At 42.3% G+C, this 114,180-nt stretch overlaps 8 protein-coding genes and 2 long non-coding RNA genes across 13 annotated transcripts; 5 read left to right on the top strand and 5 right to left on the bottom strand.

The window, feature by feature from the left end:
- Window positions 1–3,141: 3,141 nt before the first annotated feature.
- On the top strand, window positions 3,142–3,862 carry LOC311024153. The gene is made up of 3 exons (XR_014598277.1): window positions 3,142–3,251; window positions 3,391–3,528; window positions 3,695–3,862. It is a non-coding gene; the product is annotated as an uncharacterized lncRNA (long non-coding RNA).
- An 83-nt stretch (window positions 3,863–3,945) lies between these two features.
- LOC311024041 lies at window positions 3,946–5,596 on the top strand. Its single transcript, XR_014598268.1, has 3 exons — window positions 3,946–4,039; window positions 5,284–5,402; window positions 5,494–5,596. It is a non-coding gene; the product is annotated as an uncharacterized lncRNA (long non-coding RNA).
- Window positions 5,597–8,884: 3,288 nt separating this feature from the next.
- Window positions 8,885–14,423, bottom strand: LOC311024854 (serine incorporator 2-like; the record flags this gene model as incomplete). Its single annotated transcript, XM_084027429.1, has 9 exons — window positions 8,885–9,042; window positions 9,736–9,794; window positions 9,886–9,971; window positions 10,361–10,455; window positions 12,030–12,090; window positions 12,205–12,374; window positions 12,541–12,678; window positions 12,836–12,968; window positions 14,418–14,423. The coding sequence occupies 9 exons, from the start codon at window positions 14,421–14,423 to the stop codon at window positions 8,885–8,887; spliced, it is 906 nt and encodes a 301-aa protein (XP_083883555.1).
- Window positions 14,424–22,946: 8,523 nt separating this feature from the next.
- Window positions 22,947–26,342, bottom strand: LOC311024613 (uncharacterized protein). The gene is made up of 6 exons (XM_084027095.1): window positions 26,150–26,342; window positions 25,470–25,584; window positions 24,785–24,978; window positions 24,372–24,519; window positions 24,119–24,241; window positions 22,947–24,031 (listed from the first exon to the last, which is right to left on the bottom strand). The coding sequence occupies exons 2-6, from the start codon at window positions 25,543–25,545 to the stop codon at window positions 23,982–23,984; spliced, it is 591 nt and encodes a 196-aa protein (XP_083883221.1). The 5' UTR covers window positions 25,546–25,584; window positions 26,150–26,342; the 3' UTR covers window positions 22,947–23,981.
- A 9-nt stretch (window positions 26,343–26,351) lies between these two features.
- Window positions 26,352–31,430, top strand: LOC311024612 (B-cell receptor CD22-like). Of its 2 annotated transcripts, XM_084027094.1 has the most exons (8): window positions 26,352–26,486; window positions 27,566–27,702; window positions 28,513–28,857; window positions 28,952–29,185; window positions 29,684–29,968; window positions 30,255–30,336; window positions 30,460–30,493; window positions 30,570–31,430. In XM_084027094.1, the coding sequence occupies exons 2-8, from the start codon at window positions 27,588–27,590 to the stop codon at window positions 30,603–30,605; spliced, it is 1,131 nt and encodes a 376-aa protein (XP_083883220.1). In that variant the 5' UTR covers window positions 26,352–26,486; window positions 27,566–27,587; the 3' UTR covers window positions 30,606–31,430. The 2 variants fall into 2 exon arrangements, with proteins under 2 accessions (XP_083883220.1, XP_083883219.1); XM_084027093.1 differs by lacking the exon at window positions 26,352–26,486 and having other exon boundaries at window positions 26,652–27,702.
- A 154-nt stretch (window positions 31,431–31,584) lies between these two features.
- On the bottom strand, window positions 31,585–37,000 carry LOC311024610 (opioid-binding protein/cell adhesion molecule). The gene is made up of 8 exons (XM_084027091.1): window positions 36,812–37,000; window positions 36,043–36,185; window positions 35,697–35,779; window positions 35,393–35,598; window positions 34,018–34,281; window positions 33,516–33,827; window positions 32,868–32,970; window positions 31,585–32,523 (listed from the first exon to the last, which is right to left on the bottom strand). Exons 1-8 carry the CDS (start codon window positions 36,867–36,869, stop codon window positions 32,460–32,462), a joined length of 1,233 nt encoding a protein of 410 aa, XP_083883217.1. The 5' UTR covers window positions 36,870–37,000; the 3' UTR covers window positions 31,585–32,459.
- A 395-nt stretch (window positions 37,001–37,395) lies between these two features.
- Window positions 37,396–47,871, top strand: hpn (hepsin). Its single transcript, XM_084027378.1, has 13 exons — window positions 37,396–37,758; window positions 38,663–38,827; window positions 43,656–43,763; window positions 43,953–43,994; window positions 44,357–44,486; window positions 44,613–44,732; window positions 44,881–44,921; window positions 45,164–45,329; window positions 45,429–45,619; window positions 46,095–46,190; window positions 46,451–46,593; window positions 46,819–46,983; window positions 47,243–47,871. Exons 2-13 carry the CDS (start codon window positions 38,791–38,793, stop codon window positions 47,285–47,287), a joined length of 1,284 nt encoding a protein of 427 aa, XP_083883504.1. The 5' UTR covers window positions 37,396–37,758; window positions 38,663–38,790; the 3' UTR covers window positions 47,288–47,871.
- Window positions 47,872–48,725: 854 nt separating this feature from the next.
- Window positions 48,726–56,315, bottom strand: LOC311024037 (B-cell receptor CD22-like). 2 transcript variants are annotated; one of them, XM_084026220.1, is made up of 9 exons: window positions 56,178–56,315; window positions 55,656–55,994; window positions 55,337–55,561; window positions 54,838–55,110; window positions 50,970–51,257; window positions 50,774–50,849; window positions 50,188–50,218; window positions 49,782–49,873; window positions 48,726–49,012 (listed from the first exon to the last, which is right to left on the bottom strand). In XM_084026220.1, the coding sequence occupies exons 1-9, from the start codon at window positions 56,224–56,226 to the stop codon at window positions 48,973–48,975; spliced, it is 1,413 nt and encodes a 470-aa protein (XP_083882346.1). In that variant the 5' UTR covers window positions 56,227–56,315; the 3' UTR covers window positions 48,726–48,972. The 2 variants fall into 2 exon arrangements, 1 of the variants encoding a protein (XP_083882346.1); XR_014598267.1 differs by lacking the exon at window positions 48,726–49,012 and having other exon boundaries at window positions 51,001–51,257.
- Window positions 56,316–57,525: 1,210 nt separating this feature from the next.
- Window positions 57,526–66,564, bottom strand: LOC311024229 (B-cell receptor CD22). Of its 2 annotated transcripts, XM_084026546.1 has the most exons (19): window positions 66,434–66,564; window positions 66,258–66,323; window positions 65,429–65,527; window positions 65,110–65,221; window positions 64,870–65,015; window positions 64,667–64,787; window positions 64,441–64,577; window positions 63,577–63,699; window positions 63,174–63,320; window positions 62,532–62,637; window positions 61,981–62,144; window positions 61,648–61,797; window positions 61,341–61,472; window positions 60,199–60,280; window positions 60,063–60,111; window positions 59,723–59,809; window positions 59,461–59,594; window positions 58,921–59,054; window positions 57,526–58,567 (listed from the first exon to the last, which is right to left on the bottom strand). In XM_084026546.1, exons 2-18 carry the CDS (start codon window positions 66,304–66,306, stop codon window positions 58,952–58,954), a joined length of 1,941 nt encoding a protein of 646 aa, XP_083882672.1. In that variant the 5' UTR covers window positions 66,307–66,323; window positions 66,434–66,564; the 3' UTR covers window positions 57,526–58,567; window positions 58,921–58,951. The 2 variants fall into 2 exon arrangements, with proteins under 2 accessions (XP_083882672.1, XP_083882673.1); XM_084026547.1 differs by lacking the exon at window positions 58,921–59,054.
- A 16,052-nt stretch (window positions 66,565–82,616) lies between these two features.
- LOC311024137 (basic helix-loop-helix transcription factor scleraxis-like) lies at window positions 82,617–94,140 on the top strand. The gene is made up of 3 exons (XM_084026417.1): window positions 82,617–83,583; window positions 83,967–84,183; window positions 93,335–94,140. Exons 1-3 carry the CDS (start codon window positions 83,201–83,203, stop codon window positions 93,371–93,373), a joined length of 639 nt encoding a protein of 212 aa, XP_083882543.1. The 5' UTR covers window positions 82,617–83,200; the 3' UTR covers window positions 93,374–94,140.
- Window positions 94,141–114,180: the final 20,040 nt, after the last annotated feature.

The following is a 114,180-nucleotide window of genomic DNA, read 5'->3' as shown; positions in this document are numbered from 1 at the left end:
TCTGAAGTTCCTTATGAAGCCTCTCATTCTCCTGTTTCACGATGTTCTTCTCTGCTTTCAGGGAGTTGTAGATGGCGGTCAAAGCTTTTTCCCCTGGGGTTTGTTGTGGAGCTCAAGAGCCTGGCACTGAAGAGTGTCATTTTCTTGCCTCAGGGCTTCGTTCTCCGAATTCAGGGCGTTGCTTTTGTCCAGGAAAGTCTTTTTGTTGGAGAGCTTTTTCTGCAGCTTTTTGATGCAGGAAAAAACCGGAGCACCCGGAGTAAACCTTGTCAAAATATTAGGTAAAGTGTTAGGAGAGAATGGCCGAATTAATAACGTTTTTTGATGGTGGGAAAAACCGGAGCACCCGGAGTAAACCTCTGATGGTGTGTGTGTGTGGGGGGGGGGGGGGGGGGGGGGGGGGGATTTCCAAAGCTCTCTAGGGTGTGATTTGTTGTCTGACGGCGTCCTGCTCTCTGCAGATGGCATCTGTGTCTGCCCTCATTGCAGTGCACTTCCCCTTCAGAGCTTTTTCTTTGTCTGCTTTTTTGGAGAGCTTCTGAAGTTCCTTATAAAGCCTCTCATTCTCCCGTTTCGCGATGTTCTTCTCCGCTTTCAGGTAGTTGTAGATGGCGGTCAAAGCTCTTTCCCCCTGGAGTTTATTGTGGAGCTCAAGAGCCTGGCACTGAAGAGTCTCATTTTCTTGCCTCAGGGCTTCGTTCTCCGAATTCAAGGCGTTGCTTTTGTCCAGGATAGTCTTTTCGTTGAAGAGCTTTTTCTGCAGCTCCTTTAGCCGTTTTTGCAGAGTCTTATTCCGCACTGTGCGAATTTTTCTCTCCTTCTCCATGAATTCATAATTTTCCTTTAACCCATTGGAAAGAGCAAGGTTTTCGCTCAACCTCTGGATGTCTTCGGTGATTCTGTTGTTCTCCAGCTTCATGGTGTCCGTTTGTTCCTTTAGCTGGTCGCACTTTTGCTTCAGGTGTTTCTGGTTGACAATCTTATGGAAGGCATCAGAATGGGTTTTTCTTAGGACTCTGTTTTGTGCCACCAGGACTTTCTCTTCAGCTTCCAGTTGAGCATGATTGTCCTCAAAATTTTTTAGGATTAAGAGCTGCTCAGTCATGAACTGGGTACGCTCTTTCAAGATGTCGTTGTTTTTCTGCAGCAAGTTCTTATGGCCCAGTGTTTCTTTGTACAAGTCATGACAGACCTTAAAATGCTTAAGCTCTTTGGTGCGACACTGAAATTCCTGCCGCAGGGTTTCATTTTGACGGTGCATGTCTTCATTTGATGCTTGCATTGCGTTGTTTGTTTCCTGCAATACTTTCTCGTTCACGACCTGTTTGCGCAACTCCTGAACGTCGTGTTGCAGAGCGGCATTCTTCTTGCTCATGCCCTCTCGCTCACTTTTTACGAGAGCGCATGATTCAAGCAAAGCTTTGACATGACGCTGCCTCTCCTCCAGCTGCAGGAGTTCTTCTTGCAGGGCACCATTTTCACTGCTTAGAACTTTGTGCAAAGCAGCTTCGTCCTGCAGCTCTTTGACGCACTCCTGAATCTCACATTGCAAAGCCTCGTTCTGCTGACTGATCATCGCCTTTTCAGCTTTTGCAGCTTTGTAAGATTCTTCCAAACCTTTGACACGCTCTTGCCTTTCCTTAAGCTGCAGGAGTTGTTTTGTCAGGTCGTCTTGTTGACAGCTCATGGCTACTTTTGAAGCTTTCATTTCATCAAGTTGTTTGTTCAACTTGTGGATTTCTTGCTGCAGAGCCATATCTGGCGGATTCTGGGCGATATCCAACTGATTCATGGTCTTGTTTTCCAAGAAATTCACAGGAGGAAATTAAAAAGCTCAATCACAGAAATACAGAACCAAGTTCTATTGTCTGTGTTGAAGTTTTTAGTTAATACCCTCTACTGCCACGCCACTTATTTATATAGACTCTGAAGACAAAGGCTGTGACACGTTAGAATGTGTCACGGAATTTTGCCTTTGATACACTGCCTTTGATCCTGATCAAAGACAGTGACATCATCGAGGTGCTCAGTTCATTGTTGCCATGGCAACTGTTCTACTGAGTTGCATATGCAAATAGCATTGTTTTACAACAACATTGACAATATTAAATGGTTAAAGAGACAGTGTGTAGGAACTACTGTCATCTAGTGGTGAAAATGTATTTTGCATTCAGACGAATAGTGCTCTCTAGCGCCTCGCTGTGTGTATGTGTGTGTGTGTGTGTGTATATATATATATATATATATATATATAGGGGGGAGAACAAGTATACACTGCCAATTTTGCAGGTTTTCCCACTTTCAAAGCATGTAGAAGTCTGTCATTTTTATCATCACTTCAATTGTGAGTGATGGAATATAAAACAAAAATCCAGAAAATCACATTGTATGATTTTTAAGTAATTAATTTGCCCGTTTTTCATATGTAGCCCTTGCCAAAATAATGGATGAATGTTGATGACAGAATATATAAACAATCCACAGATTCATGATTCATAGAAGTTCATTGTCTATTAAAATGTTTAAGAATGTATAAATATGGACAAATACAGAACAAGTTAAACATGTAAAATAAGTATTTGTTAAAAATATAAGTTAATGTCTTTTCATTTCATGTCATATAAACAAATAGTAAGTTCATGCTGATATGTTTGGAGGTGTATGATGATTATTTGTTTTGAGAGGTGTCAGTCACTAATTTCTTTTATACGATTGGCATGTGTGAAGTTTGACTCCGGCCGATCACAGGGTAGTTTGAGGTGAGGGGGTGGGAGGTAGCGCCGTGTTGTGGTTCCGAGCAAGCGAGAAGGGTTCACAGGATATTACAGGAGAGCGAACAGCTACTACGACAACGTTAATTCCAGGAGTTTAATGTCAAAATGGGGGCTTGTCTGGCACTGTGCTCGTTAGCCAGCATCTGATTTCCATTGGAATAGTCGGCCTATCTTAAATGCAAAACGGAAGGCTTAAACGTCCGTTCATACTCGTCTTAACGTTAGGCGAGCTAACGCTAAACTAAGGCTAGCAAAATAAGCAACGTATGTTGACGTAACAGTCAACCTTAAACGCGTTTACTCTAAGTTAAGTTGTTATGTCAAATACTACTCTTGGGGTGCTAGAATCGCTCCGTCTCTTGTGCTGATGTTGGGTTTGTACCCGTTTATTTTACAGTTTCTGGTTCTTCAAATTTCTGATCCTGGTTGGGATAACAATGGGAGCTTTTTTCATCCCTGATGGAACATTTCATACTGGTACTAACATACTCTGTTCTGTTATATACAGTAAAATACTGTATATTCAGCAGACAAGTGACTTAGGCAACGGTAAAATATATCTGTTTATCAACTGTTTAGGAAACTGTATCAGCTGTGTTTTCTTTTTACTTTACAGTGTGGTTTTACTTCGGACTAATAGGATCCTTCATCTTCATTCTCATCCAACTTGTTCTTCTCATTGACTTTGCCCACTCCTGGAACAAGGTGTGGGTCGGAAATGCTGAAGATAGTGGTGACAAATGCTGGTTTGCAGGTACAGCATTCACTTGAAAGAGACGTTTATTGCATTTTAATGCCACATATTTGCCAAATTACAAATTACGTAACTTTTTCATAGCTCTCCTGGCCAAGTCAGTAGTGCATTATTACATCTGTGGTGTTGTGCATTTCATGTTAAAGTATGTCCATGTCATTTCCAGGCCTACTTTCGTTCACCTTCCTCCATTATGCACTGGCTATCACCGCTGTGGTGCTTTTCTACATTTACTACACACAGCCAGATGACTGCACAGAACACAAGGTCTTCATCAGCCTCAACCTCATCTTCTGCATCATCATCTCCATAGTCTCCATCCTGCCAAAGATACAGGTAGAGTGTGGACCAGTCTGAAGCCATACTAATGCAGATATATTTGAAAACACATTTGCTGTAGGTTTGCTCTGTTTGTATCTGGAAGCTCGGCCACACTCCGGTTTGCTCCAGGCTTCCCTCATCTCCCTCTACACCATGTATGTCACTTGGTCTGCAATGACCAACAATCCAAGTGAGTCTGCCATTGTCTTAGTCCACAGTTTTGCCTCTTTTCTGAAGCTTTTGGTTCTCATTTAGTTGTGATTATTCTCACTGTTCTGTCAAATTTGCTGATTGTATGCTGCAGCATTATGATCATACTGGTGAGTGGCATGCTATCGGAACAAAGCTGGCATGCTATCGGAACAAAGCTGCTATTTTGCTAATAGTTAGCACGCCTTCCTTGTGTCATGTTGTGTGGTCCGCTTTCCCAAGTGAATGGGCACGCTGGTGGTGACTGTAGGGTTAGTTTTATTGAGTTTTAGGCATTCGAGATCCATTTACACACAATACTGGAAATGCATCGCTACAACCCAAAAATAATTGGATTGGAGAAATTATATTAATCCTCGTCATTCCGGAGAACTATCTCTTTCGTGCTTCACCAATGTTGTAACACTGTACACACTTTTGCTTTTGCTAGATATCATAGGCAACAGCTGCTTCTTTTCATTCGCAAAGCTGTCCAATGAAAAACGGTTAGTGTACAACAGGAAAATAAAATGGCACAAAACTTTCTATTGTTTTGCTGTGTCAAAGATTCAAGGATCATTTATCGTTATTGTGCAACACAGGGATGCAAAACGAAATGCAGTTGTAGCACGTTTGCTACACAATAAAAACACACGACAAACAACACAAAAACAGTAGTGCATTCCTGTAGTGCATTTGTTGGACTGCATCAGAACGAATTTAAACAGCAGCAACAAAAACAATTCTCTGTGCAGATAACATGGCCGGCATCATAACAAAGACAATTCGACATCAGGGAAACATTGTCCATCAACTTTGACTATGTTTGAATACCAAGCATCGTGATATAAACACAGAGTCCAAAATGGAAAAAAACACAATTGAAGACAAAAATGTCACAAAATTCATGAGAGCTACTGACTGCAGCATATACATGCACCGTAACAGCGACATTTAAGGAAACACAACTAGTATGGATGCAATCCTGTTTTGAGAAAAACTGCATTTTCACATTTATTTCAGTGAAATTTCCACATGTATATTCCCTTCCTTCTAATATGTTTGCAGCATCTTCAGTGTCAAAATGAAAGTTAATTGCATTTTTAATTAAAACATTCTCAAATCAATTCAGTATTGATACAAGATAATGTAGAGTGTACACAGGCTTACTGTGTAATTATATATTTTTCATAAGATATTATAGTATAATAAATTGTCTAATGTCTGTGTGCCCTGACATTTTAGATCGGAAGTGTAACCCCAGCCTGTTGAGTCTAGTGTCAAGCAGCAACACCATGCTGCTTGAGGGATGCTCAGGGCGTTGTTGGTTTGATCATCTTCATCTTCTGCACTCTCTATGCCAGGTAGGTTTTAAAGCCATCACAAATTATTATGTATACAATTATATTTATTATTTATCTATTTTGTAATACTGACTCTCTGTCTTTTCCCCAGTATCCGTTCATCCAGTAACACCCAGGTTAACAAGTTGATGCGGACAGATAGGCCGCAAGGTGAACCACGAAAAGTCTTTTAGAAAAGGATTCCCGCTCCGCAGTTGTGCATCTACACAATCCAGTCGATTATCCGTGCATCTATGTTTTATGCAGAACTAGTTTCTTCAGAGCGTAATAATATCTTGGCCGCGGGTGGTGGCACGGTTCGACACGTGATCGTGCTACACCAATAAGATAGCTGCATTTTGTCAATAGAATGGCAAGAGGGCGACCAATATGGCTTCATCGAGCAGTACCGACAACGAGGAAAACACATCAAAAAATCGAAATGATCAAAATCCAAACACTGTTATATGCATATTACTTCTGTGAAGCACGAGGAGGTCGATGATTTCACCACCACCACACGATGGAATACCTACAGAACAGGCCTACAACTGTGGCTCGGGCTGAAGGGAGAGTCTCGGGACGTGGCTGAAAACTACAAACACTGTGTTGATTTGGAGTGAAAATATTCCCGAGGACGCTGGCTTCCATCACACATGCTACCGTGGGTTCACCGACAAAAACACGATCGCATCTGTGCGAGGAAACGGCCCAAGGACGTCTATTCCCACTCTCTCCTTGGGGCACCCTGCTGGTAATTGTTGGAGCTGGGCATGCGACCTGTCTGTGGGGCCCTTCCGGGCAGTTCAGCTGTCGCATCGGCGACAGTAGTCCTCCACAACTCGCCTATGTTGGCCCCAGTAGAACCCCTGTCGGAGGCGGCGGAGTGTCTTAGTGATGCCAAAGTGGCCAGACCCTGGGGCTCCGTGTATTGCCTGGAGCACCGTCTCCCTCAGGGCCTTTGGTACCACCACTTGCCACCGCATCTCTCCTGTAGCCGGTTCCTTCCACCCCCTCTGTAGCACCCCATCGCACAGGCGCAGGTTTTAAATAAAAGTAAAATAAGAGAAAGTTTCCAAACGAGCCGCCATGTTGGTCTGCGTGAACTCCGGAGCACACAGGACAGCAGTGAAAGCGATCGTCCTATCAGGTGCAGCCATAAAGTGTGCGCGTGATTGTATGAAGGAGAGCGCCTGTCAATCATCCTCTAGTGGCAGCCCACCAAGTGTGCAATACTGGGAAGCGGCGCGTCCACTCGCGTTTAAAATCGCCCCTGTGGACACGTACCTTGAGTCGGACACAAATTCTAGCCATCATGCATTGCTTCAACCCACAATACATCACGTTAGGTAGCGCGCTGCAGGCGGCTACATCAAGTCAAGTGGGTGGTGCACCTGGAGCCCTATCAGCCAGCAAGAGTATAAAGCTGAGGAGGAGTCGCATCAGCCTCTCTCTGATTGCTGCTTGGCACCCTGTAACGCTGTTGCTTGCTGCCCTGTTGCCGACGGAAACCCGTTGCATGTGTGTGTAAGTTGAGAAGAGCAGGAGTGAGCTTTTTAACCGGTATTTACCTGAAGCAGGTAGGGGGGAGCTGCGATTTTGTTTATTTCCCATTGTCTCCTGTGCATCTGATGCTAGGGAAGGTTAGACTGTGCACATGTTTTTGTTTGTGAGACAGTTACAGCATACAGACAAATACATCCCTTAGTTGTTTGTCTTCAGAGGTGGGTAGTAACGCGCTACATTTACTCCGTTACATTTACTTAAGTAACTTTTTGGAAAAATTGTACTTCTATGAGTAGTTTCAAAGCAGCATACTTTTTACTTTTACTTAAGTAAATTTGTGAAGAAGGAGCGGTACTTTTACTCCGTTACATTGGGCTGATTCTGCTCGCTACTTTTTTTTTTTATTGATCTGTCTGCTGCATGGTCTGTTTTGTTTATGTGGGGACCAGAGCAATGATTTAAGGTCGGGACTTCCCAGAGGCTCTGTGACTATCACATGACTGCATCTCACCAATCAAATGTAGCCACTAGCGACGGTCTAACTCCGTTTCACCAATCAGGCAGAGCCTAAGCCATCACATGACCGCACACACATTCCCCGTGGCAAACAGGCGGAAAAGAGCGCAGAAACAAAACGATGGAGACGGCATGCAATTCCGAAGAAGCCGAAGAGGAGGAGGCACAACACCCCTGGCCCCACATAAAAGAAATGTTCACACTCCAGGCAAAAAAAAAAAACAGCTACATTATACGTTGCCATTTGTGTCTCCCGAAACAAGTGGAGTTATTTATTTATTATTGTTTATTATAAACTGTTTCAGTTGTCTAAGGGAATTCTCCGTGCATTATTTGAAATTATTTGACCTGATTAAAGGAGGTTACTCGGCAGTTACTCTGTACTTGAGTAGTTTTTTCACCCATTACTTTTTACTCTTACTCAAGTAACACAGGGTGACAATACTTTTTACTTTTACTTGAGTCATATTATTCTAAAGTAACAGTACTCTTACTTGAGTACAATTTTTGGCTACTCTACCCACCTCTGCTAAGGGATGTATTTGTCTGTATGCTGTTACTGAGTTCCATTGTTTATTTACCCTATGCGGTCTCCTTTCTCTCTCTTCAGATGTTTTTTATGACTACATTACTGTAGCATGGTGTTACGTCCCCAAATTAGCCTAGGAGTAAAAGGGAGTAACATACAACCAGATTAAAAACAGCAGGAGTCAAGTGGTCCAGTTCTGTACTTTTAATGCCATCCAGGAAACCTTTGTGTATCCTCTGGGAGAATTCAAGTAAAAAAACAAACAATAACCATCCCTTACTCTAAAGAAAATCCAACTGTCTCACAAACAAAAACATGTGCACAGTCTAACCTTCCCTAGCATCAGATGCACAGGAGACAATGGGAACTAAACAAAATCGCAGCTCCCCCCTACCTGCTTCAGGTAAATACCGGTTAAAAAGCTCACTCCTGCTCTTCTCAACTTACACACACATGCAACGGGTTTCTGTCGGCAACAGGGCAGCAAGCAACAGCGTTACAGGGTGCCAAGCAGCAATCAGAGAGTGGCTGATGCGACTCCTCCTCAGCTTTATACTCTTGCTGGCTGATAGGGCTCCAGGTGCACCACCCACTTGACTTGATGTAGCCGCCTGCAGCGTGCTACCTAACGTGATGTATTGTGGGTTGAAGCAATGCATGATGGCTAGAATTTGTGTCCGACTCAAGGTACGTGTCCACAGGGGCGATTTTAAACGCGAGTGGACGCGCCGCTTCCCAGTATTGCACACTTGGTGGGCTGCCACTAGAGGATGATTGACAGGCGCTCTCCTTCATACAATCACGCGCACACTTTATGGCTGCACCTGATAGGACGATCGCTTTCACTGCTGTCCTGTGTGCTCCGGAGTTCACGCAGACCAATATGGCGGCTCGTTTGGAAACTTTCTCTTATTTTACTTTTATTTAAAACCTGCGCCTGTGCGATGGGGTGCTACAGAGGGGGTGGAAGGAACCGGCTACAGGAGAGATGCGGTGGCAAGTGGTGGTACCAAAGGCCCTGAGGGAGACGGTGCTCCAGGCAATACACGGAGCCCCAGGGTCTGGCCACTTTGGCATCACTAAGACACTCCGCCGCCTCCGACACGGGTTCTACTGGGGCCAACATAGGCGAGATGTGGAGGACTACTGTCGCCGATGCGACAGCTGCGCTGCCCGGAAGGGCCCCACAGACAGGTCGCATGCCCAGCTCCAACAATTTCCAGCAGGGTGCCCCAAGGAGAGAGTGGGAATAGATGTCCTTGGGCCGTTTCCTCGCACAGATGCGATCGTGTTTTTGTCGGTGAACCCACGGTAGCATGTGTGATGGAAGCCAGCGTCCTCGGGAATATTTTCACTCCAAATCAACACAGTGTTTGTAGTTTTCAGCCACGTCCCGAGACTCTCCCTTCAGCCCGAGCCACAGTTGTAGGCTTGTTCTGTAGGTATTCCATCGTGTGGTGGTGGTGAAATCATCGACCTCCTCGTGCTTCACAGAAGTAATATGCATATAACAGTGTTTGGATTTTGATCATTTCGATTTTTTGATGTGTTTTCCTCGTTGTCGGTACTGCTCGATGAAGCCATATTGGTCGCCCTCTTGCCATTCTATTGACAAAATGCAGCTATCTTATTGGTGTAGCACGATCACGTGTCGAACCGTGCCACCACCCGCGGCCAAGATATTATTACGCTCTGAAGAAACTAGTTCTGCATAAAACATAGATGCACGGATAATCGACTGGATTGTGTAGATGCACAACTGCGGAGCGGGAATCCTTTTCTAAAAGACTTTTCGTGGTTCACCTTGCGGCCTATCTGTCCGCATCAACTTGTTAACCTGGGTGTTACTGGATGAACGGATACTGGGGAAAAGACAGAGAGTCAGTATTACAAAATAGATAAATAATACATATAATTGTATACATAATAATTTGTGATGGCTTTAAAACCTACCTGGCATAGAGAGTGCAGAAGATGAAGATGATCAAACCAACAACGCCCTGAGCATCCCTCAAGCAGCATGGTGTTGCTGCTTGACACTAGACTCAACAGGCTGGGGTTACACTTCCGATCTAAAATGTCAGGGCACACAGACATTAGACAATTTATTATACTATAATATCTTATGAAAAATATATAATTACACAGTAAGCCTGTGTACACTCTACATTATCTTGTATCAATACTGAATTGATTTGAGAATGTTTGAATTAAAAATGCAATTAACTTTCATTTTGACACTGAAGATGCTGCAAACATATTAGAAGGAAGGGAATATACATGTGGAAATTTCACTGAAATAAATGTGAAAATGCAGTTTTTCTCGCATCCATACTAGTTGTGTTTCCTTAAATCTACGGCAGTAGAGAGAGTCAGCAGCTTCAAGTTCCTCGGGGTCCACATCTGCGAGGACCTGACCTGGACTCACCACACCGACGCCATCACAAAGACGGCAAGACAGCGGCTCTTCTTCCTCCGCAGGCTGCGGAGGTTCAACATGGACTCCAGGATACTCTGCAACTTCTACAGGTGCACCATAGAGAGTATCCTGACTGGCTGCATCACCGCCTGGTACGGCAGCTGCTCCGCCCTCAACCGTAAGACATTACAGAGGGTGGTGAAAGCTGCCCAGCACATTACCAGGACGGAGCTGCCATCCATGGAGGCCCTCTACACTCAGCGCTGCAGGAAGAAGACTAACCGGATTATTAAAGACCCTCATCACCCCAGCAACAAACTGTTTCAGCTGCTCCCGTCTGGCAGACGCTACCGCAGCATCCGGTCTCACACCAACAGACTCAGGGACAGCTTCATCCCACAGGCAATAAGACTGTTGAACTCCTGAGCTACTAAGCTCACCACTATAACACTATGCCACTTTATAACATGTCACTTTATATATAACATGCCACTTTACCAGTCGACATCTGGATAAAAAACGTCTGTTACATTCTACATTCGACTTTTTACATTCCACATTTACATTTATTTAGTTTTGTATTTAGGTTTTTGTATTTAGACTTTATTATTATTATAATTCTTTTTATTTATTTATTTATATTTATATATATATTCTTTTTATTTTATTACTGCACTGTTGGAGGAGCCCAAGACATAAGAATTTCATTGCCAGCGACTGCTCTGTAATTGTTGCGCATATGACAATAAAACCATCTTGAATCTTGAATCTCTTGAAATGTCGCTGTTACGGTGCATGTATATGCTGCAGTCAGTAGCTCTCATGAATTTTGTGACATTTTTGTCTTCAATTGTGTTTTTTTCCATTTTGGACTCTGTGTTTATATCACGATGCTTGGTATTCAAACATAGTCAAAGTTGATGGACAATGTTTCCCTGATGTTTTGTTGCTGCTGTTTAAATTCGTTCTGATGCAGTCCAACAAATGCACTACAGGAATGCACTACTGTTTTTGTGTTGTTTGTCGTGTGTTTTTATTGTGTAGCAAACGTGCTACAACTGCATTTCGTTGTGCATCCCTGTGTTGCACAATAACGATAAATGATCCTTGAATCCTTGAAACAGCAAAACAATAGAAAGTTTTGTGTCATTTTATTTTCCTGTTGTACACTAACCGTTTTTCATTGGACAGCTTTGCGAATGAAAAGAAGCAGCTGTTGCCTATGATATCTAGCAAAAGCAAAAGTGTGTACAGTGTTACAACATTGGTGAAGCACGAAAGAGATAGTTCTCCGGAATGACGAGGATTAATATAATTTCTCCAATCCAATTATTTTTGGGTTGTAGCGATGCATTTCCAGTATTGTGTGTAAATGGATCTCGAATGCCTAGAACTCAATAAAACTAACCCTACAGTCACCACCAGCGTGCCCATTCACTTGGGAAAGCGGACCACACAACATGACGGAGGAAGGCGTGCTAACTATTAGCAAAATAGCAGCTTTGTTCCGATAGCATGCCAGCTTTGTTCCGATAGCATGCCACTCACCAGTATGATCATAATGCTGCAGCATACAATCAGCAAATTTGACAGAACAGTGAGAATAATCACAACTAAATGAGAACCAAAAGCTTCAGAAAAGAGGCAAAACTGTGGACTAAGACAATGGCAGACTCACTTGGATTGTTGGTCATTGCAGACCAAGTGACATACATGGTGTAGAGGGAGATGAGGGAAACCTGGAGCAAACCGGAGTGTGGCCGAGCTTCCAGATACAAACAGAGCAAACCTACAGCAAATGTGTTTTCAAATATATCTGCATTAGTATGGCTTCAGACTGGTCCACACTCTACCTGTATCTTTGGCAGGATGGAGACTATGGAGATGATGATGCAGAAGATGAGGTTGAGGCTGATGAAGACCTTGTGTTCTGTGCAGTCATCTGGCTGTGTGTAGTAAATGTAGAAAAGCACCACAGCGGTGATAGCCAGTGCATAATGGAGGAAGGTGAACGAAAGTAGGCCTGGAAATGACATGGACATACTTTAACATGAAATGCATAACACCACAGATGTAATAATGCACTACTGACTTGGCCAGGAGAGCTATGAAAAAGTTACGTCATTTGTAATTTGGCAAATATGTAGCATTAAAATGCAATAAACGTCTCTTTCAAGTGAATGCTGTACCTGCAAACCAGCATTTGTCACCACTATCTTCAGCATTTCCGACCCACACCTTGTTCCAGGAGTGGGCAAAGTCAATGAGAAGAACAAGTTGGATGAGAATGAAGATGAAGGATCCTATTAGTCCGAAGTAAAACCACACTGTAAAGTAAAAAGAAAACACAGCTGATACAGTTTCCTAAACAGTTGATAAACAGATATATTTTACCGTTGCCTAAGTCACTTATAAATAACAAAGTCAATGTCTGCTGAATATACAGTATTTTACTGTATATAACAGAACAGAGTATGTTAGTACCAGTATGAAATGTTCCATCAGGGATGAAAAAAGCTCCCACTGTTATCCCAACCAGGATCAGAAATTTGAAGAACCAGAAACTGTAAAATAAACAGGTACAAAACCCAACATCAGCACAAGAGACGGAGCGATTCTAGCACCCCAAGAGTAGTATTTGACATAACAACTTAACTTAGAGTAAACGCGTTTAAGGTTGACTGTTACGTCAACATACGTTGCTTATTTTGCTAGCCTTAGTTTAGCGTTAGCTCGCCTAACGTTAAGACGAGTATGAACGGACGTTTAAGCCTTCCGTTTTGCATTTAAGATAGGCCGACTATTCCAATGGAAATCAGATGCTGGCTAACGAGCACAGTGCCAGACAAGCCCCCATTTTGACATTAAACTCCTGGAATTAACGTTGTCGTAGTAGCTGTTCGCTCTCCTGTAATATCCTGTGAACCCTTCTCGCTTGCTCGGAACCACAACACGGCGCTACCTCCCACCCCCTCACCTCAAACTACCCTGTGATCGGCCGGAGTCAAACTTCACACATGCCAATCGTATAAAAGAAATTAGTGACTGACACCTCTCAAAACAAATAATCATCATACACCTCCAAACATATCAGCATGAACTTACTATTTGTTTATATGACATGAAATGAAAAGACATTAACTTATATTTTTAACAAATACTTATTTTACATGTTTAACTTGTTCTGTATTTGTCCATATTTATACATTCTTAAACATTTTAATACACAATGAACTTCTATGAATCATGAATCTGTGGATTGTTTATATATTCTGTCATCAACATTCATCCATTATTTTGGAAAGGGCTACATATGAAAAACGGGCAAATTAATTACTTAAAAATCATACAATGTGATTTTCTGGATTTTTGTTTTATATTCCATCACTCACAATTGAAGTGATGATAAAAATGACAGACTTCTACATGCTTTGAAAGTGGGAAAACCTGCAAAATTGGCAGTGTATACTTGTTCTCCCCCTTATATATATATATATATATATATATATACACACACACACACACACACACACACACACACACACACAGCGAGGCGCTAGAGAGCACTATTCGTCTGAATGCAAAATACAATTTCACCACTAGATGACAGTAGTTCCTACACACTGTCTCTTTAACCATTTAATATTGTCAATGTTGTTGTAAAACAATGCTATTTGCATATAGTGCAACTCAGTAGAACAGTTGCCATGGCAACAATGAACTGAGCACCTCGATGATGTCACTGTCTTTGATCGGGATCAAAGACAGTGTATCAAAGGCAAAATTCCGTGACACATTCTAACGTGTCACAGCCTTTGTCTTCAGAGTCTATATAAATAAGTGGCGTGGCAGTAGAGGGTATTAACTAAAAACTTAAACACAGACAATAGAACTTGGTTCTGTATTTCTGTGATTGAGCTTTTTAATTTCCTCCTGTCAATTTCTTGGAAAACAAGACCATGAATCAGTTGGATATCGCCCAGAATCCGCCAGATATGGCTTACAAGTACAATGCCGTGAAGGGGGAACTAAAGCAAATGAATAACATGCTAAGGTTCCTTCACACCCGCATGTGCTGGGTCAAGGGAGAATTTAGGACATGGGGAAGTTTGGATGCAACACATTGCACACTGATGGCAGAGCAAAGAGAAACAGAGCTACAATGTGATGCCCTCAAAAACGAAATGCTGGTGCTCAGTGATAAGGTCCAAAATTTCTGCCAAGTTGATGCAGTCCACAAGGAAATGAAAGCACTGAACATGGAAATGCACAATCACCGGGAAGCTCTGCAGCAACAGCATTTTGACCTCAGGAATGAGTTTGAGAGTTTTGGTGACATGACGGCAAAATGCACAGCCATCAAACAAGAGCATGAGGAGCTCAATAAAGACATTCAACTCCTGCAGCAAGCACTTCTGAGTGACAGTGATGTGGCAAAAGCAATGCAAGAGGAGTTGGATGCATTGATGCAGCAGAAGAAAGACCTGCAAGATGAACACAAGCTGCTGAATTGGAGGCACGCGGAAACCAAAGCTGAGGTAGAATCCTACAATGCTAGGAAGCATCAGAGGAGGCAGTGTAACGATGCTCTGCAGCAAGAAATCCACAAGTTGAACAAACAACTCGATGAAATGAAAGCTTCAAAAGAAGCCATGAGCTGTCAACAAGACGACCTGACAAAACAACTCCTGCAGCTTAAGGAAAGGCAAGAGCGTGTCAAAGGTTTGGAAGAATCTTACAAAGCTGCAAAAGCTGAAAAGGCGATGATCAGTCAGCAGAACGAGGCTTTGCAATGTGAGATTATGGAGTGCGTCAAAGAGCTGCAGGACGAAGCTGCTTTGCACAAAGTTCTAAGCAGTGAAAATGGTGCCCTGCAAGAAGAACTCCTGCAGCTGGAGGAGAGGCAGCGTCATGTCAAAGCTTTGCTTGAATCATGCGCTCTCGTAAAAAGTGAGCGAGAGGGCATGAGCAAGAAGAATGACGCTCTGCAACACGACGTTCAGGAGTTGCGCAAACAGGTCGTGAACGAGAAAGTATTGCAGGAAACAAACAACGCAATGCAAGCATCAAATGAAGACATGCACCGTCAAAATGAAACCCTGCGGCAGGAATTTCAGTGTCGCACCAAAGAGCTTAAGCATTTTAAGGTCTGTCATGACTTGTACAAAGAAACACTGGGCCATAAGAACTTGCTGCAGAAAAACAACGACATCTTGAAAGAGCGTACCCAGTTCATGACTGAGCAGCTCTTAATCCTAAAAAATTTTGAGGACAATCATGCTCAACTGGAAGCTGAAGAGAAAGTCCTGGTGGCACAAAACAGAGTCCTAAGAAAAACCCATTCTGATGCCTTCCATAAGATTGTCAACCAGAAACACCTGAAGCAAAAGTGCGACCAGCTAAAGGAACAAACGGACACCATGAAGCTGGAGAACAACAGAATCACCGAAGACATCCAGAGGTTGAGCGAAAACCTTGCTCTTTCCAATGGGTTAAAGGAAAATTATGAATTCATGGAGAAGGAGAGAAAAATTCGCACAGTGCGGAATAAGACTCTGCAAAAACGGCTAAAGGAGCTGCAGAAAAAGCTCTTCAACGAAAAGACTTTCCTGGACAAAAGCAACGCCTTGAATTCGGAGAACGAAGCCCTGAGGCAAGAAAATGAGACTCTTCAGTGCCAGGCTCTTGAGCTCCACAATAAACTCCAGGGGGAAAGAGCTTTGACCGCCATCTACAACTACCTGAAAGCGGAGAAGAACATCGCGAAACGGGAGAATGAGAGGCTTCATAAGGAACTTCAGAAGCTCTCCAAAAAAGCAGACAAAGAAAAAGCTCTGGAGGGGAAGTGCACTGCAATGAGGGCAGACAAAGATGCCATCTGCAGAGAGCAGGACGCCCTCAGACAACAAATCACACCCTAGAGAGCTTTGGATATCCCCCCCCCCCCCCACACACACACACCATCAGAGGTTTACTCCGGGTGCTCCGGTTTTTCCCTCCATCAAAAAACTTTATTAATTCGGCCATTCTCTCCTAACACTTTACCTAATATTTTGACAAGGTTTACTCCGGGTGCTCCGGTTTTTTCCTGCATCAAAAAGCTGCAGAAAAAGCTCTCCAACAAAAAGACTTTCCTGGACAACAGCAACGCCCTGAATTCGGAGAACGAAGCCCTGAGGCAAGAAAATGAGACTCTTCAGTGCCAGGCTCTTGAGCTCCACAATAAACTCCAGGGGGAAAGAGCTTTGACCGCCATCTACAACTACCTGAAAGCGGAGAAGAACATCGCGAAACGGGAGAATGAGAGGCTTCATAAGGAACTTCAGAAGCTCTCCAAAAAAGCAGACAAAGAAAAAGCTCTGGAGGGGAAGTGCACTGCAATGAGGGCAGACAAAGATGCCATCTGCAGAGAGCAGGACGCCCTCAGACAACAAATCACACCCTAGAGAGCTTTGGATATCCCCCCCCACCCCACACACACACCATCAGAGGTTTACTCCGGGTGCTCCGGTTTTTCCCTCCATCAAAAAACTTTATTAATTCGGCCATTCTCTCCTAACACTTTACCTAATATTTTGACAAGGTTTACTCCGGGTGCTCCGGTTTTTTCCTGCATCAAAAAGCTGCAGAAAAAGCTCTCCAACAAAAAGACTTTCCTGGACAACAGCAACGCCCTGAATTCGGAGAACGAAGCCCTGAGGCAAGAAAATGACACTCTTCAGTGCCAGGCTCTTGAGCTCCACAACAAACCCCAGGGGAAAAAGCTTTGACCGCCATCTACAACTCCCTGAAAGCAGAGAAGAACATCGTGAAACAGGAGAATGAGAGGCTTCATAAGGAACTTCAGAAGCTCTCCAAAAAACTAGACAAAGAAAAAGCTCTGGAGGGGAAGTGCACTGCAATGAGGGCAGACAAAGATGCCATCTGCAGAGAGCAGGACGCCCTCAGACAACAAATCACCCCCTAGAGAGCTTTGGAATTTTACAACTTTTTCCACCTTTAATGTGACCTATAACCTGTACAATGCAATTGAAAAACGAACTGAAACCTTTAAAGGGGAAACTTAAAAAAACCTGGTTGCATAAATATGCAAACCCTTAAACTAATATTTTGTTGCAGAACCTTTGGCTTTTATTGCAGCACTCAGTCTTTTTAGGTAGGAGCCTATGAGGGTGGCACATCTTGATGTGGTAATATTTGCCCACTCTTCTTTGCAAAACCGCTCCAAATCTGACAGATTGCGAGGGCATTTCCTGTGCACAGCCCTCTTCAAATCACCCCTCAGATGTTCGATGGGATTCATGTCTGAACTCTGGCTGGGCCATTCCAAAGCCTCAATCTTATTCCGGTGAAGCCATTCTTTTGTGATGTAGATGTGTGCTTTGGGTCAATGTCATGCTGAAAGATGAAGTTCGTCTTCATCTTCAGCTTTCTAACAGAAGGCCGATGAGGCCATGATGCTGCCACCACCATGCTTCACTGTAGGTATGGTGTACTTTTGGTGATGAGCAGTGTTGTTTTTGCGCCAAATATACCTTTTGGAATTAAGTCCAAAAAGTTCAACCTTGGTTTCATCAGACCATAACATCTTTTCCCACATGGGTTTGGGAGATTTCAGATGTCTTTTTGCAAAATTAAGCCGAGCTTGGATGTTTTTCTTTGTAAGATATAGCCCAGACATATGAAGAAGACGAGAGATTGTTGTCACATGTACTGCACAGCCAGTACTTGCCAGAAATTCCTGCAGCTCCTTCAGTGTTGCTGTCGGCCTCTTAGCAGCCTCCCTGACTAGTTTTCTTCTCGTCTTATCATCAATTTTGGACGGACGTCCTGTTCTTGGTAATGTCACTGTTGTGCCACATTTTCTCCACTTGATGATGACGGTCTTCACTGTGTTCCATGGTATATTAATTCCTTGGAAATTCTTTTGTAGCCTTCACCTGACTGATATATTTGAATAATGAGATCCCTCTGATGCTTTGGAAGCTCTCTGCGGACCATGGCTTGTGCTGGAAGATGTGACTACAAAAATGTCAGGAAAAGCCTACTAGAACAGCTGAACTTTCTTTGGGGTTGATCAGAGGCACTTTAATTGGTGACAGGTGTGTGCTGACTCCAGTTTTACACGAATTTGAATGTAATTGGTTAAATCTGAACACAGCCACATCCCCAGTTATAAAAGGGTGTGCACACTTATGCAACCACATTATCTCAGTTGTTTATTTTTACTTCACCTCCCTGAAATATTTCTGTTTGTTTTTCAATTGCGTTGTACAGGTTATAGGTCACAATAAAGGTGGAAAAATGTGTGAAATTATTTATCTTGATTTAATTTATATATATATATAAATCGAAGGCGACATCAAAGCTCAATTGAAACTGCTGGCTAAGGATAAACGTAAATACAGTAAGATTGTTATTCACATCAGCGAATGACACCCGATTACGCCAATCGGAGGTCACTAAAATTAATGTTGGCTTGGTGTGTGAATATGCAAAAACGATATCGGACTCTATAGTTTTCTCTGGTCCCCTGCCAAACTTTACTAGTGATGACATGTATAGCCGCATGTCATATTTCCACCGCTGGCTGTCGAGGTGGTGTCCAGATAAAGATGTGGGCTTTGTTAATAATTGGCAGCCTTTCTGGGGAAAACCTGGGGCAGGGGCGGGGTTAGGGGATGGCTACTTGGGCTCAAGCCCCGGATGTTTTTGCCAAAGCCCCGAATGTTTACAGTAGGGGGGGGGGGGGGGGTGTGTCCTCTCTCTCTTTCCTGTGTTGATTCCGCCCGCGGGTTCAAATCGACATGTCAGATGGACGTAGCTACATGATGGACAGAAGAACGTTTTTCTCGGTGGCGCAACGACCAACAATTAACGACCAACGTCGGAACAGATGTTTTAGGTCTGTGAATGTAAAGATTAATACTCGGTGTGTGAGAAGTTATTGACTGACAAAGTAGTAGCTTTCAAGTGCGCAGGTGGCCGAGTGGTTAGAGCGCATGCCATGAATACCCGTATATGCAACCGACCCCGGTTCAAAACCAGGCTGGTGGTCTTTTGCTGCATGTCACACCCCCTCTCTCTGCTGTGTTTCCTATCTGTCCACTGCTAATAAAAGGCATCTATGCCAGAAAAAAATCTTTAAAAAAAAAGATTTAAAAATAGAGTTTTTGCTAGATGGTTTTCATTACCGTCGGTTGTAATAACAGTTAGCATATGCAGAATATATGCCAGAACTTTGCGCATACATCTTTCGTCCCTTTGGGCTAAGCCTCGGATCTCCCATAATCCTAGATCCGCCCCTGACCTGGGGTGCAGTCGAGTAGTCTTTTTTGCTTGACGTGAAGTGAAGTGAAGAAGTGACCCGGAAGTAAACAAGTGGCCGCCATGATAAGAGCCGTTCGGATTCTCTAAATGCAAAGGAAAGGAGCTCCAATGCTTCCTTTCAGAGCTCCTTTAGCATAGGATGCAACGGACCTTCCTATACGAAAGGAAAGGAGATTACGCCGACCCACAATTCTTTGCGAGAGCAACACTAGGCAAATTCGACTTGATGTAGCCGCCTGCAGCCAGCGCGCTACCTAACGTGATGTATTGTGGGTTGAAAGCGATGCATGATGGCTAGAATTGTGTCCGACTTAGCAGCCGACTGCAAAGACGTCACAGGGTCGCGACCATATCACGTGACCCAAAAATTCGCGGGAACAAGTTTTTAAGAGCCGCTTCTTGCAGCGCTTGGCAGCACGGTCTACCATGGCTGCAACCCACTTGTCCACACCTCCACTACAGCGGAATGGTTCTCATTGGTTAAAAGTTCAATGACGTGTGTTCAGGTCCGCACTCGGCGGCCACCTTGTGGTGAAATGATTTGCCTTTTTATTTTGGTCGCTTTGATCTCATGGCTTGATCTAAAGTTCTGTGCATTGTGTTGTGAGTAGGCCTATTATATGTGAGGTCTGGTTAATACAAACATAGAATGATAATACAAATATATTGGAAAAAAAGAATGCCTTCCACATGTTGCATTGCATGTGTGTGTGTGTGTGTGTGTGTGTGTGTGTGTGTGTGTGTGTCAAGTCAAGTCAAGCCAAGACCATCCTGAACAAGCCTATTTAAAGTGCCGCACACGTCGGCCGTTCATGAAAACAAACTATATGTGCATTTACATATTTAACAATGACTTTCATGCAGACATAGTATTTGGAATTGTGTTGATAAAGGTGTGTGGACAGTGATAATAATTTAATGATACTTTTTTCTTTATTTCAATCATTTTACAAATGTTTGACAGAAACTAAATTAAAACCACAAATGAAACGTAAATACAGCAAACGGTCAAACAGGAAGGAGGAGCTGCTGGAACTGAAGCCGTTCAGTGAACCAGCTGTTTATAAAACCAACATGGGGAGAAGTGGACAACGCGTTTTTTGTAGTCCATTGTTGTAGTTTCTCCAGCGCAGACGCACGTCAATCGCCGGTGCCGATCATCAGCTGTCAATCATCAGCAGCATTATAATGACGTAGCTTAGTGAAAGTCCGGTCGGATTCTCTGATCACCGTGGTCGACTTTTCCTAAATCCTTTTGCGTTCTCCTATCTCCTTTCCTTAACCCCGTGACGTTTTCCCCAGAGGTCAAGGAATAGGAGTTAGGACCTTATTTGTTGACTATTCGACTGCACCCCAGCATTTCTGACGTTTTTTTCCCAGAATGCCTGGTTTTGCGAGGCAAATGCATGCGCATGCCTGATTGGAAACGCGCCTAATGTTGCGCTCGCAAAGAATCGTGGGTCGGCGTAATCTCCTTTCCTTTCGCATAGGAAGGTCCGTTGCATCCTATGCTAAAGGAGCTCTGAAAGGAAGCATTAGAGCTCCTTTCCTTTGCATTTAGAGAATCCGAACGGCTCTTATCATGGCGGCCACTTGTTTACTTGCGGGTCACTTCTTCAGTTAGGAACCTTCCTAAGAAAATAGACTATTCGACTGCACCCTCGCTGTCTGTCCACACGAACGAACCTCGGGCCATATTGGTTGTTTTGAAAGGAACAGGAAGTTGCTTGTGTTATTCGATCCTTCTCCCTACACTGCCGCCCTAAGGTTTGGCATAGTTATAATGGCGCTCGACGGCGTATTTATGCTGGTTGATGTAAATGATAACTTCTTTGAAAACGATGTTGTGTGCACAATGTTATTTTTGAAAACAGAGGGGGGGGGGGGGGGGAATATTTGTTTCTCTAAATACCCTGCTATGTATAAACGTGGCCTAAGAGTCGCACACACACGCATACAAGCAAAAAGACAAGCATTACTCTGGAAAGTAACACATGGACTTGTTTATTGTTCCCATCGTCTTGCCTATTGACCCTGTACCCGAGATGCACTAGCATTTTAGAGATTGTTGTCTGTGGCCCTTTGATGCCAAATTAAAGTTACAGTTAGTTAAGGAGTAAATGTAGCGCGTTACTACCCACCTCTGTCCCTTAGTTGTTTGTCTTCAGAGGTGGGTAGTAACGTGCTACATTTACTCCGTTACATTTACTTGAGTAACTTTTTTGGAAAAATTGTACTTCTATGAGTAGTTTCAAAGCAGCATACTTTTTACTTTTACTTAAGTAAATTTGTGAAGAAGGAGCGGTACTTTTACTCCGTTACATTGGGCTGATTCTGCTCGCTACTTTTTTTTTTTATCGATCCGTCTGCCGTCTGTTTTGTTTATGTGGGGACCAGAGCAATGATTTAAGGTCGGGACTTCCCAGAGGCTCTGTGACTATCACATGACTGCATCTCACCAATCAAATGTAGCCACTAGCGACGGTCTAACTCCGTTTCACCAATCAGGCAGAGCCTAAGCCATCACATGACCGCACACACATTCCCCGTGGCAAACAGGCGGAAAAGAGCGCAGAAACAAAACGATGGAGACGGCATGCAATTCCGAAGAAGCCGAAGAGGAGGAGGCACAACACCCCTGGCCCCACATAAAAGAAATGTTCACACTCCAGGCAAAAAAAAAAAACAGCTACATTATACGTTGCCATTTGTGTCTCCCGAAACAAGTGGAGTTATTTATTTATTATTGTTTATTATAAACTGTTTCAGTTGTCTAAGGGAATTCTCCGTGCATTATTTGACATTATTTGACCTGATTAAAAGAGGTTACTCGGCAGTTACTCTGTACTTGAGTAGTTTTTTCACCCATTACTTTTTACTCTTACTCAAGTAACACAGGGTGACAATACTTTTTACTTTTACTTGAGTCATATTATTCTAAAGTAACAGTACTCTTACTTGAGTACAATTTTTGGCTACTCTACCCACCTCTGTTTGTCTTTAATAACTGTAGAACTACAAACTATTATTATAAAAAATAAAACACAAAAAACACTTATCACATCTATCTTACTTCAGGGACTTAACCCCCCACTAGTGAGTACTTCGTTGGAATTCAGCTGTGAAACTAGAGCAGCTACTCTTGATTCCTCATTTAATCGGTGCCTGTCTGCAGACCATCACTTACTCAGCGCTACAATAAGTGATGCAGTCGGTCACTCGGAACACTTCCTGTGTTGATTTCTTTTTATAACATATGCTCAAAAACAATTGAATGTTTAATCAGTTACAACTTAAAACTCCTACACTTCATACAGTCTGACTACTTTATAATAAACATACTGTAAAGGCAGTGCACACTGATTTATGACCCTGCACCAAGTGGGGAAATAGTTGAAGTCCTCATGCTATATTATACACTGTTAGGCTGTGTATGTTTGCGAGGTCAAATAAATGGGCACAGCAAGCAAAAGAAGATGTCAGCGGCCAGACTGGATCAAGCCTCGACAGACAACAGCACACAGACAAATAATTCCCTGAGTTGTTTGCCTTTAATAACTGTAGAACTACAACCTACTGTTAATAAAATGCAAAAAAAACACTTATCACATCTATTTTACTTCAGGGACTAAATCCCAAATAAAGCAATTTAACTAATGAAGTAGTAATTCTCTCCATAATGTTGCAACAGCTTTTTATCTGTGGAGTAGGTGCTTCCCCCAAGTGGACAATCTGTGAAAGTGTATAACAACGAGTGAGTACCTAAACTTCTATAAGTTGTTAGAATACAGCCGTGAAACAGCAGCACAAAGAGCAGCTACTCTTCTGTTCCTCATTTAATCCATGCAGTCTGTCACTTACTCAGCTCTTTCATAACATTTCTGTCACCACAAACAATAAGTGCTGCGGTCAGTTTCTCAATACACTTCCTGTGTTCATTTTTCTTCACACAAAAAAGTTTAATCAATTACACATTCAAAATCCTACACTACAAACAGTCTGACTACTACTTTATAGTAAAGGCAGTGGACATTGACGAATGACCCTGCAAGAGGGGAAAGAGATCCGGCATATTGGCATTTGATAGGTTGTTTGAAGTCCTCATGCTGTATTATACAGTGTTCGGCTGTGTATAATTTGGGCAAGTCAAATTAATGGGCACAACAAGGAAGTGATGAGGTCAGTGGCCAGACCCAGCTTTCACTTCACTTTTGGTCAAAGATAAAAAAAAAAGAGAAACAGATCATTTCTCTGAAGGTGTGTTACAAAACTAAACCAAGCCTCGGCTGTCAGTATCCTTTTACTCCTTCGTTACTATTGTGGTCATGTCATCTTGCATTTCTTTTCCCCCTGAAAACATAAACACATCACACATTAATTATCCAGTTCCAATTTGTAGTCAATGCATTCAGCGGTGAATTAAAGCGGCGTACTTACTGAAGCACTTCTGCAGGGTCTCAGACTTCTGCAGCATTACATACAATAAACCAAACACCAACAGGATGCCGAAGAAACCTCCAATGACACAGCCGATGAGTGTGGCCTGACTGACTCCGTTATCTAGGAGAAAAGAGTGAGGGATAGATGTCAGTGTAATTACCTCTTAAGAGAGGACATCATTTTACATTTATGCTGTAATAAACATGCTGAGAAAATTCTCGTTGTTTAATTGAAATAGAAGAGCCTTCACCGTAGACATGTAGGACGGCAGCAGGTGCGTCAGGATTCTTTGACTGCTGACATACGACTCTTGTGCCGTTGTCAGAGAAAGAAGTTCCCTTGAGAGTCCACACAGCCAACGACTCTCCATTCGTCACATCACAACTTCCATAGAGAGCCTGAGGAGAGAGGAGAGGGAAGGAAGAATAAGAGCCTGGAAAGAATACAAACAAGCTGTGAGCTGGGAAATGCTCTTCCCTTGGTAGAACATTTTAAAAGGCGTTCATCAGATCTTAATCTTAATTATTTTTCCAGGGTGTGTCAGACTTCATGTGCTAGCTGCTCTGAGAGATGTTGTTAACTTCCATGGATGTGTGTCTGTGTGGCAACAAGGTGGTGTTACTGAGGGGATAGAGGAGGTGAGGATGAAGGCGACCGCCTCACCTGGGGGATGTCTTCTACGTGGCCCGAGGGGCACGTGAGGACGTAGTTGCGGTGACTCCCATAGAATGTGAATGTGAAGTTTGGGAAAGCTTGGGGAACTCCACAGCGAAACACTGCAGGTTCACTCGCAGCCACGGTGACGTCAGCTGGCCGCGTCAGGTAACTGGGAGCTGAAGTGGTGGTGATGTTTTGAGCTGAAATCGTGATTAAGTGTTGATGATGCGTGTGTTTTAGAGTGTGTGGGAGAGAAGGAGGCAAGAGCAAAAAAGTGGAAATAATTGGATCAATTCAATAATAGTGAATATATTTAGAGATAATTAAAGGCATTCTTATTACAAACGTAGGAAACCACTCAAGTGACCAACACACTGTGGACTCATAATTGTTGAGTGGAGATGTTTCATGCAACAACAAATATCCACCCATCCTTGTTGTGTGTTGTTAACTCAATGCTACCTGCATCTAACATGAAAGTCCCTCCACTGCCCTCATGAACATTTGAATAGTGTAATGAAGTGAAGCCTGTTTTCCTCCCGAAGTTTTTCTTGGAAGGGTGGAAGGATTCGTGATTTTTCGGACAGATCGCATAACATTAACTAGAGTCAAAGTGTATGGATGTTTTGAGTTAATGTGGATTTTAATGTGAGTAAGAACTGGAAACTAAATCCTGGACGTGGTTACTTACCTGAGGAGTGTGTGGTGATTTGGAGCAGAGCCAGCAGCAGCAAGCAGATACGAGAAACTTTCCTCCTCTCCTCCATACTTTTCTCCGCTCAGCCTCTCTTATTCCATAAATTAATCTGCAAACGTTTGAACAATGTAACTTCACTTTCAGCAATAAAGGAACACAATAATACAGTACTAGGAGAAGACCTCTTGTGTTAAACGCTGTGTGATTAAATGTGTCAGCGGATGTTGACGATTGGAACTTGAAGGCAGATAAACAATGAAATGGTTATTTGCAGATTAAGATGATCTAAGATATACCTTTTTTCACCTCTAGAAATATTTTAAACCAAATTCTAACCAAATATTTTATTTCACAACATCAAAGGGATTATTTGGTCTGAGCAGCAGGTAAGCCTGATTTGATTTAATATTGATTGAGTCTTTGAAAATCTTCTTCTCATTTAGGAACCTCTACTGATTACTAAGTAATGTTGACTTTTAAAGATAGACGAATCAAAAAATGCTTCACATTTCAAAGCATTTTTTTCCCATGCATAGTTGGTTTTCAAATGCAGTATCAGCATTTAATCTTGACTCCTTTGTCCCCAAATCCAACAACGTTTTTCAAAGTACAACACATAACCAAAACAACTAGATTGAAATGTAAAGAAATACTGTGAAATGATTAACACTAACCTCTAAGATGAACTGGAAAGTCCCAGGATGGTCTGCAGGCAGCTTCCTTATTTGAAGATTATGACACAGCACTTACAAAAATTAATTTCACAGATGACAACTTCTCTGAACAGTAAGTGTGATCTATAACTTGCTTCTAAACTCTGAATTGCCTCTCGATGTTGACGCCTCGCTTCACCTTACTCCGTCCCAACACTCTAAGCAGGTGCACGGACATCGAGAACAACAAGGCACCTGAAGGAATGTGAACATCTTCCTGATTCGCAAGACGGAATTCTGTGAATGAGAAACAAACAGGTTGAACTGGCCTGGCCTGAGCCAATAATAGCTGCTGGAGGTAATCTCAATGCTGATCATGCTTTTCTGCTTCCCCATTCTCTCTCTCTCTATCTCTCTCTCTCTCTCTGACAACGCTCACACACATACACTTCCTCCCCTCCAGTCTACATTCCCATCTGGACTGAGACACTTGGGTAACTCGGATCATTTTACTTTCAAATAAGTTCCTCTTGTCTGAAGGACAAGCAGGTTGACCCGCTGCCATCACAGAAAGGATTTCATCCCCTTTTCTCACCACACACTTGCACTTCATGTTTGAATGCGCTGTACCAATTACTGTAATTATCTTGTTTGTTGTTCGGTGTTGAGACATGCATTCTATCAAGTTGAAAGAGAGAGATTATATCTGCTTCTTGCTTGATAATAAGCCTACAGCCATACTCCGTGGGACTGACCTCATAGGCACGACGGTGCTTTGAGCTAAATGTTTTGCAGGTTCACTATCTTAGTAACCGTGTGTACTTTTGTTAATTTGAACTTAATACACAGTCTAACTAGTGTTGATGGAATGTTACAGTAGATTTGCACATATTTTGCAGGATAGATCAGACAAGTCAGGGGCTTACCAAAGTTATTAGACTACATTGTGAGTGTCTGTACAAACGTTTGTGTCAGTCTATAGCAGATGTCTATTTCACTGAATATCTGAAAACTTCGACCTGTTGGTGGCGCTAGAGGGAAAGTCAGTGGGTTCTCTTTTGGGGGGTAGTAAACATCTCAGTGGCGATGTTGAAGTTTGAGTGTGTTTCTCCCTGTTGAAGCAGGAGGTTGTACCCTTTAAAAGACTTGTGTGTTTAGCTTTTGTTATGATGGAGAAAAAAAAACACAAAACAAATCGAAGTACCCACAGAAGAAAAGGAATACATCTGAGAAGGAAAGCCACATGACAGCATGCAGTACATAAACATGGTGGAGAAAATTAGATTCAACAACTAGTTCCCCATTTACAGATGCAATTTTAAATAGAGATGTCATTTCCTGTATTCTGATGCATTTTAACATGGTCGATACTTGAGTCATACAGTCATACAACGGTCAGATGACAACACTGTCTGCTAAAAACTCTTGCTGCCACAGAAATATACAGCAGACCAATCACATGCTTCAGGGGATCAGCTGTTTGAACACGACTAGACGTTCCTCCTCATCCATGCTGCTGCGTTTAGTGTTGGAGAAGATGCTCGCAATGCTGGTGCTTCTGATCCTGAAGCCAGGTAAGAAGATATTAGTTTTCAAATTTTGTTTTAAAACAAAGAGTGAGACTTGTATTTCCTTCAGTTACTTCCATAACTACAATATTCATTTATGAAATTATTTACTTGAATGTATTCCCTCTATTTGCTTATACATCACGGTTGTGATAGTCTATAATTACAGGAAAGACATTATTTTTTTCATTTTCACTTCCCCAAATTAAAATGTTTGCAACCCAACCAAAAAAAAAAGCTTCAGTTTGATGTGCTCATGTATACTGCTGCCCATAAAGTTGGAATATTTAGTTTTCAGACACAATCCTCTGTTTAATCCTATTTAAATGAATCAGTAATCACTTTTGACCAGGTGCAATGATTATATCATGTGTCACAATTACCCAGGTGAAATGAATTCATGCATAACATTTGTTTGGCGTGATAAAAGACAAGACATTTGCAAATGATTCCACCTTTATGGGCGACCCTGTATATCTGTATATCTCTCAGTCCAGTAATTCAGAAACTCTTGGATAAAAGCTTGAGGAGCAGAGAGTACCAAAGGGTTTATGAAAGAATAGTGTTTTTTTACAGGGTTAGTTGGGGTTAGTGCATTTATGCCAAATCTTCGTAATCCCCCCTTTTCAGTATTTTATAGTTGTTTTTGTTTCATTGTGGCCCCTCCACACCTGACAACTAACTATGGTCTTAACTCTTCGCTGTCTTTAATTATTTTAAGACATATTATTTCAGCGCAGTACATACACTCTGCACAAACAGTACAAAAATAAAACTAATTAAAACACATTACATGACATCACTATCTCTCTGCAGGAGCTGTGAATGCTGGGTGGTCAGTGGATTTCAAAAACCCAAATCCTTGTGCTCTAAAGGGATCATCCGTGAAGCTTGGCTGCTCATACAACTACACAAATGGGGAAACTGTTAAAATGACTGCATGGTTTAAAGGACAACTCCAAAATGGCACCTGGAAACGTGTTGCACTTTCAGACCTTCCTTCAAATCACAATCGTTATGAATATATTGGTGACCAACAGCACGACTGTGGCTTGGCAATTCATGACCTGCGGGGAAATGACACTGGACATTACTACTTCAGGTTTGATACGGAGACATTTGGTTGGCGAAGTAAAGCTTTCGTGTATCTGACTGTCACAGGTAAAATGATTGTACACTGAGTTTGAATCTTCAAGTTGAATATTTTCACCTTTCTTAACTTCATGGTCTCTGCTTCTTTAACGGATCGATGCAGAGCCGGTTGCCAGAGTGAACCCGGACATTGTGAGAGCAGGAGATAACGTGACTCTCACGTGTAGAATATCCATGGAAACATCCTGCCAACTTCTCCGCACAGTTTGGTTCAAAGATGGACGTCCAGTAGCCAAATCAGAGTTCCAGGCTAAAGCAGAGGATGCTGGGAATTATGCATGTGCTGTCGAAGGACAGCAGTCAGTGCTCTCTGACCCTGTGGCTCTGGTTGTTCAGTGTAAGTATGTTTATTGTGTTGGTTGAGAAACGTTAAGTAATAGCTCAACATGTTGGGAAAGTACTCCTTCCTGCTTATTGTCTTCCATTTAAAAAGAAGCTACCTCCAGCAGCCAGTTAGCTTAGCTTAGTGTAAAGATAGTGAATGGGGTTAAACAGTTTGCCGCTGTCCAGAAGTAAAAAAAACCTACCTTATGTTGTATCTTGTTTATTAAATCGGTAATGTACACGAACTTAAGTGTTTTGTTGTTGGCTGCCCCGTTTCCTTGTGTCCCCGTTGTCCTGTGTCTTTCCCTGCGCTAAGCTAGGCTAACCCACTCCCGGTTGTTTGTGTTTCAATGTCAAGCTTTCTTTTTAATTTGTTTTTAATGAAATATTCTTTGACAATGTATGCATTGTCTATAAATGGTCAAGATTATACATGTACATGTAAACTTGTATGAAAAATGGTGTCTAAGTGAATGCATACAATAGCACAGTGATTGTGTTTTTAATTCAGATCCCCCATTGAATGTAACTGTTGAGGTGAGTTATCCCAGCAATCTGACAGAGGGCAGCAGTGTGAATCTGACCTGCAGCAGTGCTGCTAACCCTGCAGCAGACAACTTCACCTGGTACAGGAGTCCCTTCTCCGGATCCAGCTCCCTGGTCCAGGTGGGATCAGGACAGGTGCTGTCTGTCCCCTTTGTGGTGGCGTCCCACACTGGACTCTACCTCTGCCAGGCCAGGAACCCGCTGGGGGGAAACAACTCAACTCAGGTGCTGACAGTGGATGAAACAGACAGTGAGTATGCAAGGAAAATAAGATCATTACACTGAGCAAAGACAAACTGTCCTGGAAGGATTTTTAGGGAGGCAGGGAAACAATAACATTTTATTAATCTCATATGCAACTGTACATCTAGAGTTTGTTAAAATGGGATGCTTTTAGAAAATACAGTAAAGTGGACTTCAAAGTAATATCAACTCAATTTGTACAATCTATTTGCTGAACATTTCGGACCATATTTGAAAATCTGAGATGCTGTTAGTTAACTTCTCATACTTCTCACTCTTTTTTCCAATACCAGTTAACAGTGTCATCCTTTTTGTTGGTCTTGGAGTCAAAGCGTTTATTGTCCTGCTGCTTCCACTGGTTATTATCTGGTCATGGTAAGTTGAAGTTATACACAACACTTTTGTCTTTGCAACTCTTGGACTTTTAATTAATTTTATGAATGCCATGAAATGTTGGAGGAGTTCAATGTACAGACTTTTCTTATTTCATTGTTGAAGGAGGCTGAGACCTAATCCTGCTGTGGATAAAAAGGTAAGACGGACTCTGTTTAAGCAAATGAACGACCGTTTAACACAAAATGGTTTCATGTGGACCTGTTATTTTTCAGGAGAACATCTATCAAGAAAACTTCAGTACTGTCTAGATGGGCCAAAAGATCAGCTCTGCACAGAAGGAAATGTCTGTTGACAAGCCCCGCCTGAGCCTGATGGCATTTAATTTAACGAGATACATGTCTTGACACAAGAATGTCTGTGGTTTGTAGCTGCTTGCAACGGCACCATAAAACAGCTGCTGTTCCGAGTCAAGGAGAGTTTGCAGACATGAAAAATGCAGCGCCAGCCTCTCGTTCACTCCTGACCGGAGACATTATCAAGAAAACGTTATTTTATATCCTCAATGAATTACCCCCCTACCTTTAAAAATGTGAATAAATCAATGCTGTTTCCTCTTGAAGATGTTGTTGTGGAACATTGTTCAGTGGTGTGAGTGGTTACTGGTGTTGTGGTCAAACCAGGATGTGCTGCCCCCTAAAGTTTAAAATACTCATGTACATTTTGTTCTGGTTGCAAATGCTTTGTCTAAATGCAAATTATTATCATTACTATTTAGATCATCAACCTCAACCTAGCTTCTTTTTAATGTTATGGATTGATGTTTATGGTTTCTGGCATTTATTTCGTTTGTCATTGTAACAAACGGCACAGCAACAACATAACGCATATGGGGTCAATGCATTGTTTGTTTCGCTCATTAACATATGCCTCACACAGATGGCAGACATTTGGTTAATGTAGTAATCAATGCTCACAATTAAAACCTATTGTGTACCTTCTACTGAAACCTACTGTCACCTGTAAACACATTTAAGACTGCTCATTCGTATAAAGGTTATGTGTTGGCATATTTTCATGTTTAACAACATTTTTTTTTAAATAATATGTTAATAAAATGTTTTGTTGTTCAGTAAAATGTCTTTTCATTAGATCAATCACACATTCTGTAATTCTCGATATCACTCTTCAATAAACGTAACACATCACATTTACATCAAATTACAGATGGCACACACTGTAGCTTAAACAGCTTGAAAAGTAGAAGCTCAGTATAAATGATGGAGGGACGACAATATGTGCACCACTAATTACCTGTATTTCCCATTAAAAAATCATATAAATGTTAAAAATTGTACATGCAACTGAACAAAACTGAAAGACATATCATACATATCGTTTGTCCTTGTACTTGTACTGTTCCTTGTTTACTTTATTAGCATGTGTGTGCCACTTTCCTCACTTACTTTAATTTGATAAATCGGACAAAAGCAAAATTCTAATTATAGACTAATGAGATGGGAGTTGATATCCAAGTACATTTTGTAAATGGATGTCCGGGTGTCCGAGTCACTGTCCTCCTGGTTTTCATCCTCAGGCTCTGGTCAGTATCTGTTACAGCCTTATCACACTGAAGAGTTTACTCAAAGAACACACAGACGTGACCCACTCCTAACTGCTAACAGCTTTTAATTGGATCATTATGACTGAGTTTTCCGTCATCATCTTCATGCTCATCATCATCACCACCACAAGGCTTTCTGTGGTCCTCATATGTATGAAACATGGAGGATGTATTGTAATTCTTGCAAAAGTTCAACTGATACGGCACACAAAGGCGTTGAGAACAGATGAGAACAGATGATTTTCATTCTTTTTTTTATTGGTGTTCACATCCTTTGTGAGCTAGCACCAGCAGTCTTGGAAGTTCCTTTTCTTCTGATTTAAACCCAAAATGTGCTGCAGAATTTGATGCAATGCTAGCTTGAATTTGTCTGCTTGGGGTTTCCTTGGCAACATGAGTCTTGGAGGTAAACACACAAGAGTGTCTGATGCTATTGAGAAAATATTCTACCTGTCTTAAGTACTTTTACAAAATAAAAAGAACTCTTCTGGTGCTTGTGGGGTGTTTGTACTTTGATTTGTACTTTGTGCTGAATGTGTCCTTAAGGTGCTACAGCAGTTGTCTCGGCGAGGGCGTACGACTGGTGTCTGGATGGCTTCTTTCTCCTGAAACGACAGACAATTCATTATTTAAACATGGACCTTTACATTATCGAGTTAATTACAAATATTTTTTTATTAATTTGTATAAAAACATAAATAATTTATTAACACCGGATCTTTTAAAACACACACTTATACACATAGTATAATGTTATTAATGAAGCTAAACTAGAGTACTGAAGCAGTGGCACTTTCACTCAATTTTATTTTAATTACATTATTTAGTCTAATAATCTAACGGTAAACTATGGTACCTTTTAAGATCGCTGATGCTGAAATGTTGATAGAAATATAACGAGAAATAATATAACAGCACTTATCAGCTGTAAGAGAAGTAAAGAACTGACCTTGCCATGAGATAGGCCGCTATAGCCATAATAATCAGGAGAACGCAGATGGTCACTCCGATAATCACCAGTCTGAATCCTGAAGACGTAGACGGGTCCTTCGCTGTAGTGGACAGAAAAGGGATTGGACCCAGGAAAAATGGTCTCAGGCATTATTCTTCAATATACTGTGCATGTGACTAGACATTGGACCAAGAGTATGTAAAATGGTGAGGTATTCCATAATGCTGGTCTTTTACTGAATTCAATGTGAGAGATTTAGTATACTATTGACTATTTTTCTGTTGCATCTCAAAGACAAAGTGTCAATGTTAACATCACAGAATTTTAAAAAGAGGTAGGAAGTGCTTCCTAGTTATATTTTGGGGGAAAAGAAATCACTTTAAATGTATTGCTTTCCTCTTTATAATAACAAATAAAGCAGTTTGGATCATAAACATTCACCCTCTTGATTTGTTATATCTTACTGGTTAAAAAGATTAATCATTTTACTTTGGTAAGGCTCTGGGGTTTTAAAAAAATGTGAAATGAGTTTCTGTTATTTGCTATTTGTAAATGCATTAAAACACATGTTCAACTCTGAACACTCTGAATGGGTATTTCTGCAGGTTTTCAGAGCAAACATGGTTGCCAATGACGTGGACCTACTTTTGCGACCTATAAGCGTTACGCTGTGAGTCTGTGATCCATGTTTGTTGCATGCTACACAGCAGTGCTGCTGATACTCCTCGGTGGTGATGTTGACGCTGCTGAGTGTCAGGCCTCTTCCCGTGGGTGTAGCAGGGGATTGTCTTGCTTGATGAAAGCTTTTGTCTGCTGTGGAGAGGCATGCTGCACCCTGGAACCAGCTGTATGTTGCAACAGGTGGGTTTGCATCACTGCTGCAGGTCAGAGTCACAGGAAGCCCGTCATGTAGCTCTCCAGCAGGAGAGATGGAGATAGATGTGTTTCGGGGAGAGTCTAAACGGGAAGGAAATGAAAGGTCAGTTATACCCAGTCAAGTCACATAAGATTCTATCAATACACAGACTGCGTTGACCTCATCCAGCGAAGAATTTCTCAAGAAATTTTCTGTTGAAATTCGCATTCAGAAGGATCCTGCTTCAACGTATGTCATGCTGAATGATCAGAATTAAGCTGCTTCACTTACACTCTACATCGATGGGCAGCACTGTTGAGTTCTGTACTTGATTCCCGGTGTGCATCTGACAGTAGTAGCCGCCAGAGTCATCAGATGTAACCTCGCTGATGTTCCACACCTGCCCAGTGTGTCCCGGGCTGCTGCTTGTGCTCTTGTACCATCTGAAACGGGCCTGTGGACCGGCAGCAGGGCTGCAGCAGGCCAGACGTAGGGCCACGCCCTCTGTGATGTCACTGGAGGGACTTGCTGACACTGTGACGGCGCTGGAGGAGTCTGGAGAAAGCAAGGGTTAGGAGTAAGGGAAAGTGATTATGTGATTATATTACTCACCTTAGATATTCAAGGAGACAAGATTCATCATTTGACTGGTTAGTCTGTGTGATTCTTGTGACCAACAATTGTATGTCACTTTCTACCAGGGTGTTGAATCCCCAGGATTTTATAAATAGCCTACTGATGTCAAAGATAGTTTGAAAGATCTTATTATTTCAACTCTCGTATTGTTATGATTTTGTATAATTTATAAATAACATGAGCATCAGCAGAATTCAGACATCCAACTTTTCTCTCATTATTAATTTCTATTCTACTGTAATCCACCATTTTTGTGTGTTTTCCTCGTCCTACAGATTCAGATAAGTACAGATTAAGTACTTTGTGGGATTTAAACAGAAAGAATGACACAACATGCAGAACTGAAGTGTGACTTCACCCAGAAGTTTCTCAAGAATATGTTTGTGGTGGAGCAATGCCACTTCCTGGCTTCGTCATAAACCTGGCCTTTGATACGATAAAACCTATTATTAAATCAAGCTATATAAATTACTATTTGTATAGCAGTGGTCAGTTTCAGTTCTACTTCTCTTGAATAACACAAAATGTCAAACAGAGTTACATAAAGAAAGTGGTTAACTTAAGGCACTTGCTACCAAAGCATTGAAGTAATACAAGTTAGCAAAGTACAAATATTCTTTTGTTTGTTGTTTGAATAATAACTAGCAACAGCTCAATACTGTTATGGGACAGACAGACATGCAAGGAGACAGACAGACAGGCAGTAAGACAGGAAGTAAGACTGCTCCGGTGAGACACAAAGACAGACAAAAACAGTCACAAGATCGAGGAAGGATAAACAAAATGACTTTATGAGTTTGTAAGTGCAAACTGATTTGAAACTGCTAGTTTTTGTCTTCAAGATTTTGTGATGAATGTTAGCTATGAGTGCAAATCAAGACATGATTCCTAAAAAAAAGCTCCCAACTTTGCAATTAGAATACCAAATTGGCAAAAGAGAGGAGAGGATGATGATAGCTTTGATTACGGCGACGATGATCATGTTGACTGCGATCAGTCGAAGTATTATCTGTAAATGAAATATTCCCACCTGCCACCAGGAGCTGTATACCGCTCTGCCCTGGCATCTTCTGTGTGGGGTGGCTGGTGATGAGGTAAAACACGTATGCTCCACCGTCTGACTGTCTCACATCAGAAATTCTCAGAGAGCAGTTTTTTGATCCCGGTTGTCCCAGGTACTCCACCCTGTTCTGGTAGGACGGATCTGGGAAGATACCGTCACTGTGGAAGACATAGCTGAGACGGACAGACAGACAGACAGATTGTTTGTTTAAACCCTTTGCTGTAGGGTTCTTTGCTCAAATGAATTGCTTTCAGTGCGTCTTCAACAGTACCTTGATGTGATACAGCGACTGTCTTTGAGACACCACATCTCAGACACAACTTTGTACTGCTGTCCCTCTTCTCCTCCTCCGTCCTGACAGAGAAATACAAACAAAGAAAATGCTGAATAAAAAAACAAGGAGCTTTTGAACTAAAGTACTGCAAAATAGCAGATGCTTATGTTTATGTTACCCTGACTCCACTCGTAAAACGTAAGGTTAAAATAGTTATATGCAGTTATCCCTAATTAACCTCCTTTCTGAAACAGATTTGAGGCCTTGCAGAGAATGTCTTCTGCTTAAAGACACACTGCAGCATGTACTGCAACTGCCAACAAAGACTTCTTTATTGAATTACCTGAGTAGAGGGCTGCCCCTCTTCCTTGGTTTCATTAGAACTTTGGGGGTAGTCATAGGAACAAGGGAGAACCACAGTAGATCCAATTAGAGCACAGATAGGACTGGAGGGAAGACGAACCGACCAATCACCTGCAAGGATACCTGAGGGGCAGAGGATATGTGTTCAAATAAGTTTCTATATCGTAACCACCAAATGACACTACGAACTCAATAATTACTTGTGGTTTAATTTTACAGGTTAAAGATAAAATAATTTCAAATCACATTATCCAGAGATCAAAGTGACCAATGCATCTGAGTGTACCAACATTATAACTGTTGCCACGATGTGCAGCACTGTATTCATTGCATTTTCTTGTAATAATGGCTTATTTGAAGGGTATTTTTCTCAGATACTAATAGTATGTAGTCTAATAATGAAAAGAGCAAAAAAGCAATGTAGACAACAAGAACAGATTTATAGTTGTTGCCTACTTGTTGCCCCAGAAATTGTCAAGATTTTTGTGGCAACTCCAATATGATATGATACATGACAAATAATCTTACAAGCAGTTGTAACCACACATCAACTTCATGATGATAATGACACAATCTTACAAGCAGTTGTAACCACACATCAACTTCATGATGATAATGACACATTAATGTTACTCAAGCAGGAACCGTCAAGCACAACACTTTAAGTAAATGTTGTTCAATACAACCGACAAATGCTGGGTCAGCTGATCTTCACCATCTGTTACAGGTGATTTCATACATGGTCTTACCTCTCACAGAGAGTGTGAGCAGCAGCCAGTAGCAACACTGTGCCACTCCACCATCCATCTCTTCTGCTGTGGCTGTTGTACTTGTTTTGTTGTGGTCTCCTGACCTTTCCTCCCTCAGTCACCTCTCCTCGCTTGGCTTTTTCTAGCAGGCTCTATCAGTACTGTGCTCACTTCTCTTCCGCTAGAGCAAAGACTTCCTTTTTATATTCTCTGCAAAAAAGGAACTGGAGCTGTTTCTGTGCTTTCATGTTTTGTGTCTGTCTGTCTTTCTGTGTGTGTGTGTGTGTGTGTGTGTGTGTGTGTGTGTGTGTGTGTGTGTGTGTGTGCGAGTGTGTGTGTGAGCGTGTGTCTGAGTCTGTGGGACACTATGCGTTTTCTGGTATCACTGCACCAGTAAAGACATGAAGAGGTAATCTCTATACCAAATTGACATTCTTGAATCAGTCCCCATCGACTCGTGTAACTTCACTTTGTTGGTTCACGTGCAGCTTGTGAGAGCTCTCGTGCTCCTTTCTGTCCACGCAGAAGCGTAGGATGACGTCACTCGCGCCCCTCTCGTCCGGCTGGCTGCCCACAGAAGGACCGACAAAGTTGGGATTAACGTTCACTGACTTTGTCTCAATAAATCCACTCTTCCAAATGTTTCTCTCGTTTCTACTAGAAGCAGGCGTCGGTGGTTTTGGTTGATAGAAACGGTCGCTGAAAGCTCTGCTACCCTTTTTTCTTTTTCTTGTTTCTTTGGGGTCAGTCACCTGTGAAGAGAGCAAAAAGGATTTACTGCAAACTGGGATTTAACGTGTGATCTCTGGCGGCGTTAGGCGTTTGTCTTCGGGGCACACGTTTTTTGGGGGTGCCTTTTTCTATTCTTTAAAGCGGACTAACAATAATATATTATAATATTTGTGAATAAGGAAGGCCAGTGCTCCACCTGCTGCAAGAAAACACAGGTGAGTCGCCTTCCCTGATTTCTTCCAGCCCTGTAGTTGCATGCTAACTCTGAAAAGAAGCTATCAGCTAACTTTGTTGCTTATTTCTGGTGTCATTAAATGCTTATAGTTCACCTTGCTGTAGACTAAAGCTTACTACTTACTAGTAGTGAGTTGCTATTTGAGAGCAAACATGTTTTCAGTAAAATTAAGTAGCCAACTCGTATATTTTGTTCATGTCAATGTTACAGTTTATCATGCTGAACCTTTTTTTAATGTCCCTGTGTGTGATGAACCTAAACCATCTCCAGTTCTGCAGACCTCTGCAGTCTAAAGTGATACACATATCACAGCAACATTTTATTTACAGGCGTTTTAAACATTATTGCCTGTAATTTTTATTATACAGAAGAAAAAAAACCCTTTGTGTCTCAATATACTTCCTTATAATTAGTCTTGTTGCTCCCCGTGGTCTCATATGGCTCATATCGTGTCCTCAGGACAGTGAGTCATTGGTTTCACCCTTGGAAGCCTTCTTTATGTGCTATCATACGAAGCTTGTTCACATGGAATTACCATACAAATATATAAAATAGCAGCTCAGTTACAATAAAACGAATTTCTTATGTGGACTAAATACATTTGTGTTTTTGTGAGTGTGTGAATTAACTTTAACACACAGTGAAAACAACGGCTCCGAAACAAACGGAGTGTATCGATCAAAAATGTAAGTAATATTCTTGGATGAAGTGTAATGAGTATATGGTATTATTAATTAGTATTCTAGTTTCTGAAAAAGTGGTAGTTTGTACTCTCACTTTACAATATAAATACGTTTTTCAAATCTAATCTCGTATTACTCTCTCTATCTGGCTTGCTCTTTGATAAATTATTTTTTAAAAAACCTTCAATATTATGTAACCAGGAGAAAACGACTGGCGAGGCCTTAGACCACCTGTCCTCAGGAGTCAAGGAGAGAAGGAAGGAAGGAAGGAAGGAAGGAAGGATACGGATCGTTGTCTATTGCTGCTCTCTGCTTCCTACTGTACACAGATGTATGCTGAGAAAGTAGTGACAGAGGGGAAGATGGGTGAGTTCACATATTAAAACACAGTCGGACTTGCTGTCATTCTCCATTCCCTCCCTACTCCTTTTCTCTCTCTCTCTCTCTCTCTCTCTCTCTCTCTTACACACACACACACACACACACACACACACACACACACACACACACACACACACACACACACACAGTGCTGTGCTGGTCATGTTTCTGCACATGCTGCCTGTTTTCTGTATTTGGGACCAGACATCAGTCCACTCCACAGTTAACCATTAACTGGTTTGTTCAAAGCTGACTGGCTGTCTCTAATGTTCATGGGTTTATTTTGGAAGTTTGTGTTTCTGCTGGGAACACATAGTTTTGACATCCTTTAGGATTTCTATAGGTCCAAAGAAAATAGAAATGTGATGTGTTGTTAGCTGGGGGCAATAATCAACAGTCCTTGACAAATTTACTTGATGCACATTACATTTGTAGCAATTAAGCTCTCCTACGTTATCCTCACAAGCACACTTCCATCACCACCAGTGAAGCAAACAGCTGAAAGGAAATACCAGAGAATCCACATCTGACCTGTTATGTTGCATTAGCTATCATCAGTGTTGTGGTAGAGTGTTGGTTTAACATGCAGCTTTGTGGCTCCTAATGAGTTTACAGCTAATTAAATGGTGATGTTATGGAAGTAAAGATACGATTACTTGCTATATATTATTGTCTGTAGAAAGAGCTTCTGTCAGAGTGAACTGTTCTCCCCCCCATAGATCTAGAAAACAGGACACCTACCTTACATCTGCAGGTCTTCTTGGTCCTTGTGTCCTTGTTGTGCTGTAGTTTACTTTCTGTGTCTGAACATAGCCAGTTTAACGTTTTGTTTTTAAGTGTCTGTTACCCTCCTGAAAGGAGTCCACCCAGATGAATCAGGCTGTCTGTAATTTACAAGAGAAACACAGTCTAGTCAAGGAGTGGCACATATGGGGTAGCTTATGTTGTTTGTGTTTGTGTCTGTGCTTAGATGTGGTGGGGCATCTATTTAAAGAAGAAAATGTGTTTACCCAAAACATTACATGCTTATGCACGTGTGAACAAGTACAGAAATCTGCACATTCACATGCATTCACAAAGGGCAAGGTATTGGAATCAGACTAATATTTACTGTGCAGTATGATTGTGTTTATTTTTACTTCTTTGTCGTGACAGCCGCTACAAATATGAGTCAGAGCTTCTGGTGTTTTCTTCTGTTTCTGTAATGTTATCTTTGCTTCATACCACTCTAACGACAGCTAGGGTCACTTCAGTCCACGCATATTCTTCAGTATTCATTTTTGAAAACCATTTAAAGCCCTTTTCTTATTGAATATGTAGTTAATGTATGTTGAAATAACCTCAGCCCTGGTTTTTAATGGACCAGAAACATAAAAATCTCCTCTTTCTGGTTTCACTCGATTTGTTTTGAAATCTGTTTCCACAGTTTTCAGTGGACAAAGGATAACGCAGCAGATGCTGACTATGCAGTCAGGTGTGGAGTATCCTATTCAAGAGACATGATAAACATCACTCTCTTGGATTGTCAATAATATTGAGACACTTTATTTAAATAAAATACCTAAAGATTTATTTTGTGTTTTTAATTTTAGATTAACTATCATGTTGGAGAAAAAACTAGGCTGATTTGGAAGACAAAAATACATGCTTTTTGTAATACAGACTGTGTTGTCTGTGCATTTTCATGATTTTGGTTTCGGGTGTATCAGAACTACTTATTTTCACCCACTAGCGTGCTGCGAAGGTATCCCTCCCAACAACCCAGTGAATGAGTAATGACTGCTGCTTCTGGCTGGTCATGTGACTCATTGATGAGGATCCAAATAATAACCCAAAATAAAATTGTATGTGGATTGGTCACAAACAGTAAGAGATGATTCATTCTTACCTCTCGTGCCAACTTTATTGACCACAATGACGGCAAACCATGGCAACTAAATATCAAGTCACGCTGTTGTGCAGGCCTACAGCTTCACTGCATTGTGAAATATTCCTGATGTACAACAGCGATGGCATTTTAATCTGTTGATCTTTTTGTTGAGCATAAATTAAGCTTAAGTAAATTTTAGAAGCATTTAATGTATTTAACATGATTATGTTATGTTTCATCGCTTAATGATGTGTTTTGATCAAGCGATCGTTGTTTATTTTCTAAATGAATAGGCTGTAACAGAACGGAAATAGTTGTTTGGAAATTATATGCACGTGTCATAAATAATTAGTAATTAGTAGAATAGTATATTGAGTTAATGTTGCTTTTCCATTTACAATACAATACAGCACCCTCTGTGGGTCAGTGCTTATAGTAGGAGAAATGATATCTGTTAAAAATGAACTACACTATAAACTTAATCCAATTTACAACAAGCAGCATTTCTAGTGGGTAACAAACTCTTAATATTGCAGTGCGGTCGCCCTCACATAACACCACAATGATTTCATACACACGCACACATGCAGACACGCATACACTCAGAGAGTGAGAGGGTGGTCTCAGGTAGAAGTGGACACAATAGAGTGCTTGTTCTGTCCTGCAGTGTGATTGGGAAGAGCACGAAACGTTGGGGGTATTTCCTGGAAAACACAATCCCAAAGTATGAGCAGGAGCCTGGAATGTCCCTCTGATAAATTATCCTGCATCATTCATCAGATACTCATTATGTTCACTACTTTTTGTTTGTGGAGGAGGAGCAGAGAGGAGGCACACAGAGGGGAGGAGAGGATGGCTACAGAGGGAGGCAAAGAAAGTAGGGATTTTTTAGGGAATAGCAGTCTAGGTGGAGGTAGAGTTGGCAGGGCGAGGCTGTAGCAGGAGGGAGCAGATGTGAGGAGATAGCATAGAAGGAAGTTAAGGTCACTGGATTAGATGCCATGATCATGTTTCTTGATAACGGCGTGGAAATGCAGCAACTGTTGGACCAACACGTTGTCATTCCTTGAGCTGTATAAGACACATGATTCGGGAGTTTACACTGACTTTAAGGTGGTGACTGTGCAGAAACGAAGAAATTAAAAATGCCTCCCTACTAACTGATGTGGGTACAAACCTGAAAAAACGTGCAGCAGCACAAAACATGTTATTTGTGATCATTCACAACTCCCCAAAACATTTGAGTAGAGTTGCTTTTCATTTTCATTCCTTTCTTCCACACAAATGAGAAAGATGTGAGAGTAGGGAAAATGTTGGAAGGAGACAGTGGCAGGAAGGAAACCAGGCATGTAGAATGTTTTCTTTGATCTGATAGGAAACTCATATACTTACAGTATCTCCATTTGTTTCCTGGCACATTGATGGAAAGTATTACCATTACAGTCCTGACTGTCCCATGCAACAGAATAATTAGGATATCCCCTTACTTACAGAAGAGCTCACTTTTCCTGTATCTTTTTTCTTCTAACAAGTAATGACAGACACGACCTCTAATATATATATTAACATTGTATCATCGTGTTGGCTTACTGGGATATTTGAATATGTAGCCATTGTTAATGTTATTAGTGACACCTATACTTTTCCTACAATGACAAGTCAAAATGTCTACTGTGAAAAAGGCAAAGTCTGCACGTTTTGTCTCATGTGTTGGGCTGAAACAACTCACACCTGCATCATTTTTTAGAATGATTAGCATATGAATTTTGGTGATGTCAACATAGCTACACCCAACTTCTACCCGAGCAGAAATACAATCAGCCATAATAATCAACAAACACCTATGTGAATGTGCACGGCCTTTTAAAGTGACTTTTAGTCATAGAAAATAAGGGAACATGATGTGTGACCTTGTCTATGGTCAAGAGGTGTAGTCTAGCCTCCGGCTTTTGTCTGCACTGTTGCTCTAACTCTGATGCTGCTGTTGGTACTGCCGATGATGATAATGATGATAGTGGTGATGATGACGACCATGTGAAAATGATTGTGAGTGGGAAGGGAAATGAGCTGAGCTGTGTTCAGTGATAAGGGATGTGCATGGCAGGCTGACAGATCACATAAAGAGGATTGTTTTATGTTCAATAATATTTGCTCTTTTTCTAAATCGCTTCTCCTTTTTCTCCACATTAGTTTAAAACAGTAAGAGAGGAAGAAAAAAAGAGAGACAGAAGAAATTATTGGCAGTGGACATTTCTAATGGCAGGAACGGCACAGGTGGAACTAATAATATTAGTTAAGGCTCTGTACCATCAGTACTAGTGACAGCAAGCCAACATGCAGGACCTTGGAACAGACACCCCAGAATGGATTTATTAATGTTAATAATTACATGCATGTTTTCCACTTTATTAAAGTTTGTCAAGTTGACAAACTTGAGGAGAGGATAACAGAACGTGCAGAAAGGGCAAACATGGCACTATATCCTAGTTTAAAAGTTTGTTCTTTTCTCTTTGTGGAGAAATGCTAGACTTTAGACTATTGATCTCATCTTTCGTTTGTACTTCTCAGTCCGTGCCAGGAAATGTGCAGTATGCCCCCACATTGGGACAGCAAGCTGATACCAGACATGTTGCTGATGTTTGTTGTGTGTCCGAAATACGAGTCCAAATTAAATACAAGCAAACTAGTCTCAACTTAGCCATGTATTATTGTGCCATATGTATATTTGCCAGCACCAGCACATTTACTTAGTTCACTGACTTATTCTCATGATGTCATCCCCTTCTTCAGCCACCTGTGTTTGTTGGTGTATGTGATGTTAAAGGCTTGCGTGCTGCGGTGTATGTGCGTAATAGGGCATGTATGCATTCATGGTGGCATCTCTGTGTATGATTACTGTCAAATGAGTATTTTACACTCATGTAAATGTGTGTGTGTCTGCAGGGAACAGGGGGATCTCTCTGACCTGTGTGTTGACCCCCTGTCGTTTGATTGGGGTGTGTGTGACCCTGATGACCTTGGGAGCCATTGGAGCAGCCGTCTGGGCCGTAGGTCAGACCACATGCTTTCACACATACACATAGAGACATTTTATTTCAACCATATGATTATAATAATATTTTTGTACCAAGTCGTTCATATTCTGTGGTTCTTCCTCTCATAAATGTGATGATCAGTCTTTCATTATTTGCTATCATGCGCTGCATTGGCTCACCAAACTCCATTTTTGTTCTTCTGCAGTAACGTTTTGCACAATGGATGAAGACACAGGACTGTATGATGGTGAGTAAGAGATGACATGCATTTTCTAATAAGTAGTAGTAGTCTGTCTGTCTGTCCGGCCAGCCATCTATCCATCCATCTCATCTATCTGTAGGATACTATAATAGCATACTGTATGTTTTTGGCCCTGTTTTGTTGGCAGAAACAAAACACAAACTTTACTACAGTGTATTTATTTTAATGCAGGACCAGTTACAGAGTTTTTTTATTTGTATTTGTAAAAATGTAAGACTCTTTCGTAAGCAGACACCTATTTCTGACCTCGTGAAAATTACACAAGTGATCCAGACAGGGAGAACAGAAAAAATGAATATAAGATAAGCAGGAGTGTGTGCTAAATAACCCTGCGTCATTCCCTGCAGTCCAGGTAAATTCTGCTGACCAACGCCTCCGAGTCTTTGACCCTGCTCAGAGGAGGTGGCGTCAGGTGTGTTCCTCCTCAGCCAATGAGCTGCTAGCTAGCATCAGCTGTGAAGAAGTGGGCTTTATCAGGTGAGATATACTTCACAGTTATAAACTCAGTGTTTTCATGCAGCACAGACACAGGACTGAAGTGTGTGTGTGTGTGTGTGTGTGTGTGTGTGTGTGTGTGTGTGCGTGTGTGTGTGTGTGTTTTAGTGTGGTGAATTACTCAGTCACATCAGTGCCGGAGGGCAGTGGAGATGGTGGGGACTTCTTCTGTGTCAGACAGCAAGAGCTCAGCTATGGCAAGAAAATCAAAGACTCATTGTTCCCATGGTAACAAACACCTGTCTGTTTGATCCCACACCTTTTCTGTCACTTTTCTGCTCGGTTGACAAGGAGAAAGTGGAAAGCAGTAACTCAGTTTGGATGTTTTCCTTTCCCTCGTCAGTCTGTTTTCTAACTCAGTCTGTCTGTGTTTCAGTGACTGTGAGAGCAGGGAGGTTCTCACGCTGTTGTGTCAAGGTAAGATGTGAGCTCAAATCTGCTCTCCTGACACACCACCGCTCATCTTTCACAACACGCTTAGTTTGTCATCCTCCCCTACACCTTGTTATTAGTGTCTCTTACTGTCTCTGAGGGTTTTTGTCTCTCTCCTTCTTTCTGCTTATCTCACCTTCTACTCTTTCACCCATTCTATGATATTATACGTTTAATCCTTTACAGTTTAGCTGGATGGTTAACCCTCTGCTCTCTCTCCCCGACAGACTGTGGCAGGCGTAGTTTTGCAGCAGACCGCATAGTTGGTGGTGTGGATGCCAGGCAGGGCAGTTGGCCTTGGCAGGTCAGGTTGGAGTACGATGGGGTTCACCAGTGTGGAGGAACCATCATCTCAAACCGCTGGATTGTCTCAGCAGCTCACTGCTTCAGAGAGTAGGCAATCAATCATGAGTTCATACAGAAATCATATTTTATTTTCAAGCACATTGTGAACAAATTGTTGACATTCTTTTTTTTTAAATGCCATGCTAGGCGGTATCGCACCGTTAACCGCTGGCGTGTGCTGCTGGGCTCCATCTATAGTAAACCAGTCAACGCCAATGTGGCGGAGGTGAACACCATTGTTTACCACAGCAGCTACCTGCCCTTTGTAGATGCTAGCATCGATGACAACAGCAGGGACATCGCTGTTCTGGCCCTCACCCAGCCCCTCACATTCAATGGTATACCCACACATGTATTCATCAGAAACACGCTCACTGACACACATCTGAATATTTCAGTGCATGAGGACAATGATTAGAGATTAGAGGAACATTTTAGATTAGAGTAAAAAAGGAGACATGGAGAGAACCAGATAAGACACAGAGAGTCATTATATTAATTTGCCTACCCTTTGATAGTGAGAAAAGATACAGTGGACACTTATAAGAGTCATCTGTCTGTAATATTCGCTGTTGTTGTTCATGTTGGTACAAGTAAAAGAAACTTGAAGTAGAAACTCTTAAAGCAATGTTTTAGTAGGTCATGTCTGACACCTAGTGTTTGCTTTTTGTAATTACAACCACAACACAAGTGAAAATAACAGTTAAATGGCTCTCTGTAAACATGTTGCAGTAGTTTGGGTGTGTGTGTGTGTGTGTGTGTTTGATGGTGAAGTATTTTTACTTGTGTTTACTTCTTCATGTTTGTGTGTAGAATATATCCAGCCTATTTGCCTGCCAGCATACGGTCAAAGACTGATAGACGGACAGATGGGAACAGTAACAGGCTGGGGAAATGTAGATTACTATGGTGAGTTGTCTGCATGTCATCACAGCTGTACTGTTATACACTGCAGATCTGATGTTGGATGGCGTTATTTGCATTTGTTGCATCAATGTGCTCAACTATATATCTACACCTTTATCTACATAAATGCATGAAAGGTAAGAGAACAGTAATGAGTTGAAATGCAGTGCTTAAAAGGACCGATAGCAATTGATAATAAATGCTTCTTTTTAGATAAATGGCCTCCAAAGTGTTTTTTAATGTTTTTGCTTTCTCACTTGCAGGTATTCAAGCAGATATTCTCCAGGAAGCACATGTCCCCATCATCAGCGACGCTGTGTGTAACGCTCCGGATTACTATGACAATCAGATCACCACCAGTATGTTCTGTGCTGGTTATGAGAAAGGAGGCACTGACGCCTGCCAGGTCAGAGTGCCGGTGTTAATGCATGCTGGTGTAAAAATGCTTTGCAGTTATGTAATTAGGGAACTGCACTCTCTGATATGTTTTCATATGTTTTACTGCTGTATTTAATCTGAATGCATGTGTCTGCCACAGATATATATATACCTGGTTGTTTGAAACTCCTATTTACTTGAATCTCTGTTAATGCTCTGGTATAATGAGTGTGTAATCCTCTGTGGTTTTCAGGGAGACAGCGGCGGCCCTTTCGTGGCAGAAGACTGTCTGTCTAAAACCAGGCGGTATCGTCTGCTGGGGGTGGTGAGCTGGGGAATAGGCTGTGCTATGGCCAAGAAACCTGGCGTCTACACCAGAGTGTCCCGGTTTCTGCCCTGGATATCTACAGCCATGAGGGTGAGAGACTGGACACTTTATTTTATTATATGTTTTTATTGTGTTGTATTGTGTTGTTAGAATGCTATTATACACAACCAAAAGACACATCGATAGCACTGCCTCTACCACCAATTACCAACTACAGAAATAGAAAAGTAACTTGTAACTCTCACCAAGCCAGTTTTTTCTCACCAGGTAAAGAAAGGTCGTATTCATAGTTAGTCTTCTACATCTTGTGACAAAGAAGTGTTTTTCTGCTCTTATCTTTATCCTCCAGAACTATAACAACTCACCGGGGCTTCACAAAATGGCGCGAACATGAGATTCCTGCTCCCATGTTTCAACTTTTTCTACTCTTGGATGACAATAGTAAAAGACCTGGATGATGTCAACAGGGGTCAGTTGGACGGGAGGCTGAAAGGCTCTGATGTTCCCGTCATGTCACAGGTTCCAGATTCTCCTTCACACCTAAATCTTTGTTTTATTGAGGATTTAACTTCTTCCTGAACTTTCTCACATTCTTTAATGCCCATCAAGTCCATAATCTTTAATAGATGTTCTGTATATTTGCAGAGATACACAGATAGAGCGCTTTAAGAAACATGAAGTTATAAACAGATCAACAGAGAGCCAATAAAACAGACTTAACTTTGATAATAGGAAGTTATTAATAAACATGCAAAAGAAAAATACTATTCCATTCCCTGTACTGGATTTACAGTAAAATATGAGTTTTGTAAGATAATTTTTAAGAGAGATAAGAGATTACTTACTTCTTTGAGCTGCACGCTTCTGCAATGTCACCAGCAGTCAAGTTAGAAAACCATTATAACTTGTAATACATTGAATTGAGGCTTGTTAAGGCTCAGGTTCACCGTGAAAAGAAATCACAATGTGATGAAAAAGATTCATGTCCTTTTACATGCAGTAGCCTGACTTTTGTATGAAAAAAATATTAATTTAAGGTCTGTCTTTATCAAATGACAACACATGAATTGGTGAAGATGATGCTTATATTGAAATCAGTATTTTGTTAATGTCTTGTAAATATTAGTCAGTGTCTTGTTTGTGTAGATGTTTATTTGAGACATGTTAGAGATGTCTTCATGATCCACAGATCTTAAAGCCAACAGTGCAATAACAACCTGTTTCTTTTACTGCACCGCATACTGATTACCACATTTTAAATTCTGATGATTTCTCCTTATTTTAACTGGCAGGAATATGTGTACTTCTGATCATCTATGACCAAGGATAGCATTATTTTGTAAAACTGTCTTCTGCTCCAACAGTCATACATACAGTATATAATACATACCACGACAATGATGTAGAATTCTACATGATCACTGTTGATCATGTAGAATTCTACTACTGAGTCTGTATCCTGCACCAGGTCCATAGAAAGCATTGAATATGAACACGACTGCAATAATACATTTAAAGCCTTTCTGGTGCTGATTTATAGCTTAAGGTGATTTTATTTGCAACCATTAAGTCCTAAACTACTCACCACCAGTTCCTCCTTTGTGATAAAGCTAATGTATGTAAAAATATGGCAATTATGATGTGTGCAAGAGAAATAAATATTGTAAAATGTAAATGGTTGCATGAGTTTTTTTTATTGAAATAACAGCTTGCCCATAGTCATTGTGTAATAATATCAGTATTTATTTATACATTGTTTAATATTAACTGTACAGCGTCAAAGATGCAGCAGAATGAAATAAAGACAGACAGTTTCAGGACTTTTATTCCTTTTATTTTATTCTTTATTCTTTCGCATATCAAAAATATTAATCATTATGAAATTAGGTAATTGCTGTACATAGTAGAGAAACAAAAACTTTGCAAAAACAGTAATAGAAAGTACAAAGTACATCAAAGAAGATTTGTTTAACCCTCCAGAGAGACTGAACATTTTTTACAATTTAAGAAAAAGAAACCAATGTCTTGAGAACAAGACATTGGTTTCCTGATGATGAAACTCTAAAGGAGTGAAAGGTTTCAGTTGAACTCAGTGTCTTCAACCTCTCCGGCGTTGGACCTGAGGAGGAAATTAACAGTATTTGTGAATTTTAACCAAACTGCAACCTGTGACAACGTGATGGTGACATGCATGCTGAGCAGCATTGATGTCTTAAGTGTTATTTCTGCAGATAATATCAGTACTGGGGTAGTTACTATAGAGGTCATGTCCTCTGTAATAATATATCTGGAAATGTTAATGCCCCCAAGAGAAGTTTACATTCTATGATCATACACATTGGGTTTTTAAGGTGGATTGTAATCTTTTTAACTAGATTAGATATTAAGACTGACCTACTGAAATGTTAGATTAAAAATACAGAAAATATTAATAAATCATTTTAGTTCAATTCTGAGCAAAGATTGCTTTTAGAGGTTAAGCAAATTGATTCAGAGCTGGTGTGACTGCATATAAGTCTATGTGAAGTTAATGCAATGATGCAAGTGATACAAATTTGTGCTCAGTGGTGGGAATTGGAGAAAAACATTTACAATTAAAAATTTGAGAAAAAAATGTGCACCGATCCCACATGATTTCTTATGGAGAGCAAGTGGGTTAGGTTATGTGGGGGATTTGTATTCATGAACTCACTTATTTTAACAAATTATAATCCAAGTTATCAATAATGTTAATCTTCCTGAGTGAAGGTCTTGAAGTGTTTAAACATAATTTCCATGTCTTCTTTTGTAACATTGTTATACAGGGCTGTACAGCACCCGGCGACTACACATATGAGCTTGACCAACAAGCTGGAGCAACACTTTAGCGCTGTGATCATCAAACCTACCAGGAGTTGTGCATGTGATGTGGAAGACGGGGGTTTCTGGGAGTAATAGTCACTGTTGAGTAGGTGACCTCATCTTCATAAGGTGTGGGAGCCTGAGGGAAGAGGAGACGAGTCACTTGGTTCAAAGTCTGATTGTTGTAAATTGTACTAATTGTTGTACCTTCCCATTTGGCACTGTCCGTGCCAAATGGGAAGTTGTAAGCACGTGCTTTGGCTCCACTTAAGTTTCTGTTATTGTCGTGCAAAATAATGTGAAGTTCTGGTTAGGAACTAAATAAGAGGGAAACCCCACAGGAAACCCGAGATATTTCACTTCTTTAAATAATTGTTGGGTTTCTTGCTAAAGAGAGTCCGTGCCAAATTGTTAAATGAGATTAATTTAATATATTAAATTACACCTACTTACTTTTTTCTCTGCACGGTTCCTCCGTTTCAGCCTATAAAGACACAGAAACAAAATAAGAACCATTTCTGTAACTCAGAACAGAGCATTTTTAATAATTGCTCAATCTTTGATATCATGTTTTAAAGTTGTTGTGTAATAATTGGAAACCCATTGGCTTGATACTTCTAAAAACTGCTGAGCAGTACACGTACATTTTCACTGACCATTCACTTTTTTGAGTGTTATTTCTTAACCCATCATGACTCACAATAATGTTTCTTTGGAAATACACTTAGCACAGAATATATGGCATTCTGTATCTATAACTTTTAGAACAGATGCTACCATTAAATGTTTCCCCTCTCAGAATCAATTTGTTAAAACACATCTCTGACTTTAAAAAAGACTCTACAGTTATATTAGTCATACGTATACAACTGAGAATGTGTTTAAAAATGGCAGCAGTGTGGGAATTAAGATGACACACAAAGCACGTGCTGTCACACATGCAGCCATGACAACATTAGGTGAAAACACAACATGTGGTAAAAGGGAATGTTAATAGTCATTCAATCACGCTCCCTCGCTTCATCATTCATTGACTCACCAGAACAGAAGAGCAAACACAAGTATTCCCATAACAGAGACTCCGATTCCAGCTAAGATTGGGAGGGACTGGCTGCCTGAAGAGAAACACACTCAAAGGTTAGAATGGTCGACTGGGATGCGAAGCACTTCTGCCACTTGTTGATGACATTTTCTTGAAGAACAAAGCAACCGAATTAGATGGAGATAACACAAACCACGGTTCTTTTCCGTCATGGCCAGCAGCACCTGAGTTGAGTTGTTTCCCCCCAGCGGGTTCCTGGCCTGGCAGAGGTAGAGTCCAGTGTGGGACGCCTCCACAGAGGGGACAGACAGCACCTGTCCTGTTCCCACCTGGACCAGGGAGCTGGATCCTGAGACGGGACTCCTGTACCAGGTGAAGTTGTCTGCTGCAGGGTTAGCAGTACTGCTGCAGGTCAGATTCACACTGCTGCCCTCAACAACAAGTGGCGGCTCCATTGAAATGGAAATGTTTTCTGGGCCGTCTGGAAAAAGTACAACCACTGAACATGTTAACAGTTTTATTCTAAAATGAGAGAGAGAGCCAAAAATGATCTCCCAATACAAGAGAAGAAGATAATGTACTAGAACGGTGGTTCTCAACCTGGGGGATAAATGTGAGTGGGCATGCAGCGATGAAAGGATTCAAAATAATAACCGCAGGACTTAAGGGGGACTTTTAATCTTTCTTTTAATCTTTCCTTTGCTTTGGTAATCCTGGATGTGTGCCTGGAGCAATAATAAAACACATTTCAGGGTCAGTAGTAAAGTAGAAATACAGAGAAGAGAGGAAAGACCAAAATAAAAGAGATTATAGATTTTTAATTTATTATTCAACTTTTTGAACCATAGGGGGCCGGTGCGGTGGGATTTGGGTGGCTGTCCTGGGCGGGTGCCCCGGCGACCCAATCCCCGGACGGTGACTCTAGCCATGGGGACATGGAATGTCACCTCACTGGGGGGGAAAGAGCCTGAGCTAGTGCGGGAGGTAGAGCGCTACCGGCTACAGGTAGTTGGGCTCACCTCCACGCACAGTCTGGGCTCTGGAACCCAACTCCTTGAGAGAGGCTGGACTCTCTTCTACTCTGGAGTTGCCCGCGGTGAAAGGCGCCGAGCTGGTGTGGGCTTGCTTGTAGCCCCCCAGCTCAGCCGCCATGTGTTGGAGTTTTCCCCAGTGAACGAGAGGGTCGTCTCCCTGCGCCTTCGGGTCGGGGATAGGTCTCTCACTGTTGTTTCGGCCTACGGGCCAAACGGCAGTGCAGAGTACCCGGCCTTCTTGGAGTCCTTGGGAGGGGTACTTGAGAGTGCTCCAACTGGGGACTCCATTGTTTTACTGGGGGACTTCAACGCTCACGTGGGCAATGACAGTGTTACCTGGAGGGGCGTGATTGGGAGGAACGGCCTCCCCGATCAGAACCCGAGTGGGGTTCTGTTATTGGACTTCTGTGCTAGTCACAGTTTGTCCATAACGAACACCATGTTCAAGCATAAGGGTGTCCATCAGTGCACGTGGCACCAGGACACCCTAGGCCGGAGGTCAATGATCGACTTTATGGTTGTGTCATCTGACCTCCGGCCGTATGTCTTGGACACTCGGGTGAAGAGAGGGGCTGAGCTGTCAACTGATCACCACCTGGTGGTGAGTTGGATCCGCTGGCAGGGGAGGAAGCTGGACAGACTTGGCAGACCTAAACGTGTTGTGAGGGTCTGCTGGGAACATCTGGTGGAACCCTCTGTCAGGGAGGTCTTCAACTCCCACCTCCGGGAGAGCTTTGACCAGATCCCGAGGGAGGCTGGGGACATTGAGTCCGAATGGACCTTGTTCTCTGCTTCCATTGTGGACGCGGCTGTTCGAAGCTGTGGCCGTAAGGTCTCCGGTGCCTGTCGTGGTGGCAATCCCCGAACCCGGTGGTGGACACCGGAAGTAAGGGATGCTGTCAAGCTGAAGAAGGAGTCCTACCGAACCTGGTTGGCTCGGGGGACTCCCGAGGCAGCTGACGGGTACCGGCAGGCCAAGCGTGCTGCAGCGCGGGTAGTCGCTGAAGCAAAGGTTCGGGTCTGGGAAGAGTTCGGGGAGGCCATGGAGGAGGACTATCGGTCGGCCTCGAGGAAATTCTGGCAAACCATCCGGCGCCTCAGGAAGGGGAAGCAGCCCTCCACCAACACTGTTTACGGTGGAGGTGGGGAGCTGCTGACTTCGACTGGGGATATCGTCGGGCGGTGGAAGGAATACTTCGAGGATCTCCTCAACCCCACTGACACGTCTTCCATTGAGGAAGCAGAGGCTGGAGACTCGGAGGTTCATCCACCCATTACCCGGGCTGAAGTCACCGAGGTAGTTAAGAAGCTCCCCGGTGGCAAGGCACCGGGGGTGGATGAGATCCGCCCTGAGTACCTCAAGTCTCTGGATGCTGTGGGGCTGTCGTGGCTGACACGTCTCTGCAACATCGCGTGGCAGTCGGGGACAGTGCCTCTGGACTGGCAGACCGGGGTGGTGGTCCCTCTATTCAAAAAGGGGGACCGGAGGGTGTGTTCCAACTATCGGGGGATCACACTTCTCAGCCTCCCCGGGAAAGTCTATTCCAGGGTACTGGAGAGGAAAATTCGGCCGATAGTCGAACCTCAGATTCAGGAGGAACAATGCGGTTTTCGTCCTGGCCGTGGAACACTGGACCAGCTCTATACCCTCTGCAGGGTGCTCGAGGGTTCATGGGAGTTTGCCCAACCAGTCCACATGTGTTTTGTGGACTTGGAGAAGGCATTCGACCGTGTTCCTCGTGGCATTCTGTGGGAGGTACTTCGGGAGTACGGGGTCGGGGGCCCTCTGCTAAGGGCTGTTCGGTCCCTGTATGACCGGAGCAGGAGCTTGGTTCGCATTGCCGGCAGTAAGTCAGACCTGTTTCAGGTGCATGTTGGACTCCGGCAGGGCTGCCCTTTGTCACCGGTCCTGTTCATTATTTTTATGGACAGGATTTCTAGGCGCAGCCGTGGGCCGGAGGGGATCTGGTTCGGGAGCCACTGGATTTCATCCCTGCTTTTTGCAGACGATGTGGTCCTGTTGGCTCCTTCGAGCCAGGACCTCCAGCATGCCCTGGGGCGGTTTGCAGCCGAGTGTGAAGCAGCCGGGATGAGGATTAGCACCTCCAAATCTGAGGCCATGGTTCTCGACCGGAAAAAGGTGGCTTGCTCCCTCCAGGTCGGGGGGGAGTTCCTGCCTCAAGTGGAGGAGTTTAAGTATCTTGGGGTCTTGTTCACGAGTGAGGGAAGGATGGAACGTGAGATTGACAGGCGGATCGGTGCAGCGGCTGCAGTAATGCAGTCGTTGTATCGGTCCGTCGTGGTAAAGAGAGAGCTGAGCCGAAAGGCGAAGCTCTCAATTTACCGGTCAATCTACGTTCCTACCCTCACCTATGGTCATGAACTTTGGGTCATGACCGAAAGAATAAGATCCCGGATACAAGCGGCCGAAATGAGCTTCCTCCGCAGGGTGGCGGGGCGCTCCCTTAGAGATAGGGTGAGGAGCTCCGTCACACGGGAGGAGCTCGGAGTAGAGGCGCTGCTCCTCCACATCGAGAGGAGCCAGTTGAGGTGGCTCGGGCATCTGTATCGGATGCCCCCTGGACGCCTCCCTCGGGAGGTGTTCCAGGCATGTCCCACCGGGAGGAGACCCCGAGGAAGACCCAGGACACGCTGGAGTGACTATGTCACCCGGCTGGCCTGGGAACGCCTTGGGGTCCTCCCGGAGGAGCTGGGGGAAGTGTCCGGGGAGAGGGAAGTCTGGGCGTCCCTGCTCAGGCAGCTGCCCCCGCGACCCGGTCCCGGATAAAGCGGAAGAAAATGGATGGATGGATGGATATTCAACTTTTTCTTTCACACATTCTGATACCAGACGGCTTTGAATGGTCACTTGAATGTGGCATTGTCCTCTTACTGTCGAGTGTGAATTTCCCTTGAACACAGCATAACAAAAATAACCTGTGTATCTAAACGGTGTGTTTACAATACAGTTTTCTGTAACAGATTCAAACACATTTGAGATTAGATTTGTCAGTGCAACACACTTACACTGTACATCAAGGGGAACTTCATTAGAGCTGATCAGGTCGATGCACATCTGGCTGATATTATTCCAGGCCTGACAGTGGTACAGTCCACTGTGGCCGGGCTGGACGTCAGAGATGGTGTGATTCTGTCCTGAGCTGATAAAGTGCTCGTCTTTATACAGGCTGTATCCACTTTGTGTCACAGGTGGGTTGGCATCACTGCTGCAGGTGAATGTCACCGAACTTCCTTTCACGACTGATGGACTCATTGACAACGTGACTCTACTGGGAGCATCTGATTGGGAGGAGATCGGGATTTTTAGCCTCATAGAGTTGACAAATAAATCTTGATCGTTATCAGTGATAAAAAGTGGGTTTACTCACTTACGTCACTGAATGAAGCAAAAAATGCAAAGATATTTCTAATAATTCTTCACAACACACAGCACAGGCTTGGAATCACTGAGACACAGGAACATTGCAACTGCTTAAAATATGAAATGTTCTTTTCTAATACTCACATTGAACATTGAGAGCCACGGAGGCAGATCTGGCCGTCTCCTGTCCCAGGACGGCACAGTGGTACCTGCCAGCATCCTTCCTCCTGGCCTTGAAGTCCGCATTCGGTACACGTTGTCCATCTCTGAACCAGATGATGTTTAAAGGTGCAAGGCAGCCTGACACACAGGTCAGACTGACATTATCCCCCTCTGTCACGGTGCTCGGCTGCACAACGGTGATCAACTCTAAATCACAAGCAGAAGAAAGAACTGATTCTTTTGACGAAAACAAATTTAATTCACGATGAAGTTACTTTCCCCTCATCTTTAGTTATATTACCTCTTACAGACAAATGAGCTGATTCTTTACATTTCCATCTGTCGAGTGTTGTCGCAAAAGCGAAAAAATAATCTCCTTCATCAGTGAGTTGGACATCGTTGATCCTCAGACTGCAGTCGCTCCAGTAGTCGCCCACATAGTTAAAGTGGTTTGGGGGTGAAGGGATTTGTTGAAGGAGAACCTTATCCCACTGGCCGGATACGTTCATGAGTTTAGACCAGCTGACCGAAGTGACAATATGACCGAAGGGATAGTCATACTCGCACTTAATAACTACTGACTCCCCTTTCAAAGCACACTGATCTCTGTATGTCACTTTCCAGGCTCCACTCCAGACACCTTTGGGCAAAAATAATAATAAAAAGTTTAATTATATTTAGCTGTAACTATCTTTCCCACAGGATTTGGTAAAACATTCATAAAATACTGAAATTAAAAGTTCAAAGCAGTGGTTACATAATATTTGATTGAATTCACTTTTTTTATAAATGCATTTAAAATATATTTCCTAACTTTCCTTACCTGGCATTATTACCAGAATAACCAGAATGAAACATTCCATTGTTAACATCAACCTGCAACATCATGACACAGGACACGGATTATTATGCAGTCCGTTAACAGCAGGGAACAAATGAAAGTCAGGTTATTGTACTCACAAACACGCAGTCTGATTCATAACTTGGTGCTCCAGGAGGAGATTATGTGGAGTGAAAAGCAGAAGTAGGAGGGTGACAGAGGGTGAGTAACTTCCATATTAATTATATTCCTTATATCTTGAACAATTAAGCAACATTTACTGGGTGTGACTGCCTTGTGTCAGAAATGAATAAAGTCAGTTACTTAAAATTTGGGCAAGAAGGAGCTTTTTGTCTGTGAACACTGTGATGGTTTTGGGATCATTTCCACTGAAGGCTTATAAGTTGAAAGTCTCTGAAAGCTTTTCTCTGTGGCCGACATGAAACAACAACATGCTTCATGCCTGTCCACAGGGTGGTGTCACTGGACCGCGCAGACTGGTGGATTAGGCTACACTAAAATAATAAATGTTTTTATTATTAGACCATGCCTGAAAAACATTGCTCTTATAAATTCAAAATGTGCAGATTTTTTTTGCCTCTTTTATTAATTAACATCATGAACCATTTTGACTTTTTATTATGACATAACTTTTTATTGTCCTGTCATAACTTTGATCACATTACCCAACCCACATACTTCCACTACAGCTCCACGTCAAGGGACGATAGTGACACTTTCATCGCAGAGAGCAAGATTTCACAGGGAAAAACAAGAACACTTGAGTAATGTTGACGTGGCGTTTTCCCTCCACTCTCCTCGTCACCTGACCGACACGGCCATCCACACAGGTGGTTCCACTTCCCTCTTCAGCTCTGCCTGGTTTCCCCCGCTGACCTGCATCTCGTTCCCTCGTCAGACCCTCTCCACATATTCCGTCCGCTTCATTGGTCCTGTTGTCAGTTGAGTTCTGGCAACTGGCTCTAAGTTTATTCGAGTATTTCAAGGAATGAATGTGTTTTAAATCAGGTGCGTCTCTTTAACGTCTGCATCTTATGAGGTGATCAACTTTGAGTGGTCAATCAAAAAGATGAAGTAAACCAGAATGAACATTTTACCAGCACGTCCCCTCCCCGAACCGTTCACACATCCCGATACCAGACTGACACGCTGGAGCAATAATAAAACACATTTCAGGATCAGTATTTAAGTAGAAATACAGAGAGGAGAGGAAAGACGAGAATAAGAGGAAGCAGGAGATTTTTGAAACGTAATATTCGATTTAGTAGTGTGCTTTGGGTTTACCACAGAATAAAACGGATATGCATGCTGATGTTTTTGATAACATGTCTTTATTGCTGCCATTATTTTTGGTTTTGTTACCAAACCAAACATGGCTCACTGTCAGGACACCACGTCTCATTTTACATCTTCAGAATTACAAAACATAACATTTGCTTTTATTGGAATGAAAGAAGCTATTGAGTTAACAATGTGGCATGAGCTTGGTTGATTGGGATGATACTTTTCACGAAGCGTAAGACACTTTTTTCTTCTGTAAGAGGAAAAACCTAAATCTGATTTTCATTAACTTCATCTGAACATCGTATCACTCTTACTGTTGACTACACTTTCCCCCATCTCAACCACTTTCCTTTCAGCAGGGCTGTTCATTTCTTGCAAAGAAATGCAACAAACATTTTATTTTTCTACAGTGTAACAAACTATAACATGTAATTTAACATTATTGCTGGCTTTGCTTCCTCTGCATGAAAATGAAAAGATTGATTTAATGAAAGCAAGCTATAAAGACTGATAAATGTTGCAGTTAGGAATCAATATAAGTTAATATTTGGTGAATACAGTGTGAAAATTCAAATATTACATATTCCTCAAATATGTCAAAAAATAATACTCTACAGGTTTCTTCCACTAATATGTCTTTAAGCGTATTTTTTTTATTAGTAACAATTATGTTGGAATACAAACGGTTATCACTTTTCAGTGGATGCAAATGATGCTGCTGCATCCAGTCATACTGTGTCATCAACATTCACTTGTATTTCAGAGTCAGCCATCCACTAAAGAGCAACAGCAGGTATACTGTACTGTGGATATGGATGCAAGCACAATGGGTTGAATGTTACTTCAGGCAGCATACAGTGGTAGAATGCTTTTAATTAAAAAAAACAACAAAGAAAGACATGCAACATGGATTTGGAGCTCCCAGACAGCACCAGGACCACATGTTGTCCTTGTGGTCTGGTGAACTATGGAGAGTCCAGAACGACATGTCTGACCCAGAACAGCAGATAAGGCATCGCCAGAGTTCACCAGGAGTTGTTTCCTGTCAGTGTGAATGGATGTAAAGTGATTGGTTGAGGTGTGGAAGGCTGGAGAAGAAGATGAGAAAGAACAATGGAGAACAGTAGAACAGATTAGAATAAGCAGAGCTGACAAATAAAGTACAGTTAATACATCTTGAATAGAACAGATCACATTTCTTTCAGATGATATTTAGTTGAATTCTTTATTCCTGCAAATGTTTGGTTGTTGCACCTCTTCATATCTGCCTTAATACTGTAAAACCTCATCAATTTTGAGCATCCTACTATACGTGGTGTGACCGAATTCTCATGTATGTAATCTATGAAGTTATGTGGGACCATTTTGAGTAAAAAAAAAACACAGACACCGGCCTCTGAGGTTTGTAAGTGACAACCCTGAGAGTTTTAAAGTGTCATACCTGTCATACCAAACCTTTTTTTCCCTCCCGGTCAGTGACGAGGCTGGTGCAGTAAAGTGTAAACAAGTTTGGAGGAATCCTTCGGCTTTTTATCACCACCCAGTGGCAGGTTGTGGACCTGCACCTGGTCCACACTGAACCAACAGCAACAACAAACAGCAACCATATGAGTCCATCTGGACATCTGACGCAGATCATAAAAGCAGCTCTTCATTTTGCTCCAGAAGCATTGAAATGTTTTTAACGTCCCAAAAAACTGGGATGAGAAATTTATTGTCCTCTCATAAACGGGAGGAAGGTGTTGGATATCACAGAAGAGCGAGAGTAAAGACGGAAAGAAGAGTGAGAGAGAGAAGGCGATGACTGGACGATAAAGAAGAAAGCAAGAGAGCCAATGTGGTTGTCAAATAAAAAGCAAGGCATGAAACAGTAGATTGCTGCTGTGGTCGACAGCTCGGACAGATGGTGTAAATGATGAAGGGAAGGAGGAGACAGAGAGTGGTAGTTCAGAGGATGGATGGAGAAGAAGGTGGTGTGTACCTGGACAACTTGGAGTAGTGGACTGTGATGTAGTTGGGGGCGGGGCTGTGAGTTTCAACTTCTGGGATTGGTGGAGCATCCTTCAGAGGAACGATGGCAGGGTGAGTGCTGTCACTTAAGTCATCTGGCTCCTCCTGCACACACACACACACACACACACACACACACACACATACACACACACATTCAGATAATTTGTTAAATTTGTTGTCTTTTTTTTCCAGAGTTATAAGACTTTCAAATGGTGGGGTGAGTCGTGTACCGGTATGTCGGACATCTTGCCCTTTTTCACTGGAAAGGTCTGTTGGGCTGACTCATAGAACATGGTGTCAGCTGTTACTGACAATCGCTGGGGTCACACACACACACACACACACACACACACACACACACACACACACACACACACACACACACACACAAAACAGAGTAAAACTGAGGGTTGGTTTTAATTAACAATCTTTAAGTGAGAAAAAATGAGAGAAAATCACACATTAAAAGTTTCCTGACTGATTATTACTCCAAAGTGTTTTTTCACCTACTGGTTGAACAAAAAACAGAAAATGAGAAGTTAAAAAATAATAGAACAATAAGTACTGCACCTTGTTTGCTAAGTCTCCTGACTCTGTGTCGACTCTGTGCATGTTCTTACTGTGAAAACACAGGGACAACATTATCAAACCATAATATATAAATATATATATTTTTAAATCCTGTAAACATTGTACTTCCTGTCACCTGATCATAATGGCCACTGTGAGAGTGATGAGTGCAGCCGACACCCCTACTGCTGACGCCAAAGCAATGACCTTCAGACGACCTGCCAGCGTGACGATGATAGAGGTTATCAACATAAAGACAAGAAGAAATGAGAGGACACATGAGACGAATAAAAATAGAAGTGCAACAGATATCAAAATAGAAACAGGGAAAGTGAAGAATGAGGAAAGAGCTGTGCATCATCTTGCAGGCGTCTAGACTCGAGACTCGTGTTTCCAGTTCTGATTTCCAAACCAAACTCCACTTCTTCAGCTGTCTAGACTCAAATAGTAGTTTTCCACCACACCTCATCACCCTTCCTCTCCCCTCATAGTGAGAGGGCTGTACATGACTCACCATGACTCATAGACAAACAGCCAGAAGCCGTGCATGAGACCATACTCAACGGAGACTGAGGGCCGGACCTCATGCTGCGATAGTGACAGGGAGGTTTCATCACTCATCATTTCAAACTCTCCAAACTTCCCCCGGTGGAACATTTTCCGAGATAATCAGAAACATCGATGTAAAAACGGGGCAGAGGTGTTTCACTAAGCTTATCAGTGACACCTCATCTCTTCCATTACACTTCCTGCAGTGACAACGGCATGCGCGATGACTCAGAATGTACACGACCACTCGGTTGAACGCTGGGGAGTGTCAGCAGAGATGGACCACTAAAAGCCTTCAGATTGAGTGCGAATGCAACTCCGACACCTTCACAACTAATGAAAATGGCCAACTTTTCTTTGTCTCAGAGGTTGCTACGATATCAGAGCACACAGCGTGAAGCAATTCATCTTCTGGTGTAGAGAGAGTCCAGCCCCGCGAGCGTGAGGCTGCATTCAGGATGTATTTAGGTGCAGTTTGACAGTACAGTTTATTAAAGTTAAGGGAGGGGAACATGTGTTTACCAAATGTCATAGCAATCCATTCAATAGCTTAGGAGACATTTCACTCGAAACCACAAATGTGAACCTCATGGTGGTACACGAAGAAAAGTCAGGGGAGGATTCATAGGATAGTTCGATATCACCGCACTAACAAATATAAAATACTTTTTTGTTTTTTTAAAAACACAGACAGCCCAGCCAGACAAAGAAGCATGAATCATTACGTACCTCTGACTCTGACCGTGAGGACAGGAGAGCTGTGGGCTCCGATCCGATTCCTGGCCTCACAGTAGTACTGGCCGCTCTCTCTCGGGCCGACCTCTGAGAAGGTGAAGACAGGACCGGACTTGCTGCCCCACGCTGCATGGAGCACACAAGGGGAGAAGGTCCGCTTACTGTTTCAGACAGTAACCGGCAGACAGTCCAGAGGCACGCGGAGCATCACGCCTTAAGCATTTTGCACAGGTTATAGAGTTAGGTATTGATGATGTTGTAATGTTAACCTTGAGTGGAACCACATTTTTACGATGCTAACATTGTACAGAGCCCCCGTCCAGAGCTAAGCGGTGCCATGTGAAGTTGTCCACTGCTGGGTTGGCCTGACTGCTGCAGGTCAAGGTCAAAGGTCGGCCAGCGTCAACCACGCTGGAGGGACGAGCCAGAAGGGAGGTGTTCTTTGGAGGGTCTGGAGAGATAGATATGGATGCAGAGTGTTTTTGTCTTTAAATGATGTTTTGCAAAGAAACAGGGAAGAGAGGAGAGCAAGTAGAGGCTGAGAAGAGGTGGCTGGAAAGGCAGAAAGATAAATATTTATAACAAACAGGCACACACACACCCACACACACACACACACACACACACTACTTACAAAGTATGGTGAGTGTAGCAACAGGCGAGGTTTGGTATCCTAGCCGGTTCCACACCGTACAGTAGTACTGACCAGCGAGGTGAGCACGCACTGAGGGGAACGTCAGGTTCTGGAAGGTTCCTTTAGCCAACACCTGGTCACCTAGGATACGATACCAAGCATACCTGCAGGAAGGAGGATGGTGAAGATGCTGCTGATGATGAAAATGATTGTAGGACTGGGCAATTAGCAATAGCATAATATTTGGTCATTAATATCCATTCCTCAATAATTTGATTATATAACATTGGATAGGTGAATATTTATCAATATTTAAATGGCTTTTTGCCCAGTCCTTCTTTACAACACCTCGAAGCAAAGTGAAAGTCTGAATTAAATAAGTTGAGAAATAAGATGGAAGAGAAAATTTCAAGATGACGATGAAAAAATGCAAAAATCATGATAATGATGACAAAAACCCACAAGGTTGACCACAATGAGTAAAAACAACATCACTGCTGTGCATTAGTTGGTATAAATGGATAAACCTGGAGGAGGAGTGTTGGTCGTACCTGGAGGCGGGAGGGTGGGCGTGGCTAACACAGCTTAGGTTTACATAAGAGCCTTCTCTGACGTCGGCCGGAGGACTCACCAGCACTCGCGTGTTCTTCGGAGAGTCTAGAAAAACAGGAGCATCGTTACTTTCACGGTCATGTTTTTATTTTAACAGCTTCTCAGAGAAGAATGTCTATCGAACACAGTTGGTTGAGAAAGGCAACCAATCATAAGCAGGCCTTTTAGTTTTAGGTATGCAGGAAAGTCATACAAGCAGAACCAGAGTCAAGATATAATACAGTAGCAGCAGGAACCAGTGCAGAAACATATTATGTTGACTGACTTATTGATTAATTGATTAATCACTTTAGTTTTACTGCATTTTGATGCATATTCTCGAGACAAAAGGAAAAGTATGAAAAATCAGCAGTTTGTATCACTTCTTACTGAATCCATAATGGGAGAGTCACATTATGACTGCAGTCTGAATAGAGCTGTTGCCTAATCCGTTTAACCCAGACTAACCTTTGACAGATTTACACAACAGGACAAGATAGAAACATACAACCAGACTCAACGTGGGTTCCCAAAGGTCATGTAAGTGTTTGAAGTAAAGATGCCGTGTCTCTGACCACAACACAAACACCCAACACACTCACAAGTGACATTGAGAAGAAGAGGTTTGGAGCGGTCTGTTCCAAGTGAGTTGCGTGCCACACAGAAGTACTCCCCTCTGTCTGTGTATTTGAGATGGGACAGGCGGAGCTGGGGCCTGAAACTGTCTGGGATGCTGCCACTCTCCATGTCTGCAGGGCAGATAAAGGCACACATGCACACTACAAGTGTAATTCACATTACAAGCATCATCTAAAGACAAGACCTTTTCTTCAAAGGTCCTTAAATTCCAGAGGAAACTACCAAAAACTTCTAGGGAATTTCATGTGTCCAATTGCAGATGTCATCAGCTCATATCAACAACAGAGCCTGTGAATGTGTCACTGAGCAGTGAGTGTCCTGTCATCATATGTGGCGAACACACCATGGAAACATGCTGTCCTGTACCTTTGAACCATGCAAAGCTCTCGACGGGTGGAGCTGAGTCACTACTGCAGGTGAGAGTGAGAGAACCCCCCTCTGACACCTCCCCTACTGGGGAGACTGCTATGGAGGTGGACTGGGGACTGTCTGGAGGGGGGAAGAGAGTGGAAACAGAAGGCAGAGAATAGAAGGATATATGAGGAAGAAATGCGACAGAAAACGATGGTAGTGGAAATATGGATAATGGAAAGTGCGAATGCAGTTCATGCTTTGTCAAATGAAGTTCAATAATTTAAGCCTCAAGTTCAACATTTTGACTATTCTTGGTTTTAAGCAAACAGAGGTCACGCGAGTGGGTGGAGCTAAGTACAACTGAATGCTGAGTAAGAGATTTTTAGGCAACCCAAACAATTAACTTTCATGAACTGACAAACACACTGTGAAATTGTTAAAATTATAAGACGAAAACACAGAAAAACTCCCAGACACTGGTCGTGACCTGTCAATCACAAGGTAGCCACGCCCTAAACCATACCCTGTTGTTGCTCCAAATTAGCCATAATTTACTAAATGAATGCTGTATTGAAGAAGACTTTATAGCGATTAAGATCATCTCATGATCTTCTATGCAATCAGACTTCTTTTACAACTAGATGAGCTGCCTCCTGCTGGCCATTAGAAGGAATGCACTTCCACTTTGGCTTCACTTTTAGGACCTGGAGTGCACAGTATCTAATTTTTGCTACAACAGATTTGTTAAAAGTTGTTTTCTATCTACTTGGATGTCTCAAATAAAAACATAAACACATCAGAGCAAAACTCGCATCCAGCTGGTTCCCCTGACATCATGATCAGATAAAAAACATGCATTCTGTTTTGGTTACTCACGTCCCAGAGCCAGTGAGAGGGATGGTGACTGTACGTTCTGTGGTGGGATTGGTCGACAGGCGTACGCTCCAGCTTGCTGCTGGTCAAAGCGGTTGACAATCATCCATTTCTCATAGGAGCCCAGGTTTAATCCGTTCCTGTGTGCACAGTATCATATCGACTGCATTATATGCTCTGATCCGCCGTCTGGGTGACCAATGAAACATTCACATGTACAATAACATACCTGTACAGTGCAAGGCTCCTTCCTGGAGCAGCACATCCTCTGGCCTGGCAGCCTATAAACACAGTCTCTCCCAAGCCAAACATGTTGGCAGGCCTGGCTGGATGTACCTGGACCTGCAGGTCTGAAAAATAAACGGACACTCACACATGCACAAGAACCCCGACTAGATGAGTCCAGCACAGGTCTTGTTTGTGTGAAACTACCTGTTACATCAAGAGTGATGGTGTCCGGGGAGGTCCATCTCCCCAGTGGTTGGTCCGTCTCAAACCTGAAGTGGTACTCGCCCGCATCACTCAGCTTTACAACCCGAATCTGGACTGAACAGCTGGAGTAGCTGCCTCCGATGTAGCTGGAACCCATGATTCATTTGTCATACGTTTGTGCAATATTTCACGTTTACGGCGTGTCAGATTTTCCAAAAAATCACAGTATGTTTCTCGTACCGTGTGCGTCCGCGGTATGACGGGCTGATCTCGTTCGGGTCGGTGTGGTGAGTGAACTCCCTGCGACCTTCTGGAGACACACGGAACCACATGACTCTCTTCACAGTGTGACCTATGGAGTTAAAGGAAACCAAAAAAATCACAAGAGGAGGAAAAAGAGTAGTGAAATCTAATAAGGCTGTAACTTTTTGAGCTCAGCTTGCGTGGAACTTGGATACATGTTGCATCCCGAACATTTTAATGGCTTCATTAATCATTTGAAATATTTGAAAATAAAACATAGCTTGTTGAAATGCATGATTGTACATGGATTTGATACCTGATGGGTAGTCATAACGGCAAGGCAGTGTGACAGTTGTTCCTGCCCACACACAGATCTCCCTCCTAGAAAATGAAACACTCCACCTGCTCTGGATGCCTGCAGGACAATTTGACATCATTTTCAAAAATGTGAGATCGTTAACAGCTAGAAATGCAAATATATGTGTACATACACTCAAAAAAAGAACAGTATGCACACTAAATATGAGTCATTTGCTGTCATGTTTCGGTTCAGGGTTCCACACAAACAATCATTACCGGCTGTCACATCCACAAACATTACTTGCCATTTAAAATGAGCTACCAGAAGTTTAAGGAATACACACTTAAACACTAAAAGAGGTGTAAATTTCCACTGCCCACAAGAACATTTTTTCCTTCAATGTGGCTCCTCAGAGAAAGACTTGTCAAACCGCAGCCCTGATCCGCTCAGAGAGTGACACGTCCCATTTGAAGCAGTGTAAAGGAGCCTTGATGTGCAGCTGTGGTGTCATCCTGTGCTGCTAACTGCCTGCCTGGCTGACTACCTTGCACAAAAGCCAATCAATACTTATAAATAACTGCAGCGTAAAGGCAAGGGCACCTGGCTGCAGGACCTTATGTGCAAAATGGACCCTATGATTAATTTCTCAACTCTTATCACTTGTGTTCAAGCGTGTGTGAAACATTTACTATATCTGGAATCAAATACACATCTCATAATAGAGGAGTATGACAGCTCATTTTTCACCACCTTAAATAATAGTAATATACTTTGTCAAACCTTTTCCATTTTTATACTTCATTGAGAAAAAACAATCTTGTGTATTGTTGTGTTTTTCTCTTACCTGGTAAAGTTGTAAGGATGGTGCCCAGAACTAACGCACCTGCCAACATCTCCGCTGACACGAGCTCTGTAATGTCACCGGACAAGGAGAAAAGCACAGGGAGACAAAGAGGTGAACAAAACATCTACCAGGGGAAAAACACACACCATCCAGCTGATAAGATGTGAAGCACTCACCCCTTAAAGTATCTTCATGCACCTCAGTCAGTCAGACAGAACAGGGTTTGATGGATGTCAAGGACTCGGACAGAGATGGAGGTGGGAGTTGCATGGTGATCAGCATCGGGCGGTAGAAGATGGGAGGAGGAGTGGAAGTGGCAGAGGGGAGGGCGAGGAAGAGGAAGTAACTTCAACTACCTTCCTGTATTCTATCTTTTAAACTTTCCTTTTTGCCACGTCTCCCTCTGAAACGGTATTTTAAGGTCAGTGACACAATGACTCTGGTTTCCTTCTTGGTGTTATTGTGAAAATGTGACATCCTCGTGTTCATGTCACTTTTTACTGAATGTCATTAACAGACTGGTTCTTTGCTGGATGTTGCGGCAAACGCCTGTCATTATTTTTCACAAAATGAGTGTAAAGCAAACTTTAAAAACAGAAAAGCTGTAAACACAACACTACATACTACTGTATTATTCCTGCGTCCACGAGCCCAAGAGAAAATATATCTGGGTCTTCAAACACTAACTACTTCATTAGCTTTTTGCTTATTTTTTGGAGCTGGGCATACAGTTGGTTTATCAGAGGTTTATTTTTGCTGCAGCTGTCTGATGAATCAAAAACAGTTGCAGCCCATAAAACAAAACAAAACAATGAGCTTAAAGTTGCTAAAATGGATCATAGAGGTGAGGGGAGCTGCAGAGAGAGATGTTACTTCTCTGTGGGTTGATCTTTGTGAGCGAACCCTTCCCCATTACACTTCCTTATTTGACCCATTGTTCACATCAAAATATTGACGAGCGCAGCTTTAACTAAATATTAATGGTAATCAATATAGAATGTTCAGTTATCATTGCGCTGTAAAAGTGAGTCACTCTTTGCATTGTCACAATGTTGCGGCACGCTTTTACCATCATGACTGAGTGATTGTTAAGAAGACAAACATGTAGGGTTCGTTTGTATAAATGAATTCAGGCCTGTTGGCGTCCATTAATATACATAAGTCAAGCAGACATAGACTCGGCAGCCCAGATGTCCTCTCATCCACTGCTCTAATTGAGAACTGTTGGCACAGAAAACTGCCCACAACCAGACGTGGGGAGGTTCGAGACCTCTCAGTCAACTGTGTCCACTTAGCCTGATGAGCCTAAATGACTTTAACATCCCACCCTGCCACAAGTTGGCCAATAGATGTCAGTTTAGCGTCACGACTCGGCCAATTGGCTACTTACCCCAGCTTTGACCCAGAAGTAATGATGATGTACAGTTTAACTTTTCAGTCAATCTCTATACACAGACATCCAAGTCAGGCAAGGAAGGCAGAGCTCACTTGAAGGTCTCAGAGATGATATCTTGATCCACCGTCTGGAAATCAACGCTGACACTGTACTTATTAGGCGACTGATCAAAAATGATGTAGAGGGGGTCGGTATGGGATCAGTTGATGTTAGGAAACATGGATGTATATCCAACTTATATCCTGCTAGAGTTTAGGATCCGCAGACCTTTGCTATTCCTTCCTTTGACAGACAGTAGACAGGAAACATATGAAGAGCGGTATGACGTGCAACACAGGTCCTCAGCCAGGATCGAAAACCATGGATGTGGTGGTAATGTCATGCCTCTTAACCATTAGGCAGTCAGAACCCCCCCACCACCATTGAAAAAACACCATTTTGCTCATGAGGTCTGCATTATGTTAAGTGAATATCTGAACTCGATTTTAAACAGCACACCTAACAAGGAACAGAAATTCTCCGGTTGGGAAAGTCACCTTCAAAATATAATCAAAATCCTCAGGATATGAAGTTCAATGAACAATATATTCCAGTTCACAGATTGCTAGGTTGGATTATGGCTTGGGACCCAAAATGGGTCGCAGGCCCTCCTAGTGGGTCTCCACATGACAGGAAAAGTTGGTATGATTTAATGATCCCGGATCCCAGAGGGAAAAAGTCATTTTGGTGACCGACTGAAAAGTTTTAAGAACCTTCCCCCTCCGAATACTGTCTGTATTATGTTGAGTAAGAAGAGTGGTGGGCTTTGAGCTTAACCTGTAACCACAGAATGACTTCAAAAGGATCACGGCACACTAATAGGTCAAAGCCTGATGTAATCTTAATCGAAAGCAGACCGGACTAAATGAATGAAGAGAAACAGATGGATGGAGCTAGATTAAGTGTGACTGACCACAAACAGAGAGAGAAAGAGGGTGAGAGAGGGAGGAATGAGAAAGTTTAAAGGGGAAGGTGGGAGAGAGCGAGAGGGGGGGGGACAAAAACACGATGAGGTAAGGTTGCTAAGGTTGGAAAGAAAGAAAAGAGAGACAGGAGATGAAGCCAGAGAAGCAGAGGAAGTTGAGAGGGAAAGGAGGAAGAAAGAATAAAAAGAGAGGGTTTAAAAGAGTGTTAGGTTTGTCAGAGAAAGAGGAAGAGAGATTGAAATAAAGTGTGAGGGGGAGCAAAACACAAATGTATGACAGTGTATCCAGGCCTTACGGTAGGGAAGGTATCCATCCACTGACCGCAGCCTCCAGGCCAGATGAAGTGTGACCGTCTGGTGGTCAGACTGGACCTGAAGATTTTCCGCTGTTGCAAAACACTTCCTGCCTGCTGTTTTCATGTAATGTGACCACTCACACAGTTTGCTCCCCTGCCATACTTTAAGTTGTACAATATGTTACTTCTATGTTATTCCTTATGCCCACAGATTAGACTCTTGGCTCTCCAGGCCCTCCAGCCTTGGACGGACTCCACATAAGCAAATAATGATTCGACTGTCCAACATGTGTTAGTCTTCAAATTGAGTGGCGCTCTCCACGGGGGAAGTCTGGGCAAGAATGACGATGATCAGAGCTACAATCATATCTGACAAGGTGATATGTTGTTGCTGTGCTGTCTTTAAGGAGCTGCACATGATGACATGATGAGCGGGATGTTTGCCAAGAGAATCATCAGAACCAAAGGGGAATTAAATAAGAGAAACAAAAGAAACAGAAGGTGATTCTTCCTCCTTAAAGTGATATACCTTATCAATAAAACACAGCACCTTTAGCCACTTAGACACTTGACTTTCATAAATGAGCCAAACCGAAGACTTGATGAATTCTTAAAACTCTTAAATCTTTGAAACGTATTGGATCTCTATTAAATTTTGCTCATTCCTGTCCCATTCACAAACTCCGCTGCAGGGTCGGGTTTCTGCTCCCTGTCTGCCAGAGACCTGTCTGTGGCTGCTGTGGTATTCCACGCTGAATGAGTCATGTCTGGTGGTTATTATGGGCAGGCGTTTGGCTCCCCCCCTCCCCCGTCTCTCACCCCGTCTAGTGGCAGCAAACAGAATTACATCTTTTTTTTGAGCATCGTCCAACCGAGCTGACAAAGATCAGGTTCTCAGTTAACCAGGCTGAGGAACCATTCTTGGTAAGAAATTATGTTAGGTTGATAAATAACACTTTCTTGTTTTAAAATGTATGATGGCGAATACACCTGATTTTAAAGCTGCTTACGACGATAGCAAAGCGCTGACAGGTAATTTGAGGTTTTGACGCTACTAAAAGGCTAAAACTAAAGAAAACACCTTTACCTTTCACTAAGTGAAATCCACTATTAAACCTGTACTGTAAGTCAGACTCTCAGCCAGTGGGGGAGAGGTGAAAGGTAAAGGCTCAATGCGGATATTTTTTCCCGTGATGACATTTTAACTTGTGCGAATAAAAGATTTGCCTCATTCGCGTTGTGTTATTTGTGCGGCTTGGTGGGGATTTTGTTTCTTTTGCACAGAGCCAGGCTGTTTGTGTGTCTTCATTCTGCTTGGCTAAGCTGACCAGACGCTGGTAGTAACTTCACATTTACAGCACAGATATGAGTAAAGATATTTTTATTTAACACTTTGCAAGAAATCAAATAATCTTATCCCACAAATTCCTTTAATATTTAATTATAATGACGATTTCCCCATGTTTTTGACCTACTTTTGGCCTAACCATAACCAGATGCCAAAACATTAGCAGTAAACATTCAAAAATGTTTTTTTTTTCCTCTTCGCTAAATCATCCATCAATCCTTTCAACATCACATTTGCTGAGTATGATGAATGGTTCGTCTCAGCGTTTGACCTGGAAAGATTACTACGCCCACAAACAGCAGCTACACAGACAAATAAAACAGTGTGTCGCTGAGTACAGGGGGTCAGAGACAGTAGATGTGAGGAAAAGAGAATATCTTGTTCACCTTGACTGTCGACATTTTCCCAGCTGGGACTCCTGATCTTCAGTGACACAAACGACTCTCTGTCTGTCCTTCTCTTTATTTCTTGTGTTCTCAGATATGAGTGAAAGCCATTTCCTGGTTGAGACTGAGAGAGAATGTTTTTCCTGTGTGTATGAGAGAGACTGTGTGTGTGTGTGTGTGTGTGTGTGTGTGTGTGTGTGTGTGTGTGTGTGTGTGTGTGTGTGTGTTTCTGTGTGTGTGACTGTGATGGGTTTACCATGAGCAGGGTCCCTGTACGGGGCTGAATAAAGCTGGATATGAAGGAATCTGTCAGGTCTGGGCTACTGTCGGAAACCCTCCTCCGCCTTCTCCTCTTCATCCAACTTTTTACATCTGAAGATTGCAGACATCCAGGTCATATACATTTCGTTGAGTTAGTGTGTTATGTATTATTAAAAAAAAAGAAAAGAAAATCTCTGCCCTGACAAAAGATTAACGGTGTAATAGCAAGGCTTTGAGTGTTCCGACTTCAACCTTCGGAGACGACAAACCTCACCGAACTGAATAATAATTATAAACCTGAGACTTTTAAAAACAAGTATGTTCCCTCATCTGCAGAATCTGGGTTATACAAAGTGATGATTTGCTTTTGAAATTACAGACGTATCCAGTCCAGAAAACACAGACAACTCCCAATGCTGGGGTAGAAACCTGTCAATGAGGTAGACACGCCCTTAAGCATGTACGCTGCGTTTTCATTTATTTTACTCTAAACTGGACCATTATTGACTAGATAGATAGATAGATAGATAGATAGATAGATAGATAGATAGATAGATAGATAGATAGATAGATAGATATACTTTATTGATCCCAAGCTGGGAAATTAAAGTGTAGCAGCAGCATTACACACAGTGACAACACAGTAACTAAAGAGACCATAAATTCAATGATAGCTCAGATAATAAATGAAGTGAAGAAGAAGGGTCATTTTCTGTACACAATGGGGCTTATTTTTGTCGCCCCCTGCTGGCTGTTAGAAAGAAAGCAAGTTTAAGGCATTTCAGCCCTGGCTTCACATTTTGAGACCAGGATGCTCCATTGAAAATCATTTTGTTTTGTAGCTTTGGGGACAAAGTAGAATAGCTCTTCTTTGAGAGTTTACCGATTTGAACAATGCAATCTTTTAATTTGGACAACCCAAATATCCAAAGATAAACTACAAACTCTGGGGTGGTACATAGGGGGAGCAATCAGATTTGGATTTTGTACCACCATGGCTACGCCCCTGCTTTCACATGGTCCACATGGAACAAGCTCAGTCCAGGACTTTCCTGAAATCCTAACCCCAATCCTAACCTTAACTCAAACCCTGTAATTAGTTTTTTTTTCAAGGGAAAATGCTCTACACAAGTCATTTTCTGGTAATTGACTGCAAGCAGAGTTTAAATGGTCACATATACACACACACACACATAGCCTGCATGCATGCGGACACACACACACACATAAACACACTTACTCGTATACACAGTGGTCATGCAGCTGCGGCGTGTGTGATAATGAGACAATCCTTGGAGGGACTCATCTGGACTGTGTTATATCATCTCCTTGGAAACGGTCCACAGCTCTAAAATAAGAGTGTTTGCTCCCAGTCAGCTGCAGCATGATGTCATCCAATATAATTCCTACAATCAAGGGGAGAAAAAAAGATATTTGATGACATGTGAATGTGCAGAGAACAGTGGTTTCCTTAAATATGGAGATTCTTGTGGTGCAGACTAATTCAGATCTCTGTCTCTGCTAATGTTTGTCTAAACAGAGACTTGCCATAAACAGAAAAAAACGTGTTGCTTGAGCCCTTGCACCTGTCTCCTATTTTCGCAAGTGAATTCAAGAGAAAGGGCAATTTTTTAACGTTTGCAACACATTCATTACCAGTCTATTTACCTGTTTCTGTTGCTTTGTCAACCTTGATGCAAAGAACGTGCAGAATAATGTGCATGAAAAAAATGCACCTCAGTCTGGAATTTCACAGAGTCCTGCAGGTGTTCCACCTTTCTAATGAGTTTCTCTGAGCTACTGACTTCATAGCACTCGCTAGGTGTCCCCCCCTGCTGTGGCTTGTATTACTAACTCCACATCTGGCCGGGCCCATTTTACAGTACAGTTACAGTTTTACAGTAGAACCACATGCAGACAAAATACTTATAATTGCATAGTACATCAGTAAAGAGACTTTCATTTCAATATATATGTGCCACTTATCTGTCATGGTGTGTAAGTTTGAAACTCAGAATAATGAGGTTCTTCTATCATTTTTTTTGGGGGGGGGGGGGGAGGCTGAAAGGATGTGAATCTATATGAATGCGAGCGTGACCGTGTCACTCTCGCCTTAAAAGAGCCTCAGATTGGCCGGGTCTGGTCTGTTTCCAGAGCAATAGCTTTATTAAAGACTGCATCTGTGTGTGTGTGTGTGTGTGTGTGTGTGTGTGTGTGTGTGTGTGTGTGTGTGTGCGCGTGTGGTTTACTAGCCGGCTGTGGTGGTTCTCAGGGGACGGCCCTCTCCAGCTGCCGCTTTACAAGACTATAACATCAAACACACACGTACACGCACACACTTAACACAAAGGTTTGACACAACTTTCACTTCAACCCTCAGCCTCCTTTAACAAGTTCAACAAATGAACTTCTTCCATTCTCCACATACCTCTGATCTTTACCCTCACACCTCCCATGGTCTCTCTCCTTTCTTTAGAAATACAATAAAAATGTGTACAGAGTACAAGAATTGTTAATTAAAGCGTTGTTTTCCTTGTTTAATGTACTGTGTATGTAGTGCAACATTAAAGACAAAACATATCGGTCCCAGCTCAACAGGTGTAAATATGTAGGAGACCCTGACCTTTGACCTACTGGAGCAGGACAAGCAAAAGGCGTCAGCCCCCCTGCTGCCCAATAATTTAAGCGATAGTTTTAAAGGAGGATTGTTTTTCACTCTTCAAGGTCTGGTGTGGGAACGGCGCTCCACTGCTGCACTACAGTAGTAAAGTCATAAAATGCAGTATGAAGTATGAAATACTTGGGCTTGACCTGACAATAAACCCACTTTTGCACTTTAATTTTTTTGTGTGTTACACCTCCACTTTAGTTTTCCCAATGTAAAGCTTTTGGGGAAAAAAAAGTAGACATACACTGAAAATCTGTCACTGTTGACGAAGAAACTTACTGTTGAGTACATTCACTTAGTCAGCAAATACTACTGCGAGTACTTGAAGGTGTCCTCTTATTATGTATAATTATGTATAAATGCAGTTTATAAAACACATAACAGTTTCACAAAGGGAACTCTAGCTGAACAATGTCAAACTTCAAATCCAGAAATAACATGACTTGAGGTCTGTAGACTGCACATGGATTCATATTTAGGAAAATTTTCAGGATCACCAACACGGCCAAAACAAACCCTTCCACTGCTCTTGGAGATAATCTGTATATTACTTTTAAAAGTAAGTGACATTTTGGGAATTACACTTAGAGTCACTACCTCGGCGGGCCTCGAAGAAGTCACTGCTACAGGTAAAGAAATAGTCCCTGCACTTTGGTTTCTCCTCAGATTAAAAAAGCAAGATTGAACGTGATGTCTTGTCTTTTTTATGTACGATGCTATCAGTGTTTTGTAGATTTCAGACTTGGTGAGTCTCTGCCACTAGGCTCTTCATCACCTCCTACCCATGTCACTCTCTCTGCTCCCCCTTTTTGTTTCCCTCTCTCTCTGTTAGTGATGTGAGCTCCTTGGCATTTGAGGCAGCCAGTCATTACACCATGGAACGAAGAGGGGCCAACCAGAGACTTAGGAGTTTGGAAACCATAGCGTACCATTTTTGTTACCTTTCAGATGATGTCCTTTCATTATGATCGACCCCGTTAACATAACTTATTCCTTTGATGGAAGGTTTAGACACTTGGAAGTGAACTGCACTGAAGGGGAACTTTTGTGTTTGTCTCAGTGAGCTCGTGCTCACTAGTGCCTAAGTAAGTGCTGCGTTCACGTGTAGCTCTGGAAACGATTGCAGTCAAGCAGCTCGGGTAGGAGGACAGCCTGGTTAAGCTCATATAACCAGACGGGGGGAAACACAAAGCCCAAGAACAAAAAAGAAAGAAGAAGAAAAACAACAACACATGAGATGGTGGCAGATGGAGGGGAGAAGAAGTAGCGAGTGGCAAAGATGGGGAGATTTAAAGAGAAGGTTAAAAATACATAGAGAGAGAGAGAGAGGTGAGCTGGTGAGTGAGTCAGGTGGTCAAATTGTTCCTGCCACCTCATTAGTGGCAATGACATCACAGCTGATGTTTCTTTTAGTCTGCTACTACTGCTGCACCAGAGAGCTCGAGCTGCTACTGGCCAGGCTTTAACGGCAGAGTCTGGGGAGCTGCTTTTATGTCGTCAATAACTCAGAGCAGAGTAAAAAGGAGGCTGGTTTGGAGAAGCCGTTTTTTGAGCTGAGTAATCACCGCTCAGATTTTTTAATATTGGTTACTGTCCATCATGGACAGACTGTGGGCCAGCTGCATTTGTCCGTATGAACTGATTTAGATGTAACAAAGCCTTTGGCGGTTCCTCCTGAGGATATGGCTCACAATAATGTCTATAAAGAGCTTTCAAAATTACACTGCAACAAAGCAAATATCTCACTGATGAAGAGTCGACTCCAGCCAATACGCATACCTTTGATTAGTATCTGTCCGTTTATTTTCTGACTGTGTCCAACACTCATTCAACAGGAAACAGAGTCCTAATAGTCAGGAGAGGAGAGGTCTGATTGGCTGCAAGAAAGGGAACGGTGTCTTGATTTTTTTTTTTCTTTTTATATCCACTGACATGAACCAGACCTTTCACCTACACTGGAATAAAATGCTGAGGGTAACAGAGTGTGGAGAGTGGTCTGGCTATGTAATTTAGACTACACTTTGCACATAGTGAACTTAACATAATTTACAGCGAGATACACATGAGATACAGCACTAAACTGAACAGCCTATGGCTGCCCCACCGCTAACGCTCCTCAAAAATGCAACTACATGCTGGGGCGACACTGGCCACAGAGGCTTTTCATGTTATTTATAATATAATCACTAATTATCGTTATCGTTTAGGGAGTGATGACGGTGAAACGTGACAGCAGCGTTTCATTATTGGTCAGGATTTTTCTACAACTTTTCCTCCAGGTGTACCGGATGGTTTGTTGCACATCCAAACAAGATGGACAAAAAGACTGTTGGTCAACAATATAAGGCCTCTTCATCTGCAAGTGTGCTGAGGATTTGACTCTCCAGACCAAAGTGACTGCAGGAGGTGATGCACTTCACCCCTCAGCTGCCCCAGTGCAGCAGCTCAGTGGTCAGCAGCTGTTTGTGGAAATACCTAGTGTAGTCGTGAACGTGCCTGAGTGAGTCGCTCCAAAACAAACTCCGAGGTTAGACCCAAACTCCGGCAAGCTGCAGGCAAAGAGAAGCAAATTACAAGTGAGCACCAGATAATGGATTGGAAACAGACTTCCACCCCTCACAGTTTCTTTTATTGCCCCACAGTGTTCACAAATACTGTAAGATTAAAACAAACTAGGAGAGACACCCTCGTGCAGAAGGGCTGAGATGTATGACGACAGCCTTCAGACGCACTCAGACAAACGAGATAAAAGTCACACAGACTTTAATTTCCCGGCATTTCTTTCATTGTTTTACAGCGTTCTGAGGGATGTTGAATCAAACAATAGCTTTTTACTATGTGTTTGAACCCGGTGCACCGCCAGTGTGTTTGTGAGAAACTCTATCATAAAACGGGATATGAACGGAAAAAACTAAGAGAGCGAGCACGGTTTCAACTGATGTCTTCCAGTTGTGTGACCTCTCTTTCCTTCTCCGTCTTTTTTCTGTGTCTCTGCCTCTCTCGGTTTAATAGGGCCAGCTGTAGAGTCTGGCACTCTTGGGAAACACAGTAGAGTGTGGCTGGAGCGGAGGCTGAATGAGGCTGAAATTGGGGCTGGTGGTGGTGGTGGTGGTGGCGGCTGGGGTGCAAGTTGGGGGGGCGAGCACTTCCGACCATTTTCCCCATGCAATACACCATGCAGTCTGGAGCGTTGGCAGGCCGCCGCCAACTCTCTCCCCTTCGCCCCCCCACCTCCCTCATTTCCTTCCTTTCCATCCTACTTTTCTCCCTCCGTCTCACAGCCACTGCCTTCATCTCCTTTTCCCTCCCGCTTTCCACCTTATTTTCTTCCTTTTCCTATTCTTCTTCCTGCTGTCCTTCTTTCAGAAAATCACTTTTGGTAGTGACCCTCTCCAGATGTCTGCTCAGTGGCACCACACCAACTCCAGAAACTCTTCCACTCTCCCTTCCTTCTATCACTTTCAACAAGAGGCTAGAAACGACTGTCCAAGGACGACGATAAATAGCCCAGGTCCCTTGAGTCTCTCTCCCCTCCAGACGCCTGCTCTGTGGTACCGTATCGGGTCCAGACCTGCTTCCGAGTTTTGACAGGTCCCTGACCCGCACCAGAGCGGTTCAGCTGGGTTGGGACTCTGTGTGTGTGTAAGTGTATATGTGTCTTGGTGTCAGTGTGTATGTGAGCGAGGTTGGGCCCGGCTAAGTTGGTGGGTGTTTTTCATCAGACTAATGAATAATACGTCTGAGCTGAGAGAAGAGTATCAAGCGGGAGGAAAAGCGGAGGAGAAAGGGGAGGAGGGGGGTAATGACTATCAGATGGTGCTCTACTACTGTGCTGCTGCCGCCACTGCTGCTGTGTCCTTAAAGGAGAACACCGCTCAACTTAAAAATTCACATATGTGATGATTATTCTCAGGAACCGTGTGATCGTCATTGTGAAAAGGAACAAAGTAGAGAGGGAGACTGGGAGTCTAATGTGTAATTGTCATTTAAAACCTGGTACGAATGAAAGCAGACCCTCTGGACCAACAGAGGAGTTACTGAATCTACATTCCAATGTACTGATTTACTCTTTTTACCCGTGTTGGGCAACTTATTTCAAAGCAGCTATAATCAGTATGTTTGTACAATCTCAAGAGTATATGTTTGTGCAATATAATTTAGTGTTATAATTTAATATGGAAAATCAGTGACTGTGATGTACCAAGACTGAGAAATTGAAAGCAAAAAGTGTGACAAGATGCCTCTCAAAACTAAACAGTCCTGATAAAGTGTGTGAGAATGAAATAAAAGAAAGGAGATAAATCAGGCGTTGCAGCAGAGAAGAAGCTGCATCAGGACTAAATGAGGGGAAACAAATGTATGCTAGGAAAGACATCATGGAAAATCCGAAATCATCTTATTTTGTATTTATTTATTTAATAAAAAAAGCAATACTTATTTATTTATTCATTTTTACCTGCCAATCTACTGATCATACTCCAATCCAGCAGGTGGCGGTAATGTACCGTTAAACTCGTTTAGCAACCGCCATTAACACCCACAAAAGAATAAGCTGCAGGTGCGTCTGCAGCCACACGAGGGCGCAGCTCCGCGTCCAGAGATGTGACGCTCCGGAAATGACCCCTTATTTTCAACGGCGGACACTGCGTTCACGGGCCGCGGCTACTTCAAGTACACTCAAATTAAGGACCACATATGGGATGTTGTTAGAGCTAGCATCATTGTACCTCGAAGTCTAAAAAAGTCTACCTTAATTATCAACCTTAATTAATGACTGGCTTAATGAATCACACCCACCATGTTTGTAGCTGCGTTGGGTCTTAGCTAGCATGTGATGCTCATATGCTAAGAATCTCCTGGTGGATGAAATTACATGGGAATGTACCTTCAGTGGCGTGTGGACTTTCTGTTAGTTGAGTTTGTTCACACTGGAACCAGAGAGGCCGAGTGGACTCGCCATACTGGGACCAGAGAGGCCGACTTGATTGGTTCTGTTGGACCCTGGAGCAGATCGTGGAGGACTCCGCGGTGCCTTCAGGTACAGTTGAGTACAAAAACCTTAGCTGCTGTTGAGAACGTCTACAACAAATGCGTAGCAACGTGTGTAAAAATTGAGTGCCTGTGAGTCTGTCAGTCTGGACCAAAGAGGTCTTGTTGCTGATATTGTTCCACTTATTTATATCTATTTTGTAGCCTACTGTTAAAGTGAAAACAGTAGTATTTTATCACATTTCAACTGACCTACTTTTTTACTTTGTAGTACTTTTTTCCTTTTACTTGAGTAAAATTATTTAAAGTAGTGGTACTTTGACTGGAGTGCTGCAACATTCTAGTGCTCTTGCCACCTACATTTTTCTACAATTTTAAACAGATATTTTATTCATAATCACAAAAGTACTGAATTGTTAAAAGCATGTGTAATGGAAAATCAATTTTCTAGTGCAGCCTCTGAAGAATATTTACAGCTGGAGCAGACATTCAATTTAACAGGGGCTGAATGAGTGTCCTCATCACCAACCTATGCATATTCCTGCCCATTGCAGGAAGAATTATAGTCCACGTCTTTACGGCTTCTCAGTCATGCACTGGTCTCAATTTTACCTTCAAGTCTAGTCTATATTTAATGTAAGCTTCATATTAGTTTCTCCCTGTATCTGACAACCAGTGCTCTCTATTTGAGGCATTCAAGACGATTATGTAAAAAAAAAAAAGTTGTAGACGTAGGTCAACACTTAATGTAGTTTTATGTAAATGTCACCACAACTGTGCTGTAATGTAGCTTTTCCTTTTCACACAACATTCTTCTGGCAAACGCAGCCATGTGCGATTATGAAAAGACTACACATTATATCCAGTCAAATGTTTTCTGGCCCGCGGGCAACAATTCAGAGAGAAATGGATACTGTGTGAGACCAGCCACACTCTCCTGGGAGATGCAAATCAGAGGAAGATCATGCTAATGCATGTAATGACGGACCACAGTGGGTGAAGCTGGTTTGGAAATGCACCTCCAGATTATAATGTGCAGTCACAAATGTATGTACGGTCAGTCGACACAGTCTGACAGTCATTAATCAAGACATTTGGGCGTGGATCTACATGCTGTTTCCATCCTTTTCTACTGTAAGTCAGTGTTTTAGGCTCGTCTTTACTTAAATATATATCACGATAAATGTCATATATATTTTATCCTCATCTTTTCTTGGATCGGAACAAAAGGCAGGACATAGCAAATGAATCCAGCTGTGGTTTTTGTCTTTCGGCTCTCTCTACTCCAGAGTTGAACACCATCAGAAGATGTGTCGGATGTTTTGGCTGAATTTAAATAATTTTTACGAATTGCACAGATTGTGCCAGTTAGAAGTAAAAATTTAAAGTCGGGCTCATATCTTGAATATTCCGACTGTTTTACTGAGAAGCAGATCCAAAAGGGAATCGGTACCAAACCACATGTTGTCATGACTTTTTTTTCTCTCTTCCAAAAGCAATGAGCTGTTGGAGTGCATTGGCTCTCAGAAGAGTTTGTTTTCATTGGGTGATTTTGTTCTTTTCGGTCAACTTTCATTTAGGCCTTTTGTTATTTCCCAAACCTACATAACTCGTAACAGCAGTGATACCGACTGTTGCATCTGGGTGACTAACTGAGGTGAAGCCCAGGTGTGGCAATCCGATCTACAGTAAAGGTCACTGCCGAGGACCCGGGGCCCTGGTTGCATGGAGGCATGGCTCTTTCATGAGTGACATGATGTAACGTAGATGCAGTCTGCGACTCAGATGTTCAGATTGACGGCCAGGCAGCCGTTTTCAAACACATTGGATATCCAGTGACCGGATGTGTGCAATAAGAACTGGAGAATAGTGGAAAATCATAAAACAAACTATAAAATGTAAGACTTTAGTTTCCATTGCATTCTTGCATTCATTCCCTACGAGTTTTGCAGAAGTGGTTGTTTTCCAGAGAAGGAAATGTATTGTGAATTTGCATGTGCAACTTAATAGTGCAAAAAGTAGACAGCGACCGGAAGACCGTGACCCCTTGCAGATTTATAATTCTACTATGCAAGCAGCAGTGCAGCAGCAGTGAACGTTGCCTGGTCTGGTTGCACCTTGAGGAGGGTGAGGGGAACTGCCAACCCCTAATGCGTTCTGGTTTTTCTTGTTATATTAAGGGGGGGATTTCAGTGTTTCTTCATCCTAACTGCTCCAAGCACTTCCTGTATGTTCTGTAATCCACCACTGCAACCAGCATTGGCCTCGCTTCATACAGTTAATACCACAGCATAAACACTACGCCTGTGATTGAAGGGTAGAGATAGATACCGGGAGGAGGGAAGGAGAGGGAAATATGGACAGAAGACGAGGAAAGAGAGAGTGATGAATGCTGACTGTAACATTGTGTAAGTCTGACAGATTATTCATTGTGCTATTAGTTTTCAGCGGCAGCTTACGGTTGCCAATCTACACAAAAGAGGCATACCAGCAATGGCAGTTGGGTTTAGAGTTTTCAATAATGCACTTCTGAGGATTATAGACTTCATATTTGAGTTTTACATAGGTCGTCAACCTTTAACCGCTGCACAGTTGAAGCAGGAAACAAATTGTAGAGGTCAGCCAGTTCCTTGGAAATAAGAGTTAAGTTGCACAATCATGGCTAATAAAACCCCTTTAGACTTCAAGAAGGAAAATCAGATTAGATGAAGGCTGTGTAAAAGCTTTAGTAGAATCTTAAGGGAGGACGTGATGTTCCAAACTGCTAGTACACCTCCACGCTTTCATACACCTATAGTTTATTCGTATGTGCAGCCAGATAGATGGATCTCTTTCATTCTGTTCTGTCTTTCATTAGTTTTCTCCCACTCTTGTCGTCATCCTCCCCCCCACTGGCTTTGCTCCCTTTGCTGTCTCTGCTCATTTTTTCTTCTCTTTCAGAGGAAGACAGATTATTAAAGGGAGTGTAAGTGAGTAAAGTAGCAGCTCCCCGACTATAAACCCCTGAGCCTCCCCTTCATCACTAAAACACTCCACCCAAAACTCTGAATCCCTCGAGGGCAAATTACTTGCAGAGCCTCGAGCGTCACAGCATATACAGATAAAAGGCTTCGGCCATGGCTGAATAAACACAGTGGCCTGAACCGTCCGGTGCTGCGGTGGGCTTCCCGCCTCCCGGCCTGCCGTCCAGGGACGAACATGGCACAGACGGGGAGGCAGAGGGAAGAAAAGAAGACACACGGAGAATGGCAAAGTCCCACTTCACCACTTAAGCTTCTCAGCTTCTTGCTGTCAAGAAAGTAGTTCAAGGAAATATTAAATTGAGCCAACCCAAGTCCCCGTCTTCCCTCTCACATGCAGCCTTCTCTGTTCTTCAAGTAAATTGATGCCAAAAGATTTGAGAGAGCACAAAAACATCTTTCAAGAGTCGAGATAATTTAATAATAATCATTGATAATAATGACAGTACAATTATTATGGGCTGTGGTTACATTCAAAATGACTGATGAAATGTAATAGTGGTGGTGCAAGTCCAACGTAATGAATAAATTAGGCGATGGATGTGGATCGACGGATTACGTGGACTCGCTGTCCAGATGTGGGTTTGTCCTCATCATCATCATCACGGATGGATGGCGATGGACCTTTTGCGTTTTTAAATGCTCTGACTTAGAAATTAGAAATCTTATTGCTCCTGTTTGCTCCGTTGGATCGCTGTTTCTTTTCCATTTGAAGTGTCCATCCACGAAATGGATTATTCACGTTAACAGGAATATTTATCACAAAGGTCACGTAACCCAGCCAGCACACGAGAGTGATGCAAGTCCTGTTTAGGGTGGATTTCCCTCTGACACAAACCAGCGTGCAGCCAAAACAAACTGCTGCTGATGGTTTGCCTCCTGCCTCCGGTCTCTGTGGCCTCCTTCTAGACAGCAGCCGAGGGACCCTCACCGCTCAGGGGGAGGAGCGGAGGAGTCCTCCGGCCCTCCCACCAGCTATAAGACCAGGGGCAGACGGAAACACTCAGACAGTAGGCACACGTGGAGCAAAGAGGCAGAGAGAGAAGGACGTGGAGAGAGGCTGACACAGACAGAGAGAGAGAGAGAGAGAGAGACCACTAGAGAGCGAGAGACAGTAAAACTGCTGCCACAGACTGGGAGTAGTTTTTGCTATTGGAATTGAAACAGACAAATATAGAAACAAAGGACCAAGAAAGAAGTTTAGAGAAGAAAAAAAGGGACAAAATCAACAACCATTTGACTTCAACTGCCATTTAAAATCTGGCTTTCTTCTGAAGGATTAGCAGAAGGAAGGACTGACCTTTTGGGATGTGAAGTAAACCAAGAGAGAAAAACACAGCAGCTCTGAGGTCAAGTTGCTCTTGGCCACTGACTTAAGGATCAACTTGCTGATCTTTTAAACCAAGCTAAACTGCATTATAAGAGCTACATCGGACTCACCTGGCTCAAGTGATCTCGTCAAACAAGAGTTGGGGGGTAAAGTACCAATTGAAGGGTTCGGAGCCTTTAGACAGTAAGGTCAACAAAAGATTTGCCGAGCAACACCTGATAACGTTAAACGTTGACCCTCTCCCGTGGATTGACCAGTACCTGACAGAGCATCGTTAAGGTGAAGATGACATTCGCCATGCTGCGCACGCCGCCTCCCGCAGGCCGCTTCCTGTACGGCGACATCGCCCTCCTCTCCGAAGACGACGACGAGAACGGGAGCGAGGGCTCGGGCTCCGAGGACCACACCAACTCCAACTATCGCCTGTCCTCGTCGCCATCTGCCTTTCACATCAAGATGAACAGGAAGAGGAAGCTGTGCGGGGCAGGAGGGGGCGGAGGGGTAGATGTAGCGGCCATGATGGGCAGGCTCATCCCCCAGGGGTCTCCCCCCCTTGGGGAGGGTCGCCAGCGGACCGCAGCCAACGCGCGGGAGAGAGATCGCACCAATTCTGTCAACACAGCATTCACAGCGCTGCGCACACTTATCCCCACCGAGCCTGCAGACAGGTACTGAGCAACACCGGTCACACTGAGTCATGACATTTTGTCTGAGGCGCGTTTCTAATCTTCATAAGTTTTTGTCTCTGATGTTGGTCTGGACAACAAGCAGCTATAATCACATTCATTTATACAGGCTTATGATCAAATTGAGGCAACACTGCATTTAATTATGAATAGATATTTTATAGATAGATAGATATTTCCATATGTCATAGAGTTAGTCTGGCCATTCACATATTCAGTATCTAGCATCCCTATCTACATGTTCTATGTATGTTGCGCCAAAATGTTGCGATGATGCGTAATCTTTCCAAATTGTTGTACATTTTTGAAAGAATACTTGTGTATTTTCATTAATCCCATCCTGTCCTTCTGATTCTGATGATCAGGAAGCTGTCCAAGATCGAGACACTACGCTTGGCCAGCAGCTACATCAGTCACCTGGGGAACGTCTTGCTCCTGGGTGAGGGGCTTCATGATGGACAGCCGTGCCATGCTCCCTCACCTCCATTCTTCCACGTGAACTCCTCCCCCAACCGAGGATCTGACCAATCAGCTCAGCCAAAGCACATCTGTACCTTCTGCCTCAGCAACCAGAGGAAAATGGTGAGCAAACGAACATTTTAAATCAATGAACAAGAAACAAAAGAAAAAGACAAATTAATCCTAAATGTAAGATCGCCAACAAAACAGTGGTTTAATTATTATACAAAGAAATCTAAAAGAAAATCAATGTATGTTCATCTCTGTCCGACCCAAATAATTAATATAAATACTACAATATAATAATAACTTAATATAACTTTAATACATTAGTGACTTTTTAGTGCTCAGTTTAAGCCAAAGGGAAAGCTTCTTTTGGGAAACTGCAGTGCTTTAGGGTCAATTTGGTGTTAAAAGCTGACCTGAGATCAGTGACTGTGCCTATAAACCTGATTGGCCCTGAGGGGCATTAAAAGCAGAACCTCTTTTAAAGTCCTCGGTTGGGGTGAAGGACTGCGTATTATTGTTCTGTAGGGGTTTAGATTTACTCGAGCAGGTGGCTTGAAAGTTCAAGGTGCTTTCTGAAACGCACTACACATCGCAGTTAGCAGAGGTAAACTGCAATTGTTTTTTCTTTTTCTTCTTTTTTAAAAATATGAATTTTACAAGAGTGTTCATGCTGTGAGGGAGATTTATGACCAGGAACCCATGAATGCATCCAAAACCATGTGTATAATTTCAAGAATGTATTGACGTCAGCCTGAATATGAGGAGATTTTAATTATAACTGCTGCAGAACTGATCTGAGGTATCAAGATTGGAAACTGGCAATGAATTTGTTCCACTAAATATGGATGTCACAAGACAAAAAACTGCAACAAAAAAGTGCTGTGGCCATTTGTTAATAGACAGCATAACAATACAGGAATACATCCATACAGTTATTCTGATTCCTCATTTCACAATCCACACCTTTAATAGAGAAACAGACGAGGAGAACTTCATCCAGTGGGAAGTTTAACCCCACATTTGATCGATTCAAGACAGGAAATAGACATAATCAAGAACATTCACGGCATAAGAAAGTCGCCAGTCTAATGAGAAATAATGAAGGATTCCTATCAGCTGACTGAAATCCGATGTATACGACTGCAGCGCCGACTTCTAACAAACGCCACCAGTGTGTGCAGGAGATGATAGAGAGGTGACGTCCACTCAACGTTCTCCCTCTAAACCTAGCCGCTGCCCATTTAGTAGGATTTATGGGTAAGGAGCTGACATCTGGCAGACTCCCCCGTTACCCCAGCAGTGTGTGAAAGCTAATACCCTCCTCAGTGTCTAAACCCAGAGACCCTTTAGCTGGGGGATAACCTGAGTCTCAGCAGTGTGCGTCTCCCCCTCCCTCCTGCCTCCCCTCTGAACCTTGGTGAGTGAAAGCCTAGACGTCCTCAGCGTCTGAAACCCAGACACCCTCGTTTGGGAGATAACTAGCCTCGAATCAGTTTCTCTCTCTCTCTCTCCCTCTCTCTCCCTCTCTCTCTCTAGCTTCAGTTAGTTCCTCCCCGAGTCGTTTTTATTCCCTTCGTCCCTCTCATTTGGTTTCACTTTTTCCTCTCTCCCCGAGCCCGGGATTCATCGATCAGCCGGGTGGAGGTCAGAGCTGTCAGTAGGAGCTGTGTAATACTATCTGCTGCTGTCAACTCACTGCTGCAGACGCATGACTGACCTGTAAATGCATGCTGGGTAGAAAACAACTTGGAAACATTATCATGTCAGAACCTTCAACTATAGTCCCTTTGACGAAGTCCATCTTACTTGACCTCGGGCGCACACAGTTTCCCGTTAGCTCAGTAACGGGTGACTATTCTCTGGAGTGTCCTGTTTCGGTGAAGCCAGGTGAAAGTCATTATCTCTTGATCATCCCTCGATCAGTTTCCCTGCAAGTCTTCACCAATCGCAAATAAGGAGAGTGGCGATTTTTAAGTTTTGACTTATATGTGGTTTAGCCAAAATCAGTGAAAATGTACCGTACATTCATTATAACTTTCATATACCGTATCACATAAAATAATCCTCCCGCTGGGTTCAGCTGACAAATATATAGTTTCATTTTTTTTTGAATGGCGCAGTAAATTCATAAAACAGCTGGTCACAATAGTTTTTAGTATACGCTGCTCAAACAGGAGTAAGGAGCGACTTGTTTGGGACTGTTTTCAGCGGCGGATTAATACACATTTGGTGCCCTCGTGGGATTGACTCAAAATAAACTGCCCGTTTATCATAATGAAGGAATGTGTCATCCAGGTCAGCGGTGAGGCTCATTGACATGCACTCACACACACATACAATACTAATTTGTAGAGCATATTAATTGTCAGTTTTCAAAATACAGAATATCACATAAGGACCCCAGGCTGTTAATGGTTAACTCTGATTGGAAGAACCTGAGAGAATTTAATTTTCCCTGGAAAAGTGGCTATACAGTGTGTTTAAGTGGGCTAAAGGGCAGAGTCAATGCTGGTGATTACAGAGAGGAAACGATTGTGAAGGTAAAATGAGACCTTGTGTCCTGAGTGCTCTCTTTGTATGTTTTTGTGGTCATTGAGGTTCATCACAGCTGTCAGCTCTGCTTGGACCAGATGCTTCAATTATGCTTATTCCAGTGTGGGAGAGGGTGAAAGTGAGAAAGTATACGCTCATTTCCTCTTATTATGTGTGTGTACAGTATAACTGTTTCAAAACAAACAGTCTTTTTGGTGATGCCTACTGCGCAGAGGAGGGCTAAACTGTTGCAGCAGGTTACATATTCAGTGGAATACTAATATGACGGCACGACCACTTTGTGCGCACAATTCAAAAAGAAACTGTGTTTTATACAGCTGAAGGATACATGATTTCTTCTTTATATATATTGCAGAAAACGGTGACAGTGAGATCAAAAAGTATTAAAAACTCATATCTTTGTGACAAGACATTTACCAGCTAATTCATTTAATGGTTTATTAAGCTTAAGTTTTTTTTTAACTCATAAATGAGTTCACACTTCATCCTTACCTCATGTTTATGAGTAATTCAAAACACACCAAATACATCTTTTCTTTTGACAGTGACACATTGTTTCCCCAGTGAGCCTAAAAGACAATACATATTTTTCTCTTCTAGTGAGACCCTTTGAATCGCTTTGTTGCTCAGAAAAAAAGTGAGATTATTGTTGCACAAATCTATTCTTCCATCCTACTGCGTTGTCAGGTATAGAGCCACACACTGTGGGACATTTCTACTCTGTATCTTTTGATCGGAAGCCAAGTTATTCCTCTGGCCTGCACATATATCCTGACAAATTTTGATTTAAAAAAAAAAAGAAACTGCTCTGGGCTGGAGCACCAGAAGTTTGGCATGGACAAGCTGGAGAGCACAGTCACATACTGGTGCCTTTGATAAATACGGTAAAAAACATGGGACGCTCCTGATGGCTACATCTGTAAATGAGATGTACAGGGCTGAGGATGGAGGGTTGAGGTGAGCAAAGGGCTGCTGAAATCCCTCCGCTGTCTGCTTGATTGATGCCTATATCCTGTGCAGGCCTCTCTGCTTCTGCTGATCAGTGCAACTGTCAGGTGCCTCGATTCAACCAACAGCAGGAAACCTGCACGATTTCAGCGTTTTCAATAATCGTGGTGCTATTACCTCCTGTGTATCGGCTAGAAGTCACCTTTAATGACCTCGAAATGCAGTTGAGCATCTGCAGCGCTACTTAAATACATATGCATGTGTGCTGCAGGTGAAGGCAGCCCGTGTATCCGTGTAATGCTGCTGAATTATAATAAGATGTTTATGCACCAATTATTTAATACAAAACAAAAGGAAAGATTTAGAAAACTATGTTCATCAGTGTACTAAGTTGTCTTTAGGCCGTAGCGTTTTTACTCTTTCTTCTGCAGTCCACGATTGTGGCTTATTTCTGTTGGCTGGAAACGGTGAGAGATTCAATTCAATGGCAACGGTAAACGAAAACGGCAATCCATCGGCCAGTAACAGCAATGATGCTGAACGTATTTCCTTTGAACTGTATTTGACCAATCATTTTTCAATATTTAAAAGAATTAAAGAAGCCCATCTGATGAAATAAAAGATCATTTATACGTTTGGAAACAAAATAAAAATCTGTCAAATAAAGATCTATTATGATACTTACAGTGCGGTCGCTGTCAATAGACCATTGTTCCTTTGTGATGGTTACATTTAGTTGAGTTTACAAGCATTTTAAGGCACGATCCGGATTCAACTCCCAACTTCAAGGAATCGTATTTATTTGGAATTCCTAGAAATTAAAAATAAATGTGCAGATTTAGCAAAACGGCAAGCATTACAAATGATGGATACAGCTCTTAATATCACCAACGGTTTCTAATTTACCTCTGGGCTGCAGTAAAACTTTTATATGCGATGATTTTTGTGGGTGGCTGGAAAGCTGGGCGTATAGAGAGACAGTGACACTAAAACTGCACCATGCAATTGGAAACTGACTTATCTGTACTGTGTGTGTGTGTGTGTGTGTGTGTGTGTGTGTGTGTGTGTGTGTGTGTGTGTGTGTGTGTCAGAAAATGTGGGTCTGCATATATATATATATATGCGTTAGTTACTTTGAGATGGATGTGAGTTACATTGAGTGAGATTTTTTTTTATTTTTTACATCCATGTGCGTATACAGTACATGCACACACACACACACACACACACACACACACACACACTGGCTGGCTCTCTGTGTCTGGAAGTCATTGGCAGCACAGAGCGGAGCAACAAATGAGCTAATTGTTCTGTAAATGATTTATCCTCTGCTGAGGCCTGTACAGCCAGTGTTTAATTCAGCTGCTGCTATTAGAAACACATTGACTTTGGGCTTTGATGGTGATGTTAAAGAAGCCTGGAAACCGCTCTCTGTGAAACGCCCTCGTCGCTTACACACACACACACAGAATCACACCCACACACATGACACACGTACACTCTCGCATACATGCACGGCCATAGAAATCCTGACACATGCACCGCACTCAGACTTTTATCAAAAGCGTTTCATTCTACCTTGATTTTTTTTTTCTTTAGTCTTTTCAGCCAGGCGGCAGTTCATTGCTTCTTTCTAGACCACCACCCCCTCAAAAAAAAAAAAACTCATATATGATTACTCACTTAAGCAGCGCTGGATCACGACTGTGCTTTCAACACTTTCTAAACTAATGGTGTGCAGGAAGTTGTGGAAAGAGAGATGGAGAAGGAGAGAAAGAGAGGCAGATAAATAGCCAGCGACTCGGCGGGATAATCACCTTAGCCATTCGTCCTCCAGTTTGGACAGTTGTTTTTTGACTGTGCCGAAACTACACTCCGCTCCTTTTATAGAGATCAAATGGACCGTGCACCTTTTTAAGAGAGCTTAAATGCACGACTAGGACACGTGCAGGAGCACGCTAATGACTGCGGTTTTTACAGTCATTTGGTTATTAGTCTGTTTTCGCCGGGAAAAAGCATTGCGTCACTGGCGTGCATGGAGTCGACGTTACAAGGTCATAGAAAACTAAATACACTCATTTACTGATGATGCTGGTGTTGACTTGGAGTTGATGTTTTTGTGCCTCCATGAGTGAGAGCATCGCCCGTTTGCCTCTCATTTCAAGCTATGCTAATGAGGTGCATCGAAGGTAGCTAATAGACTGCAGGCAGTTTTCAAATATATTCTTGCCCACGTTCGGTGTCTGCCTGTGTGTGTGTTAGTGTGTGATTGTGTGTGTGTGTGTGTGTGTGTGTGTGGGAGCCTGACTTTTTGTGTATGGCTGTGTGCCGCCGCCATGCATGGACCGTCTGTATATTTTCAGCACAGATGGAAGCAGTTAAACCCTAATTTAACACCAACAGAAGAAGTCGTGTCAGATAACTAACAAAATCTATTAGCAAAACTATCATTCTGTTGTCATTTGGTCTCCAGGGGAAGGGTTGCTCACGGAGCAAATTAAAACAAAACTACAGCAATCTGAGCCAGGCAAAGAGCAAATCTTAAATAAACCTATAACACAGAGGAAAGCAGAAATTGGCAGGATAAACGGTGCAGTTTCTTAAAACAATATCTACCGAAGCTAATGACATATTGGCCCGCTGCGGAGTGCTCATCACATCGCTGGTGATAAAGTGCTGGTCGGTGCGTAATGTAGCAGAATGAAATCATCCGAGACTGGCAGAAACGGAGTGGGGCTTCTTCTGGTGCCATTATAACAGATTATTAAAATGTGGCAATAATTAAATGCATGTGTGGCCGGCTGGTGAGAATTACATCTGATTAGGCAATCTAAGAGAAATCAAGTGTTTTTCAGAAGTCATCAGGATGCTTATTAGCAAGCCACAGTGAGCGCCGAGTACATGTCTCATGCATCCAAGCCACATAATAGCAGACTGCGGCTTATTTTGTGTGTTAGTTAGCGTAATATAAAAGTCTGATGTGCTATTTATTGCAGTCTTTTAATGTATGTCTATGTTCCTCCAATCAATGATCAGTCATGAGGGTAATTACTGCGTCTTTTAGACACTTAAAGGAACTGACGCATGTGCACATATTTTCTGAGTCGATAAACTAAAGGGATATTACCAGTTTTCATTTCATGGTTGAATACCAATCTCCTTATATGATTGTCGGGCAACTACCCAAGTGAAATTATTTTTTCCAACCAGTCATCCCTCTCTTCACGCAGCCAGAAACTAAATTAGATGTTTGTATTTGACAGAACGGCTTAACGCAGGAAAGAGAGAGAGAGAGAGAGAGAGAGAGAGAGTGTGCATGGAAAATCCTCAGTTATAGGTGAAGGAACAGCCCGGATTGAGTTTCGGAAAAACAATATTCAGGTTTGAATTGGTAGAGTTGATAAGTGTTTGCTATCTTCATATTCAAGTGAAGACGCGCTGCTTTCACTGTGATAAAACAACAATATTGTTCCAGTGTGTTAAAATCATCATATCGTATCTAAAGTAAACATCATCGGGTAATCATATTAGTGTTGGACAAATCACCCCCCTGGGAAGTCAGTGGTATGTATGTGTTTATGTGTGTGTGTGTGTGTGTGTGTGTGTGTGTGTGTGGGTGGAGTAAGAGAGCAGAGATGTCATCCGACCATGCCCTATTAGTCTTCAGCAGATTGTTTTGACTACCCGTTCCAGCCTTAAAGCCCCCTCCTCCTGTTTTGACTGAACCAACTACACTCGAGCTGAACCGCCTTTGCCAGCTACAGCTGTGCTTCCTCCGCTATCGCTAAACACTCACGGCGAGCCGTGCGCTCATTCCTGCCGACTCCATCGTAATTTGGCGTAATTTGGTGAATCACCTCATTGTCATGCGCCGTTTTTGAGGGAGATTATTTCATGTACCCACTTTTCACTTACCCGCCTCGAGCACTTTAATTTCCACTGATAAATGCCTACAATTTTCCAGAGCGCCTTCCAGCAAACACCAGAGAGTAGGCCCGCACTTGTCTCGTCCAGCTGTTTGGTTTTATAGTTTGTGTTAGCAGAAAGCACAATAACAGCAATGCCACAGTGAGGCCAAACGTTTTCCAGGCTGCGCGCGAAAACAAATTCACAGCTCATAGAGACAATTGCTTGTAGAGTGTTGGAAGATGACATTTAAAAGAAATTTATAAGATGCTACTCGAGTTATTTAGGCCTCCAGATATTACTCAGACAGCCTAAATGTACTAAATATTTTTATCTGTTTTTTACAGTCGAGTTTCGATTAAATGTTAATTCAGGAAACATCTTTTTTTCTTGTCACTAAAACCTAAATACAACTATAAAACTGCTGAATCATGCTTCAGCACATATTGTACGTTCAGTATCATTTTGCGATATAGGTTGATGAAATATAGAAAGTTGCGCAAAACCTATCTACAAGTCTTGTGGCTGCGAAGAAGTCTGGTATATTAAGTCAACTAACAAATAAAGTGATGTGAATGCTTCACATCAAGATGATGGCATTCACATCCCGATCCTCTGCTCCAGCTGGAGGAAGAATTGAGGGTAATAGTTCCTGTGTCTCCTCATGCTCACCTCAATCAGTGGGAGGACCGATTCCTGTCCAAATCCGATGATCTCACTCTCTCATTACTGCCTGATCCCCTTCCAAACACCTACCCACCTTTGTTGATGTCAGTCAAACGGATTTCTTTTTTTTCCAAACACCTACACCTTGTGCACGGTCTGAGAGGAAATGTGGAACAGGTGTTCGGCTGATGAGAGGAAGGCGAGGGGGCGGCGGCCGGGAGCGTTAGGTGAGACGATATGAGAAGGGGAAAGAAAAGTCAGGAGAGGACAGGGGTGCAGAGAATTTGAGCTCCAGTGAAAATTTTCACCCAGCACTTTCATCACCATATGAAATACATTTTTCACTTGCAATAAGATTGAAGAGAGGACTTTTTTTCTTTTACATTTTTTGGCCACGATGGTGGGGGTTATAACAACCGAACATAATTTTCCAGCTATGAGTTAATCAAAGATCAGACCTGAAAAGTAATTAGTAAGATGACGTGCGTTGCGTATCACTCAACGGGGTGTTCAATAAAATCCCTCGACTGTAGCTTGAGGAGCCAGTGGTAGATGGCCTGAGAAGTGAGCAGAGCAGAGGTTAGGTGAGGAGGGAAAATGTGATGTTATTTTCCTGGCCAGATAGAGAAAGTCTCCTCTCCAGCCAGGAAATCAAGGCCTCTCCGTTCTGATACCACAGATAAATGAGAAGCACATCATCACGCAGGGCTGTAACGCATCAGCTCATGATGTCACTCTTCAGACTGTAATGAAAGCCGCTACCGCAACTAATGTAAAGCGCGTACGCTACTGCACACGTTGTGTTTGCAGTCGAGGTTAATTTACTTTATCGACCCTGGTAAAGTTCATGCAGTACTACGCCATATAAATGTACTGTGCCAGTGATTGCAGTACAGTATGTTTCCACACAATGTGTGCACTTTCCTGGGTTGCCGTTTCATGGCGCTATAAAGAAGGGTGGACGTTAATGTTGAGCATATGTAAATATTGGAGAAAGGTGGGGTAATTGTCCCATACCTGTATTTCTTTAGGAAAGATTCTGTAGCAACAGATAAATGGAGCAAAGACTCAAATATGTCGCTAGCTGTTTCCTCCCGTTTCTGATCTTTGTGCAAAGCTGAAATGACGATTCCTTTTAGATTGATTTTGGTGTTGAACCCCCGATGATGTGTGATTTTTCTCTCTCTTGCAGAACAAAGACAGAGACAGGAAGACGGCTATCAGAAGTTAACGAGGTCACAAACCACACAGATGAAATGCAGTGATTTTACTGCAACTTGAAGACATATCAGACTTTTGATACATCTCGAAGACTTTTGAAGGACTTCTTGAGCACTTCCAGGATTTTTCAAGGAACTTAATCAAGCATTTCTCTTTTTTTTCTCTCTTCTTACTTTTTATATCACTTTACAAGAACGTTTTACTTTTCAGGGTGTTTTCAAATAAGTTTGAAACACTTCTGAAAAGTCTTACAGTACTTTTAAAGGGCTTTCACGTGCTTATCGAGACCATGATGAACCTTTCAACCACATTTAAGGGACTTTTTACTGTATTGTTCAAAGACTCCATGACTCTTTATTCAGAGTCAAAGAAACTTGTGGCACATGATTGAAAAACACACAGCTTTTGATGACTATGCATTTAACTTTCATAGGTTCTGTGTGTTATTAATGTGTAAACTGAAATATAAATGTATATTTATGTGACATAACATTATATAATGAAACTCTGTTATTTAACCGGCGTTGACATTCATGACAAATTATGTATAAAGGTGCAAAACATTGGCTATTGACACAGTTTGTGGCGTCACCAAAAAAAAAAAAAAAACATGCTGGAACTTTTGTGATATTAGTTGTTTCTAATCATCTCTGATAATGTCCTAATGCTGGAAATAACACAAGATGACCAATAAATTGTTTGTATATCTAGGAGTACATTTCATTTATATGTTGGTGGGGTTTTTTGAGCCTATTGTCCTCTCAAATCCTGCTCATTTCCAACCAATAAACATAAAAGTTTCCTCTGTAAAACTATCCAAATGGTGGAGTGTTTTTTTTTTTTTTTTTTCATACTACTCACTCAAGCAGCCAGGGGAGAAATAATTTGAAGTTTCAAATAAATTCCTCCAAAAAGAAGCAGCACAGAGAGCGTAAGAAGAAGTTTCACCATCACTACACTTGGAGCACAACTCAGCCTAACTAGTTTTACTTGTGGGTCTCTCTCTCTGTTTTTCCTCTCTCTCACACACTCCCTCTTTCTCGCCTACTTTCTTCCCTTCTGGAGCACCGAGATCAGAGCGGACAGAGAAAGACAGGGTTTGAAGATGAGTCGGACAAGAGGGGTTTGAGGAGCAGAGGAAAGGCGAGCAGAAGAGAGAGAGGAAGGGGGGAAAAAAAGAGGGAGCAGAATTGAATCTGCAGGTACGGCTGTTTGGACATCTGCCCGTGTCCCCTCGCTGTCCTCTTCTTTACCTTTCCACATGCTCTTTCTGTCTTCTCTCCTCTCCTCCTCTGCTCTTCCTCTCTTTTCCCTGGAGTGCCACTGGCCAGAGTCTGGTTGGTGATGGCTTTCCAGCGTGTTTCGCCACACACCACTCACCCTCTCCTTTCCTCGTTTTTCTTCCTTTCTATCTTCCTTCCCTTTGCTTGCCGTCTTCGTTTTTTCTCACTATACCTTTGCCGATCTTTCCATCCCTCATTCCCTCTGTCGCACTCTTGCAGCATCTCTGCACTCTTGTTTTTCTCCAAATCTGTCCCGCTGCCTTTACGGAAAATGATCAGCGCATTTGCAATGTGGAATGCTGCCCTTTTTAGAAAAAGATTGTCACAATTTTCGTAATAGCTTCTCTCTCCGTCCGCCTGCAATACACTTCTCCCAGACCACAAGCTGTGATATTAGCTTCTGTGAGATCAGTGTGCTCTGTTGTTGTAGTGATCACGTGTTTGAAGACACAAAATAGCAGACGAAGTGTTTCTACGCCGTAGAATCCATTATAAGTCTATACCCAGTCTACCCTAGTCCTAGTTCATCATTTAAAACCCTATAACAGCAGTATTTCTACAGCTATTTTCCACCATTAAGTGAAATGTAAATGAGCCATTCTTTTAATGGAGGCTAACCCCTGTACTGCACCGGCTTGGTGTTTCCAAATTATTTTTTAACAATGCTAACAAGCTGTTTCTGCAACCGAGCTGCCAATTATGGAGCTTTTTCCTACAATGTGACAAGTGCCCGGTGAAGAAAAACAACCAACAAAAATTCAAACGTCACTTGATCGCACTGCCAAAACACAGTTTTTAGTGGAAGCTGCCCTGAAAAACAAAGCTGATTTATTGCGTGTGTAATTTCACAAACACCCACAGATCTATAAACAGCATCCAACACTTGCAGTCGTTTTTTTTTAGAGTTGATGTGTGTGACTTTTACCTCAGAGTGATGTCATGTAAAAGACTCACTTTAATGAACTAACTCGCAAAGGTGACGAAGGGGGAAGAGGTGTAGATTTGAGTTTGGGACTATTGAAAGACTGAAGAATATAGGTTCACCGTTGATAGCGTGCTTTTTGAAGTCGAGGAAGAAAAAGTAGAATGGCAGCCAAACAGCGAACTTTAGATTGTTGCAAAATCCTTCCTGGAGAATCGCTTATACCAAAGACAAAGTGCAGTTCTAGCATATTATGCTTAAAGCGCCCTTTAAATTCAAGTGCCGTAGCAGGTTTTTCCTCCCCACACGTAACACAGGGAAACAAAAGACTAAATCTCAGGGCACAGTTTCAATGTAAGTGGTCCCTGCTGCTTGCTGGTTCCTGAGACAAAAGTTTAAAAAGCGCAGTGTGTCTTGTTTAAAAGCCGATGAGACGCAGATAATCTTACAGCGGAGCGTTTTTTTAAAAGGAAGCAATAGCTTTGAAAAAAGCGCTGTGTGTCTAGTGTGTCCTAATGACTTCTGGTCCAGTTAGTCTGAGAGTCTGATCTCTCTAGCAGGCCGTCTGTCTGAGCTAGCAGAGAGGGGGGAAAGGAACTGGTTCCTCCCACACAGACCAGATCAGGTTCCCCCTACGCCTACACACACGCAGATGACCATTTACACACTCATACAGCCGATGAACTTACATATGCACAAATAAATGGACGTATGCATGCATGTGCAGTCTCACACACACACACACACACACACACTCACACACACTCATATGCGCACACTAAGCAGAAGGATCTGTGATACAGCTTAGCTGTCTAATGATCTCTGTATTTTACATTGATGAAAACAGATCAGCTGAGAGGGCAGACTGCTGTGGTGTACTTAAGTGGGCGGTTTTGGACCAAGGTGAACCGGAGGTTGGCCGATTGACCGGCTCTTATTATCAATATAACGCTCTCTAACGAAGATGCCCCCGTGGAAATCTGGCATATGAGCGCTGATAGCCGAAGTAATAAAAAGCTGCTTTTTGAGTCAGGTGGTCTTCAGTCTGAAGACGTGTTAGAGAAGTCAGCATATTATGACTATAGGCCTAACGGAAAGCTGGCTGAAAGTAGCAATGTCCGAAATACGACAAATAAAACTGTGATCTATTTTAATCACTTATAAAAGAAGAAGATATCACGTAACGGCTTTATGATCTCCAGCAAGCTCAACAATAACAGTAATTATCCTGCCAATTGATTTTCCTTTTGCGCGCGTGAACCATAGCAGGACTGTGGAGATGATAATGCTTCTCCAAAGGTAATTGGATTCTAACTTTATTGGAAACTGCAGGTCATGTTCTCTGTTTCCCATCTCTACTCCATCTGTCACTCTGCACATTGAGCCTCCTCGTAAATTGTCCTGGCAATGCAAATGGATAGTATGGAGCCTGGCAGGCATCTAGGGTTAGGTTTCAATTACAAATGAGTTGATTTAAAAGAAGGTAAATCAAGCATAGTATATTAAAAACAATAGTCTATAAATCAATGAAGAAGTAGAAACTAAGGTTGTGTTGTGGCTAGTGGTCAGTTAGGCCTGAGAGTTGACATGTTTGTCGCCTCCTAATAACCCAACATCACTTAGTTTTTAGCTCTGTTTTGGTCTCTACCTACTTCTGAAGGGGATATCTGGCTCCTGAGTTTCTTAATGCTTCACTATGTTCCTCAGCTGGTTGCTAAACATGTCAGTCTGCTGTTTGGTGCTGGGCAAGTCGTGTTTATCAGAGCTTTTTGAAGAAATAATAGACCTTACCTTACTTCTTTTGTGTTACAAGATGTTTGAGCCTTTGTTTACATATAAAAATATAGATTAGGACAGCTTTAAATGGGCTACTCTGTAATCACAGGCCGCTTGGTTTCATAGGATACTTGCTTTACTCTTCCTCCAGTGCAGTGACTGGTGAGTAGGAAACTAAAACTTTTTAGCAACCACCGCAGTTTTTGCAATTAAAAGAATTAAATAAATAAGACGTGCTCTTGGACTCGGTAAGTAATGTCTACATTTTTCAACTGTCATAACATGAGAATCAGTGGAGGAGACAGGAGCACTTCCTGTTTTTTTCCCCAACTCATCCATGTTTTTGTGCTCAGATGGTACCCAGCTGAATAAGGTCTATTAATTAAAGATGGATAGGTAGCAGTGCTTTTCCTGAAGCATGACCTCCTGTTGACATTGGAGCAGAAGTTTCCTCTGGTGTCCTCTCCTGCTCCGTAGGCCTGTTGGCCAACTTCCTGCCTCCACTCGAACTGTCTCAATAAAACATAAAGAACAAAGATATATAAACGTGGAGAAAATAGTGAAATGCACCTTTAAGAACATTAGTCTTTCTAACCCAACTGGGAACTGAGTTACGCAAACACACACACACACACACACACACACACACACACACACACACACACACACACACACACACACACACACGCACACACACACTGCAGGAGGCTAAATGCTCCAAGTGGGAGTTGTGCTGCTGAGGGCCGGATGAAAGGAAACACTAAAACTACAACGAGGGAAAGACAGGTGGCCAGTTTGGCAGCTCCACACACACACACACACACACACACACATAGGCACATGTACACACACTCCTTCCTCCTCAAACCCCCTGTTGTGCACACCTGTGAACGTGCCAAATCCTGGACTCTCCCTCGTTCAGCTCTCCAGCTTTCTTCCTACCTCCGCTCTCTTTTGTGTCTCCCCCTTCTCTCCCCCACGATGAATCTTTCTCCCCCTTTCTCTCCTTCACAGAGCTCCTCTGTGTAAACATTCCTCTTGTAAGCTAGCAGCCTGGCTCACCTTTAATTGGTTGTTAAAAAGACATTTCCTGCTCAAGAGGATACCACCATGGAAGCCCCTATATTGTATGTGACCGTGTGTGTTTTTACAAGATGTTTTTTTTAAATGTGTATCCATGAATATGTTTATTCCTGTAAGATCACCAAGTGCTCATCACTCGTGTAGTCATCAAATAGATTCAGCACCTCCTGAACACATCCTGAATTTGAAATGGCCAGTTTGTTTGTCTTCAGATCCCCTTGCCAGACAACTTTCCGTGCACGCTAGCTTGTAGTTGAGGGTGATCTGGCCAGGTATTGAAAGCTGATTTTCTTTCAAGAGCCAGTGATTGTTTCCCCATTGTGCTCCTCCATTGTTATTCCTCCTGGTTTATTCTCACTGCTAGCTTACAGTGAATGCCTAGACTCAGTATTAATGTCTGTGTGGAAAACGTACCCATGTGAGCAAAGAGAATATGGCCAAGAGACCAAACCTACAAAGGTTCAAAGTACAGGACTTGTGTCTTTATAAATAATTAATTAAGCATTCTAATGCTGCAACAAATGTTGTTTTCATTATTGATTATGGTTGATTAGTTTCTCTTGTCTAAAAGAAATGTAATAACATTGTGAAAAATGCCCATTACGATTTCCAACAATTTCCCAAGTTGACATGTTCAAGCTCAAAGTTATTCAGGTAACTATGATAGAACCAATAAAACCAGCAAATATTCATATTTGAGAAGCTGTAACCACTGAAGTCTTGGAATTTTTCCTTTGAAAAATGTAAAATAGCTCAGTCAACTATTTCACCATGGATTGTATTTGGTGACTTTGACTCCCCACCTCATCACAGTGGGGAGTCATAGGGGGACGTAGACTGCGAGCCTACAGGTGGATGCTGTGGAGGTGTGGTGCTTTAGCTACACAAGCAGCATTGCTCTATGACTGGAAATGTTGATGTAAAGACAAAATGCTCTTTTCGGATGCTCAGTCTGGTATTAACAAGCACAGCCCGAGTGGAAACTCAGAGAAAGGGGAAGAAAGGGGAAGAAAGGGGACAATGGTAGCATAAGGAAATTGGCAGGAAAACGCTGAAGAAACAGGAAATGGAAGAAAAATAAGCACTCATTATATTATGGGCCAATGATTGATTGCATAAACTTTAATTCTCAGGTCATTGATGTTGACACTGGCTGCTGTGCCGTTGCCATAATTTCACATGTGCAATCTGGACAGGGGTCTCATATGAGCAGGATTTCAAAGGGCATCAGTTCTGATCCTAAACCAAACCAGAGCCAGGATTAATCGGAATAACTGAGTTACAAAAAAGAACGTATTAACTGCATTTGCCAACTCAAACCTTGAAGAACTATTTTCACTCAACTAAATAGTTTTGGTGCTTTATTCTTTACAGTTGATTAACTGTAAAGAATAAAGCACCAAAACTATTTTGAGAAAAAAATATTTCACACTTTACGTTACCTTTGGAATAGTATACAGTGCTAAAGAGATTTACGTTTGACATAACAGCTATGTGCTGTCAGGCATAGGAACCGGAGCCAGACCATAACCAAGTACAGGCTCAGTGACCACCAGCTGACAATCAATGGAGACGCATGAAATATTATCAACCAAAAGAAAACAGCATATCTGGTAACTGCAGGTGATGTTGAGCTCTTCCTCCATTCCTATATTAAGTTGTCAACTTTGAGAAACACCGGGTGACCTAGGCGGACTTTTCTACTTGATCTGGGGCTGGTGATGGATGGATATTGAGATAGATGGAGGTTTAGCCACACCCTGAGGTGCCGATGGTGCATGAATGAAGGCACACGGTCGCTGCAAGTGTTTCATCCCTTTACAGGAACTCTGTGAATCAGGAGGAACTCTAGGTTTTTATTAGACTCTTTGCAGGCGTGTACAGATCCAACAAGGAACATGTGCTGCCCTCCCCACGCTTCCAGCACCCGAGACACACTTATTAGGCACAAGACAAAAAAAATGAAAAGGCGAAAACAGGATGAAGTGGAATAACTAAAGCAAGAAAACAGAAGACGTGATGAGTGAACTAGTCATGGAGAGGAGGGGGGAGGGTGGGGCCAAGAGGAGGAGCAGGTACAGACTGCAGCCATCTTTTCCTCAGTTATAGATAGACTAGAGAGAAAGAAGTAGATGGTTTACAAAGAGAGAATACGAAGAGAAGCCAAGCCTTCAGTCAGTAGCAGCTTGCCAGAGCGTTGCTTTGCTTCGCCAGGTCCCTGTGCTCTCTGCTCTGTCCTCTCCAATAAGACCCCTGGTTTAATGCTGGAAAATTCCCTCCAAGCTGTCAATCACCCCCTTTAATAAAAACAAAGTATAACATTGCGGTCTCGCTCGCTCTCCGTTCCCCCTCGAGAATTAGAATGCGAGGTTTTGTCTGCGGAACTGTGAAAATCTCCTCTGCTTTTATTAGCAAAGCCCTGGTTCGACCGAAACTCTGGAAAAAATCTGGCCACTCTCCGCTCTGCGTCTCCCATCTGGACTACATTAAAGCCAACCACCTGGACACAAACCAAACCTGAAATGAAACTGGGGGTATTACAGAAAATAACTCCGGGATCTGCCTACACACACACACACACACACACACAGAGATACATATCTTCCTCCCTTCACTCACACACATTTGCGTGCGTGTACGCTCCACACACGGTTGATGTAGCCTCTTGTTTCTCTCGCTTTCTATTTCGTGCTTAATCAGATTTCCGAAAGGAAAACTAGTCTTAACCGGCATGATTTGACTGACTGGCTGGTTTTTTTTCTCCTCGATTGTTTGGTTAACTGGCTAGCTGATGGACTAGTTTGGCGCTGACAGGCTGGCTAACGTGGCTGACAGAATGAAGGATGGAGTGGCTGACTGATGAGTGACTATTACTGACGGACTGAGTGGCAGCTGGCAGCATACAGTGTGTGAGATTAATGAACTCTTTCTTCTACCTGTTGAACCGAGCAAAAGTCCTGAGTGGGACTGCAAGTCAGTCAGCAGCCATGTCGTCTTCACACAGTATACCACAAGATGTGAGAACCAACCGTTCAGCCATTAATCATGATCTAAAACATAACTGTGCCTTGTGTTTTAAATTAAAGGATATGTCGCTTAATCTTTTTATTGTTGTCAACAAATTGTATGAAAAACAAAACAATGAGTGGACAACAAGTCCATAGTGAGCACCATCAGTGAGCCACACTGTTGTACTGGATGCTATGTTCTTCATTACCATGAACACACACCCCACATACACTGTCCCGCTGCAATGTGCAATGACCATCAGTAAAATAAGCTATTCAATGTCTATATAAGCTACACGTCAGGTGCTCTGTAAGTTGTAAATAATACAAATAGTGAAAGGGGGAAAGAACACTGCATGAGGATAGAATTCAGAGCTGGAAAATATATATTTTAATAGTATTCAACAAATCAAGAACATTTGACCAATCCACTGTAGGTCAAACAGCCAACGGTGAGATGACAGGTGCACACCTGCACAGCTAGTGAAGCTGTTCTGTCCCACCTTACAAACATAGAAGAGACAGTAACAAAGTAGAACCGAAGATGAATCGGTTGCTTTAGAGGACATGCACATGAAGACACACACACACACACACACACACACACACACACACACACACACACACACACACACACACACACAATGTCAGCTGGTTGTAGTCCAAAACCACTCTTAGCCTCCTTAAATCACCAAGGTAAAGTGTTAGTAGAGGCAGAACAAAATGAAATGAAAATAAACATGGCAGAGCAACGTTTACAGCCCAGAACCCGGTATCGCTCCCCTCGGTGGAAAACACACCATAAATTACTGCAGATCATTTTGTGGAATTTCTGAAAAAGTTGTTCCACGCTCCAACAAAAAAAAAAAATTGGGCAGTTGATTTATGTCGGCATTAATTGTGTGTGCATGAGCGAGTGGGGGTGATTTGTGTGTGCATCCATTTGTTTATGTGCGAGATTTGTCTCGTGTGCTTGTGTGAGCGAGAGAGAGAGAGAGGGAGAGAGACGTTGGTTTGAACTGTGCGGAGCAACAGCGCCGTGATTTTTGACCATATGATCCTGTACATTTCTTGCTCTGTAGGCAGCTGGACGGCCTCCAACGCTCATAACAACAACAATATGCTCCACATGAATCTCATTGACTACAAATGCAACCCCGGCCCCACAGATTTGTTAAGTGTATATCCTTTGACTGGTTCTGGTCTGGAGACGATAAAAAAGGGGACAGGGCAGAATCAACAATGTCAAGGTAGCTCACTGTTTATTGTAGCCTCACCGAGGAAAATATTCTTCCCGGAGACGATAAAAAGCAGTTCAGCTACTGAACTCTTCGCTTAGATCTAAGCTACTGTTTGATGGCGTAAGAATGCCAGTGATAAAAATGTACTGCATGTCAACAAAGAGAGTTATCAGATGTCCTAATATTCAACGTTTGCAATCCTTAACAAAGCCACCACATATAAAGTCCAGCATTCACTTGACTTTTAGTTCTGCTTTGATCTCCACCGATAAATGCTCCTCTTTGTTCAGCTACTTGCTAACAAACTTGCATACTGTACTGCATACTATATACTCTATCAGTACGTATACTGCAAACTCTACTACTAAAACTCTATGTCTTCTATGCATCACCTGACTGTATCAGTCATTACTGGTCCGAGCTACCGGATTAAACTTGTTAATCACATGAAAATCAGCATGTCCTCTTCCATACAATTTAATAGTTTCCAGTTTTATTATAATTATTATTAAGTATATATTTAAGTATATTTTAGCATTCAATATTTTTCATAAGTGGGATTTTCCCATTTCTATGCACTCTGTTGCTGCTGGTGCCAGAACATTCGGCCGTTGGACGGTAGGAAGAGAGTGTGTCTTACGCAGAAATGCTTGCCTATCTAGTATACATTTCCTGGGTCCACAAAATCCACATATATTATGTGGTTGTAACAAACTCCCGACTCAACTTTACGTCATATTCAGTATCATATGTTAGTCTACAATTTCAAACAGATCCTTGATGTGACTGTGGCTTTCGTGTCTGTGACTGGCCGACTCAAGTTAAAAACAGCTGCCTGCCATTGGAAACGAGGTTGATGAGAATGGATTTGTGGCCCTATAAACTAAAACCTCATTGTTTTGTTTTTCTTAGAGATGCTAAAATGTTCAAAAGAGCTGAGGGAAACTTTTTTTTATTGTTCTAATGAGTGATCTCTCTGAGATTTACACATTGGGTCAATTGTCAGTAGAAGGAAATATTGATTATTTCAACTTAAAGTCTTGCATTTGTTGTGACAGTTGTAGTTGCTCCCTGACAGCTGCAGGCAGTTATATGTAATGCAGAGTAAAATGGTTGCATAAACACTTCAGCCAAAATATTCTACTATCTGAAAGTGATGAGAAAGTTAGTAGCATTTACAGCTGTGAGCCTGTGTTGAATAATCTCGGCTTTGCACCTCTCCACACAGCAATTTTAGCCCAATCTTTTCTTACAGCACAAAATTGCCCCGAGGTCTATCTCACTGAAAAATGATCGAAATGAAATTGTCAAGGCCTCGTCTACATTCTGAGCTCAGCTGAGGTTTGGGCTCTGCCTCGACCGTGGCTCTGTGTCTGGGGTCAGTGCCTTGCTGGATGATTGATTCTCTGCAGCAGGTTTCACTCCAGAAGTTCCAGCTACAATTCTACATTCATTTTGTATTTTAAACCTCCAGCCTTGCGTGTCTGTGTCAACTACTCTGTATATAAACATTGCAGCACCAAACTCTTGTTTTCATTGCCTCATAGCATGAGTAAATGTACATTATTTACACTTTTTTGAAGACACATCACCCTGAATAAAAGTACTTAACAATACGTCGTGAATTTGAAATGTTTTTTATGAACCCAAACCGCAAAAGAGGTATATAAACAAGCTGAATGAAATCTCCTGAATATCTGTAGCATGTTGAATAGCTTAAAGGCATGAGGCCGGTGTCCCAGTTACCAGAGTTTATTTGTGCAAACCCCTTTGGCCTAGGTAGCAAATCAGAATCTCTCATTTTTAAGTATAGAACTGAATTAGTATGGGCAATGTTTTTTTTTTGTTTTTTTTAATGTGAGCAGGATTGTACACTGGCGGTGGCTCAAGTGGAAAAAGGGGCATCAGTCAAAGGAGTGCGGTTGGAAATTTAACATACAGGACAGTCTGCACATTCTGAGTGAATGAGTGATTCTCACTCTGCTGTCTTGGTCATTTTACAGGACTAATAACACTTGAAGCTTAGTCATGGATCAGTTGTCTTTGTCCCTATGGAGAGGTTACTTTTCTTCAGTATTGGAGTGTTAACCTGGCGTCCAGCCATTTTCTCTTTAGCGAGTCCAGATTCCTGTGTGCATTTATATGAGATACATTAGTCATGGACACAAAGTGAACAGATTTGTTTGGTCAAGATAGTGTGCCAACAGGTAAGACAGGTTCAGGTTAGTACCGTATCTGATTTCAGAGTTAGTTATTTAATATCAATTTGGTGGGAATAGGCTACAGCTGTGAGTGTTGTGGCTGTAAAACATTTTTATGGAAATAAAAGTCAAAATCAGGATAAATATGAAGTTACTGGGAAAAAGACAAATATGACAAAGTTCAATGTCCCTCTGTCTGTATTAAAATGGCATCAGGAGACATTTCAATGGTCTCACAGTACTATCATTGACCATGGAAAAATATATTATTGAAGAGCTAAAGACCAAGAATAATTTCTAAAGACAAATCCTCTACATCATTTCCAAAAAATGTTCTAATAGCAACATAAAGAGCTGGGTAGCTGATCCAAAGAAGATACACTCAGACAACTCATCAAATCAATTCATGCTTGGAATAACGGCAGTTGATTGATCATTCAAAGAGGCCGAGTGTAGCCCACCAAAGCATAGAAGACACAAAGGATTGAGAAATCCAAGAAAATCAGCAATTTATAATCCTGCCCGGAGAAAGTCGGCGGTTGCCAAAGATTTGATCTGATGGTTTTGTCAGTTACTCTGCAGTCTGTTTACTTTGCAAAGCTCACTTTGGGATGATATAGTAGATGACGCATACTGTATGTGAGGAAGAAGATATACCAAACTAGCAGCAGAGAGCTGGATGTGCAGGATACGCCCTGTGGAATGGGTGCCACGGATTTGTTGCCACTTCCACGAGCAGTTTACCCAGGCAGTTACTGCAGGGTTTTGTGGTCAGGGCGGAGGTCAGAGCACATTGGGCTTCCCTAAACAAGAGCAACTCTGGCTGAAAAAAGGGAGGACAACCCCCAGAGGCTCATGCATAAACTTGGTATTCCTTCGGCAGTAGAATTGATCCACATAGTTTCAAACCGATGGCTCACACATTACAGACTGATGATGTAACCTACTTGTACCTGGTAATTTTGTCTCTTTTCAGTAATTCAGCCTGACATTGTGTTCATGTTAAACCATTTCTTGTTGAAGACGGGTTATTTTGTTTAATCACAGGCTTGGCCTTCTTCTGTCCACATGTGGAAGTGTCCTTTGGCAAGTCACGGAACCCAAAGTGCTCCCAGCAACAGCCATCAATAGGCAGAACATCAGACCCTTAGATCTGTTTGACTATTCTAATCTGAGCTCATAAGTACATTTGTTACATTAGCTTAACTTGGGATTCAGTATATTGCCCAAGGACACTTCTTTATCCCAATGTCCGCACGTCAAAGTGTTCTTGAGCAAAATACTCCAAGTATAAAAATACATTTCACTTAGGCTAGTACACTAGCGATGTGCGGTAGGTTTATATAATGTAATTTAACCTTATGTAATTTAACATGTGTAAGTACTTTAAGATAAGTTAATGTTGATATTTGGTTTCACAAAGGACACGAACAGTGGACTCCTGGGTGAAGGACTGTGTCCTGGGTGTGTTTGATCCCATCATAATCATTAAAGATACTAGAGGTGGCCAGCGTTAGGAACAACAGTCTGGTTACGGAGATGCAGCTTGAATTAAATTGGGGTCATGATTCTATCCTGACAGCACAGTCTCGTGCAGTACTCCTTGTCTTTAGTTTCTCTGCCAAAATAAATGCACAACATTATTTTCATATAATAATAATACGAATACCTCAATTTAAACCCGAATATCTTGATGTAGGCAGCCAATGTACACATTAATGAAACCCTACCGCAACTATTAACTACACCGCAAAGGAAGGCTGAAATGAAAAATACCTTTTGGATGAGAAAAAAAAAAAAAAAAAAAACTCCCTAGAAAGTCATACTTATTTTGCCATTTCAGCAGCTTTTGTTGCATTTGTAAAATATTAAATTACAAATTGGACCAAACATTGCTCATTGTATCTCTGATGTGTACCTCCAACATTGTGCTGGATAGTATGGTTCCAATATATAATAATGTTGCTCCTGTATATTTCAGCAGTGCATCAACATCAACCTCACACAGGATGGATGAGTTTGGGCAGCATACTGTGTGCATTTACTTGACATATGAGTTAATTTATTTTACGAGGCTTTATTACTTTTCTAGGCCACGAAACATTGTCATGTAGTCACTGCACACACACACACACACACACACACACACACACACACACACACACACACACACACACACACACACACACACACACAACATAAAGCTGTGGAATAAGTGGAATGGATTAGAGCTTTCAGAACTCTTTTTCCCAGAAGGCCTATGACTCAGAAGAACTACAGACTCCTGCACAAACTCAAGTAATCAGAAGTGCTTTCTGTCAGTGTATTGTGTCTTCGGTCCCATGGAAGTGGGTGGGAATGGTTGCGAATGTGATGATGATGTTGTTGTTACAAGAATGTGACTCTGTTAGGAAAACAGTGAAAACATCTAGTGAACAGAAAGAGCAGCTTCTGTTTACACTTGTCCAGATTTAAAGTGAGTTTGACCCCAGCAGTCAACCAGTGCAAACGCACCCTGGCAGATGTGTAGTGATGGGATTTCATGTTGCAATAAGTTATGGAATGTGCTTCTGCCACTTGTCTCTGTACGGACAATAAACCAACCTTCTCCTCTATGGACAATGAACCTCCTTGTGAGAGAGGGAGGATGTTCAGGGAGAATGAGACAGGCCCGCCAACAGAAATAAAGGTGGAGAAGATGGAGCACTCATGCAAAAAAACGTGGAAGCCTTCAAATGAAAGAAAGAGTAAGATTGCTGCGAGCCATCAATCACTCAGCAACCTCTTTCTTTTTTTGCCAGAAGAACAAATAATAATATTCGCATCAGCATAAATTAGAGGCTTTACTTTACAGTGCAGAATGTTCTAGTTCTTCCCCATGACAAACATCCTAAATGTTTGCTCTGAAGTAGAGTCACTTAAAATAACTTTTATTTTGAGATAAGTCGACACTTAATCAGGCCACAGAAAAGCTTACAGCAACATGAGGGAGTAGATTCTTGGCTTTATATGTCTTCTCTATTGCTTGACTTTCTTTCTTAAAGGAATTCAAAATGTAGGTCATTTGACATTTTATGTATTGTTCAAAAAGCTTTGACTGACTCTCATGCAAGTAATCCTCATTATTATGTTTTTCTGGTCTGTAAAACAATAAATGTTGGAGCGTAGAGCGGGTAGATTGAGTCAACAGAAACGCTGCTGGTGTTCTATTCACTTGTTGACAGTTTTACTACATAGAAACAGTCACTCATTTCAAAGAAAATGGAAAGCCTTTGGTTTTTTAAATGACTTATGGTTTGGTAATCTACTAATAGATAAATAGATAACTTTAGAGGGATAGTTCAACGTTTTGGGAAATGTTTTTCTTTGCTTTTAAAGGAGGAGATCAATACCACACTTAAATTTGAGCAACTTGATCTCATAGCACCACATTTAATGGACATTCAGCATATCTTGATTTCACATTTTAGGCTTTTTGGACTGTACTTCATTACCCTGAAACACTAGTTTGGTTTTGGAAAAACATCACGGTCAGGCTTAAGCACATTAACTGTAAAACATACACAACATGAGGGATGTATGAAAAACACATCACAAACATCACAAACTTAACTAAGTTTTTATACTGTCACTTGCACTGAGCGTAGCACATTTCTGCATGTTACGTCTGACTCACACATTTTTGTGTTTGGTATGGTATCAATTCTGTCATCTAACTGTGTATAAGAAAGTGAATACAAGTAGCCTATTACAGAAAAAGTCAAACTGTTCCTTTAACATTATTGTGCATCAGACCTATAAGCATTTTTTCTTGAATATCATGGTCTCTACCAATTAGCCTTCACAACTTTGACCATAACTATAAATCATGCTCAAAATAAGAACTTATAAAAATACAAAATTCCATAGTTTCACTGTTGTTTTTTTATTGAGGGACTTATCACTGAGGTTTCACAGTAAAAGGCTACCAACAGTTTTAAGGCGACAACAAGCAGCTGAAAATGGAAAAAGTAGAGAAGGAAAGATTGTGGAGGGATCCTTATGGGAACAAATTGGCTGCGTTAGGGGAGTTTCTGTTAAGTGTTGAAGAGTTAAATATACTGTTTAGTGGGCCCTGCAGCTGACTGGTCGTTATGGAAACAAAGTGAGCAATGCATGACAGCCTTCTTTATCAGCAAAAAATATGGTTGAGGCAGCATTTATTTTACAACAAAAACAGCAGACGAGGTCATGCTCAGACTGTACAGTCAGGTCAGCCATCGTTTCAGAGAAACTGGGTGAGGTGCATAGTGGGGTCACTATTTTTGTTGTTGTTGTTTTTGGGCACGCTTGTGGCTCTTGTGCCTTGTGGCTTTCAATCGATGCAACACAATAGGCCTACCTGTGAAAACTGTTATTCTTTTTTTATATAATTCCCTCATGTTTTTGTCTTTTCTCAAGAAACCCTCCTCCATAACACCAACGTCATACAGGGAAATTATGCTACTAGTGTTGCTCCCATATGACTGCGGTTCTGAGCAATGGGACAAATGCCAAACCTACCAAGCTGCTCTCTATTATGCTTTTTTTTTATTAGTTCTTGTCACGTCTAAAAGTGTCTCTCCTGGTTGTATCAAACATTAGGTAATTGTTTGCCACCTTTCTAGGTGAAAAGACATACAGTATAGTGTCATGTTATGGCTGGACAAACAGGTAAAATGCTTATGCCAAGTTAAATTGAATTACAGCAGCTGCTGCAATGCGTTACATCTGTTTAAAATAAAAAATGGTTGCCACATTAAGGAAAATTCTTTGCTTTGACTGATTGCATGTGATGATTATTTCCACTCATTATTTCCCCTTAAGGTACGTAACTGTAGCACCGAGGTAATGTAACTTTTACTTTCTACTTCTCCCCACATGAAGGTCTTTACTTTTTTCAACTTTCTTTTTTTTTTTTAATCCAAGGCCATATTTTTGTTTTTTCAGTTATCACCAATTACGGTGCTCCCCGTCAATCCACAAATCGCTAGATTTAACAACGATGTCTAATAGCTTAAACTAACTGCAACAAACTATCCATTTCTCCCTTTGAGGTCGGTTTCAGTCTTGAAATATGACGTTGGAGCATATTTAGTGATGGAAACCACCAGAAGTGCTAAAAATACCTCTGCCAGTCTGGTAGCCACGAGGCTCCATCACACACTCATTACCACACGACCTGAGGTTGGGAGGAGAGGAGAGAGGAGGGGATGTGGTCAGGAGAGAGAGGCATATAGCGTGAGTGTGTGTGTGTGTGTGTGTGGGGAGGGGGGGTGCTGTGTGTGGGTGTGTGTGTGGCTGTTTGTGTGTGTGTGTGTGGGTGTGTGTGTGTGTGTGTGTGGCTGTATGTGTGTGTGCGTGTGTGTGGCTGTATGTGTGTGTGTGTGTGTGTGTGTGTGTGTGTGTGGCTGTGTGTGTATGTGTGTGTGTGTGTGTGTGTGTGTGTGTGTGTGTGAGTGCATGCATGTGTGTAGCTGTGTGTGTGTGTGTGTGTGTGTGTGTGTGTGTGTGTGTGTGTGTGTGGCTGTGTGTGGCTGTGTGTGAGTGCGTGCATGTGTGTAGCTGTGTGTGTGTGTGGCTGTGTGTGTGTGTGGCTGTATGTGTGTGTGTGTGTGGCTGTGTGTGAGTGCGTGTATGTGTGTAGCTGTGTGTGTGTGCGTGTGTGTGGCTGTGTGTGTGTGCGTGTGGCTGTGTGTGTGTGTGTGTGTGTGTGTGTGTGTGTGTGTGTGTGTGTGTGTGTGTGGCTGTGTGTGTGTGTGTGTGTGTGTGTGTGTGTGTGTGTGTGTGGCTGTATGTGTGTGTGTGTGCGTGTGTGTGGCTGTATGTGTGTGTGTGTGTGTGTGTGTGTGTGTGTGGCAAGAAGGCAGGGAGAGAGAAAGTGAGGGATGCGGTAGAAGGAGGAAAAGAGAAGTGGAGAGTCGAAGAAAGGAAGAGGGAGAGAGGCGTATGAGGTGTGTGTATGTCTGTCTGTGTCTGCACACAGTCAAGAATGGTTGTGGTCAGATACATTAGTATTATATGATATTTCCTATGGTCTCCTGGCATTTCTGAATGACGGCACATATTGCAGCCTACTCGGCTATTATTGAAATCTTGCATCACATCATTTCTGAAGAATTTGCAGTTTGTTTGTCTGGACAAATCTCTTTTTTCAATCATCCCCCTCCTCTTCCTCCTCCTCCTCCTCCTCCTACTCTCTCCTTTCCTCTCATATCCTCTGCTGTCTCTCTCGTTCTCTCCGTCCTCCACACGTCCAGCCACCTTCCTCTTCTCCTCTCTTGTCTGATTTATTCCCGTTTCTCTCCACCATCCGTCCGTCCGTCTGTCTGGTGTTCTCTGTTCCAGCTGCTGAGTCCCTCCAGGACCATCAATCCTTCCCCTCAACCCATACCTGGCCCTCGTTCAGCACACACACACACACACACACACACACACACACGCACACACACACACACACATGTACAAAGACAAAGCCATGTGCACGCATGCAGACACATGTAGTATGTATGCTATGCATGAACAAGCACTAAAAAATATACCTGAACACACACATCAGGAAGCCAGGAGGGAATCTGATCCTTCAGTCGACCTTGGAGTGAATCACACAGATGGAACTTCCAGGTTTGGGTCAGAATCTGAAATCAAGACTAACAAGGTGATCTGTGGCTCAGCGGGCCGAGGTCGCGCTGGCGACGGCGTGGGTTTGAGCTCAGCTTTCGAACAGTTACTCCACTGTCCTCTGGACAATCCTCTTGGATTTGGAAATGGAGCGATAGAAAAGAGACATAGAGTTTCTATATTATACATTCAGAATGAATTATTTGACATATCCATATACAGTGAATTTAACATAAGTTTTCTTGATTGTTAGTTGAACAAAAATGTAAAGTAAGGAAAATAAAATATGCAAGAATATGAATATAATTTTAGAAGAACAATAGTTCTACTGCTGAATCAGCATTCACACAACATATATAAAATTTGATATTTAGAGATACGTTTTTCCTGAATACATGATGATAAATGCGGAGGCCCACTAATTACTGTCTCCTCAACCACAGAGCCATATTTCTTTCTTGAGTTTTTGTGCGTTCTCGTCTCGCAGGTGCAGCTGGACCGTGGTTGTGGCTGCTGCCTTGGCCCTGCTCGACTCCCACTGCTGCTATTATTACTATAAGTCACATTTCTATCATTATTATGCTACTATTTCTGCTTTATTATTACTGTCATTCTTATATATCCTTTGCTGCTGTTATTTTTAGTAGTAATCATTTTCTACTATTATTTCTGCCATTACTCTTACTACTCTACTGCTCTGATTACATGTGTCATTTCTCTCATATGGATTGACTATATTCTAATAACTTTGTTATTTATTCTGTACACATGACACTTCTGTCGATGCTGGGAGAGGGATCCCTGCTCACTTACTCTCTCTGAGGTTCCTTCCTCTTTTTTTCCCTGTAAAAAGTGTTTTTTCTCTGGGAGGTTTTCCTTGTCCGATAAGAGGATGTTGTGTGCTCTACAGATTGCAAATTTGTGAATTTGTTCAATTTGTTGTAATTTAATATTTTGCTGTTCTTAGTTATTTATGTCACCAAATTCACATATTTAGGTTTGTTATCGTTGGTGTTTCAGTGGTCAAGGCCTGATTCTGACTCAACCTTGTCAACCTTCATCATACCAAAGCAGATTTATCGGCGTGTTCAAAGTGAGAGGGAAGGGTGTGTCGGAGAGGAGGCCACCATGGCAAATATGATACGCCACTGTGTTTGCCCATGAAAATCAGTGTCTTTGTTGATCAGCTGCAGCAGCTGCAGTGGGGAAGGTGCGTGAATGTATCACCCTTTCCTGCTCATGTGCAACATGTGCATCTCTTCTCCAATCTCATGTGAGGTAACACAAGGCAGGTTTCAACTTATAGTGAAATTGGTTTTCTTAAAAAAAACATTTGCTTCAAGTGCAGAGAGCCGGACCTCCAGCTGTGTTCATTAATCCCCTTTTCCTCAGGAATTGTGAATTATTGTATACGGATATTTACACAGCCAATTAAGGGAGTTGTCTGGGTAAACACTATCACAGGATCTTGGTCCATATACATGTCAAATAGTGCAGAGCAGCCCAATACAAACACATGACATAAGAATACTGAGAGAGAGAGAGAGAGAGAGAGAGAGAGAGAGAGAGAGAGAGAGAGAGAGAGAGAGAGAGAGATAAAGAGACACCAGTGTTGAGAGAGACTGAGAGACGAACTGTGAGACAAGCAGGCAGGGAGAAAGTGGGGCAGCAACAATAAATAGGCAGAATTAAATGAAAGGGACAGCAAGGAAAAACTGAATGGGAAAACAAAGGGAAAGTATATGGATGCGTTTCTTGGGTGGCCAACTTCTGGATGATGTGTTTTATACACTTTACAGTCCCTGATTTACTAAGTGGCAGATGTGATAATGACGAGAGAGAGAGGGGGAAGATGAGGAGTGAAGTCACATGCAGGACTGGGTGTTGATGCGCGAAGGCGAGAGGAGAAGAGAGAGGAGGAGAAGATGAGTAAATCAAGGTGTTAATATTGTTCATGGTTCATCCCGATAATGAAAGAAGAGGCAAACGTACAGGAGAGAATTAGGACGGAGACGGAGAGGAGTGAAGGAGAGACGAGAGGACAGAAGTTGTACATCTAGTTGGGTATCGTGGAGGAAAAGCTTAGCAGCTGTTTAAACATCATAGTAATTCATAGTTTATTGTGTGTCTGTATTTGCCATGTTATTAATAGCATGCAGCCGTAGTGTAGAGGTTAGAGTTACCAATCCTGTATTTCAAACGGGAACCAGCCTCAAATCCATAATGCTGTCAAATAAAGTCAAAGCTCGTTTGGTCTGCAACATGTGATTTGTTTTTACAATATTGTTTAAAAGTTTCTATATATCTTTTCCTGTTTTAAACTTAAGATAATTCCTAGGAATCAAACAAGAATTCCCCAGAAGAAGTTGGGTAGTATAAAGTTTAGGATATATCTTTAAAAACGGTTCTTCCTGTGGTGGCTCCTCGGTGGAAAAATACACTCGTACAATTTCCTTGATTTAACACACAGCATGACATATTTTAAGAATAAAAGGGAATCCATATGGATAAAAACACACGGCCTGATCTACTTATTTTGTGGAAACAGCTTCTTCGGTGGAAAATTGTATTTTTAAGGAATATCGCAACTGGATTTATGATGGCCTAAAGAGACAAATTACTTATTGATCTTATCAATTCAACAACAATTATTTTATATACAGT

The sequence above is a fragment of the Eutrigla gurnardus genome (assembly GCF_963514095.1).
Source record: "Eutrigla gurnardus genome assembly, chromosome: 14".
Taxonomy (NCBI): domain Eukaryota; kingdom Metazoa; phylum Chordata; class Actinopteri; order Perciformes; family Triglidae; genus Eutrigla; species Eutrigla gurnardus.
The sequence above is the reverse complement of the archived record's forward strand: the minus strand, read 5'-3'. Positions and strand labels throughout refer to the sequence as shown.

What these genes read in the sequence shown, in the direction of transcription:
- LOC311024610 (XM_084027091.1), bottom strand. Translation starts at nt 36,869, where the DNA reads ATGGATGGTGGAGTGGCACAGTGTTGCTACTGGCTGCTGCTCACACTC. An exon ending in GCTGCCCATCGATGTAGAGT is followed by an intron (nt 33,828 to 34,017) that starts GTAAGTGAAGCA and finishes CTTCCCGTTTAG; the next exon opens with ACTCTCCCCGAAACACATCT. An exon ending in GCGGCCTATCTCATGGCAAG is followed by an intron (nt 32,524 to 32,867) that starts GTCAGTTCTTTA and finishes CTGTCGTTTCAG; the next exon opens with GAGAAAGAAGCCATCCAGAC.
- LOC311024229 (XM_084026546.1), bottom strand. Translation starts at nt 66,306, where the DNA reads ATGTTGGCAGGTGCGTTAGTTCTGGGCACCATCCTTACAACTTTACCA. An exon ending in CAGGAGACTTAGCAAACAAG is followed by an intron (nt 59,810 to 60,062) that starts GTGCAGTACTTA and finishes GTGTGACCCCAG; the next exon opens with CGATTGTCAGTAACAGCTGA. An exon ending in GCAAGATGTCCGACATACCG is followed by an intron (nt 59,595 to 59,722) that starts GTACACGACTCA and finishes GTGTGTGTGCAG; the next exon opens with GAGGAGCCAGATGACTTAAG.
- LOC311024137 (XM_084026417.1), top strand. Translation starts at nt 83,201, where the DNA reads ATGACATTCGCCATGCTGCGCACGCCGCCTCCCGCAGGCCGCTTCCTG. An exon ending in CCCACCGAGCCTGCAGACAG is followed by an intron (nt 83,584 to 83,966) that starts GTACTGAGCAAC and finishes TCTGATGATCAG; the next exon opens with GAAGCTGTCCAAGATCGAGA. An exon ending in TCAGCAACCAGAGGAAAATG is followed by an intron (nt 84,184 to 93,334) that starts GTGAGCAAACGA and finishes TCTCTCTTGCAG; the next exon opens with AACAAAGACAGAGACAGGAA.
- LOC311024613 (XM_084027095.1), bottom strand. Translation starts at nt 25,545, where the DNA reads ATGGAGGAGAGGAGGAAAGTTTCTCGTATCTGCTTGCTGCTGCTGGCT. An exon ending in ACGTAGAAGACATCCCCCAG is followed by an intron (nt 24,520 to 24,784) that starts GTGAGGCGGTCG and finishes CTCTCTCCTCAG; the next exon opens with GCTCTCTATGGAAGTTGTGA. An exon ending in GACCCTGCAGAAGTGCTTCA is followed by an intron (nt 24,032 to 24,118) that starts GTAAGTACGCCG and finishes TTATGTTTTCAG; the next exon opens with GGGGAAAAGAAATGCAAGAT.
- LOC311024612 (XM_084027093.1), top strand. Translation starts at nt 27,528, where the DNA reads ATGACAACACTGTCTGCTAAAAACTCTTGCTGCCACAGAAATATACAG. An exon ending in CGTGTATCTGACTGTCACAG is followed by an intron (nt 28,858 to 28,951) that starts GTAAAATGATTG and finishes GGATCGATGCAG; the next exon opens with AGCCGGTTGCCAGAGTGAAC. An exon ending in ATCCTGCTGTGGATAAAAAG is followed by an intron (nt 30,494 to 30,569) that starts GTAAGACGGACT and finishes GTTATTTTTCAG; the next exon opens with GAGAACATCTATCAAGAAAA.
- LOC311024037 (XM_084026220.1), bottom strand. Translation starts at nt 56,226, where the DNA reads ATGTTAACAATGGAATGTTTCATTCTGGTTATTCTGGTAATAATGCCA. An exon ending in AGTTCCCCTTGATGTACAGT is followed by an intron (nt 51,258 to 54,837) that starts GTAAGTGTGTTG and finishes TACTTTTTCCAG; the next exon opens with ACGGCCCAGAAAACATTTCC. An exon ending in GTGTTTGCTCTTCTGTTCTG is followed by an intron (nt 50,219 to 50,773) that starts GTGAGTCAATGA and finishes GTGTCTTTATAG; the next exon opens with GCTGAAACGGAGGAACCGTG.
- hpn (XM_084027378.1), top strand. Translation starts at nt 38,791, where the DNA reads ATGTATGCTGAGAAAGTAGTGACAGAGGGGAAGATGG. An exon ending in CCAGCCCCTCACATTCAATG is followed by an intron (nt 45,620 to 46,094) that starts GTATACCCACAC and finishes GTTTGTGTGTAG; the next exon opens with AATATATCCAGCCTATTTGC. An exon ending in GAGGCACTGACGCCTGCCAG is followed by an intron (nt 46,594 to 46,818) that starts GTCAGAGTGCCG and finishes TGTGGTTTTCAG; the next exon opens with GGAGACAGCGGCGGCCCTTT.